Source organism: Epargyreus clarus, unplaced genomic scaffold (assembly GCF_041222505.1).
Source record: "Epargyreus clarus isolate Ecla_fem2 unplaced genomic scaffold, WU_Ecla_fem_2.2 ptg000010l, whole genome shotgun sequence".
NCBI lineage: Eukaryota > Metazoa > Arthropoda > Insecta > Lepidoptera > Hesperiidae > Epargyreus > Epargyreus clarus.
Window position 1 is genome coordinate 2307247 of NW_027332218.1, and position 144179 is coordinate 2451425.

General features: G+C 35.5%; 10 protein-coding genes, 2 long non-coding RNA genes and 3 pseudogenes across 13 annotated transcripts; 8 read left to right on the top strand and 7 right to left on the bottom strand.

Moving 5' to 3' along the window:
• Window positions 1-4752: 4752 nt before the first annotated feature.
• LOC140745294 (uncharacterized) lies at window positions 4753-71659 on the bottom strand. Of its 2 annotated transcripts, XM_073077066.1 has the most exons (3): window positions 70253-71659; window positions 7305-7481; window positions 4753-6978 (listed from the first exon to the last, which is right to left on the bottom strand). In XM_073077066.1, exons 1-3 carry the CDS (start codon window positions 70311-70313, stop codon window positions 4910-4912), a joined length of 2307 nt encoding a protein of 768 aa, XP_072933167.1. In that variant the 5' UTR covers window positions 70314-71659; the 3' UTR covers window positions 4753-4909. The 2 variants fall into 2 exon arrangements, 1 of the variants encoding a protein (XP_072933167.1); XR_012102644.1 differs by lacking the exon at window positions 70253-71659 and adding an exon at window positions 65612-66126 and having other exon boundaries at window positions 6846-7481.
• Window positions 7468-14882, top strand: LOC140745594 (uncharacterized). The gene is made up of 3 exons (XM_073077535.1): window positions 7468-9138; window positions 9751-10470; window positions 14781-14882. Exons 1-3 carry the CDS (start codon window positions 8659-8661, stop codon window positions 14880-14882), a joined length of 1302 nt encoding a protein of 433 aa, XP_072933636.1. The 5' UTR covers window positions 7468-8658.
• LOC140745595 (uncharacterized) lies at window positions 19032-21587 on the bottom strand. The gene is made up of 3 exons (XM_073077536.1): window positions 21038-21587; window positions 20712-20945; window positions 19032-20550 (listed from the first exon to the last, which is right to left on the bottom strand). The coding sequence occupies exon 3, from the start codon at window positions 20193-20195 to the stop codon at window positions 19032-19034; it is 1164 nt and encodes a 387-aa protein (XP_072933637.1). The 5' UTR covers window positions 20196-20550; window positions 20712-20945; window positions 21038-21587.
• On the bottom strand, window positions 24799-28986 carry LOC140745296 (uncharacterized). Its single transcript, XM_073077068.1, has 2 exons — window positions 28848-28986; window positions 24799-27903 (listed from the first exon to the last, which is right to left on the bottom strand). Exons 1-2 carry the CDS (start codon window positions 28984-28986, stop codon window positions 27134-27136), a joined length of 909 nt encoding a protein of 302 aa, XP_072933169.1. The 3' UTR covers window positions 24799-27133.
• LOC140745596 (uncharacterized) lies at window positions 29639-31034 on the bottom strand (annotated as a pseudogene).
• On the bottom strand, window positions 36035-39034 carry LOC140745297 (uncharacterized; annotated as a pseudogene).
• Window positions 44606-51724, bottom strand: LOC140745300 (uncharacterized). The gene is made up of 2 exons (XR_012102646.1): window positions 44966-51724; window positions 44606-44852 (listed from the first exon to the last, which is right to left on the bottom strand). It is a non-coding gene; the product is annotated as an uncharacterized LOC140745300 (long non-coding RNA).
• Window positions 53913-57036, top strand: LOC140745295 (uncharacterized). Its single transcript, XM_073077067.1, has 2 exons — window positions 53913-54094; window positions 54524-57036. The coding sequence occupies exon 2, from the start codon at window positions 54544-54546 to the stop codon at window positions 56806-56808; it is 2265 nt and encodes a 754-aa protein (XP_072933168.1). The 5' UTR covers window positions 53913-54094; window positions 54524-54543; the 3' UTR covers window positions 56809-57036.
• Window positions 54573-60359, bottom strand: LOC140745301 (uncharacterized). Its single transcript, XR_012102647.1, has 2 exons — window positions 60265-60359; window positions 54573-59913 (listed from the first exon to the last, which is right to left on the bottom strand). It is a non-coding gene; the product is annotated as an uncharacterized LOC140745301 (long non-coding RNA).
• A 792-nt stretch (window positions 71660-72451) lies between the features above and the next one.
• Window positions 72452-74917, top strand: LOC140745302 (uncharacterized). Its single transcript, XM_073077071.1, has 4 exons — window positions 72452-72680; window positions 72810-73010; window positions 73124-73324; window positions 73910-74917. The coding sequence occupies exons 1-4, from the start codon at window positions 72477-72479 to the stop codon at window positions 74225-74227; spliced, it is 924 nt and encodes a 307-aa protein (XP_072933172.1). The 5' UTR covers window positions 72452-72476; the 3' UTR covers window positions 74228-74917.
• Window positions 74918-86882: 11965 nt separating this feature from the next.
• LOC140745303 (uncharacterized) lies at window positions 86883-89748 on the top strand. Its single transcript, XM_073077072.1, has 2 exons — window positions 86883-87104; window positions 87343-89748. Exon 2 carries the CDS (start codon window positions 87343-87345, stop codon window positions 89380-89382), a length of 2040 nt encoding a protein of 679 aa, XP_072933173.1. The 5' UTR covers window positions 86883-87104; the 3' UTR covers window positions 89383-89748.
• Window positions 89749-114721: 24973 nt separating this feature from the next.
• Window positions 114722-116842, top strand: LOC140745304 (uncharacterized). Its single transcript, XM_073077074.1, has 2 exons — window positions 114722-115104; window positions 116034-116842. The coding sequence occupies exons 1-2, from the start codon at window positions 114727-114729 to the stop codon at window positions 116772-116774; spliced, it is 1119 nt and encodes a 372-aa protein (XP_072933175.1). The 5' UTR covers window positions 114722-114726; the 3' UTR covers window positions 116775-116842.
• A 669-nt stretch (window positions 116843-117511) lies between these two features.
• On the top strand, window positions 117512-118873 carry LOC140745597 (uncharacterized). The gene is made up of 4 exons (XM_073077537.1): window positions 117512-117515; window positions 117715-117956; window positions 118055-118408; window positions 118446-118873. Exons 1-4 carry the CDS (start codon window positions 117512-117514, stop codon window positions 118854-118856), a joined length of 1011 nt encoding a protein of 336 aa, XP_072933638.1. The 3' UTR covers window positions 118857-118873.
• Window positions 118874-120513: 1640 nt separating this feature from the next.
• LOC140745598 (uncharacterized) lies at window positions 120514-123128 on the top strand (annotated as a pseudogene).
• Window positions 123129-124049: 921 nt separating this feature from the next.
• Window positions 124050-126099, top strand: LOC140745305 (uncharacterized). The gene is made up of 2 exons (XM_073077075.1): window positions 124050-124503; window positions 125548-126099. Exons 1-2 carry the CDS (start codon window positions 124329-124331, stop codon window positions 125952-125954), a joined length of 582 nt encoding a protein of 193 aa, XP_072933176.1. The 5' UTR covers window positions 124050-124328; the 3' UTR covers window positions 125955-126099.
• The last annotated feature ends 18080 nt before the right edge of the window (window positions 126100-144179 follow it).

A 144179-nucleotide genomic window follows, 5' to 3' on the forward strand; every position in this document is an offset into this window, starting at 1 on the left:
CTGAGCGCAATAATATCAATGTTGTAAAAGTGCGTCGTATGTAATGAGGTTTAGAATTAGTGGTCATGGCGAAATAAAATATCATCCTTGACTACCAATTCCATACTACCAATACCAATTCCAATTATTACCACCAATTCGAAATGGTGTCAGTATGAACCAGGATGATCGTTTTTATGAAAATACTGATAAGACCCTATCTACAGCCTTATATATTTAACTTCTTGAAATAAACCCCATAAACGATAGATAATGTAAAATTAATTAAACGAACAATTACATAGGATTCATGTGTAAGTTTCAGATAAAGGAAGATAAACAAAGTGAAGTTATCCATCCATAAATGCACTTTAGATGGTCTTCGTAGCCAACTGCAGAAGTTAAAAAGCCAGTGATGATGAGCAACGAAGCCGAAGTATTTCCAGATGTAGTCCGAGAGCTTGTTATGACCAACACCGCAGCTGAGATATAGTCCGAGAGCTTGTTATGATCAGCACTGCAGCCGAAGTGCCAGATATAGTCCGAGAGCTTGTTATGATCAGCACTGCAGCCGAAGTATTTCCACACATAGTCTGAGAACTTGTTATGATCAGCATCGCGGCCGAAGTTTCTTCAGAAAAGATCGCAAGCCATTCATTACGGGAAATGTGTTAAGTCCCAACGTTTCTACGTGATAATGAAAGAAGAGGGAAATTGACAGACTATTCATTATTATAATTTAAGGTCGAATAATAATGAAAATCTTAATCAAGATTGCTTTTGTTAAAGAAAAACTGTTAAAGCAAAATGAATAACTCGTGTCTACGTTACTGCACTTCAATAATCACCTTAAACGAAAAGTATTCGTTCTTTACAGAAGTGATACTAAAAGTACAGTGCTTTATAAATCAAAGTACCTACTCTTTTTCTACTGATTAATTTTGGAAGATTTTGCAAAAGTCCTTAAGAGATTATGGTTTCCTATTCCGCACAAAATAATGTTTCTGAAGAGTTTTATGAATGTGAAAATAAGAAGATATGGATAAGAGAGTATAGAGAAGAGATAAACACAGCAGCACGTTATCAAAAATAGACTAAAGGACAATTAGACTAACGAAGTAAAATATAATAGATTAGATATATGAAATATGAAATATGTAGATTCATATGATATAAAATATGTAAGTAGTGAAAACATTTTCAGTTAGAATTTTGTCAACGTGATCCCAACAGTAAATCAGGAAAATCAAAATATAACCTAAGTTTAGAGTTGATACTGAATTCAAAGTGTACTTTATAACAAAGAATACCCCATACTTATTACTTCACTTGCTCGAAATGGTAGAACATACAGAATTATAGTATGTGTAATTAAACCTTTGCTGATCCTGTTTACTCTTTTAAGTGATGATTAACATTTAAAGACAATAGATAGTTTATATCTATTTATTATTTCAAATAACATATTGTACTAAATGTTACATGAATGATGAGGTAGTAATGTTTTATTTGAATGGAGCATATAATTACATTTTACTTTTATAAGATGAGTACAAATAATTATTATAATGATATTTACGTGTATTTAACATACGTATATATTCATGCAATTATTTTAATGAAATGTATGATATTGAATAATGAGAAGTAACAGTGTAAGGATATTTATACTGTCTACATAGCACATGAGCTTGGTCCATGAGAGAGAGTGTTCCATGCATGAGTGTTATGTGACAAATTTAGTTATTTCTTAACTGAGTAATTAAAAGTAGATATTACAAAGCCACAGGGAATAGTGGTAACGATATATAATTTCAGAGCATAATAAAATACGTATGTTTATGTATATGTTTTCATTTTATTGATGTGAAATTGAAATTAAATTTAAGTTCAGACAAAAATGTAACTGTATGATCCTCTTTATTCAATAATATTGAAATAGTGATTTAAATTTAAATAATTGGAAGACCATATTTATACGAGTATAAAATAAGTGATGTGAACAGTTAACACGTTAAATTAATTGACACAAATTACCTATATACCTTGACACAAATATCGTGCGATATTAGTTAACTTATTCCAAGACTAAATAGACGAATCAAACCCCAGGCCATATTACAAAGTCTACGGATATTGGGCTAATTAAAATAAAGTAGGGTTTTAGATATATTTAACTGTACAAAATATTCATCATCGGCTTATGTAATATTTATTTTTAGAAGCAAGTGTTTTTATGACACAACTAATACGAATTAACAACGGATTAATTGAATAAAATAAGAAGACTTAATGTGAAAGTCAGTGCTAATGATGAAATAATTAAGAGAACAGTTTTCGAGGCATTTCAAGAAGGCGTTGATGGATAAGGAGCCAGGACACAAGTTTAAAAAAAAAGTTGAAGACATAGATTTTATGTTCAAGGCGGAAATAATGATTCTAGTGGAATATTAGAAATGAACTTTATTTATTCCTTAAGATAGGGAAGAAAGATGGGGGTTTCCACGGATCTGTTTCCTTCGAAGAGTCAATCCATTGATAGAGGTACAACATACTCAACATCGATAGAGGCTTTTGTGACGTCAAGTAGACATTCTATACCTATTATAATAAAAATGAAGCAAACATACGATTAAGTAAAGGTTGATAATGAAACTGCAGAATGATGAACACAAATAGAATTGTTTAATTTTTATCGATTTTTGAAGGAGGTGGTTCTATGTTTGGCTATATAAATTTTTGGAGTTCATGCTGTACCGGCAAAATCTCAGAGGTTCATGTCAACTGTATATTTTAACGAGTCAGAGACGCCAATAAGTTAACACACAGTAGATACTTCGTGAAAGTGTGTATTCCAGACGGCGTTATAAAGCTGACTGACGTGGGGAACGGGGAGGAATCGAGCGAATGCATCTTACGGAAATTGTTAGTAAGATACGAGCGAACCGATCCTAAAAGATAATTTGCTGGAAAGCAGTATGTGTCATATAAATTAAATGTGATTGCTAATGCTAATTCTAATACAGTGAAAAATCAAAAACAATACCAACGGCTAAGATTTGGATTGAATGTAAAGATGCTGAAGGCTTGTATCTTCATTGAAAATAAAGTAAATTCAAGATAAGTCACCAACGAAGAATCAACAAAATACTTTGAAAAAATTGTTGGGGCTCGAAATTGTTTATATGAGCAAGAGAAGAAGCGGCATTTAAGAACTTTAAAAATAGATTTATAGGATTTAAGACTTCTTTGGATATGGAACCATTCTTTGGATATGAACTAAACTGGGGGATTTTATTTTTTTTCAGGACCTATCAGAGTATGGGTTAGGTGTAATAATTACATATGCCATGAAGGACCGTTCTGAACAACACTAATTATGGCTTCACGCGCTCTAGAGAATAATAATGTATGAATAATTTGACAAAGAAGCTTTAACCTTTGGATTATAAGTAATCAGTATTAAGCAAGAATATTAATAGTTAATGCCGATTTTCTCAAATAGATGGACAATTCTTGCAACATCGATGGGTACCTTAGTGAGTGTTTTGAGGACATTAAAAGAACGAACAGCCGACAACAATTCGCTGGAAAATAGATTTATTAAAAATTATCGATGGAAATAGTAAAGATGAGAAATTAATAGCTGAATACTTCTATATTACGGAAAGTCATGTAGGTCAAAGTCATTTAGATAGAGTAATTTGTAAGTGAATGTAAGCTGCGTCAAGTGATGAGAAACAATCATCCGAAAAATTTAGAAAACATGAATCGTACTGGACAGACTTTGAAATATATTGATTTTACGAAATTTTATATGAAGAACCATTTTAGTACTGGTTGATAGCTACAACAAAAATATTCTCAGAGGGAATCACCTATTTGTGGTGTTGTACCACACATATTTTTTTAAATATTTGCCTTGGTCTTTCAATAAGTTTTAGTTTCAGAGAATGAACTACTTCTAACCCCAATGTTACTTTCCGAAAGATGACAAAGGTAGGCAATGTAGGGAACAGCGTTCCTGTACTAAAATGCAGATAGGCTGGGCATCTTAAGCCGTTTACCGAGCCACAGAAAAGTTGACACACAACCATGCAGATGGACGGACAACATCGTACGATTGGCTTGAAGAGATTGGATGAGAACAGTGCGAGATCGGGACTTGTATAAGACCAATGGAAAAGCTGACATCCAGCAATGGATGGCGACGGGCTGAAGAGAAAAATAAACGAGAATTTGTTTTGGAAGAATCTATTAAACAGGAATAATAATATTCCACAATCTTACGAGTACTGAGTCAAGCGGAGATTACCATTAATATTCTTCTACAAATAAAAAAAAAAACAGCGGTTGAGATGCTGAATGTTCGAAAGTATTGCACTGCGATCTCAGATAGGTATACTTCGAGATGCACAATCAAATAACGCTGACCAGCAGTCAGAAGTTTGATGTATTGAATAACGAGGGGACTCGTTACTTTGTCGGATGGCCGAATGTTACAGGCACATCGCATTGATCCATTTATATTGCTGGTTGTTAATACTTTACGTCACTTATTAAATACTTTTCTATTTTATATTTTAGAATGTGGAGTCTTGCTTTGAGTTATGAAATGTCAGCTGATGTTTGCAATGTCTTTTATAATGGAGATATGATAAAATAATAGTGGATAAAGATGTAATAATGTAAATGTTGATGATTATGGAAGAATATATTGTATTTCTGGAATTCCTTCTGAGCGTTTTAATATTAGGAACTAACAAAATAACAAGACAGGCTTTTTTCAAACATTACTGCAACAGAATAATGATTATTTTAGCCACTGGTACCTTTTATGTAATTTCATAAAAGGTACCAGTGGCTAAAATAATCATTATTCTGTTGCAATAATATTTGAAAAAAGCCAATACAAACATAAAAATAAAACTTATTCTATTTGGGACTCCAACTTACGTTTTGGACAAAAATAAATTCCTCCTCGCACCTGATTCCTATGACCAACCTGTTTGCAGTACGAACATGTTGGTTTTTGTCGAATACTCTTTTCAATTGATGGTTTCTGAAAAGAGTACTCGACAGATGTTGTTGGGACAGAGTTGTGGTCAACATCAACATTTGGAATGGGTTTCGGGCATAAAATGTCTTTAGATTCTTCACGTACAAATTCACGAATCTTATTATAAAGATACGATTTTCTTTCGTACGTCATGCCTGCAGGGGATTTTTCTAAAGGAAAACCGTATACTTTATTCGGGTTCAAAACCTTTGATACAGTTGGTTGACTGTCAGTATATTTTTTGTAACATAACATGTGCCCTCTATTATCTTCATTTGTTTCAAAATGACTAAAATGCAGAAGTTGGTTAATAGTTACACAATCAGGTTGAAAAAAATTGGCCCAGTCGTAAGTTTTCACAAAAGTTTCTCCTTTCTCATCACCAGTTAGAACAGCTACTATAGATTTTGTTTTCGGACAAGCTTGAACAGCAGCTGCAAGAATATCCTTTAAGTTATTGCATTCCCATTTTCTAAAACTTTTTTTGAATAGACCGAAATACATGTCGGGTGCAAACTTCGTATGACCCACGGGAAGGAAAGATATACGGAAACTTCGGTGTCTGCCTGTTAAAACTCGCCATGTTGCATATTGCATGACATAGTTATTTTTATTTTGTCCAGCACAATTATCTGCATGACAAACAACATCTTTTTCGCCTATACCAAAATTTTCGAAAAAATGATGTAGCATTGAAATTATTACATTAGCTCCTTTCCCAGTAGCACAGGGTTCAGGAATTACGTACAAAACGAACTTTCTCAAAGGCTCTGCAGCAACACCAAATAAACTGACTTTAAATCCTGTCAAGAAATACAGTGGCCCAATTTGTTGTGAACTGTGCGGCAAATGCACCTGTTGGGCAAAATCAAAAGAGTAATGCATGACGCCATCATAAGAACATGGTTCATGAGGTCCAAGAATAAGAGTAGAGTCCGTTATTGAATCAGTCGCAACTTTGATTACATTGTTATAATATTTTCGTTCATTTTGCACTAAATCAAGGTGCTGCCTCGACTTTTCTACAAGCTGTAACTTTTCCTTTTCATCTAAACCACCCATTCGTCCCAACGTGGTCACGTTTTTCTGACAAGTTGCACATAGATCTGTTTTCGGTTTCTGTATAACGACATATGGACAAAAATCTTCCCAAAGATCATACCAACTACTTCTACTAATAGGAGTTTTATCGAGTAAAGCTATAGTTTCCAAATATTTGTTGTACACATACGCTTTAGACATACTACAAGGTAAAATTATTAAATCAGATTTAAATTGGTGGCCTGGTAATCGGCCCGGCAATACTAAACCGTTTTCATTAGCAAACTGTCTTATAAAAGTGATTGCGTCTGATCTAGTTTGCAAATTAATACAATTGTAAGGTCGTTTACGTGACCCGTGGACCTTTGGAGCAACACCGCTGTCCAGAAAGTTCTTTTTTACATTTTTTAACCTTTTCAAACCAGTGGCATATACATATTGGAAAAAAATCTTGCATACTGAAACACCTCGAAAGAAATACTTTACCGTGTATTCTTTTCGTTGCAAGTTTCTGTTTTTTGAATGTAATGTATTTTCACTTGTACGTAAGAGAGCATTTAAAGCTCCTTTCAAGACCAAGTGATGATGATTGACTCCTTCATTACAACGTGAATTTAATTCGATACAATCTAACCTACTACTTAATATTACATCTTTTTGAAATTTGGACACACAATTATTATTACATCCACAGCCAGTATCTAAGAATGAGGCCTGAGTTACATCGTCTAGAATTAAAGGATCATCATCTAGTAAAATATTACCAATTTGCCGCTCTTCGAGCGGCTCACAAGCACTAAATTCGATGTCACACGATAATTCTGTACCCCGTTGACTTTTGAACTCTAAATTAAAATTTTCATAGTCTTCATGTTCTACAGACGCTGAATAGCTAAACTCTGAAAACAAATAGTTGAAATATACATTCTACACAGGTCATTTTTTCATACTATGTCTATGACATAGGTACCTAACACAACTTCTTAATTGGTATTAGAGTCCTTGCTGTAGTCATAAAGAATATGTACTATTGCATGCATACAATGATCACGTCGATCTTTTTTGATTTTACACAAGGCTCGGCTAACTATTTTAGCAAAATCATAACACTCATGTATTTCATCTTCACTGATTGCTTCTGTATTAGTGCTTTTTTCATAATACTGATCCGTTTCATCCATCTCAGATGTCGACTCTGTGAAATTATTTTCTAAGTTGTAAGTACCTGAATAAGGTGCAACGGTTTCTTCTTCTGTTGGTAAATCCGGCGTTGTTGCGGTCGAGGCCAAAACAGGTAGTGTGTTTACTTCCACCTCCATAGAAAGTGGTACAGGTCCATCAGAATGCTTAGATTCATCACTAGAGCTGGAACCTTCGGTTGAATCTTCAATAATTATGTTACCTAAAAACAAATTTGAATTTAGTATAAATGGGATGAAATTATGACTAATTGAGATTCATTAGCCTATCAACTTTGTCGCGGTCAGTTTTCAGTCTATGTGGATGCAGCCGAATTATTATGATTAAAGCTGCTCTCTTTTAAAATGTAATAAATAAGTAGGAACGTAACGTAATCTAAGCTTAATCCATAAATCTCTAAATCTCTAAAATCCATAAAAAATCGAATTTAAAGACGACTGCTGTCTGTAGGGGGCTTCGCCCCTGTCGAGGTCTAAATATGAAAAGTAGGTAACAGCTGTAGATACACACAAGAACTCCGTAACATTCCGATACCCCGGTTTATAGAACTAGCTTTTCGACCTCGGCCCCGCTAAGCGTAATAACGTTAATAATATTATAGCCTATGACTGAATAATGCAGCTTTGTATTGGAGAAAGAATTTTCAAAATCGGTTCAGTACTTTTGGAGCTTATTCGATACATAACACAACACGTAACAACAAACATAGTATTAGTAGATATAATAGACAACGTAAAGACTTACCTTTATTCATTTTTATGCGCACTTTTCACTCACTCAATTTAAAACAGCTAAGATAATAAAAACTGCTATATTTACACAAAGACTGTCGGATATTGTTTCCTTTCCGGTGTCAAATGACAAATAAATTATTGCATCACAGGCAGATCTATTTATAGGACACGTAGGTAGCAAAAAACGATCAGGGAAATCCCCGCTATGTCGAAGTGAAGCAAAGTAAATCCCCTTAGTAGTTGCATAGTAGCAGGGAGTTCCCCGCTTTAAGGGACCTTTTACACGTAGTTTCAACATTTTAATCTTAAAATATAATTAAATTATTAGAAGTGATCAGTACGGGGTATTGAAACGTATTTTATTCCCAGAATATCGACATGCCACCCACTGGTACCTTTTTAGTAAACTTTTTTCATAAAGTTTCTGGTACTTAGAAACATCGTATATAGTCATTTACTATATGAAATTGTAGATAATTGAGCATTTATTTATAACCAATTAAAATCGCGAAATGCAATTTTTATACCCAACTTTACAAAACCTCTTAAGGTGGGTACTGACCAACGTTACGAGGTGTAATGTAACATTCGCATCGAGCGTGTACGCATCGAGCACGTTACGCTGTGTTCTAAAATCGGCGTAACATGCTCGTCAAAACTCTGTGCTCCATATTCGCCGCCAGTTCACTCAAGATGGCCGACAGCGAGGCCGCGTTGGTATCTTTGATTCTACTTAATTATTGTTTTATCCAAATTAAGAAGAAGAAAAAACGTTACTGGACATCAAACTTATTTAAAAACAGAGGCGTATGTGGTGGTTTGTCATTGATAGCAATTTTAAAAAACCAAATGATTACTGGACAGTATAAAAACTTTGTACGTATGTCTCCGATCGAGTTTGAAGAACTCGTGAATTTAATTGGACCAAGTGTACATAAAAAGGATACAAATTATAGAAAAGCAATCAGTGTCACCGAACGATTAGCACTAACGCTTCGTTTTTATGCAACAGGAGATTCCTATACTAGTATGCAATATCTTTTCAAGATATCAAAGCAACGAATAGGATTTATAGTAAAAGAGGTCAGCGAAGCCCTTATTGGAGCATTAAAAGAATATGTAAAGGTATGTAGTGTTTTAATTAATTCAGAAAAGCAGTCATTACATATCAAATTATTTAATCAATTAAATCACCAAATTCTGATAAAAATCGTTCACTCATAGCTGGTGACCCATAGTCACTTTGATGGGACGTATTTGATGCAGGTGTTTCAGGGCTTTGCTGTGGCATCGGTTGGCTTTGCTGTGGCATCGGTGAGGCTCTTGAAATTGTTCGTGTAGAGTATCCTTGTGAATAATAATTGTTCGTATTCATGCCAACATAGTCATATTCTCCGCGATCAGCACTAAACAATATATTAGATATATAATGTTGTACATGCATTTTTGTTGTTTTTGAATACGATCTTAGTTTATTTGCCAAAAAAATACCATAGGCTTCACATTCGTCAATTTTGTGCGAAGTTGATTCCGTTTGCTCGGTTTTCTTTTTTAAAATGTTGTAAGTAGATGCCATTATTTCCTCTGGGCTTGGGACAACTGCTTTCTTCCTTTTTTTGGCAGGCGGAGGGCAATCATTGTCGCTTTCATTGGCAGGCGGAGGGCAATCACCAAGCGGTTGTTCTGAAGCACCTTCACCTTCACGTAGCTGAAAATAAATATAAATCATTATTTCAGATGCCAGAAACACCAGAGCAATGGCTGGTTGTAGCAAATGACTATGATACTTTGTGGAATTTTCCACATTGCTTAGGCGCAATCGACGGTAAACATATTTTACTGCAGTCACCGATCAACAGTGGAAGTGAATTTTATAATTACAAGGGTTTCTTTAGCATCGTATTACTGGCAGTTGTTGACGCGAAATATAACTTTTTGTATGTAAACATTGGATGTCAAGGAAGAATATCTGATGGAGGGGTTTTCAATAACTGTGAATTAAACGAAAAACTAAAAATTAATGCATTAAACATCCCTCAACCCACTGCGTTGCCAGCAAGAACAGAAGAAATTCCATTTTACTTTGTTGCCGATGAAGCTTTTGCTCTTTCCGGAAATATGATGAAAGTATATGCAGGATATCATGAACGTGGTTCTAAAGAAAGAATATATAACTACCGACTTTGCAGAGCTCGTAGAGTGGTGGAAAATGTGTTCGGCATATTGTCTGCAGTGTTTAGAGTTTTGCGGAAACCTATGTTGTTAGAACCGAAAACCGCGACATCTGTCGTAACAGCAATAACATGCCTTCACAATTTTTTAAGAAAAGGTAATAATGCTCAGGTATATACCCCTGCAGGTAGCTTTGACGAAGAATCGAACGGCCAAGTCAGATTAGGAAACTGGAGAGAAGGTAACAATGATATGGTTAAAGATCATTTATTCTCAAAAGAATTGGTTACAATTCACTTAAATGAGAACTTAAGATTAAATACATTCATAAGTAATGAGCATGAGGGTAGACTGCAAAAATTATGTGGATTTTACTTATAAACAACACTGCGACGGCGGTATAGACGGAATCTGTTAACAAAAGGTAACGTAGCGATAGTGCCGGCTGGATGCGACTTCATGTTAAAGTTAGAAAGGTGAGCGTAGTCGTTTATTTTTGTTTGTTTTATTTTAATTTAATGTTAATTTTAATGCATTTTAATTTGTTATTTGTACAGAGGTGTTATTAAATGTTATGTTATGTTTATTTTAATGTATCATTATTATTATTTTATTTAAATTATTTCAGGTAAGTTAGGTTAGTGTTCAGGTAAGAGGTAAGTGTATTTTTTTTTTATTTATTTTTTTTTTTTTTTTATTTAGTTTATTGACGGTGGATGTTCATTGACACTTCTACATAATATTGTATATAGTTTTATTACATTTATGTGTTCTTTTATATATTATTTTATGTATTCGTTTTTATATTTTTTATGTTATTGATTGTTTTTAGCTTTTTAAAATAGTATGTGTTTGATTTAATCCTATGTTATGTTCATTTTATTGTTTTTAATAAGATATGTTGCTTGAGTAATTTTTTAAAAATGTTTATTGATTTGGCTTCTTTGATGTTCTTTGGAAGATTATTGTATAATTGTGCGGATTCGTATACTAGACTTTTTTTACCGTAGCTAGTTCTTGGTGGTCGTAACAACAAATTATTTGCGCTTCTTAGTTTAATTTTTTGATGACTAGATTTTGTTTTAAATTCAATTTGGGTGAATATATATTTTTTTAATATTTTATGAATTAAAATGCATGTGTAATATCTATATGATTGTGTTACGTTCATTATTTTGGTTTCTCTGTATATTTTTTCTGAAGGTGTTAAAAAATTGTAGTTGAATAGTACTTTAATCAATTTATTCTGAGTAATTTGAATTGAGTCAAGATGGACTTTAGCAGCTGACCCCCAAACTTCAATAAGATAATCTATGTGTGGTTTTATAAGAGCGTTATATATCATGTACCGCACTTGTTTGGGCATGTATTTCGCAACGTTGCGAAGAGCACCCGTTAAAGAAGTCATTTTTAATTTGATTTTTTCTAAGTGTGGCTTCCAATTGAGATTTTTATCCAAGATAAGGCCAAGATATTTTTCTTTTTCAACTCTTTTAATATTTTGATTGTTTATCTTTAGTGGTTTATAATTAGAAATTTTCTTATTTTTTGGTAAGAATATTATATAATTCGTTTTGGTGATATTTATTGTTAAAAGATTAGACAGAAACCATTCATTTATTAAGTTTAGATCATTTTGAGCTTTTGTTACGACGCTTTCAATTGTATTACCGAAATAGAACAAACTGGTGTCATCTGCATATAAAGTTAAGTATCCTTTTAAGCCAATTTCTTTAATGCTGTTTATGTATATTAGAAACAGCAACGGCCCAATGATTGATCCTTGAGGCACGCCGCATGGAACGACTTTTGGGCTACTTATTTGATCTCCTAGTTTAACAACTTGATATCGGTTTGAGAGGTAAGTTTTAAAAATTTCGAGAGCGGACCCATGTATACCTATATTTTTTAATTTTTGTATTAGCAATTCGTGGCTTACTGTATCGAATGCTTTTTTGAGGTCGATAAAAATACCGAGCGCTATTTGTTTTTGGTCTATGTTTATTTTAATATTTGTAACTAGGTCAACTGTGGCCGCAAGAGTATTAGATTTGGCTCTGAAACCGTATTGCTTGTCGAAAAGGAAATTTATTGAATTTAAGTATTTCTCTAGGCGCTGATAGATAATTTTTTCGAAGATTTTTGAAATGACTGGCAATACTGAGATCGGACGGTAATTTGAAGGGTCGCCTTTGTCACCAGATTTATAAATTGGAGTCACTTTCGCTACTTTTAAGTTGTCAGGAAATGTTCCTTTGTCTAAGCATGTATTAATACATTGAGTAAGTTCGTCAATTATCAAGAATTTCACGCATTTAATAGATTTTATACTGATTCCATCTATACCTGAACTTGAATTATTTTTTAAAGTATCAATTATTTTAATAACTTCTTTCGGAGTAGTTGGTGGCAGCTGATAAAGTCCGAGATTGTCGTGGACCATTTTGGGAGCATAAGGCTGGAACGTATGATATTTACTCGGAATTTCATTAGCTAATACTGAACCAATGGTGGAAAAATAGTTGTTAAATCTTTCACATATCTCTCTATTATCAGTAATAATTCCCTCAGAAGTACGAAGTTTAGTAGGTATTGCAGTCTCCTTATGTTTATTTACAGACAATTTGTTTATTAACGACCACATTTTTGATGGGTTGTTCCTGCAATTGTGAAATTCTTTGTAGTAATATTGTTTCTTGGTTTTTTGAATTCTTCCTACCAACATATTTCTTTTTCTTAAAAACTCTTCTTTTATTACTTCACTTTTTGGGTTTCTTTTGTGGAGGTTCCATAATATGTTTCTTTCGTTTAATTCATGTATTATAGTTTTATTTATCCAATCTTGTCGTGGTTGGTTTATTATCTTCATTTTTGGTATTTTACTTTCACTGATACTAGATAAAAGTTTGTCTTCTAATACATTGTACTCGTTTTCTTTATTTGTTTGATTGTTTGCTTCCAAAATACTGTAGAGTTTATTGTAATTTATTGCTGTATAACTCATTCTTTTTAGAGGTATGGGCTTATATTTTTTAATTTCAAAATATAGCTGTTTATGATCAGACATAGCTGATTCTACAATTGCCAAATGAAAATCATTCTCTTTTAAATTAGTGCATATATGGTCTAAAATTGTTTTCGTTGTATGAGTCTCACGTGTACAATGGCTTTCTTCAATTTTATTTAATATTTTGTATCCGTTTTCTGTTAAAACTCTTTTGTAGTCCATGGTATGTTTATCTTTGTTTAGTAAATTAAGATTAAAATCGCCAAACACGACAGATCTTTTACTTTTTTGAAGCTGACGAGAATAATTTTCGAGAAAACTGTTGACATTAGCTCGATTTGTTCTATATATAGCCCCAATATCAATAGAAAATTTGCTTAAATGAATCCAGAGGTAATGATTTTCATTAAGGGATTGTTCTTCAATGAGGTTATGTTTGAGGTTATTGTGTGCGAAAATTGAAACTCCTCCACCTCTTATGTTGGATCTATAGTTATAGTAGTGGGTATAGCCGGCTAATTGATATCTTCTAGCTTCGTCATCCGATTTGAACCATGTTTCAGTCAAAACAATAATGTGAACAGTACTTTGAAAAGACTGTATTGCGCATCTTAGCTCATCAAATTTTCCTGATTTGACTAAACTTCGAATATTAGCATATAGGCATTTTAGGGATCCATTGCTAGTAGTAATATCTCGATAGCAGTTCGTTATCTGGTATGTGACACTGTTAATAGTAGTAGGCAGAGTATTAGGTATATTCACTGGGTACTGGAGTTTTTTGATGGGAACTCAACAATTTTAGGTATTCCTTTGACATATCTGATACTCAAAGTTGCTTCTCCATTTGCCTTGCGGCGTTCAAGTTCTTCCTTCAAATTCTTTAAATATGATTGCTGTTTTGGAGTTTGGTCCGGGTAAACTCTTATTGAGAGATTTTTAAGTTTGGTTTTATTACGTAATATAGATATCGCCGTACATTGGGATGCAAAGCATACTTTGATAGGACGGTTTTTGCCACCAAAGGGTTTACCCAAACGAATAATTATTGCTGGTTCTGGGCAGCTAGAATCTAAAATTTTCAGCAATTTGTTCACTTCAATCTTGTCTTGCTCAGAGTTCTCGCGTAAATTTGTAGAATTTGGTTCGGGCATACCCGTAATGATGATATTTTTGCTTCTTATATTGCGATCATTTATTTCTGCAATTATGTCTTCACTCTTGCATGGAATTGATACAGATCCTACAGAGGTGGATTGCTTAAATTCTTGGATGTTTGATTCTAGCGTTTCAACCTTTTTAAGGGTTTTATTATCAAATTCAACCATAGCAGCTAGTTGTATCTTCATTTTATTTTGTTCTATAGTGACATTGTCTATGGTTGACCTAATATCCTTTACATCCTCTTTTATTGATGTCACATCCTGGGATAGTTTATTAAAATTTTCCGTTTGACTTCTGTTAAAATCCTTAAAACACGACACCAATTCAGATATCTGATTTCTAATATCAAGCAATTCTTTTTTAATATGATCATTATCATCAAGTTGCTTTCTCTTATTACGAAGGGTTACATGCTCTTTGGCAGAGGACTCTGAGTAAAGATTTCTACTGGACAGCTCTGGGTAGGAACCACTACGCTCAGCATTCGGGCCGCTTCCAGTCGGCGATCGCAGTGTACTCATGTTGATCTGTGTATACTCACGGGCAGGTAATGCTTCTATACGCAGCGATGCGGGAGCGAGTCGAAAAATAAGGAGCCCGTCCTTTTTACCCGAAGAGGTGAAGAGCGGTCACCGCGCTAGTGTTTCGTTTAGCGCAAAGGAACAATGTTGTATTAGCACAAAACTTCACAATCTATTAGCAGTCTTAAACTTAGTAATTAACGGACGACACTTAATTGGCAGTTATTAAGGTGTTTTTAAAAATAATCTGCGACACGTCCACTCTGTATGCTCATTACATCGGGAATCACAACATGATATGACTAGTATGTTACCCTTGCAAATAAGACCGCGAAGGGCTACAAGATCTGCTCACAATGTTCGTGATGAAGTTGCTGAATACTGCATTCAGCAAGGGTCTGTAAGCTGGCAAAATAATTATGCTTAAAATGGACTTACAGTATCTGTTGTAGCACGAGGTCTATTTCTATCAAGTAGAAATATCATGGCTTTGTATGCAAACCAACTACTATGGTACACTTTATCTGCACCTGAAATTAAAGTTGCAATTAACAAACGTCGACCCAAAGTAGTATATTTCGTGAATATCGTTATCTATGCTAGCAAAATAATTGTATTTATTTTTTATAATAAGTAATTGTATCTGTCACTTGTGGGCCTATGTACTTAAAAACTTAATAAATAATTACGTACCTTGTCCTGTACTAGTTGATTGTTTAATTTTTTGTTTCTCCCTCAATGATGCCAGTAAACTGGTCATTTTTTTTTTACATGTTTCTCTTTCACTGTCGAGTAACAAAGCCAATCTATTCCAAGCGTCTTCTTTCTTGAGTTTGTTATAATGCTCTGGATGAGCTACATTCCACAACACTTCCTCATCTCTGTATTTTTCTATAAAAAACAAAGTTTTTTCTTTGTCCCACTCCATTTTTTAAAATATAGATGAACGACGTTTGATGATTCGCGACGCGCGTGCGCTCGTGACTACTTGCAAGAGCGTACTGACTGAACCGCGTAACACACAAAGGGTTCGCCAAAAAACCGACAGCCGGGTGGAGCACTCGCAGCGAGCAACGAGGGGTTATTCGTCATCTCGCACGACAAATCTCGCCCGATCGGGCGACTTGGCACCTTTCGAATTTACCTAATATTTCTGTCGTCAACTCGCACGACCATAAAAATGTGAGGTAACTTAGTACAGTCAACTACAAAAATCCTTTTTAAAAACGTTTAATATTTTATGGTTGGACTTTAAAATTAAACAAAATGTTATTATATCATAATTTAGATATATTTCACAAATCAACATCTCAAAAATATAAAAACATGTTACACCAAATAATAATCAAAGTAAAACAATATATATTCTCAAAAGCACTTGGCTTGTTCATTAGCTAAGTATAAAAATATGATCAACATTAAAAAATAGAATCAACAATATCACAAAAGCATTTTGACTTGTTATTATCTAAGTATAAAAATGTAATCAAAAATATAAAATATAATCAACAATATCACAAAACCATTTGGCTTGTTATTATCTAAGTTTAAAAATGTAATCAAAAATATCAAATATAATCAACAATATCACTAAAGCATTCTAAGTATAAAAATCAATAATATCACAAGAGCATTTGGCTTGTTATAACTACTTCTTACTACATACAATAATTGTCAGTACACATCACAGATCACGATTTTTGTTCTTATTAATTGTCAAATCAAAATATTCGAAAAATTATAATATAAGAATTTCGATACATAATTCAATATTTATGTTTCCGAGTCTGAGTTCGGTAATTGTGGTAGCAATATGTTTATCAATAGCACAAGTTTCTTTCTGTTTTGTCGTAATATTTGATCCTTTTAAGTTTAAAGTTTGATAATAATTATCTTCTCGTTGTAAGATAGTCAAAAAATGAGCAATGCTTTTCGGTTTACTGTTTACTTTTTTGTTTATAGTAGCATGCCAGCTCTCAACCATATTTGTAGTACGGTGATGATTGTTACTGCACGACCATTTGTCAGCAAAAAATGAAGATTCACTTAACCATGTTTCTACAAAATAATTATTAAATTGGACAATTGTTTCATCGTTGGGGCATTGAGACATAATGTACAACCAACCGCTGTCAATAAATTCTTTAGGTAAATGTGCCAAAACAGTACATCTTTTTACATGTTTTCGAGCCAGTGCAGATTTAGTAATGCCTACTTCATCAGCCTTTCGCCACAAACTTCTACAAAAATGAAAGAAACACCCACAAATGCAAGTATCTGGGAATAAATCTTTGATCGCTGACATTGCTGCCTGCTCGAAGTCGAGTATAATATTTTTTGGATAGAATTGAGGAATTTGGCTCTTGATCAGGGAAAACAACACTTTGTAAGTTATTTTACTTTTGTTTGGCAATAATGCATAAATCACAGGTATGATGTTAGAATGTGTTTCACTGCTTCCTAAATCAACATGTAAGGTGTACAATTGCTGGAAGGGTTTCAGACAAAATTTAAACGTTCCGTCACATAAAACTGTCAAATTACAATTTGCTAATATTGTTTTACAATTATTACTAGCGAAAACCAAAATTCTATTCTTCGAGCTGTAGTAGTCAGCTAATAAAAAACTTTCGAATTTTTCGGGCACGACAACTTGCTTTAAAGTGTTAGAACATAGTTTTTTTACACCCAGTGACTTATTTCTATTTCGGTAAAACTTATTTTTAACATTTTTAAATTGAGGAATTTTTTGGATAAGGTTGGTTCCTTTGTCTTTTAGCTCAGCAACACTCTGTCGAAAAACACTTGGTATGGGTACAGTATAATCCGTCTTCACTTTTTCCATGCACTCGTTGAATTCTACTTCCAACTCATTTGACGCAAAATCCGGCTCACAGTTGTGTCTATCCTCCCGCTTGATAGAGTTATCTATATTATTTATAATAAGGTTTGCTTTGCATATACTTCGTTTGGAGCATCTCCAAACACAGGATCCGTTATTTTTCCTATGTAAATTATATTTATGGCCCGCGCGAAGAAGTACTGGCTTTCCTCTTTGTGAAATAATTGTTTTCACATCAGTTTCAGAATTAGATGGACCAGATTGTGATTCAACTCCTAAAAAAATTGTTATTATTGAAACCGGTTTTTTGAAACAAATCGTGAATAAATGTAGGCAAAGCAAAGCATTTTTTTTTATAAATTTCGCATATAACTTATTGTTATATATAACATATATTATTTAATTTATGTCTCATAGTTTATTTCAATGCCAGTCAATATATGACAAAACAAGATGGTGGCCACAAAAGCCATATTTTTAAAAATATTATCCATGCTCTGTTAGGACAGTATTAAGATAAAACTAGTAGTAATAAAATGTAAAGGTACTTCATAAAATGATAATTATTTACTTTACTTTGACTAATCAATATGAAAAATGGGCAGATGAGAAAAATTAGGCACTCATTTTTGATTTCATTAAGACATAATAACACTCTGTAAATAAATTAAATACACTTACCTCCAACATACATAAAAAACACTAAAAACACCCACATTTTAATAAAAAAAATAATTCTTATCGCAGCTTAACATGCGCGGGCGCAGTAAAGTACGCTTAAGGGAAGACTGACTGATGTCACGATGCGCCGCGATTTCGATGGAGATAAAGGTTTAGATAAAAAGAAAGAGATAGCGCTATTCTTTTGTGAGCATAAAATTGTTTAGCTCTGCAGTGTAGAAGAGCGCTGTTCTTTTGACGGCCGAAATATTTTTATTTTATTTTTATGTGTACATATATATATATATATATATATATATCTATGAAACAACAATAGTTAGTCAGTAGCTTTATTTTAAGCTTTAATATAATGTCGTTTTATTTGAAGTCATTTTTTATTTAAATTTAGTTTAAATTTTTTTACCTGGCTGTACTTTGTTCGAGCGTGCGAGTTGACGACAGAAATATTAGGTAAATTCGAAAGGTGCCAAGTCGCCCGATCGGGCGAGATTTTTTCGTGCGAGATGACGAATAACTCGCAACGAGCGGCTCGTTGCTCGCTGCGAGCGCCTTGTTTCTACGTACTGACTGCACAAATGCTCGCTGTGTAACACGTTACATTACACCTCGTAACGTTGGTCAGTACCCACCTTTATATCTCGGAAACTAAATGCCGCGCACTGGACCCTTTTCGCTTGGACTGACACATATTGTTTATAAAATCGGATAAATTATTATGTAATGGAAATCGTTCCCTAATAATATTTATGATTTGCTCCGCATCATTTCTATTTTTTAATCGTTTGCCGAATTTATTTAAAAGGCTTGCAGCTATGGAAAACATTTGCATCATATGAGGAACACTTTTATTAAAAAAATCTTGCCGGAATATTTTAAAATATCTTTTAAAGTATCCGTTAACAACTTCCACCACCCAACGGCATATGGTTACACAACGACTCCTGTTAGCTTGCTCGGTGGTGAGCTGATGTTCATCCTCTAGCAGGGATTCTGGCATATAAGTTTTGTAGCTGCAAGCCTCTAATAAACTAATTGAATCTCTAAATCCCCTGTCTAGAATAAAAATATCATTATTTTGGAAGTATTGTCTGAGAGGAGAGTTTTCATCTCTGAAAAGAGACTTCATTATATCTGCATCAGATGTGGTAGCTTTGTATGGGCCAAGGCAGTCTACAATGTAGCCATCAGGTGTCACCAGCAAAAATGGTTTTAACAAGTTTCTATACTTATGTAAGGAATAAGTGTCCTTTTGGAACATATAATTGGAGCTTTTGTTTATATAAATATAAGTCCCATCACATATCATTATCGTATTTTGATTATTTTCATTATAAATTGCATTTGGAATCATTAAATTGTGTTGCAACAATTGTTCACGGGATATATGTTGAAGTCCCAGATTTCTAGGCACAAAATCCTGTACCAATATTTCCCTAACCTTATCCATCAATCTTTCTAATGTTCGTCTTGGAACCATTAATAACTGGGATAACCGGTCATCTGAATCACCAGTTCTCATCTTCATTAGAAGAGCACCTAAACCCAAAATGCCTCTATTTGTTTCTAAAAGACGTGGTGTTTCATATAATAAAAGTTCAAATTGCTGATAATTCATTCCAAGCCAATAATGAAACAAATGGTCATCGATTCTTGCAACACTTTCCATACTTGAGAAATCCAGAAATGTATTAAAAGCATTTATAAAAGAAAATGCATGTTCCACTTGTTCAGCCGTAAATGTTCTTAAACTATTTTGAGAATTGAACAACATATCCCATTCAGTACTAACATACATTTGTATGTTCTACACAAATACGAGCATTTAAAGGCAAGTAATATTTGTGTTGACTTAGAGTCGTTGCTCTTAGAGGGTCAGAAATCCTATGCAAATCTCGGTTTTGGCAACCAGAAAAAACACAATGTGCTGCAGTATTAGCCGCTCGTCTATAATTCGGTAAACTAATCACCCCGGGTACTTCGTCAGCTTGCTGGTCAGTGTTTGGAGGGCTTCGAGGTTCGTGGGGCTGAGGCTCCAGCTCCGGCCTTGGCTCTGGCTCCGGCTCTGGCTCTGCCTGCTGCTCAATATTTTGTGTTGCAACTCTCTTGAGTCTCAGCCAACAGGGATGACAAACATGGTCTGATGAAGTTGCCTGAAAAATCCATACAGCCTTGTCTTAATATAAATGTTTTGGCTCATCAACTCAAACAAATAAAAACATTGTTACAAAAATACATTAGATTGCAGTGATGAATTCACTATAACATTGATAACAATACAAACAAAAGTACATAATAAACAGATCATAATTACCTGCCGTGGGGCAATTCTATTTTCAAGTTGAATAAGTATTGCTTGTTGCAACTGAGATGGATTCTCTCTCACAATAACATCACATTTACGATTCCGCAGAGAACTTCCACAGAGTATGCAAACATGCATGTGGCCACGGGAAGATGAGGCACCAGGTTCATTAGCCATTCCGGAGTTGACATGCTGTATTGCCAATTGATTACAGGCATCACATATGTAATCTTCTTCAGTGATCTAAAATAAGAATTAGAGTTGTATTATGATGTATGATTGTGTGTGATGGTAGTTAGTGTACTAAAATAAGTAGTAAGTATGTAAATACGTACTATTATTGAAGAATTCCACTCGCAGATCTTAGAAATTACTCTGGTATCAAGCTCAAAGACGAGATGGCGGCGAAGTGTATCAATGCGTATGTTACAATTAGCACATAGCAATCGCAGGGCTAGTTGTGGCGTCTGCATGATGTCTCTCACAAACTCACAATCACAAATATCCAAAAAGCAAAATCGGTGTCCAGAAATCAAAACCAGAATAATCGTCACAAGTGTAGATATCAGTCCGTAAAACAATGCCAAGGTCAAACAAGAGAAGAATATTATCCAAAAGTACAGTACGTATCACAATTCACAACAACAAGTGAAGCGAGTATGATGCGAATGCGAATGATTGCCGGGTGTCAATCAATAGCATGGGTCGATGACCACAGACTATGTAACTATTGTCGATGACAAATGACGTTCCGTTGTATGTTTTTGAACAAAACGCTTATACGTGCTATGAACCAACATAATTATTTTTTATGACATGAATCCAATGCATAATAAATCAACATAGTAGTTGATTTAATGCCTAAATACTAATTTAATTGAATAACAGTTTACAACTATTCAGAAAAACTTGAATAATTATATTTCTTGAATACCAAGTCATTTCATACGCGAAATGAATCGTCAATAGGTGCGTTCTGAAACTATTACTCGAAATAATTTCGAAGAAGTTACAAAAACTGAAATAAATGATTAACTTTTTTTTGTGGCTACATAGAAAGACATTTCTTGTGTTTTTTAAGACCTTAAAACATAAGGGATTTTTTCATATACATATATGGCATATAGTGACGCCATCGTTTCGTCGTCTGGTACGTTTTGACCATCCTTCTTTCGTCATCATTGATAAGGGAGCGGCGACTTTTTGGCGACCCGAAATTGCGCAATTTGATTGATCGGGAGATCGTGGCGGCCAAGCAATGGGACCTCCTCAGCCAATCAACCGCGGATAATTTTCGTTAAAGTAACCACGAACTAAACGCGCGAAGTTTGCTTAGAGGCTATCTTATTGCAACTGCATCCGCTTTCTTGTTTCCGGCGGTACATCCTCCAAAAGCAATGGCAATGTATTTTCTAAAAAATCAAAATACGCGTGTCGATCTGGCCTGTTTGGTAACACTAAAGGGCTAATTAGTTCATCGTCTATCATTCCATTCCATACATTTATACAAAACTGTGTCTGGAAAGTGGTTTGCCTAATGGCATGTGGATTTCCAGTGGCCCAAATGTGGAGATTGCAGTGATTAGTTTATACATGCACTTGGGAAAGTGACTTCATCTGTCCACAAAATCTTCCTCATAAAATTGATATTAGCTCTTTGATGTGAAAGATGGTTTAGTACTACAAATAAATCCTATCAGTTTATTGTGTCCTTGATTTGGGTTATTGCTCCAAATAAGCACAGCTCGATCGATCCAGAAAAGTTCTGTAGCCATTGTTAGACTTTTTCAGCTTACGTCAATAAAAAAGAAAACAAATTTCGTTGCAACAAGAATAATTTCTGTGAAACTGGTTTCCGTTAAGTTGTCTCGCCTAGTGTATTCGGTGCAGTAGATTTAAGGAGCGTAGGTAACAAGAACCTTCCAATCGAGAATGAATACGATTTAAAATAATAAATACGATTTTTTTAATGGAAGAAATAAACATTCGTTATGATTTAATAGATAGAGTAAATATAAATGAACAATATAAATAAACATGGTTTTAAAAATGACCCATTATCCTGAAATGTAATCTTATTGGAAAAAAATAATATCAGGAGCGTACTAAAGAACTATGTGTTTATTACCTCATCCTTTCATTTAATTGTTCAATGGTATTTTCCGTTTATATTTTAACGGTCGTAAAATATAAATATACATTTTCCTGTCTTTGTGGAGCGTACAAAAGAACTATTTGTTTATTACCTCATCCTTTCATTCAATTGTTCAATGGTATTTTCCGTTTATTTTTAACGGTCGTAAAATATTAATGTACATTTTGCTTGTGCAAACTAATTCTTTCTAAAAAACGGTGATGTGTTATACTAATATCATATGTGCGGTTTTCGTGTGAATAATGGGTAGAATATCCATTGTACATAAATACTTATGAACAAGTGATCTACAGTGAATTTCATGATATCGTACGGGCTGTATCTTCAAAGTTAAGGCTCGGGGGTAGCGGAGGGTGGTATTTTTGAAATCAGGAGACAAAACTCTATCATGCAATGGTGTTAACTCCTAGGCCGTTTTGCTCGACCCATTAGAGTGCAGTTGCACCAGTTGCAGCGTGACGCTTATATCTGCACGTCGGTCCGATGCACATTCCATGCACATGCAGCCTAGCGGACCGATCGTGACCTAAGCTGAGCCGGGTGTATATGTGAATTGGGATACCTACGGGCGGTGTCGCGTAAACTTATCTTACATCAATGATACCAACAAGTACTGCATAAGTATTTTTATTTTTACAAGTAAAACAATGATCACTAAAGTAATAGTTAAACTTATAAACTGCACAGGTTTACTAGATAAATGGAATGCCTGAAACAGTATCAGGCTTATAACGAGAAACTGCAGTACTGATACGGGTCTGGGCCAGTGAAGAGTCCAATTCGCGTCCCCATCACCCCTGGTCTCTTGACGACATGGGAGTATGCGTCTGCTTTCGTACATCGGGATCCGGTCGGATCGGTGACCTGAAAACCGATAAATTAACATTGATTTCGTTGGAGCTTACAAGACGTTCTGAAGAGTTGGCGCACACGACAAACTCTTTACTCAGAAGTTGCAACTGTAATGATATACTCACGTCTTAGCAACACGCGCATTTCGCAGAGTCTTTGGGAGTCTCGATGCAGTTGCTGCAAATGGAAAGACGTGAAATATGAAATTCTGTTATTAAAGAGGTGCTTCATCCCTAATTCATTTAAATATTGGATACTCACATAGAGAGCGGAGGTTGATGTCCAGGTGTATGGTTACAGTGATGCTCTGGACGTACTTGTTCATGTAGCATTGCGCATGAAATCCATAAGCGCATACGCAGCCAGCGTATGCGCTTATGGATTTCATGCGACATTTCGGGACATTATATACCAACGATCACAATACGAGGACAATATCAGATAAAATAAAAGTATGTCGTAAATCGCCATGAACCGTTAGGCACCGATCCAGAAATAATATTAATTAACAATGTTATTATATTTTGACGTCAATCTTTATGCCTATTTCAAGAGTGATAATTGAATTCTGTCATATAAATATAATTTTCGCATATCTGTACCTACTCGTTATCGCACTGTTTGTTTTCAAACTGGAGGAAAGTGTGTACCTATTTGCGTTAACAATAGAACACTACAAAGTGCATACATTTCAACATCCTAACTTCTTTGAGCTCTGTAAAAGGTGTCTTGGCCGCACCATCAAGCTGCCGATGCAGCAGTCAGTGACACAAGCATGCACTACTACGGGCTATAACTCCAAATTTAAGGCTCGGGGGTAGCGGGGGTTGGTGTTCTTGAAATCAGGAGACAAAGCTCTGTCATGAAACCATGCTAACGTCTAGGCCGTTACGCTCGACCCGTTAAGAGTGCAGTTGCACAAGTTGCAGCATGACGCCTATATCTGCACGTCGGTCCGATGCACATTCAATGCGCATGCAGCCTAGCGGACCGATCGTGGCCTAAGCTCAGCCATGTTCATAGGTGAGTTGGGATACCCACTGGACGCGGTGTCGCGTCAGCTTATTCTACGTCAATGATACCAAGAAATATTGGATAATAATATTTATTTAAAAAAGTGAAGAAAAAGAAGCATTACAATAAGAAATATATAAACCGCACGGTTTACAGAGTAAATACAACCGACATCTTAAACAGTCTCAGGTTGATTATGAAGATTAAAAGTCCCAGTAGGTATTGTAGTCAATGCCGCCACCAGGATTTCCAATTCGGGTCCCCATTCTGCCTGATTTCTTAACGATGTGATGGTTTAACTTCTTACCTTTCTATGCAACACCTATTGCAGAGCCTAGACTTCATCTAGAAGCGTACCAGGAGGCTAGCGAGCACCGTTTGCGGTGAAAAAATTCAACTGCACTTTGAGTCAAATGCATCCTAGTGCATTGGGTTGACATTGCAACGGCAAAACTCCTACTCACACCTGAAGCTGCATCTAGGAATTATGCACCGTACGCTGTTGTGATCCCGACTGTATTTATTTATTACGTATGACTACGTATTTATTATACTATGCCTCTTTCATTTATGTCTTCAATTACACTATCTACATTATCTATAATGCGCTGACGCAGGACACTGGCAGGGGCTCTCATCCCTCTTCTTCAGTGCAAGCGCCACGGCACAGCCACGAAGTATTACTGGAGAGGACCCCATAATTTTCCATAGTCTGTCTTCGTAGCAGTAGAGATTCTTCACCCTCTAAACTTTCGTTAACGCTTTCATGTCGCCGTTTTCCAATGTCGTCTGTTTGAAGTAATCGCTGTATAGTATGACTAGTAGTGCTATTTCGTCAGGGTTCGAAATTGTAGTTTTCAAATTACCAAACTCAGTTATATAAAACTAAGCTTAATCATGTTTAAATTTTTTACAATGTCACCCGTCGACAAGTGACCGCCCGAAAATTTTTGAATATTCTTAAAAAAATATCAAAAGGGGGGTATATCTTTAACATTTTTTATTTTTTTAACTTTTTAAGTATTTTTTTTACCGTGTCTCCTATTTGGATCTGTTTTGATCCTTAAAGCCACTTAATATCGCTCTGATTCTTCTTTCCTCGCTGAATACTGTGATGAAGGCAGTTCAGTTTTGCAGGATCCAGTAAAAAGCTGGTCCAGCAAAACTGGACTGCAGTATGAACACTGTTGTATCCTGTTTTTTGACAATTCCGCCGGTTATCGTGTTAAATGGACGTGAATACTTTCGGGTAGCATTAGCATGACAATCAACCCTCACTTAATAGTTATTATACTATAAATAAATATTTTCAAAGTATGATTAGGTCATTAACTAACTATTTATTGTTAAATGAGTATTTCTTACTACTCTCTGTTTTCGAAATATCTGTGCACATTTTGTATATAACATTATTCATTTCTTTATATGTTGAACTGTTTTCGTCTGTGTAATATTTGATTCTTAGGCTGGCCGGCATACATTCGGAAAACGAATGCTCGAAACGGAATTCCGTGAGACTAGCGCAAACATTCGTTTTTCTTCATTTGGAATGTATCTACTTCAGTACGGATAGTGATAGCGTGGCGAACGCACGACGATGGAAGACGACGATTTATTGCAATTGCATTTCTGTTATTAATAAATAAGAAAAAGAAACGTCGTCGGTATTGGATACATACACTAAATACTCGAAGAGTCTATGAGAGTCCGTATTATTTGAAGAGAGCTAAGTTACGAGCACACCCAGATAAATTCTTTGATTTGTACAGGATGTCAATAAATTCTTTTGATGAACTTCATACGTGATAAATTAATCAAGCAAAATACCTGCATGAGATTATCTTTGGATACGGAAGAAAAACTAACCATAACATTGAGCCGGTTGCAGACCGAAAACTAAGCTATGCCAAGGCTAAACTAAGCTATGCCAAGCAAGCTAGGCAAAGCTAAGCTAGAAATAAATAGCGTGCACACCAACAGCTAAGCCAAAGCTCAGTCAGTGTTGCGTAGTTCAATCAGACGGACGTCGCTCGCCATGAATATAATCGATGAAGAAAGTTCCGATGATGAATACGTTACACATAGAAAAAGAAGATTAATACTGACTTATTATTATTTAAGAAAAAGACGTTCCAGATCTTGGATATGTCAACACATTCAATCTCGGCACACAAGTGGAGAGTTTAGAACTTTATTTTATGAGTTAGATGATGAACATTTTCAGTTATATTATCGTGTTACAAGAGTTCAGTTTTATGATTTGTTATCATTGATTATCGGAGATATTACTAAACAAGATACTAACTATCGGAAGGCTATAACGCCAGAAGAAAGATTAGCTATTTGTTTGAGGTAAGCAAAACAATTTTAATTAAAACCATTTTTTATTGGTAAATGACAAAAGGTTACATTACAAATTCTCTAAGCTATCGTTTTGAGCTGGTGTCGAGAAGCTAGATGATGATGAGTACCCATATTGATAAGTCTGCCTAGACAAATAACTTTCATAATTTTCCTCTGCTTCGTTTACAATTTGAAAAAGCTTTTTTTTAACATCTCTTTGTATCCAATCGGGAAGATTTTTAGTTGACTCGCACATACTGTCAAAAAACAAATTTAACGGATGTTTGTGTTTCTCCGCCTCTTTCGCTTCCTCAGCCTTCCGTTTCTCTCTTTGCTTACATCGTTTCATAAAATCGTTATCGACATCCTGAAGTAAGTCGCGTAATGATGAGTCATCGCCAACTTTTCTTTTTTTTATCCTTGGTGCTTCGGAAGTGTTTTCATCATCATCATTCGGAATTTCTTCGAAAATCTCAGTACTTCGATTATGGGTTGATGCACCGGGCAAAATACTTTGACTTTCAGTTGATGTACTGGGCAAAGTATTTTGACTTTCGATCGATGTACCGGGCAATGTATTTTGATTATCAGTTGATGCACCGAGCAAAATACTTTGACTTTGGGTTGATGTACTGGCCAATGTATTTTTATTATTAATTAATACGTTATCGGTTCTCTTATGGTTTTTCATGTGGGGTAAAAGAAATTCGAGTAACTCGGCATATTTCCAGTTATTTGTCGGAGAAGCAGCCTGACCACTTGTACTGGCTTTCATCCTTTTGAGTGACTCTCGATGACTATCACGTAACTTTTTCCACTCATTCTTCGCAGTTTTCACTGTAACAAACACCAAGTCAAACTTAATAATAAATATTTATATGTTTCAGGTTTTTAGTTACTGGTGACTCCTTTAGAACAATTGGATATTATAATTACAGAGTGGGTAATAACACAGTTACTTTGATTGTGCAAGCGGTGTGCAATGCACTTTGGATTCTTTTGCAACCAATATATATGAAGTTACCGACAGAAAGTGAATGGGAAGTAATTGCAGAAGACTTTAATGATAAATGGCAATTTCCTAACTGCCTTGGTGCCGTGGATGGGAAGCATATCTCAATAAAATGCCCTCCACAGTCGGGTTCTAATTATTTTAATTATAAAAAATTTTATTCTGTCGTCCTTCTCGCAGTCGTTGATGCGAACAAAAGATTTATTATAATAGACGTTGGTTCAATGGGCCGATTTAGCGACGGAGGTATTTTTGCAGATAGCGCATTTGGCTACAAATTACAAAACGGGCAACTAAACTTACCTAATCATAAACCTTTAACGTCTGATGGCGAGCCAACACCGTTTGTGTTTATAGGTGATCAAGCATCCCCATTACAAAAACACTTTATGAGACCGTACCCACGGAGTACATGTTTAGATAACAGAGCAAAAAACACCTTTAACTATCGTCTCAGTAGAGCACGAAATGTAGTAGAAAATGCGTTCGGTATATTGTCAGCGCGATTTCGTGTGTTTCGTCGACCATTTGAATGTCAATTAGCACTAGTGGACGTCATTACAAAGACTACCTGTATCTTGCACAATTATTTAATGTCTTCAAGAACGACAACTAGTAACGCAAATACCGTCAATATTGAAGAACAGCAAACTTTAAGATCGGTACAATACGACAACTTACGAGAAGCATTTCGTGTCAGAGAATCCTTTTGTAATTATTTTAATATATAAATTAGATTAAACTTTAAATAAATATTAATTAAACTTACCGTCTGGTATGTCTGGATTACTTATTTCCTCCACTATTCTTTTCCATACAACATCCTTTTTAATTAAGTTGTGATAGTCCTTTGATTGTGTGTTCCATAGTATAGGAAATTGTTTAACAGTTTCAATAAATTGCTCCATAATCGCTACTAAACAACCGTGCGTACAACAAAGAACACTGGACAGCACTGGCGAAGGATGTGCAAAGGGTGTGCGGGGTAGCGGGAGGGGCTTAGCTTAGCTCGTGTAGCTGCGCATCGGCATACACAACTAACTTAGCTTCGCATATATTAGTTAGCTCACATAGCTTAGTTCGCATAGTTTGCGGTCTGCACACAAGTATGGAAAACTGCGTCAGCTATGCGAGCTAAGCTAAACTAACTTAGCTTAGCTCTTGGTCTGCAACCCGCATTGAGCTAAGTTATCTTTATTTTTACATCTGTTCTTATTTAGAATTGAAAACAAATCAACAATCTTATTTATTGCTTAAACTTTAGGTATTTTTCAATATTATTTTCTTCTTCTTGTCCTTGAGATTGTACTAATAAAGTTGCTGCTTCGGTATCCTCTGCATGATGATGATTATCAATATGGAGAGATGTGGAAGGTGATGTGTAGAGATGACGTGGTGATTGAAGCGGTGGCAGATGTGTAATAGAGTTAATAACCACTCTGGAATTGTTTGGGGCAGATTGATAATTCTTGGTTTTATTTTGAGAAGATGAACTAAAGTTAGGCAATGGAGTTTGCGTTTGATATAACATATTAGGACCTAATGTACCAGAAACTTCACCTAATAATTAGGTGAAGTTTCTGGTACAGGAATATATGAATAACAGGGGGAATAACCACGGCTTGACGCTGGTGTAGCTGAACGTTGACTGAAGTTATCATAACTCAGTGAAGAAGATGGAGATGAATTGTACTCAATATTATTTTTTTTTACCAACTGCAGCATTCCCAATTTAAAATCAATTTTTTAATTTTCATTCATATTTTTCATATGTGATCTAAAGCTTAATAAAAAATTCATGTCATCGTCTTCTACTTATTGTTGTTTCTGATTGGCTTTCTTTTGGTTTTGATGTAGGATACTGAGTATTTCGGAGGGGATATCTTTTTTGTTTCGTTTTAAACTTTTAGCAGGTGGAGTTGATATAGGTGATGGAGGTTGTAATATATTTGTATCCACTTGTTCCACGCTGTGTTCTTCTAGGGATTCTTGTGAAATATTATCGTGTAAATCATCGGATTGATAGTTTCCTTCGGTATTTCTTTTATCAAAGACTGGTGTAAGAAAATCAAGCAGATCTGCATAAACATATTTTTTAACCTTTTTAGCGGCACTGCCTGTTGGAGCACATTTATTTTTTTGGTAATCTCTTCGAAAGTAGTCTCTTATGTGTGTCCATTTTTTCTTCGCCTGACCTATAACTGAACCTGAAATATAATTAACATTATTATAAATCTCTTTTTTTTCAGATTCCTGGCAACTGGTAAAAATTTTGAAGAGTTACACTTTGAATATTTAATGGGGAGCAGGACCGTATCAGCCGTAGTTAAGGAAACCTGTACAGCAATATGGGAAGTTTTTCAGCCTTTGGAAATGAAGCCACCATCATCAAAAGAACGTTGGCTAGAAATTGCTGAAAATTATTATAAAAGAACTAATTTCCCTAATTGCGTAGGTTCAGTGGACGGGAAACATATTCGTTTGATTTCTCCTCTGCATAGTGGATCTGCATTTTATAACTATAAAAATTTCTACTCTGTTGTACTATTAGCAGTAGTAGATTCTGACTACCGTTTTATAGCTGTAGATGTTGGTGCTTATGGCAGAGACAGCGATGGTAATATTTTCAACAATTGGAATTTTGGAAAAAAGCTAACTCACAATTGCCTTAATATGCCTGAAGCAAAACCTCTGCCGAATACCAATGACACACCTCTACCTTTTGTTTCTTGGCGATGAAGCGTTTCCTCTCAATAACAATTTTATGAAACCATATCCGAGAAGTAATCTCAATACTCAACGCAGAATATTCAACTATCGCCTCAGCAGATCACGACGAGTGGTGGCATGTGCCTTCGGCATTCTCTCGAATAAATGGAGAATTTTTCACACTAGCATGACGATTCCACCAGATTTTGCAGTATTAGTAACTAAGGCAGCGTGTGTGTTACATCATTTTGTTCGCTGACGAGACGGCTATCGATTCGAAGATACTCTGACACATTACTTTGAAGATATACCTTTTCGTAATCCACAACACAGATCTACCAACCGAGGTCGAAACATAAGAGACAATTTTGCTGAGTACTTTATGACACCGGCAGGGGAAATATCGTACCAATATAACGAGAGAATTAGTAATTTACAAGAATAAATATGATTTGTAATAAAAAGTATAAGTACATAAAGAAAATATCTTACCTTTGTTTTCTTTGTCCACTTTAGTACACGTGTCCCAATCCTTTATAACCTCTTTGAATACATTCTCCCAGGCCAAATCTTTGACATCTCTATTGTGGTAATCGTTGTCATGAATATTCCACAGGCAGGGGTATTTTTCTACCGCTAATATTAACGTGCCTCACACATTATCGTGTTACAAATTTACTAATAGATACGTCCGAAGCGCGCGGTGCGGGCGCGATACTGAATAGAAATTTCCGAACGTGTACGCCGGCACAAACAAAAATGTATACAAGTGCTGCGTTCCGCATGACGTCATTAGGTTTTTTCGAGTAGGTTTCTCCGAACGCGCCGGCTTGCACACGAAACGTACGTGCGGAATTTATTCCGTTCGAAAAAAAAGCGAACGTGTGCGTCAAATAGTGTATTTTCTATTGATTCCATGCATTCAGATGTCCGAATACGGAAAACGTATATATGCGGCCAGCCTTAGGGATGCATGTTTCCAATGTTGAGACTGTGGCACGTTGGATAATTTATTTAAATCATAAATATCTATTTTTATTAAATGTGACGAATGTGCTTCATCATCTCTGTTAGTAGTAAAATTGCTTCCGCACCTCTCAACCTATTATTCCTGATGGTTCCAAGATCCCATAGTCTTCTCTCAGTACGTAGAACAATTCCGGGTAACTAAAATAGTTATCACAAAAAATGAAGGCTGGTTTGGATTTAATTCTTTTGTACAAAGCAATCACGACTTGCGCTCCAAATTCGATTGATACTTCCTTTTCTGTAAATGAATGGAATCGAAATGTGTCCTCTCCTCCATACAATACGAAATCATAAATTATTCCTGAAACTCCAGCGCGGACGTAATTTTTAAAACCCCACTTATTAGGTTTATCCTTCATATATTGACGCCGCTTCCCTGCCTTTGTCCCTTTGTATGGGATCATCATCTCATCGATGCTGAATCTCCTTTCATTTTCTTGAGCTAATGAATTGTCTCTTATTTTTTGCACTAACGGCCTAACTTTATAGTATCTGTCAGAATCTTGTACGTTGTTGTCAACAAAATGTAAAAAACGACGTATTTGTTGATAACGTTTTAGTGGCATCAAATCAGCCACAAGTTTGTATCTATATCGCAAACTCCAATAATCAGTATAAGACGGCATGCTTACAACACCCATAATGATATGAATCGCTAAAAATCCCGTAATTCGTCTTCAGTCAAACCCAGAGTACGTCCAGTTTGAGATATTGCATACGTATTTGTTTGTTCGACAATATCTGTCAAAATGTCTGGGGAAAAAAACTTGTAGAAATACTCCAGGGGAGTTAGGAAGGGGAAAACCGTTATGATGGCATGAAGTAAACTATGAATTGTTTACGAATGCCCCCTCGTTTAAGTGTTCAATTGTATATCCTCCTAGTATAAGGATGGAAGAATATGCTATGTTCGGTAGTCCTTCAAAAGCTCCAGCGAAAACTTGCAGGTGTTGTGGTAGGATGCATTTTGCATCGTACATTTTATTTGACAACTCTGTAAAATCTTTTTAGTTGTGCCCCTATTTCCTTAAGACGCATTCTACTTATTAGAAAAAAATAACTATTTGTTATGAAGGCATGAAGTAAACTATATAATTTATGAATGTCACTTGTTAATGTGTTCAATTGTATGTCCTCCGAGTGTAAGGATGGAATGATATGCTACGTTCGGCAAAGGCAACAGCGAGGACTTACAGGTATTGTGGTAGGCTGCATTTTACATCATACATTTTTTTGACAGTTCGGTAAATCTTTTAAGTATTGCCCCTATTATCATAATTTAGTGCCTATGACCTTTTCTAAATATTTGGAAAAAATAACTGCTATGATTGTCTTTCAACCTTGGGTGGCTTGGTTGTACTACTCTTTATCCCAGTCTCGTCCATATTATAAATAATTTTACTTGCATCTAAATTATACTTTTCTACCAAACTCGAATATTTTTTATAAAATACCCCCACCAGTAGCCTGTTGAAGCCTTTTGTTATTGCCAGTGATGTTGGCTCAGGTGCTCTTAAAACTATTTCTGGGTGTCGACGCTTAAATCCAGAAAACTAGTCGTCTCCCGCTTTACCATTTTAAATGGATGAGTAATATTATTTCTTGTAGCAAAGTCAAACGCCAGCTCTAAAATATCTGCACGAGAGAGTCCAAAAAATAAGCTATCTAACTTTCTTACATAGACACATAACTCCTCTTCTTCCTTTGGACTGTTAGTAGGTAAGCCAAATCATCGATCACAAATAAAACTCAAATATATGCTTAATGGAATAACCAAAACATAACTACAGTTAGATTATGAGTAATACCAAAATATTGCTGTACAAACCTTTACGAAAATCGTAAGAAAACAATGCAAGACTTATTTTTATTTCTTAAGGCCCGGTTTACACTTTGCGAATTGTGAAGTGATAAGTGTTAAGCGTTAACTTTACGCGATAAGTCTCAAGTGTTAAGTAGTCTGTTCTTCTCCGTTTACACAGTGTTTAGGAACAAGCTCAAAGTAGTGGTACTGTCCGTTGTGCATAGTGTCTCTAGAAATGGAAGATGAACAGCGCTTAATATTGAGACAAATAATTAAAGAGATTGTATCTGTTGTGGTATCTGATATATAAAATGAACACAATTTTGAAATCAATAGGCCTAAGAGATTATGGCAAAGAAAATGGATTACCAGACGTTCTCAGTATGGAGCCTGCAATAAACTTTTCGAAGAAATTGCTGAGGAAGATCCTGCTGAATTTTACAGATCAATGCGAATGACAGAAACACAATTTGAAGAATTGCTGACGCGCGTTGAGCCCGCCATAAAAAAAAACAGATACTTTTATGAGGAGTGCACTCACGCCAAAAATAAAACTTCAGATAGTGTTGTATTTTCTTGCCACTGGTTGTAGTCTGCGTACTTTGTCACATTTATTCAAAGTATCTAAACCAGCAATAAGTTAATGATACCGATAGTCTGCGATGCTGTATACAACGCCTTAAAAGATTATATAAAGGTAAGTAAAACACATTAACAAATATTTTATATCGGTTTTATTTTTAGAAATAAAATTACAAACATAAAACTGTATTGAAATGTTGTAAATTCCTTATGCAGATTCCCAAGCTTGGGTTAACACATCATTTCTATCAACAACAGAAGTAAATGCATTATCAGAATTTGGCTGATTTGTCACAACAGTTGCATTTGTATTTTCAAGATTTCCATAACTTAATGTGGCATTTTCATTGAATGTATTTTCATCGTTGCTCGAATAATAAGAATTTCTAGAAATGGTTGAAGTTGGAGGAGATGACATAAAATGTGGTTGTGTTCTGTTTTCTACCATTTCATAAATGAAATTGGATGTTTGAGACTGACGGCGGATATGTTTCAAGCGCAAACCAAAAAGATAATTTTGAATATATTGTGCTTCAATTGCCGACTCCATTGGTAAATTTTTCAATTGAACTGCAACCATTCGTCCAAATAAGTCGAATTCATGCTCTGATACAACAGAGCTGTTGACACTGTTGGCTACATTTTGGGCCTTTGTCAGTAAGTTATCATAGTCTCGTAGCATCGTCCTTTTCCGAGAATTTTTCCCTTTGAATGACTGGCCCGAGTCATTGCTTGAGGTTCCAACTCCTGAAGTATTTTCAACAGCCTTCTCGCCTTCAGTGTCTCTTGTCTCAACATTATCTTCATTGATTTTATCTTGTGACTCCAGGTTCTGTAAATACATAACATGGCATTAATAAATATATTTATTATTTGTTGTAGATTCCCAGAAGTGCAGAAGAATGGAAAAGTATTGAAGAAGGATTCAGTCAAAAATGGAACTTTCCCGGTTGCTGTGGTGCATTAGACGGTAAACACGTAGTACTGAATGCACCAAATGATTCTGGAAGTTATTATTACAATTACAAGAACCAGCACAGCATCGTTCTTATGGCATTAGTAGACCATGATTATTGTTTTATTTATTTTGACATTGGATGCAATGGACGAATCAGTGATGGAGGAGTTTTCCGGAACTGCAGCTTGAGCCACGCTCTAGAGAATAATTTTCTACCACCAAACCGTGTGATTGTTGCAGATAAAGCTTTTCCATTGAAAACGTACCTTATGAAACCATACGGAGGAAATAATTTATCTCTTAAGCAAAAAGTGTTCAATTACAGATTATCACGGGCCAGACGGATAGTTGAAAATGCCTTCGGAATATTAGTGTGTAAATTTAGAATATTTCTGAAACCCCTCCCATATGCTCCCGCTAAAACTGATAAAATAGTTAGAACGTGTGTTGCTTTGCACAATTGGCTTAGAAAAACGCAAGGTACTATTGAAAGTGTAACAGTTGATACAGAAAACATCGAAACGGGGAACATCACACCTGGTTCCTGGAGAGAGTTTCTAGCAACAAGTATAGTAAACATTGAAAGAAGTTTGCAAAATAGATCATCACAACAAGCTCACAATGTACGAGATCGCTATGCAGATTATTTTGTTGGTGAAGGCTCAGTACCCTGGCAGGCAAGAATGGTACATTAATAGCAATCGGTTTCAGTACAATTTCCTACCTAGTAGGTTAGCATATAAGATACTATAAATAAATGTATTCTTAATAATTTTGTGTTTTCTTTCACCAATCCTTTATTTACTTTAAATTATATCCTTCATAAATTAGTTCATTAGAAAAAAACAAATACCGAAAAAACCGGAATACCGGTTTTGAAAATTTGAATACCGAAAAAATACCGGTATTGAAAATTGGCCAATACCACCATGCCCTACTCGCTATCGGTGGGCCCCTGCCTATTGAAGTTACTTAAATTCTAAGCTTTCTTTGCCTACCCGTAGTGCGGTGAAAAAAAAATAGTTCGATAATTTTTGTCGAATGACCTTTACTGATTTTGAAATTTTGCTGAGTAAAATTTCACCGATAATTTCTAAGCAAGACACAGATTTCAGAGAAGCTATTCCAGCAAAATTTCGTCTTATCATAACGCTAAGATTTTTAGCATCTGGTGATAGCTACAGAAGTCTACACTTATCTGTTTAAAGTCTCCAAAGCATCTATATCAGGAATTATACGGGAAGTCTCCAGAGCTCTTAATGAAGTTCTAAAAGATGAAGTAAAGGTAGTTATATTTTTAAGGTTTTTATTGACAAAATAAACACAAATTACTGAACTAAAATAAAGATATCAAAGACAAAAATCAGACACTGACAACAAAATTTTTGCCAAACAAAAACAATGACAATTAATTATTAGGTTCATTCATGGTTCACTTGTTTCATTAGATCCAAATGTTTCAAATGAATTTCCTAATGCAATTTGTATAATGTTAGGTTTAGTCTGGATTGAGTCCGTATTTGTGGATTGTGTGTGTGCAGGTTGGATTGAGTACGTGTTTGCAGATTGAAATGATGGGGTTTGCATAAAGAGGTCGTTTGCACATTGAATAGATGTGCGTTGATCTGAGAGTTCAACAGGTTGATTTGATGCATGAATGTTTGAAATTGGTTCGGAATATGAGCTTAAAGTACTTGAAGGTCGGCTTCGCTTCGCTTGTGATCTGCATGAAGTCGATACTGACGGTGGTCTAGAATATGGGTTTGAATATAGTGGAGATGGTGTTTCACGTCTAGGTAGCCTGCACTGAATTCTATTAACAAATATGCCATCTGTTTCATACATTATTAATTTACGTTCGTCTTTGGTTACAGTTCTCGCAGTTTTGTAGCCAAAAGCTTGGCGTAGAGATCGCAGTCATCATCTTCTTTAATTGCAGTATGTGATTGACGTTGTCCTAAAACATTAGTCAATTGACCGAATGCTGTAGCCATTTGCTGCTCGGCTGTATTAGGTACTGAGCGACGACGGCTATTTTTTGCTTGAGTAGGCTGCATCTGTGAGGTTGGAGTCCTTGGCGATTGTAATGTTGCCATCACTTCGCTATCAGTTCTTTCGTTGTCGATAGCTTCATGTAGTTCCGGTGTTGTTTCATCTCCAAAAGGTTCCTTTGGTATTTGTGAATCATGTGATTCTGATGACGTTGATGGTGTCTGTAAAAAAGGTATTTTAATTAATTGAATGCTAATATATGCTATTATTATTTCAGATGCCCATAACAGCGGACGGTTGGTTAGATATCGAAAAAGGATTTAGAAGAAAATTTCCACACTGTATCGGATCAATAGACGGCAAGCATATCGTAATGGAAAACCCTTATCACAGTGGAACCGAGTTTTATAACTATAAGAAGACTTTTAGCATTGTTCTAATGGCACTAGTGGATAGCAATTATAAATTTATATTTGCCGACATAGGAAGTCAAGGAAGAATAAGTGATGGTGGTGTATTCAACAATTCATTGTTATGGAAAAAAATCTGTAGAAACGAATTAGATCTACCCACACCATGTCCTCTTCCCGGATCAAATATTGATGTGCCATATGTCTTCATAGGCGATGGTGCTTTTGCACTCAGTACACATGTAATGAAACCATACCCTGGAAATCATGATTCGGATTCACAAAGAAGGATATTTAATAAATGTCTGTCCAGATCCCGAGTTGTGGTGGAAAACACATTCGGAATCTTAAGTGCAGTATTTAGAATATTTCGACGACCAATTGATCTGGATCCAGATATTGTATCACAATTGACAATGACATGTGTACTGCTACATAACTTTCTCAGAAACAGTAAAAATTCCGCAGCAAGATATACTCCTCCAGGAACGTTTGATGAATACGATGAATATGAGCTATATTATATATATAAATCTGACAAGGCCTGGATCGTGGCGAACAAACGCAGGTGGATATAACGCTATAAAAGATTTGCCAATGATAGCACGAAGATCACCTCTGAACGCTAGAGAAATCAGGGACGAATTTTCTTCATATTTTTATAGGGCTATCCACTAATAATGTACCTACCTACATATTATGTTAAAATTATATAAATGTATAACTTTTTTGTTTTAACGCATGTAGAATATAAAAAACTAAAAAATTAATGACACAGGCGGGACTCGAACCCATGACCTCCGGCGTACCGTGCCGCCAGGAAAAAAAACTAACTATTTTTATCAAACTAATATGTACCTACTAAGTTACTAATACTAATAGTACCTTTATTTAAATATAATGATTAAAACATACGAAACTAATTTATTTACCTCTTCTGTGTTGAGTGTAGCCCTACTGGTATAAACAGGCAGCAGAAAGGACTCCATTATCTGGTATGCAAACCGAATGGGTTCATATATCTCGTCACTCCCTGAAAAATATGATTAATCACTAAAATGTTGTACCACATACGGGAATCAAACCTGGGACCTTCGGATTTGAAACCAAACCAATCTTGGCCTAAGCCTAGGTAAAATAAAAATAAATAATTAACTAATAAATTTTTATTTTTAGCTTTTCAAAAGGTGCAACTGTACGTAAAGTAAACATAAGTACCTACCTGCACCAGATCGCATAGATTCTTGTTTTTTCTTCAGATGGCGCCTAAATGTTCCCATTAGGGTCTCCTTTTTTGTTTTCAAATCCTTGATTGAAATTAGTATCCATTTAGTAATCTACCAATTTTCGTCCAAGCATCGTGAATTTTTTTCTTGTCCTTATGGAATTTATGTCCGGGGTTCCATAATACTTCTTCTTCCTGGTAATATTCCAGGAACGTCAAAATTGTCTCGTTTGACCATTCCGCCATGTTGTAATCTCCGATCGCAGCGACTTTCTTAGCAACGTTGAATGAAGATCCACTCGTCGCGAAAGCGCGGGAGAGACTGACTGCCCGCGCGCGTGTTAGCAGTCACCGGGCGCCCGCACATTCATCCTTTGAACTTTGCCAAAAAACCGACACTTGCCCGATTCGCGGCATTCACGTTCACAGGCGCGTTCACGGGCTCGGGCGTACCGTTTACACGCTCGTGAATGTGAATGTGCACGTTGAATGTAGAGTTGAACGCGCGCGTGTGAACCTACCATTACAGTTTATTTAAAACGAGCTGGGTCCATATTAACATTAAGGAAAGTCAATTGACTAACCTTTCTTGATGTCAGTCGAGTACGACGATCAGTAATAATTTGGCCCGTTTTACTAAATACCCGCTCACACGGAACTGACGTGGCCATAATGTTGCCGTATTTCTTGAATAATTGTGAGAGATACGGGTATGTGAGTTGGTGATTCCGCCACCATTTCAACGGGCAGTTAAAGGATCCATCGCTCGCAAAGATCGGTAAATTATTATCATTTATATATGTATCAATTTCTTTGATGGCCTTTGATGTCGGTGTACCTGTGGGTTGTTGTGTGCCGACTATATTTTCTAAAATGGTCCAGGGTGAGAATAGATCTTTAGGTACCCTCGAGGAAGGTCCCGCTTCATTTTTATCACTATTTTTATTGGGAGTGAGTGGCACAGTTGATGAGTGACGCTGGTCGTTACTTGCAATGAGATCAACTAACATGTGTTGCACTCTTTGTCTGGCATTTCGAGCAGCGTTTTGGTCCGAAAATACCGACATTTTGTACCTAGGGTCCAGAAAGGTACATGTAGAAAATGTGGCACTCTTTTCCACATTAGCGAATCTGCGCTCTAAGCCACTTTTTAAGTTGTTAATTACAACTACAGCCACTTCCGAGTTCTGTTCTTCCAGCAACTTTTCACAGGACATAAGCAAACATCTAGTCATGACTATAATTAAACTTCCGCTCATGTACTGCTCGCCGCTCATGCTCTTAGTCACTTCTTCAAAAGGTTTCAGAATTTTTACTAGATCGGAGTACAGCCTCCATTCTTCATTAGAAACCACGGGTAAATTTGTTCTTAGAACTCCTATTGTTGCTCTCAGGTGTTGTTCTAACTCTACAAATCTTGCCAGCTAACTCGAACTCGAATTCCATCTTGTCGGAATTTCTTGAATTAGTCGTTTTGGTATGATTGATGAATCATCTCTAGTTTGCTCTTTAAGCAATCTTTCCAGGGCAGTGGTACTAGTCTTAAAGTGACGTACAATTGCTTTAACTTTATTTAAATTTGTTGTTATTACGCTTAAACTATCTGTTACTATTAGATTTAATGTATGTGCGTAACACCCGTAATGTTTCCACTGCAAATCTGTAAGGGCTTTTTGAATGTTTGCTGCATTGTCTGTCGTAATAAAGTTAATTTTAGTGGATATGTTCCACTCGTTGACGACATCTAACAAACCTTCCTTCATGTACTCGCTGGTATGAGCTCCCTCAAAATTGGAACATTTTAGTAAAACAGACTTCATTTCAAAATCCTGATTTATAAAGTGGCCGGTTACTGCTAGATACGACTCATTCGCACGAGATGTCCATAAGTCAGCTGTTAAGCAAATCGTAACTAACGTGCTACTACTCAACTCTGTGGTAACTTTTTGTTTCGTAGCTTCATATAAAGCAGGCAGCATTTTATGTGTTACTGTTTTACGGGACGGTAAGTCATAGCCTGGTATCCATTTGCAAAATTTTTGAAATGCTCTTTCTTCCACCAATGAGAAAGGCTGGTAGCTGTCGATAAAAAGGTCCATCAAATCTTTGTCAATCCTTTCTTTTAAACTTGATGTAATCTTTTTTGCTGTCCCATATTTTTGTATGGATTGTTGTACATTTCGTTGTATAGTAGATGGTTGCGGGGGAGGAGGCAGCGTATGACCATCGATAGTTCCTGAGCCTGACGGCAACGCAGAATCCGGAGTCGGTCGTGTCAGAACTTGAGCTGACGCAACCCTTTGATAAATGTCCATATGTTTTTTCCCAAGATGAGCTTTTAAATTCCCGGTGCTGGATTTGTAGCTGTATTTTTCACCACAAATTGAACACAGTGCTTTTTTATTTTCATTGTCTTGGGTAAAGTAGTCCCATAAAACACTAGAATTGGCGCGAGTCGCCATTGTTTTTCACACAAAAAATATTTGAAACTTAAACAAAAAAAATTGTTTGTCTTATCACTAATATTTACAGTTTATTACTATTTATACTACAGTCAAATCTGGATAAGTGAGAGCTCAAGAGACCGTGATATATTTTTCTCTTAGTGGCATGTCTCACTTAAGAAGGTCTATAAAAAATACACCAAATACGACCATTGTATTAGGCCGATTCTGCTACGCCAAATTCACTCTGTATATACACTTCGTAATTTCCCACACTCAAAAGCATTCACAATTTTTAGTTTATCACTTTAAGACAACACGCCGAGTTTTAGTTTAGACATTAGACTTTAGAAGTCCTACAGAATCTTTGAAGAAAGATTGCTGCTGCTGATTGCACAACTGCTGTTTATCAACTGACTGGTCTGACTTTACCTTTAGTAACTTACTACTAGAACTAGAAAGCTTGACAAACACGTCGGTGCCTGCGCACATTTGGCTTTTTGAATAGAATGAGTTCTTCGAACTATAATAACAAAACAATAGCAGAAGCACATCTGGTCATTTGAAAACAATTAAATTTAAGATTGAGTCATTTATGGTGAAAGTTAAGAACGCCTTTAACTGTCGCTTATAGGCAAGTATCAATCTCACTAAAAGAAATTCATGATGCGTGGAAAATGACTGTCACTTAGACCTAGATGAAATCGTCTAATGTCAACAATAAGGCGCGCTAACTGATTTTTTATGTTTCTAATGCACTTCGCATTTTTAATTTAATATACGTTGCCGCCCAGCGACATGTATACATGTCCGAAACGAAATGTACCGTAACCGTCCACGGACATGTATACATGTCCGAGTTTAGCACCTTCGTATTTGGCTTATTTTAATACAATTCAATCAAAACCCGCAATGTTTATCTTCAAAAATCGCGGTATCTCACAATGCCTTGTCTTTTATCTCGCTTACACGACCAGTCGACCGCGCGCGCCATATGTATCACCCAATGACAGCGATAGCAGGTTTGCAATGCTACAAATTTAAATAGTTGCATAAAACAGTGAATTTGTTCTAATAACCTAACATCCATATTTAGTCAGCTTATACCCCGCTACTCGAAGTAACTAGTTTCATAGAACACGTGAAACGTAAAAGCTGCTACAACACAATGCCTTGTCTTTTATCTCGCTTACACGATCAGTCGACCGCGCGCGGCATGTGTATCGCCCAATGACAGCGATAGCAGGTTTGCAATGCTACAAAAATAGTTGCATAAAGCGTGAATTTGTTCTACTAACCTAACATCCATATTTAGTCAGCCTATAACCTGCCACTTGAAGTAACTAGTTTCATAGGAGACGTGAAACGTAAAAGCTGCTACTAAACCAATAACTAGTTTCAGAAACTATCTACTGGTAATAACGCCCACTACTAGTTCCGACACGTATCTCCTCGCCCCATCATCAGACCACGGACACCATGTAGGGTGTTGAATTCGCATGTAACATTTTATCTCTAAAGTATTCAAAAATATATATTGCTTTGAAAAAAAGAGCACCCTGTATCGATAGTTTCGCGCCATTTTGGAACGCACACATACAAACGTAACAAATGTGCTTGTGTGAGTGTAATTTGACTCCTTGCACGTTTTAGAAAGAAAATACACATAATCATAGAATTTAATCGAAAAAGGAAAATATAGAAATAGATTCCTGACGATATTATCTATAAGAATAAGGTTTTTGCAATCTAACAAAATAAACTATATTTATTTCAATAAAAAACCGTTACGTTGTAAACCGTTTACCGAGCGGTTTTCATATCATTGTTTTTATCACGTATTTGTTTTATCGGTTAAAAATACTATCTACTAAGATAATAAGCATCACTTACCGTTTTCCGTTAGTAAAATTCGCGAAACACCAAATAAAAGAATTACACCACACTTTTCGCTTGACACCGAGAAGTCACTGAATAGAAAGGCGCTAAATTCGGACATGTATACATGGGCCGCTAAGGAAAATTTTGGTACGGACATGTATACATGTCGCCGGGCATTCACGTATACGTGAATGCCCGGCGACATAAACATAGTTTTTTTGGCAACAGAAATACTTCCATCCAGCCGATTAGTTGCTATCGTCTTTTTACCTGAAATAATAAATTACTAAGCTTTAAAATCTTATGTTTTAAATTGTTTAATGTTGTTTTGTTTTAATGTGTTCAGTAAGTATTATATCCAATCGTACAATGCTATGCTATCGTATGCTTGAGGGTTTTTTTAAGCAATATTCTTTTGCTAGGAGTCTTTGTTTATTGGATTCCTGAAATACTAGTGTCTTTGCAATTGATATTGCTGTTTTAAGCTGTTCGTCAAATCCTTTAGTAAATTGAATGGCAATCCATTGAGGTGTTCCGCATAAAAGTTTCTGAGCTTTTCTTTCGTCAAAAGCTTTGTTTTGACAGGTGCAGCACAATGATTTGATTTTGTTGTGCAATAAGCTTATTGCTTTATTTTTTTCCCATTTTCGTTGTCTCCCTTGAATGGTATCCTGTTCATTATCAAGTTCATTTGTTAATGCGTTATTCGTGTTCCCGTATGCTCAGCGAAGACTTTCCAAGGAGAGGATTTATTTGTGCCATCGGTTATTCTGTTGATCTCTTCTGCTGCTTTGTCGTTGTAGGGGAAGTTGATGACTCTTCCGTCTCGTTCGTGGGTTGACCCACCCACCCTCGTGGGGGTGAGAACCACCATAAATGTATATTTTTTTGTACAATCCCATGCATGTCAGCTAATATATATAATTTAATACCATAACGATGTCTTTTCCCTCTTAGATATTGGCGGAAGGATACGACCTTTCCATAAAATTAAAGATTTATCAATCGCGATGTTTTTGCCGGGTAATAAATGGAACACATTGATTGGTTAAATAAATCAATCAAAGGTTTTAAATTTTATAAACGCTTTCGGGTCTTTCGTTAGTTTGGACATTTAGTGCCCAATAATTAAAATATATGTCACGCTCGTAAAACATATGATCTACGTACAGTGAATTTCATGATATCGTACGGGCTGTATCTTCAAAGTTAAGGCTCGGGGGTAGCGGAGGGTGGTATTTTTGAAATCAGGAGACAAAACTCTATCATGCAAAGGTATTAACTCCTAGGCCGTTTTGCTCGACCCATTAGAGTGCAGTTGCACCAGTTGCAGCGTGACGCTTATATCTGCACGTCGGTCCGATGCACATTCCATGCACATGCAGCCTAGCGGACCGATCGTGGCCTAAGCTGAGCCGGGTGTATATGTGAATTGGGATACCTACGGGACGCGGTGTCGCGTAAACTTATCTTACATCAATGATACCAACAAGTACTGCATAAGTATTTTTATTTTTACAAGTAAAACAATGATCACTAAAGTAATAGTTAAACTTATAAACTGCACAGGTTTACTAGATAAATGGAATGCCTGAAACAGTATCAGGCTTATAACGAGAAACTGCAGTATTGATACGGGTCTGGGCCAGTGAAGAGTCCAATTCGCGTCCCCATCACCCTCTTGACGACATGGGAGTATGCGTCTGCTTTCGTACATCGGGATCCGGTCGGATCGGTGACCTGAAGACCGATAAATTAACATTGATTTCGTTGGAACTTACAAGACGTTCTGAAGAGTTGGCGCATACGACAAACTTTTTACTCAGAAGTTGCAACTGTAATGATATACTCACGTCTTAGCAACACGCGCATTTCGCAGAGTCTCTGGGAGTCTCAGGTTGATTATGAAGATTAAAAGCCCCAGTAGGTATTGTAGTCAATGCCGCCACCAGGATTTCCAATTCGGGTCCCCCCCATTCTGCCTGATTTCTTAACGATGTGATGGTCTAACTTCGGTAGGTCTTCTGTGCAGTAGGATCTCGTGGGATCGTGGGATGACTTATAGCAGGATCCAATCTAAAAACGAATATGAAGTGCTGAGTTTATAGTAATAATAATTGTAAGATAAACGAGGAAAAAAATAAACACTATGCTTCTAGTGACTTCCACATAACAAATGTTTGCAACTAAAGTCCATGTATTTAATGATATCTCTTAACTTGATTTAATTTGATTCTGTTTATAAAGTTTTGACAAACGACGTTTCTGTGAAAGAGCCTGCTTATTTACAAGCATTATACTAATAGATAACTGATATCTTTTTCTGATAGTTTGGCAACATAACGATTTAGAACGAACACGCTGTTAAAAATATTCATGACCTGTCGCATTTGCTCTTTGAGGACTAGTAAACTAGGAGAATCTGTTTGATGAAGTAGCCATTGTCTGTTCTGCTTTAATACTGTGATTCTATCATGGTACACTTCTATACGAGGTTGTGCTCTAGTTAGTTCACGGATATGCGGCTGCAACAAGAATAAACTTTTCAACTATGAACAAATCTTCAACACTGCCTCGTGTTTAAGAATTTCAATTCGTGATTTATTAATCGCTATAATTTTGTTTCGGAACTGATGAGAATCCAATCGTTGTTGTACCTGTTGTTTCACGTGACACAGCACGATGATTTTGCGGCAAGAAGTTCTGTGAGTGTAGGCATTATTGGTAGATCCTTACTTGACCAGTATATTTCCTGACAACATTTTCCAAATCGACGATTGCTCCACCTCGCTCAAGTAACGCTCATGTAATGTCGCCCACATTTCTCTCTGCCATTTTCTTTTTCAAAGGTGTTGGATTAGTAGATAAACGTTGTGGTTTTGGTAACTCTCGGCTCGTCTAGACGGGCTTCGGTCGCTTGAAGGGTTTCTTGTGGACGTTCGGCTTCCTAGCATTAAGCTCGGGTGAATCCGTCGAAGATTGCGTAGCTGCCATAGCTAAGCACCTTTTCAATGTAACTTAAAAATGTAACTTAAAACTTTTCCTTCGCCTAACGGCGAAACATAGCACCGGGGGCAGTCGACCCCTTGAGAATTGCCCGGGTAAAGAGGGAGACCTCGAGACCCGTATACCCCACTCCTGGAGGCCCCCCTCAGGCCACAGAGTAGGACGCCCACTTTGCTTTCTTTTTCTTTTTTTTTATAAAGCATCACAATAATTATTTTATATATTATTATATAAAATAAATGATATTTTGTAGTAGTTATAGGTTTATTTATTTATCCATTTTTCCCTGACGATAAGGCCCGTATAGGAGGTAAACCGCAACATTTGTTATACTTATTTAATGTAAATTGTCCCCTTAATTTGTTTTTGATAAGAAAAGGTTAGAGGATAAATAATTACAACGAACCAATTAGGAAGTTCATCAAAACAAGTCAACACAGATTAAAGGCTATAGCACGCTATATTTGGAATTAAATTTTTAATCGATAGAGACTCCAGTACGCATTCTGTTGTGAAAATAAAAGTAAACAAATGTTCCTTTAATCTAATTATTTTAAATAAACGTATGTCACGTGATACGAATTTTATTTCTCTCATTTCTCTTATTTTCAAGTGCGTTGAACGGACTAACAATGTAACACTTCACGCACGGTGTTGTCCGTTACTTTTTTTTTATTTTGATCACAAATAATATTTTTTCAAGTCAAAAGAAAAGAAGAAGGGGAAAGATTTGAAATGACATAAAGATATTCCTTAGATTTTCCTGGATAACATTATTACTCTTTAAACTGCAACTGATTTGATACGCGATATCTAACAAAAGAGGAAAAACCTTGAGTATTGTATAGTAATCGAAATATACGAATTCGAGAAGAATTTCGTAAACAGGAAAATTATACGGACCTGTTATTCAGTTGATAATATTTTTTATTATAAAGTACGTATTGTTGTTAATAATGTCATAGATAAGAACAAGTTCGTTTGGGATTTGTACGGTGTGTCAATTGGCAGCTTGCGTACTTGCCAGATAATTAGAATTATTATTATTAGATAAGTATTATCGAAATAATAATAACGTCGTGTGTCGTTCGGTGGGGTATTTTTATTTAAATAAAGAAAAATAAATTTGCTTTCTATGACTTCTATTAGTGAATAAATATCATATTTAAATTTCTTGGCCATTTTTATTAATTTTGATTCTCCATTTGTAAAAGCTGGTGTCAAACTATCAATTTGATCTGCTGTGAGTAATGCAACAGTACCGAAGTGTAATCAACAGCCAACGAACCGGATCGTAGTTTAATCCTCTGTTTATGAATATCCTTTATTTTCCTCTTACACGACTCACATCCGATAACCAATCAACGATGCGTTTTGATTGTCTTCAAAATTTTGCTTTTCCTTTAATTTGTCACATAACAGTACTTTTCAGAATTTGATCCTTATACGCGACACTATCAGATAGTGGAATAATATACAGGGTGTATTTTTGTCTGTGTGTTTGGTTGTGCAAGCTAAACTATGAAACGACGAAATCCGGGACTGTCATTAGTATATAAAGTATTTTTCAGAATACTTTAATAACTTTATTTATCCCCTAAAATTTACGGGATCCTGCGAAAAAAATATAGATTTCGCAATTAAATATTGCTGTTATCTTCTTCAGAAAATTAGACGTATATCAGAAAACTATAAGTTACAGTATAACTTAGCTTAACCAGTCGTAACACTCACCGAACAGTTCATCTTTGTACCTTGCAGAGCACTTGAGTATCCTCAAAACTGAACCCCACCCAATCCAATATATAGGTGAGATACGCGCCGATGGATGAATGGCAAGAGGGTGGCTAAAAATGTCTTGTCGCTAGCGTCAACCTCAGGGAACCGGGCACACCCTGTTGTATAAGAGCCTTACCCTTCTACTGGACCTCTGGGAGGGTTGACCGTTTAATTGTCCATTACTCGTGGGAACAAATATGGTAAGAGAAACAACGACACAAAGGAAAAGGAGATTGGAGAAGAAAAGGAGAAAGTTAAGAGAAAAAAATGCAAGTTTAACCTTTGAACAATTAGAAGAGAACAGGAAAAAAAGAAGAGAGTATATGAAAAAATATAGAGAAAGGGAACCAAAAGAGAAGAAAGATGCGCGTTTACAGAAATTGCGCCAGTATAGGACGGAGAGTCGGGCTTTAGAAGAGAAGCAAGAAAGAGCAGCTCGTTTAAAGCGAATGCGCGAGTATAGTGCTGCGGTTCGGGCCACACCACCCGGAAAAAGAAGAGCACCTCGTTTACAGCAAGTGGAGCAGGGTAATGCTGCGTGTCGGTCCCCACCATCCGAACAAGACATAAAACCTTGTTTACAGCAGGAGGAGGAGGAGGAGGATTATGTTGAATTTGAATCGTTTGAAATAAAAATCGAGGAAGAAGAAATTCATTAAGTCTTACTGGCGATTAAAAAAAAGATTTGCCCTAAACGTTTTAGATTTCTAATTGGAGTGTAAACACAATGACGGCTCCTTATTTGCCTGATGAATTTAAGAAAAATAAATAATACATAATTGTAATACTAGAAATAATTTTCTAAAATAAATTGTTCACTGGTTATATTTGTAGTATTTTTGACACATAGCCTAACCTAACACATTATGTAAATTTATAATTAAATGTAAAAACAAATACATTAGATTTAAAGAACTTTATTTTCACAAAGACACTGTCACTTAGATGAGAAACAGTATGGAAAGATAAAAAGAATAATAACATAATAAAGAATTTAAAAAATAAGATAAAAATATACCTATAATATATAAGTTATTCACCAATTTATAAAAGTTATATGGTACCCATTCAACGCATTTGTTTAGTAAATATTTTGATTTCATATAATCAGTTTATTTAATCTTGAATGCGTTCAATGGGTTTACATCTTTATGAGGTCTAGTAACTTAGTAAATAATTACAAAAGTATAAAGGAATTAATCACAAAAAATAACAGTGCAACATTAGTAGTGATACCGCTCGATATGCTACCATCGATAGTGTTGCAATTGTGAGAATATCGATTGGACTATTGATAGTATCGATACTATGGATAGTATTTAAACTTGATAGCCGCTGAACTATCAATACTATCGATAGTATTGATAGCACAGCTATTATCAAAGTTAAGTCATATCGATACTGTTGTAGATCATCAATAGCATTACCATATTGTATACTATCGATTGTATCGGTTTTATCAATACTATCGATAGTCCAATCGATATCCTACTATATTATAACTATAGATTGTTAGGCATCACTATACATACACACACTATACATTATTTCCCTTAATTAAACCAATCACTCAGAAAATGTAACAAAGAAAATATTTCAATAATGTCATTATGATTAATTTATAAAATGTATCATAATCCTAAAATTTGAAAGTTAAGTTACAAGTGAAAATACGTTTTAATTAAGAAAAAAAAACAAAGATTTAAAACAAATAATCGCATTGTAAGATTCAATAAAGATTAGAATTAATGTAATAATTCATGTCACTATGAAAAAGAAGTATAGAACGTAAATGAATTACAAAAAAATATAGCAATAATTTCCAATTTATCAGATTTTTAGACACATTCTTATACACAAAGATGTTTTGATGCTCAAATTGTGAGTATTTCTAAAATTATTTTATTTATTTTACAAATTTGTGTACACAGAGACAATAAAAAGGTATTAAAAAGAGATATAGTACAGAAGACTACTTATTTCAATCTGAAATTTCTTCCAGCAGGTCGGAAAATTTATGTGATAGGTAAACATAGTGTGCACAAGATAGGTAAGATAAATAAATTATCATAGACATATAAATATATACAAATAAATACACATAATATATAAATTCATATATACACCTAATTATGAAAGATATAAATAGTAATAGTAATAATTCCTCAACTTAAATTAAAGTAGTGGTTGCAACCGCCTATGAACATCACCAGATGTCCATACTTATACGAGTATGATAGTATGAACATCACCAGATGTATAAGTACTACATACACAATATCTAATAGAACATTGACACTGAAATTAATCTCGATTCGGTTGCTACCCTAGATCGTTACCTCAAGTAGGTACATGATGAAATGTTACTGAAAATAATTTTCTGTAATATAATTCCTTTCTTATAATATTCATACAGAGGTAAATAATAAGGATAAAACCTAAATGTGTGCGACGTAACAAACTGATATTGCTCCTGTTCAATATTATCCTCAACATTATTTATAGAAATAATATTTAATATTAAGGATATGTTATGCAATGCTACACATCCAACTAGTATATTACAAACATGTTTATTTAGAACCCTTTGTGGTTCGACTCCGGCGGCACCACCGTCACACCTATTTCTGCCTAATAATACCAGTTAGGCGCTGCTGTGTTCCGTTTTGAAGGGTGTTGTAAGGGAGACATACTTTACCGAGGCGTTCCAGCTTAGTCCTCAGGGGTAGCAGCGCATCTGTGGCCGACCTTAGGTAGGACTATCTAATCCTATCTGGGATTGATCACAGATGTCCAAGGGTGGCAGTAGCCACTTACCATCAGGTGGAATGCATGCTCGTCTGATACTCCTATATTATAAAAAAAAATGTAATAAACCTTCTTTATACACATTGACACATACATTAAATGTCAAGATCGTTTGATTACTGTATATTATTTTTATAATTAAAACCTATAATAAATTATAAATTGTAAAGGTTTTATTATTTCAAAACACTTGACAATTGTTACAGAGCCCCTTAGATAAACAAGGGAACTTATTTATAAAGCAAAATGTTCTTTCAACTACATTCCTACTTTTAATATAGGCTTATTGTATATTATACTTTAGGAATAGCAGACGAGCATGCAGGGCTACCTGATGGTAAGTAGCTGCTGCCGCCTATGGACATCTGTCATCAACCCCAGATAAGATTAATATTCCTACCTGAAGTCGGCCACAGATGCGCTGCTACCCCTGAGGACTTACAGATGTCCATGGGCAGCAGTTGCCACTTACCATCAAGTGGACTGCATGCTTGTCTGCTACATTATAAAAAATGCACATTTAATTTAAGCATAATTAGATCAATTAACATGCCCAGGATTCGAACCTTGGACTTCCAGAGTAAAACTACCACTAGGCTATTACATAGCCTATCCCTGTAGTTCCGGGACAAGAATAGGGCTACGGTATCCCCTGCCTGTCGTAAGAGGCGACTAAAAGGGGGCTTCTGGGGTCGTGGGTGGCAAGAGTGGGAGCTCGAACCACCCAGCCAACGGCCCCGGGAAGGACGGCGGTATGTGTGGTCGCATACCGTCGTATGCACCAGACGGTGCGGTGAGCGATAAGCTCACCTGGGCGGAGCCCGACGGGGCAATGCGCTAAGAGGACTCCGGTTGCGTTCCTTTGGAGATCCCGGAGTCCTCTACGCAGCGCTGAGGACGGCCACCGGGGGGGTTTTAGTGCGGTAAGAGTCCCACATAACCCTGTGTCGCTCCCAAGGCATCGGGTACCTTTTGGAGGTTTCCCCCTCGTCAACAAAAAAAAAAAAAAAAAAAAAAAAAAAAAAAAGGCTATTACATAGCCACCAAACCGAGCAAAGATTTAATTTACGTGACCTTTTTGTTATCTATGGACATAGCATAAGTGATGACAGAGACGGTTCAATGAAAAGATTTTTTTTAAAGTAATTCTTTATTATAAATCTTAAACATTAATTACATAAATTATACACATAATTAACAGTAAACCTATCTTATATGTATTATGGCGTCTTAACACTAGAGTAATTATTACCTAAGCCTTTCATTTAATTATTCAATTGTATGCTCCTTAGTTTAAAGGCGATGGCATGGCAGGTTCGGTAATCCCTCAAAAACTCGAGCGAAGATCTCGACTCTGTCTAGCAGCCCCGCCCAGCAGATGCTCCACCCCTTCAACTGTGGCAGCGCACTGAGTGCCACATCAGGCACGGCGGATGCGTTCTTATCTGCAAAAATTAAAGTTTTATTATAAAGATGTGGCGACTATCAGAGTCCTGTTTAGAGATGGGCTTACTAGTGATCGAATCATGTTATCGATATTCTATAACCCTTTGCATGTGTTTTACATAGAATATTCATATTTAGACGAGAGAGTTGTGACATATTGTTTTTTGTTGTTTTCACCGATGTAACATTTATTTGCGTCATCATTATCACGTGTTAACCAAGTTTAAATATTTATTGACTTTTAAAAGTTGGAAACTATATTAAATAATTAAATATTATTTATTACATAGATAAGTATTTGAAGTTTATTTGTAATGATCTTTGTATCTAATACTGAAGATTCAAAATGTCCTTAAAATATGATATACCTAATTAATTAAATTTATTTTGTACTCAATAATCAAATCTTTCATAAAAATAAAGTAAAATGTAACAAAGTTTTGCTAAGTTTGAAAAATATAATAAAAATGATAGTTGCATACTCTTATCAGCATTAGCACAACAAATGAGTCATATAGAATCAAAAACGGCAATCTCATTTTAAGATATTTTTGACAGATCAAAAAAAACTGTTTACGAAGCCCAAAGACTTACTAGGGATTTTTTTTATACTTTTTTATTGATTGGTATGTTCAGGTATCTTTTTAATAATAAGGTTTTCAACCTACAATTGAAAACAATGGAGAAAATCAAATATGAAAATCCAATAAAGCCATCTTTGTCTCTGATAATTGAAAATGTCCGTTTTTGATCCCAAACTATGTGAAGATGGCCACATTTGACACCAAGTCATGGATAGATCGCCATGTTTGTATTCAACGAAAAAATGCAAAATGTTAGGGTTGTGCAAAATGAAAAAAAAAATTGTTCAAGTATTTTTCATTTATTTAACCAAATTGTAATCTAAACTTAATCTACTACATATTGCTACTAATGACAGCGATTCCGCGACACATTGATTTTAATCAGACTTAACTAAAATGCCTTGCTGCCAAATTGCGTCTCTATAATCTCAAGTCTAAAGTCTCAATTAGCTGGCTCCTTCAGCGGCAATCATAGCGGTCATGACTTACTTGATTGCAAATGGATCAGTCATAGAAAAGAAATTATAAACGATCTACGCTATTTAATCCACACGTTTCATGTCTCGACTAAAATTAGTTGAGTAAAATAAATGCTGTTACCTGATTGGTCCATTTGTAATCGAGTAGGTCACGACCACTCCGGTCAGCGACCGGGGTGAAGGGGCCAGCATAATTTAGACTTTATCCTAGAGAGAATAAGGACGCAATTTGACCACACTATATTTTAGTTTAGTGCGACTAAGGTCGATGTGTCGCGGAATCGCCGTCAATACTGCCCAACTAAGCGCAAAAGCGGTAACTCAAAGAAAGCGAGTTTTGAGATAATTGAAGTTATGTAAAAATAGTTATATATATACTTTATGTATAGTTTTTTTTATTTGTTAAATATTATTTATATATTATATAGGGTGTATTTGTTATCACATTAGTTAAATTATCAAAAATGTATAATAATGTACTTTATTCATGAGATACGGTTACACCGCTTAGTAAACTATAGAATTAAAATTGAGATACCGCTTTTTCGTTAGCTCTTCTCAAACATGTGTGTATACAAAAAGGAATGTATTTTCTATCGAATAAAATATGTATTATTTGAAAAAAAAAAACAATTAAAGTATATATAGGGTAAAGTGACCTAATTTTGGCACCCTTTAATTATTGGCACTTCTGTGATTTATCTGCTTTAATAAGAAAACAACTAATTTCACGGTGTTGCAACTTATTTAAATAAGAGTAGTAGAATCTTGAGCTTCCAAACTGGCAACATCTACCAAAAATAAATTATAATGGCGTCGAAACGATAGAAACATCTGAGCGTGTCTCGACTTGATTAGTGAAAACTAGTTTTTTGTTAAGGTAAGAGCTCTTTTAATATCTTCGAATCTTAGTAATCAAGTGTTTATAATGTAACTTATCACTGAAAGGATATTCAACATATATTATTCCCCCTATTTCACAATCTATTTCTAAGAATTGCATTGTTTATTAATATTTTATTCTGGTGCCAACATTTGGTATCCAAAAATATCCATATTCCAATTTATTGGCACTAATGACAATAGTTGGTTTTTCAGATTACTTGTTTTTGGAGGTTTATTTTGTGAATTATATGAATAGTGGACCACCTCATTTTATATAATTAATAAATACAAGTAAAAACGCATTTTTGTCCAAATCCTGGCACCGGTGCCAATTGCGAAATTACCAATTGTCGACACTAAAGCCAATAATTAGGCATAAGTATGCTCGTAATTGGTGTCATCTTACTTATGATTTTATTTTCAGTCTACCCGATTTATCTGAACATGAAACATAAAATTACACCTAAGATGTCTAGAAAAAAAAACAGACAAATACGTCGACGTAAGATATACGACTCGGAGAACTTAGATCAAGCCTTGCAAGCTGTCAAAGAAGGAATGAGTAAGAAATTGGCAGCAAAGACCTATCAAGTGCCGCGGGCTACTTTGCAATATAGGATTAAGAACCCTGAGCACCGGTCACGTCCAGGCCCTCCTACTATTCTGACGGAAAAGGAGGAAAAAGACCTTGAAAATTGGATATTACTTAGTTGTCGAAAAGGATTCCCAAAACGGAAAGATGATTTAATTAGTAGTGTAGCCAATTTTCTGAAAAATAGTAACAGGGCCAGCGTTTTTAAGAACGGCGAAAAGTGGTATAAACTATTTCTTCAACGACATCCAAACATTTCTGTACGCACACCTGAGGCAGTCACAGCAGCAAGTGCTGCCGTGTCAGAAAAAGACGTGAGGGCCTGGTTCAATCAAATTGAAGTTTACCTTAAAGAAAACGATTTATTTAATATACTTTCAGATTCATCCCGAGTATTTAACGGCGATGAGACAAATTTCCTTCTGTGTCCTAAAACAGGAATTGTATTGGCTCCTAAAGGCGAAAAAAATGTCTACGAGATAGACAATGCGCTGGCTAAAACTTCCTTGACTGTAATGTTCACATTTTCTGCTAATGGAGATCTCACACCTCCAATGGTTATATTTCCGAATAAACGATTATCAGCTGACATTACGTCCAAAGTTCCATCAGACTGGGGTATAGGGCTAAGTGACAATGGATGGATGAAGGCCGAAGTTTTTCACGATTACATTGAGAGTGTACTACACCCTCACTTGATCAAAAAAGGAACTCAATTTCCCATAATACTATTTGTCGACGGTCACAAAACCCATTTAACATATGCCATTAGTGAGCTATGCAAGAAGTTGGAAATTGTCCTGATTGCTTTATACCCCAACTGTACCAGATTACTACAGCCAGCTGATGTGTCAGCATTCAAACCATTAAAATCTGGATGGCAGAAAACTGTTTTGGAGTGGAGGCGAAATAATCCATCAGTAGCTCTCACTAAGATCAATTTTGTACCGCTTCTAAACAAGACTATCAAAGACACGATCTCGGCATTAACAGTTATTAATGGATTTAAAGCTACAGGTCTTTACCCGTGGAATGTAAATGCCGTAGACTATACAAAATGTCTAGGCAAAGCAAATATTCAGCATGCAGAAACTTTTAATGAAGCTAACAAAGAAAAAGTGATGACCAAAGATGATTTTAAGAATATTGTAGGAGCAAGCAAACTAAATCAAATCGAACAAGATGTGTGGTCCTTACCCGAAGACTATTATTTAAAAAAAATATGGAACTTTTTCACGGAAGCACAAAAAGGTACAAATTTAAACAAAAATAATACTTCCAGGCAACAAGATGTTGAAATGACATTCAATGCAATGGATATTGAAAATATGCCAGTTATTATAAGCAGAGAATTGAAAGAAGACTTTTCTGAATGCGCACCTTCACCTGCCGCGGAAGTAATTGTAACAGCAGAAGACTTTGACGATAATTTATCTGACAATTCACAAGGAGTTTTACATTTATCTCATAAAGCAGAAATGCATGATGTCAAGACTCAAAACAATAAAATTTCTGTTCTGCTTCAAGAAACGGAACGCGTCGATACAGTTCCACAAAAACAAAGTTCCGATTTTGACAAAATAGAAACTTATATAGATCCAGCGCCTCTAAGGGTTCAAAAACATACTACTGCCATGTTAAATCTTACTCCTATTAAATTAACGGATATCCTCGTATTGCCTAAATCACCTCAACGAAAAGGCGTTAGAAACATAAAGAGAGCCCCTTTTGTGCTGACATCTGATGAATGGAGATCTATAGAAAGCGAAAAACTACGAGTCAAACAAGAAAAAGAAGAAGGCATAAAGAGAAGAAAAGAAGAAAGGGAAAAAAAGAAATTAGAAGCAAAAATTAAGCAGACAAAACTAAAGGTACCAGACACTAAATCGAAAGTTAAGAAAAGCCAAAAAAGACCAAACACAGTTTTGAAGAAATACCATACCTTAATTCCACCCCAAATTGCAAATGTAGACTATACACCGGATGACAAACAAGAGGAAAAGGAAAATGACATAGACTACGCTAATTTAACACCTGAAAATAAGGATAGAAAACAAAACAAGATATTATACACTGACGCTGATATAGAGAAGTTTTTGACTGAATTTGAAGCTTAATTAGGTAGATTAGTACAATAATTTAGATATTTAGGTATAACTACCCAGTTACTACTATTGATCTCTTACGTTTAAGTTATTGTGTAGTTATAAAAGATATTATTTTATACCTAATTGTTGATTTTCCTAAAATTTTAACGGAATGGTTATTTTGATACTACTTTATATGAACCAAATGATTGCTAAGGTTGCACTGTGTTGTTTTTATTTTGTTTTCTGGATGTTTAAGTAACCACACAAATAAATGGGATTACTTATTTACTAGCCTTTTTTATTTTATCCTTGTTTTCTATATACAACTTTCCTTTTTAATAAGGAACAATCTGATAGGCCAATAAATGGACCTAGGCATGTAGATAATTGGTCAAAGTATGCCAGTAATTGGGAAAATCGTGTTTTTGAATAAATACTATAAAAACATTATTAAATATGTATCTAGCAGGTGTTTCATTAATTTAAAATTGTTAATTAACAAGATTTTTGTCTTCTTTATATTTTTTTGTTTCTGACAACACTTAATAAAGATAGTTTTCACGACTTCATTGGATAGTGATGCTTAAAGTGCCAATAATTGGGAGTGTTACCCTATAACGTTTTTTTATTATTAAAAATTGAAATTACATAAAAAAATATTTAATAACAAACGGTTTTTGGAAGGAATTTTAGTAGTCAAAAGTAGGGAGTTCTCTCCAAAAGGACATTCTATTTTGTGGTATTATATTTTGAAAAGATTTCAAAATATTTTCTTTTTTGTTTCTTGAAATTCCTTCCGGAGCAGTTTTCTTTTTTGGTGGAGGCAAGACATGACTTTTTAAAATTTTTTTTCCTATAATGCTAGCAGTAATTGCATTTTGATCGAATCCTGTTTTGTAGGTGATATCAAAACTGCCTCTTTTAACTTCAACTTCAACCATTTCGCTGACATATGGACGCGGTTTAATTCGAGACAGTGCATATTGTGTGGTATAATCATCCCAGTCATAAAAGTCTTGCATGTTCATCTCTTTAAGTTTTACATTTTTTCCTGCAGTGCTAACTGCCTGAGAAAAATCTGCGAATTCATAAATTTTGTTTTTCATGCGTTTTATGGACAGCTCTACCCTATGATGGAAACTATCAGCTGACATAAAGGTGTGGCCGGATTCAAAATATTTGATGACAATCTTGTCGGCGTTGATATCCTTAGAATTTATAATATAAATTAAGAAAGAAAAAAACGTCCAGTTTTTGTTCTGGGAGGAACAATTATCAACCCATAGTATGATATTTTTTTTATCCCGATGAAAAATAAAAAATTGATAGTATGCACTTATAATTTCGGCTTTGGAACGTCCAAACAACCCTTCATACCATAGTACAGGAAAAACACTCAAATCTTTTCGGCCTTGACCAGTTGGCACGAAACTTTCGTTGTAAACCACTATCCTATGAGTAAAAATAGCAGTTTTGAACATGTCTATCCTGGGCAGCATGATAACTTTTTGTAAATCAGCAGAATATACAACAGTATCAGTTTCATTTAGCTCACTGTCTAATTTATACTGCTCTCTGGACATGTATGCCCGTTTGTTATGACTTTTCCACTTCGTGCAACCTAGACAGTCTTCTTTAAGGTTTTCTTTGGTATGTGTATCATCGTGTAAACGGAACTCTTCACAGTCCTCACACTCTTCGTGGCCAAGCTTTACAAAAGAAATATTTAATTCTGCGACTACTTCTCGATATTTATCGTAAGATACTTTGCAAGACGGATTTTTTTCTAAAAAGTCTTTATGCATCGCACTGATTGTCAAATCACTGGGTAAGTATAAGCGATTGGGAGCGTGTTCACGCCTGTAATGAGATATACTCGGCTCAAAGCTCATTATATGTTCCTTAATAGGAGTAGATTCAATTTTATTGTGAGGAGTAGCTCCCAGTCTTTTGTCTACTGGTGGTGCAACCGTGTCGTTAGAATTGGCCAAAGCCGTATGTAAAGGTTTGTCATTAGATGATTTGTAGCCCAAAGTTGTCAAAAAGAAGGTTTTACATACTCCATACTTTGTACCGAGCACGTCCTTAAGTGAATAACTGTAGCTTACTTTTTTTCTGTACTCCTCTGATTCAAATCTTGTTACTGTTCTTTGTTTCACAGATTTAGCTGAGGTGTGATGCAGCATATAAGCCTTCCTCTCTTTGTCATTCAAACTCCAGAAGCTCTCATTTATAATTTTTCGCTGCTCTTCCGATATATTTTGGATACACTGCTTTTTGCATGAAGCAGGACAGGGTGGTTTAACGTTATGTTTCTCTCTAATCTCACTTTTTTTCACTTCATTTCTGACTTTGAGAGGTTGGTCGTGTTTTTTTCTTTTCCTAATTGTACCGGCCTTAGTATAAGTTGTAAGATTATGTGTATTTCCATCAGCTATCTCGTTTTGTGTCAGATTCTCGGTGTCCCTAAGATTATCATTTGGTGTCACTTCGTGTCCTTGAGATGAATTCTCAACAGATTTTTCGTATTGAACACTTATCACATTTGAATTATTCCTAAGAGATTCAGAAGTGCAAATAGTATTATCGGAAGCAGTTATCAATATTTTTTCTGTATCATCTTGAAAAATACAGGATCTTTGTTGATCTTCAATAGTATCTGTGATCAAAGGTTCTGGATTACCGCAATTAAAAACATTGTGTATGTTGTGTGTATTAAAACAAAAGCCTGGCGATGATATGTCACTTAAATCATTATGTTCAATAATTGGCACAGTTGTCAATGTGATCAACGAGTTAGGGGATTTGTTGTTATTCCCGATTTCTGTGTTTTGATCATCCTGATGCATAGCGAAATAATCAACGTTTGATGTACACGGACCCGATAAAAAATGTGAATCTTCAAAGTCGAAACCATTTGAGGAAGGAAGAATCGGAGCTAGTAATTGATCAGCACTGTTGAATCTTGAAAATGCGGGATCATCATCTGAATCACTAGTAGGAAAAAAGTCGGGATCGATCGTTTTAATATTACGTTGTAATTGTTTGGATTCCTTAAACTTTTCCCTCAACGCCTTATTTTTTTGTGCTAAAAGCATCATCATTTTCGTATTTCTTTGCGACATGGTTTATCTGTAACAATATTTAATAAGTATAACTGAATTATTTTATTAATCAAAAACGTTTAGTTATCTTTAACAAACATAATACAAATTATATATTTGGGAAATAAATTAAAATATTGCACTTACGTAATGTAAAGTGCAAATCAACTTATTATCATCGGAACAACAATAACCGTATGGCTGGGAAAATATGATTAAAAATAATGTACTTTATGTTCTGGTAGATCAAGGTCAATTTTGCTAAGTACGAATGCGTACGAGGGCGCGCACGCCAACCGCAAGAAAGTTTAACACAAAATTTCTAATTTTGCAATGATTATGGTTACAAAATGCTAAAATAATATTTAATAGGACTTACCTGAATGTCAATGTATGAAGTTACCCCATTAAGCACCTTAATTTACAGTTTTTTTCTTAATTTTGCACAAATATCATGACCTCTTCACAACAAAAACAAACAAGTTATGACACGAATTTGCGAACGAATTTGCCAAGGGCAGGGATAAATCACTGTAAAATGTATTAGAAATTCGATCTTATCCAGTAAAACCATAAGGGCTAATTTAATTTTGCTATTGCAACCGTATCTCACTAATTCAAAACAATTTGCGTATTATGCAAGCATTAAAATACTAAGCATTATAGCGGTAACTCATTACTGATTTTACTCATCCTACTTACCGCTTATCGGCTAAGCAAAAGTTGTGTATTTATTTAAGAATTTTAGCGATATTTAAATTTGCGGCTGGTTGCCTACGTAATATTAATATACCTCTAACACCCTTAGTGATATATGGTAAAACTGAGATAGAAAAATCTTTCTTAAGGTTTTTTCATACGTTTTGAACAAGATAGTGCTAAATGGCTTAGTCCAGTAGATGCGTATTTTTTAAAGCTATCCGATGGCATAAAAATCAATTTTACGATTTTTTTTGAGATACCGCTTTTGCGCTTAGCAGGGCAGAATATCTATCATTTGTTTAAATTCGTAATTCGTGAACTTCCTCCAAAAGTTCTTGGCAGTAATGTTCTCCTTCAGGCGGAGGAGTGTACTGCAGACTCTCCTGAGTCGTTATAAGGTTTTTGTATATTTGGAGAGATGATATATCTCGCCAGTCTTCTTGCTTTTTCATTTTTTTTTCTATTATACCAAATGCGCGATCCGGGGGCATGTAGGAGTGTCCTGTAACTGGGAACACGACTTCTAAGTTCTTGATAGTCGGACATGTCAACAACCACTAAATATTATCATATAGGATAAACAAATTGCGAGCCCAGTTTACTAGTATCAATAGTCTACTTCCAGAAGTAGATATGTCCTCTGAAATGACCATGTTTGTTTTGACAATTTTTGCCTTACACATAAGTATATCAAGTTAATCAAGCCAGGAGTTATGGTGAGCATTTAAGTCAACATAAATTATTTCAAGTAGAAACATCTGAACATCTTGAAGTTGTGTCACAAGCAACCTCATCCTAACAAGACCCTGTTTGGATAAGAGATCGGATAAAGTCTCATCATCAGTCAGGAAGAACATATTATACTTATGTTCTGGTTTCAACACAAGGTACTTGTTGGGATGAAAAAATTGGATATTATTGAAGCTGCACTGTTGGAAACAAACAGTAGGTTGCTGTGCTCACAAACTGACTATTGTCTGGTATTTAGGCTGAGCTCGGTATCAACTAGTATTACAACACCTGTTCCATTTTTGGATGACATATTGGTAAGGGAAGATTTGGATTATGATGAATAAAAAATATAAATAGTGCATTGCGATGAATAAAAAAAAATAAGGTTTTTTCAAATATTTATGTACCAGATCACTAGAATGTTATCTTGGCAGCAAGAAGGCCATCTTGCGGTTGACTGTGGTGCATAGTTTCGAAGCAAAGCATAAAAATAATATTTTAATGTTTATGTTGAGATATGAAGAAAGGTGTTATTATATACGATTAATACCTTCAGCTCTAAATCTGAGCCCAGAGTAAAATAATTATGTTACACCACTCCTAAAAAAAATTTAATCTCACACCAACCCAAACTATATTAATAAACTCATACCCAGTGGCCCACATTTACACCTATAACTTCTTAAGTTGCATGAATTATATAGACATAAGAAAACAATTCCCTTGCAATACTAATAATTATACATAGTTTAAAAACAAAAAACCACGCTAAAATCGCACAAGGAAACTCGTTAATCCTGATTCCTGACGGTCCTGATGAGGTGAATGGGATAAAATTATTGAAATCGTGTATTGTCATCGGTTCTTCATAATTGTTCAAAATCTTAAATAAATCGGACCGTTCAAAGTGGGTGAAAATCGAGTTCTAAGATTCCGTTACATACATACATACATACAACCCAAGCTAATAAAAGCGTGGTAAAAAAAGAATTTCAAACCAACCAGACTGTATGAATAAACTCATACCCAGTGGCCCACGTTTACACCTATAACTTAAGAAAGTTGCATGACTTATATAGACATAAGAATACAATTCCCTTGCAATACTAAAAAATAATAATTTCAAACCAACCAGACTGTATTAATAAACTCACACCCAGTGGCCCACATTTACACCTATAACTTCTTAAGTTGCATGAATTATATAGACATAAGAAAACAATTCCCTTGCAATACTAAAAAAAGAATTTCAAACCAACCAGACTGTATGAATAAACTCATACCCAGTGGCCCACGTTTACACCTATAACTTAAGAAAGTTGCATGACTTATATAGACATAAGAATACAATTCCCTTGCAATACTAAAAAATTATAATTTCAAACCAACCAGACTGTATTAATAAACTCACACCCAGTGACCCATGTTTACACCTATAACTTCTTCAGTTGCATGACTTATATAGACATAAGAAAACAATTCCCTTGCAATAGTACGAGTGGCTACTGTAGTGTATTAGCAGACTCTTAGGTATTGAAAGGCGTCTTGTTGGTTTGATGTCATTATTATGACTGTCTAAAATACATTTTTAATTTTCTACATACATTAAATGTTAACTATAAACTAAAAATGGACTTATTTACAAAATATATACAAGAAAATTATAAATAAAATAAGCCATCTAAAATTGCCGTGTGAGGCATGGTTCCCAAAACGCTGGCGGCGTTTCCTTGCTGCACGGCAAGACTCAATCTTTGTGCAAAATAGCCGCCAGCTTTTTGGTCACCGGAAGCAGTGACCTGTGACAAGTTTGGTCGTCATATCTGACATGATTTTTTTCATGTCAGATGACCATGGACCCATTGTCTCTAAAGCAAGCGCCGCAAACAAGTAATTGTCTAATAAATTACTATATTTACGACGCTTGAGAGTCTGGCCATGGTCGGCTGCAGCCCCCGCTTTCACTGAAGTATTAGCTAGGTGAGGGGGCTAAAGTATCAACGCATGTTGCGTTTTTTTTTTCTTTTTTCAAAAAGATAATTTGAACAACAAAACTAAAAAATACATGATTATAATATTATAAAATAAATTATCGGCACAAGAAATTTAATTTAATATATCTATAACCATATTAACCGAAGACACTAGAGAAACCATGAACAGAATAACACAAGGAATGATAGGTTTGATGTAATAAACTTTATATATTCTAAACATAGAAATTGCTGAAAAGAATGCACAAATACACCCAGTTATTAGAACAATGACTTCATTTGCTTCTTCTGTCTTTAAGTTTTTTCCTTTGTTATCTTTTGATCCAGAGTTTACTAAAGCCTATGATTGTCTTAGGTTTTCATAATTTTCTTTAAATTTCACGACATGCTCTCTCTTGATGCAATGAAAACAGTCAATTGGGTGACCTGATACACTGCATTTCCATTCTTTAGGAAGCGTTGTACATGAGTTCATGTAGCTACAGGCACTATTGGCATCGTTTTCATCATATATCATAAACATTTCATTACAGGCATGAATAACTAAAGAAACGGCTCCATTTGTTGATTGGCACATCCTATTGCTTGTGTTTATGCAACTTATTACATTTTGTTTTTCAGTGAAAGAAGGGGTAGACATTAATGCCAAAATTACTATTATTTTTATCAAGTTCATTTTAAGAAAATATTTGTAAACTGAATTTTATCACTTTTCTGTAATATTGTTTTTTGATAGCAAATTTGAAATATAAAATGAGAGTCGGTTTCTACAGTCTAAATAATAACACAACCTCAACCTAACTTATATAATACACGGCTCAGCTCTACACTGCAAACATAATTGAAAATTAAAAAAAAGTGATTTATTTCATAGGCAACAACCAGACAATCATTAATATTGAAAAGATCATGAGTACGCTGATCACAGTCATTAATTTTATCTAATTAGAAGATTAGTTGTAGAAAAATATTAAAAAATAAGACTATACCACAGTATAGTATTATGTAAATTATTATACTGTACTTGTTATGAAGATCATATCACCATTATTTTCAGTGCAATCTTGATGCTGTGGAAATAGGTAGCACATTGGTAATAGTGCTGATCCCTATACTGCATACTTATTGGCACCACTGCTCAACCCAGTATCAACTGTAGAGCACTATTATAATGGGGCACGCACTAAGACCAGAAACATAATGTACAGTGGTTTGTGTCACCACCTATTAACTACATTTTATGATCAGTGATTACATGATTTTTATAACATTTATTATGCTTTCAGATGCTTTGGTGTATGGAAAAGAGGCTTTGCAGTGCTTCATTAAAAATTCATCTATCATTGCAAACTACACAAACAGTTATTATTGCTACCTCTGTTACACAATATTTTCCTGTTAAATATTAATAATGTGGAACCTCAAATGGAGTTACCGAACAAACAAGTTAATTAAAATTCCAATTTAGCAACTCACCAACATCCATATCATCATGTTAAGGAAAACCTAAAATAGAATTATTTTAAATGGTAATTGTTATTGTAATTTATTATACTTTGACATTGTAAATATAAGTGTTATTAAATATTCAAGGTTTTATTTTAAGTAATATCCTCACTCAAAATATTGCTAAAAATGCTAAAAACCAAAGATCATCATATCTTATAGGCAGGAATCATATAAAAATCAATCATCATACTCATATTTATCTGACAATCATAAATACACACTTATACCATCACCAAACTTAACAAAACGAGACACAATAAATAAGCTATATTAGGGATCCCTCAGCTTTCTAAAGGTAGCATTATTCTCTTTCTTGATATGATTTCCAAGGACAATATAAATATATCAAAATTGATTAATGCAACAAACAATATACTCAAAGAAGTTTGGAAATAAATTGCTGAGGAATTTCTTCCACTTCCACTCAAATGGGAGAATTTGAAAGTTCGCTAGGAAACACAGTGCATAAACATGTCAGGACAATCTTAAAAATTATGGGCAATTTAACTGACTGTCATGGAAGTTATAAAAAAAAAGATATGGAAAGCCTTTATTCAGCTATAAAGGGTATGCATGAAATAATTATGAAATAATAAGAAGAATATAACATCATTCAATGTATTTGTGGTTTAAATGTTAAAGGCACCTTATAGTTTTAAAGAATGTGATTTTTTCTCCAAAGTACATATAATTCTTAAAAGAAATTAACTACATATAACCACAAATAAAAGATTATCAAACAATCAGTATATTTTCAGCCATGAGGTAATAGCAAAATTACAGATTTACCAACAAGTATTTGGACATCTTGGGCGAATTACTGACCGAGGTACTGCTTTTACCCATGGAGAGTTTACCAGTTATTGTAAAGATGAGAAGATTGAACATGTTACCATAACCAGTGCTATTCCTCGAGGAAATGGTCAGGTGGAAAGGATTCAAAGAGTAATTATTTCAACATTGACAAAACTGTGTATAGAGCAACCAGGAAATTGGTACAACCATATTAGTTGTTTACAACAAGCACAAAATAGTCTTTTTTATATAATATAGGAGTAGCAGATGAGCATGTAATCCACCTAATAGTAAGTGGTTACTGCTGCCCATGGACATCTGCAATCAATCCCAGAAAGGATTAGATATTCCTATCTGTGGTCAGCCACAGATTATAACCAGAACACAGCAACATTTAACAGTGCTGTTATGAGGCAAAAATATTTGTGGCGGTGGTGCGGCCGGAGTCGAATCACAAAGGGTTCTACCACATTCACTTATCAGAGGAGTGTCAACTTTACACTTTAACACGTATTCTGCCATGTCAGTCACCGGGGACTGACAGGTACATACCCCGTTTGAGCCATGTCAGTCATTGGTGCCTGACACTATAGAGTTACATTTGAATGAGTGCTGTGGGCCGCCTGGCACGTTTTTATATATATTTGCTATTGGAAATGACTGACGCGGCCCCCAACACAGCATGTTCGGCATGGCTTGCTATTTTTTGTATAGGAACATATTTTTTTACATAGTGGAATGAAAAATACAATTAATTTTAAGTTTATTTTATTTGAGGACCATTACTAAGAATAGAAACATTATTTCAAGAATAAAACTACAACAGATTTTTTAGTATTGTTATACTATCTAATTATAAAAATATTAAGAATATTATTTATGTTCAAAATTAAAACAATCTAGACAGAAATGAGGTTCATTTGGGCATTGGCGGCAGTATGTTGCGACTTGTTTTGTCTTTTTTCTGGCATAAACTCTGTCCACAGTATCTGCATTTATTTTATAGCATCTTGCACAGTACTTTCGCGCTTTTTTCACTGGACCTTCTTTTTTAGCCAACTCATGCTTTTGCCTTTTGTTCCGATTGAATGACACGTCCGGTTCCAAGTTTTCTTTTCCAGATTGTGTAAAGTATTTACACAATATCTTTCTATAATCTACTATTCCTATTTTCGATTTCGTCGTTTCTTTGTAGATTATGTAGGAATTGAGCAAAGCTGTATTCAACAACAATTCCACTGCCAGTTTCCTGTGCCATTTGACCGTTTTTCGAAGCGGTGTCGAATACGCGATCATTTGATCCGAAAGATCGACAGCAGATTTGGCACTATTGTAATCGATCACAATTTTCGGTTTAATGATCTCTTTGCCTCGTTTGACCGTTCTTGAAAATGTAGCAAATAAACATCTCGTATATATAAACATCATGTTTTGTTGAAAGCAAATAAACATCTCGCTTATCTTTCCATTTCATGCATATAATTCCGTCTTCATTCTCCTTTGCTCTAAATTCTCCTTTCTTCAAGCTTCCTGTCATAACATCTTTTGGCAAGTTTTTTCTATTTTTTCGAATGGTTCCTACTAAGTGCGTATCTTCTTCCAACAGTTTCTTTCCCAAATTTACACTGGTGTACCAGTTATCAGTATAAAGCGTGTGTCCTTTTTGCAGATAGCCATTCATAAGAGACATCACAACATTATTGGGCGTTGTATATTCAGTCTCGTCTTTTTTTCCGCAGTAAACTTGAAGTTTGACTGTATATCCTGGATTGGTACATAATTTAAACAGCTTAATGCCATATTTGTGCCTTTTCAATTTTATGTATTGGCGGAAAAGGATTCGGCCTCGGAATGGGACCAAGGATTCATCAATGCATAAATTTTCTTGGGGGTTGTAATGAGCAGCAAAGTTTATATTTAAAGTTTCAATTAAACTACGCAGTTTGTACAATCGGTCATTAGAAGGTTGATTTTCATTGTTGGAAAAGTGCACCATTCGTAATCGGTTGCGTGGCATAACTGTCCGGGGAAAATTTTGCATTATCATGGGATCAGTCGACCAATAATCGGCTATTTTAGGTAGTTTTACGATTCCCATAAATAAAATCAAACCAAAAAATCTTTTTATTTCATCCGTGTTCGTCTCAATCCAGTTAAGTAGCCTAGAATTTTTTTTCATTTGGTTCTTAGATTTCAACTTTGCGATCGTTTGTTTGGCATAACGGTTTGTTTCAATAGCTATAGATTCAAAAATCATATCTGGGACTAGTAAACTATAAAACTCTTCTGGCTTTGAATGAGACATTGAACTTCTCAGGTTGTACGGCTTCAAGCCAGGGCACTCTGTAAAAGGTATAATCTGTCTTCGCTTACGTGACGGCTCAGACCATAAATCAGATTTTTGTTGAGTGGTTGGTGATCTTACCTGCTGTTCTATAATCTCTTCTTCATCTCCGCTTTCAATCGCACGTCTCCTCTTCCTGTTGGTGCATATTTGCAAAACTTCTTCCTCTTCGTCACTAGATTCACCCTCACTTGGAAAATTTAAAAATAACTGACAGTTACTTTGAGTTAACTGCCTCTCTAACTCATCAATTTGTTGCAAATCCAGTAAAGATACGTCAAAATCATCCATGGCTAGCAAAATTAGCTATAAATTGCATAGTATGGTAATCCGATAATATTTATGCGTGCACGCTCCCGAAACTATTGTGCAACTAAAACACGCATCGGTAGACATGAGAGGGGTATAGAGGGGTGCGGGTGGGTGTGCGCGCACCCGCGCGACAACACGTCGTTTGACATATGACATTAGACATCCGGCAGCAGCCGTGAGCAATAGCCGTGTGCGTTTGCGCAGGAAATGAGCCGTTGCCGCCAAATTACGAGACGTAATTTTACATCGTGCCTGACAACATGCTTGACATGGCGCTGTGAAATGACTTTTAGGTGTTTTATATCATTTGGGCCGCGTCAGGCACCGGCGACTGACAGTTGTATTTTTTAACTGATTTATGAAAAAATAAACCCAAAAAAATGTTTTAATCAATAATTATGTCGTATAGAACAATTTTATATTAGTACACAAAATTTTAAATTTGGACTACTTAGCAAATCTACTATGGCAGAATACGTGTTAAGAGCTATTGATTGCCACTAAGATAAGGCTGGAAACTGAACCAGAACTCTTAGAATTAATTCAAGAAGAAACTCGAAATATGTCCATTAATCATACAGAGGACCTACGAATAAAGGTAAAAGACCAAATATTAGAAGTGCAAGATGAGAACAAATGTAACTTTTAATAGAAGAATGATGAGTAGATTCTATTAAGCCGGGATTTAGTGGCTATTAGATGCACCCAGTTTGACGACCCACGTGGCGGAGCGGTCACCATGCCGGTCTGACGTGCAGAGGGTCCCGGGTTCGATCCCCGACCAGACAGATTTCTAAATGATGAATTTAGATTTCTGTTTCTGGGTCAGGGTGTATGTGTATTTGTCTCTGTGTGTGTCCATAGCACCCACGATACAGGGAATCCTAGTGTGGGGCGGTGAGTGTAGAAAGTGTTTTAGTTTTTTAGTTTGGTGTGGGACTGAAGCTGAAGCCAGTCTTTGGGCTCCTACTGGATCACTAAAATAAAAGGTCCTGACAGACATGATGTAGTTAAAGTGGATTCCTGATGGAAAGGCTGAATGAAACATCCAACGCTGCAGACTCCATGAAACCACGGCCAATGCAATCCACAATGACGCTATAGTAGGTAGTCAGAATAGTCAGAAGATCCATCCATTGCCATGAAAATAGCAACAGTATGACGGTATAGACACAAAGAATCTTTTAGTGCCAGCTTCGAATGCTTCGCCAACTTCCATAGAGCAGAAGGCAGAAGTAATGTAATTTTATTAATAAAAGTAAATCTGTTTAATATAAAAATGTTTTTCATTTCCATAGCTAACCCTCTAGTAATAAAATTTAGGATATATTTTTTAATGTCTTACCAAAGTTGAGAATGATATTTTTGTTTTCTTTAAATATGTTACATTATAATGTTGATGTTTAAATATTTATATTTTTAATTATTTTTTTTTCAAATACCAATCTTTATTTCCAATAACTTGTACAATGTCTACCCTACATTCTTTTTCTAGGTTGGTGGACATGAAAATAATTTAATTATGTGTATGATAGAAGTCACAAAACAACATGTAGTTCACCGATGTTATGTAGTGTATATTTAGTAGCATGGACCATGCTGCATGGACTTCTGTAGTCAACCCAGACAGTATGTGAGTACTGCCTGAGTTCAGCCACAGAAACTTTATCCTAAAGCCAAACTTGGAATGCCTCGAGTCTCCCTTACTACACCCGTTAAACCAGAACAGAGTTTACTAAGGCCTTTGATAAGTAAAATAGCAATGTAATTTACTCATCTAAGCCTTAGGCATGAAAGGGTGTGGCAATGGTGGTTTAACTTTAAATACGATGTAATTAATTAACGATTTAAGATATAGATAAATGCAATATAGATAAGTATAAGAAGGATTAGTATTATGACATATAATAGTGGATAATGAAGCCCCGAACCAAGGACCAGACCATGAAGGACAACGAAAGAAAGGGTGTAGAAAATACCTGATCTGACGTAATTGCATTCGCGGTATTGAATACACGCGGTCTTCATTCCTTTATCCATTATATTGAGGTCCTTGATTGTATAAACTCGTGATGGCACACGTACAATTTGTAGTGTGGCTTGTGCTTGTAGTTTAGCGGTGTCTTCACACGTCTAAATATTAAGAAGTCAAGTTCGAAGTTTGACAGAAAACCGCCTTGTGAGCTAGTGAGTCGAGTTCAACTCGAGTTTAGGGATGCACATGATACATCGATGTTATAAAACATCGAGGTATCGTTCATAAACATCGATGTTTTAACATCGATGTTAAACAACAAAAAAACATCGATACATCGTTATGAACGATGTTCTATTGCAGCGCCATCTCTTTGTAGGCATCTATACTTTTAAGTTACTCACATGCCTTCGATTTTTCTATTTTTTATCTCACTCTTACGCTTGAAGTGAGTAAGAGAACAAACAAACCAACAGCGTTACGCGTTGTTGTTGTATGTTTGGCGTCGTGTTCATGTGCCGGTGTATGTTATATACATTCTTTATATTGGTACATTATAATATTGTTCGACGGGTAATTTTTCGAGGAATTCGAGGGTATGCATAACTCAAAAATCGCGATTTTTAGTTAGCTCTGTTTAGACATAGGCGTACAATATCTATATTACTTAAAGTAAATATTATTTGTCTGTAATCTTGATTCAATCATTATAGGTAAACACGCTTATTCTAACTATATCATGGCCGTATTTCAATCCTGTTAACATTTTAAAAAACATCGATGTATCGTTCTTAAACATCGATATTTACGACATCGATATTTCACTTTTAAAAATATCGATATTTTTTATGATGTTGCATCCCTACTCGAGTTAACTCGAGTTCGGCTTATCTTGAACGGAATGGAACCGAGTCGGAGCGAAGATTGCCGATCATTTGAGACTATATTCATTCATAACAAACAAGCGTCACATTTATGAAGATTTACATTGTGTTTTTGAATATGTCCTAAAAGTAAATCTTTGGTTTGGAATGTATTTGAATCACCAGTGAGTGGACGTCTTACGTGTAAACAGTGTTTAAATATATTGGAAATGCGACCACATTGTTAAACCACATTCAAAATAAGCATCCATGTGTTACCGTCGAACATAGCCGTCGAAGAAAGAAACATAAGTCCGACTACACCATCAACAAATGAAAGTTATACGAGTACTTTGATCGATTCATCCCAATCACTGGTATCCACATTATATTTAAGCCAAAAATACATAAATAAATGATTCGATTTCATACAATCATTTCCTTTTATTTTAGTAATAGATACTGAATAACTCTTCCAATAAAAATGAAGGAATTGAAACAGGTGAAAATATTATTTCTCTGTTCCAATTTTTTTTTACTATTAATGCGACGGTAAGGGAATAAATTGATAAAAATTAAATAAAAAAAAAACATTAACTCTTTCATCTAGTTACGTAAATCGTGTTCAACCAGAGCTACATGAATTTTGACTCGGGTTAAATAGAGTTTAATTTTTTCTGATTTAGCACATCACATCACTACTTGTGACCATGTAGGCAAGACCGCAAGTTTTACGGCTTTAGCTTTGCTTTTCAGCCAAGGATGTTTGGGAGCTCTAAATATAGAGTAAATATATTTAGAGCTCATTCAAAACATTACATAACGGGACGTAAATTAAGGATGCTACAATGATTGATTTTTATAGTAATCGACTATGTTGAATACATCGATTAGAGCTGTCTAGTTAAACATGATTGTTATTTAAGTAAGTTTTTTATATGGCAACACTAAAATGTAAAACGTCAGTGGTGCGTAAATTAACAGATGCACTGGATACACACATAAATAGACAAAATACCAAATATGAAGGTGAAATACACAGCTCAAACACACAGCCCACAGTTGGCAGCAGCCATAAACAGTCAGCCATAAGCAGCCATTTTGTACAAGTGAGTTAATAATTAATTACATTGTTTTTCTTTAACATTTAAGAGGCCATATCATCTTATGTGCATGAAAGTGCTAGCGACTGATTGGTGGGATTATGTTAGGCAATATACCTGTATAGGCTTTACATTATAGCTGATATAGACCTGTCTGCATTTTATAAATAAACAGATTAGTCACCTGTTAGTAGGCCGTCAACCATGAAGTTATAGGTAAATATGGAGGCCATGTTAATAAGTTAACATTAAAACCATAAATATGTTATTTTTTAGATTTCCTCAAAATGATACTCGAAGAAAATTGTGGCTATCCATTGTACCATTGAAAATGAAGTTCTATAAAAGCGCAAGGATTTGCAATTTGCATTTTCAAGAAACAGATTATGATTTAAAAACAAGACGATTAAAATCAACAGCAGTTCCTACTATATTATTAAATCAACAAATAATATCACCAGTCAAGGTAAAAATGTCACTTAATTTAATTACCTATATTACATATACAAAAGTATTTATAAATAATGGTAGTTCAAATATAATTATGACAAAAGGCAACATTTTGTAAAATACATAATCATATTATAATTTTCAGACATCAAGTACATTACATGAAGAGTCTATGGTGCCAACAGCTGCTTTGGCTGTACCAAGCACTAGTTCTACTATTTATAAAAGTAATTCTCCACATAAGGAAATGGGAGTTAAAAGTGCTGGCTGCAATGTTGAAGACCATATCAGTAAAATACAGTGTCGGGAAGTTCTTGGAAATATAAGCAATCTTAACAAGTTAACTGTAAGTTTCCCTTTCCTTTACTTATACATAAGTATTTAGAAATAATGGTAGTTCAAGTTTAATGATGACAAGGCAACATTTTGTAAAATACATAACCATATTATAATTTTCAGACAGCAAGTACATTACATGAAGAGTATATGGTGCAAACAGCTGCTCTGGCTGTACCAAGCACTAGTTCTACTATTTATAAAAATAATTCTCCACATAAGGAAACGGGAGTTAAACATGCTGACTGCAAATTTGAAGACCATATCAGTAAAACACAATGTCAGGGAGTTCTTGGCAATATAAGCAATCTTAACAAGTTAACTGTAAGTTCTCTTTCCTTTACTTAATATTAAATACATACCATTTATATGTATTACATAATATATTATTATGAATCGTTTTAAATACTACATATACCTAAACTCGTTAATGCCGACTGCGATGTGGTAACCGTCACTATAACAATAAGCATGAAGCTCCTTTTTTGACGGTTAATTCTGCCTACTCATGAAGTCGTTTCTTCATGTTTACTGTATCATTTGTTTTTGCTAATGGATAGGCCCCTATGTGTTTGGCGCGTCAGTCCTCCTTACTCATGAAGGGTTGCTCTTTTAAATAAATATACGAGTATTACAAAGTTGAAGAGCAAATATTTTTTATTTTATTTGAAAAGTTATAATAATTTTCTAATCCGACATTATTTGTCGGAGAAGTTTTTTTGCCAACTGAATTCTTTAGGGAGATAGAACATGCTGTGACTTTTAGGAGTGGAGCAATACCGCATTGCACCGCTACTATAGCCCTATAACCGCGCGGCACAACTATTATTTATTAAATATTTAAATGAAACAATCAACTGGATTATAAACATATAGTGCTGATTTCACAAAGTTTTCTTGTTTTCTTAGGTCAGCAGCAGTGAAGACCACGTTCCTGCGATGATTTGTAGGGGCGTACAAGCGAAAATAAAATCTAATAAAGAAAAAATACTTCAGAGAAAAACTAAAATTCTGAAGCAGAAAGTGACGCGTCAAACTCAAAAAATTCAGAATATGTCTTCCTTAATAGCAACTATTAAAAAGTATACGCGTCAGTCAGAAATTGAAAATATTATCCAAGGGCGATTTGCTGATATCTGTAAGGAGTTCAAAAAGCCACAGAGAAATCCACATGGTATTCGTTATAGTGAAGAAGTGAAAGCCTTCGCTTTAACTTTGAATTTCTAGTCTCCGAAGGCTTACGAATTTTTAAGAAAACATACATCTTTGCCTCATGTAGAAACGATACGAAGATCTTTGTCTCGATTCAACTGTAATGTTGGTTTCTTATCTGAAGTACTCGAATATTTAAAAGAACAAGTAAAATTGCCTGCAAAAATACATTTAAAAAATGTTGCTTTAATTTTTGATGGAATGGCATTAAAAGAAAACCTGGCCTATGATCAAAAATTGGACAAAGTTCTTGGTTATGTAGATTTAGGACCAATTTCTGTAAGTGATTCAGAAAAATTAGCTTCTGAAGTCCTCGTATTTCAGATAGTTTCATACGGTGTACGTTTTAAGTGTCCAATTGCATATTTTTTTATTGCAAATAACTTGCCTGGGGAGCTGCTATCCGAATTAATAAAAACAGCAATAATTCTGCTTGATGAAATTGGTGTCACCGTTAGATCTCTGACTTGTGATGGCGCATCATCCAATATAAAGGCTTATCAATATTTAGGTTGTTCACGAGATCAAAATATTTTAAGACCGTTCTTTCAACATCCCAACAGGAAGAGCAATATTTACTGTCTGCTGGACGCTGCACATATGCTAAAACTCGCTAGAAATGTGTTGGCCGATTTTGAAATTAAGTCAAATACCGGCGATATATCGTTTGAATTTATACGAAAATTACACGAAATACAAATTACAAAGAGGGACGCTTTACATATTGATTATAAAAACAAAAAAATGAATGTTAGGCTTGCTGCGCATGTACTTAGTTCATCAGTTGCTGATGCAATCGATTTTTTGAGGGTTAGTGGTCATCCCGACTTTAAAAGTAGCAAAGCAGAGTTCTTGCACATGATCGATAGAGTGTTTGATCTTATGAATTCAAGGTCTCCCATCGGAAAAGGTTCTAAGTCTCCCCTGTCGGTGAAAAACAAATGTTATTGGGAACCAATATTTAATGATACTGAATCGTATCTAAAATCCTTAACACTAAATGGTAGAGGTATTTTAAACCACCCTAGAAAAACTTTTCTACTGGGTTTTTTAATGAACATACACAGTTTCTCATTACTTGTTAATGATTTGTGTACAATGGAGCAAAATGCAATTAAATATTTGTTAAGTTTCAAGTGTTCACAAGACAATTTAGAAATATTTTTTTCATGCATTAGGGCTCGCGGTCGGGCACAAGATAACCCGTGTCCTCTCGAGTTCCGCTATATAATGAGAAAGATGTTGTTCAGACATTCTATTCAACCGAGTATCAATGCCAACTGCGTAGAAAATGGCTTTGAGACTTCACACATCTTCGATTTCAATAAACCGAAAAGTTTGTTTCTACCTCGGGATGAATCTGACTATCAAGAAGATGTTGAAAATGTGTTTCAAAATTTAGACGCATTTCATACTAGTCCATACCAGGAAAATATTTTATATTATATAACTGGTTACATTGTAAAACAAATTTTTACCCGCGTTTCTTGTGAACATTGTTATAATGCTTTAGTAACACTTAAAAATCCGCCAACAGATCATTCATATTCTTTGATTATAAATAAATTTAATTCATTTACGTCATTTGTGAACCGAAGCAAACTTTATTTTTCTTCGGTAGCAGCTTACAAAATTGTAAAATATTGTGACAAAATTTTTCAACGAGCTAAATTAATTGATGGGCCAACTTGGAGAAAATAACGTAGAAAACAAATTAATCAATGTCGTATCACAATATTTTACTCCTCTGTTGCAGGAAATGTTTAACCATCCGATCACGGACTCCATTCAATGTAATGATTTGCATGAAACTAAGATAGTTAAACAATTAGCTCATTCGTTTTTTTAATGCGTATACGTGCTCACTTAAAGAGCCACAAAGAAAATATTTTCCGAGATTTACGTGGTAAGAGACAGAAACTACACAGAACAATCATATTTAGTCATTTATAATAAATAAAAAAATATATAATATATGATTTTAATTTGGAAAGTGTTTTTGTTTTTTTTTTTTATATATTGCCGTTCCTATTATATTCCCGTATAATATATATACGTAATATTAAAAATAGCACACGAGTTAAAAAACACCTTAACACCCTCCTTACCACTCCTGCTCCTTAACACTGACTAACCCAGAAATTTGTAAAAAAAATAGCTGTTTATTATGTTACATTATTCAACAAAATTAACGAAACATCTGATTTCTTTTTCGCAATTTCTGGGTTGGTCTCTTAGTACCAGTTGTTGTAAAATGATGTGTACAATGATGTCTATTTCTCGCGCCCGCACAGATCTCAGTCATTCATTTCGTATTGCCGCGGTAACTAAACCTATGTCCTGGTCATGATCTATTTCCGCGAAAAATTCTGTCCATGTCGACCCAGCACTTTCTGCGTGATTAGACTAATGACAAACAACCAAATTTACAAACCCAGAAACATCTAAACTTTCACACTTTAACAAACAGCTTCTTTCATAATTTACTATACGCATGCATAATTATCATGATCTATATTATAATCTTTAGGGGCTCGGTCTTAGTAATAATGAGATGTAGATAATTATATAAATATTATTGTAAACCTATAAATGGACAGCAACAATTATAGCTATGTCCTGGAAAAAAATAAAGGTTACCCTACTTAGACAAGTAAGTTTTGCTTCAAGTAGGTATTCGAAGTGTGTTCTCCATATTCACCTATAACTTCATGGTACTACATCGAAAAAAAAACATTATTTTTTTATTAATTCTATATTATTTTATTAGGTTGTCTTCGTTCAAAATAAAGATAAATAAATTATGCAGGTCTTTACGGAAATAAATTTAACGCATCCATACATTTTTTTATATTTTACGGCATTTCAAATTTTATGCTGTCAACATCGTATTATGAATAAGGCGGGAATTAAAATTACCGCGAGTGAGTTGGTTGATGTGAGAAGTTTATGTGATTTTAAAATGGAAAAGTAAGTAAAATGTTATTTATTATTGAAATTTTGATTTTAAACCTTACTACAATTACGAAATAATATAATAATAGTATAATTTGTATGTTTCATCATGTTTTGTTTACAACAATGTTTACATTATCATTTTACCAATAAAATAGTTTTTATTGTATAGAAATTGAAAATGAGTACTGTATTTCAATGAAAGTAATTATTATTAGTCTAACACAAAGTGTTTTTTTATCATAAGCATTCCATATATCATTTATAATTATTGAAGATTTGTTTCAAATTTCGCGCCACCGTATCCTCCATATTGATTCGCGTACATAGAGATGTGCCATACTCGTTGTTATCGATATCGACTTCTATTCAATATACATTATAAACTTGTTTGGTACAATAATTGTAATTCTTTATTTATACTAAAAGTAAAAAATGGAATAAAATAATAATGAAATAATATAAAATATTAATTGTGGAATTCTTTTAAAAATCCACAAGATTAAATAATGTTCAATACTTGTTGTTTCTTTATTTGTTATTTTTTTAAGTAACATAATTTCGTTAATTCTCTTGTAGCATCTCGAATCCGCCAAATTCTCTTTCCGAAGAATTAGTTGCAGTCCTTTTTGGAGATGAGGACGATTCTGAAGTGGAAGAAATTGAAGAGGAGCATGTTATAGATAATATAGATTATGAAGTAAGTCAACCACATATATTCTCAATGCTATGTCTTTCTTTTCAGTCGGTCAAGACGAGCTTTGATTACACACAGTCGTAGATAAACCAAGGGACTTATTTTAGGACGGTGTTCAATGTTCGGTTCTGGTCCTAATCACCTAAAAAGTTGATGTTATTTCGGTTGCATGGGGGACTTTAACCCATTCATTGCCACCAACGCAAATGGTGCGTTGATTGAAATGACTACATCATGCTACTAACGCACCATATGCGTTGAGTCACCTATTCACGTTTTTATCACTTCACTTAAAAATTGGTAGAAATTGATTTAATTACTTGGCAACAGTCACAACTTGAAATATTTTTAAATATAGAAACACTGTTGGTTTCCGGCTCGCTCTGTCAATTTTGTTTTGGCAGCGAAAAGACGGTTGGTGTAAAAACCTCTATTTTGATTTGGGAATAACTTGAGTTTTATTGAGTGTTCGTTACGTATTTGTTCATTGGGAGCATCGATATACTACTATTGATTGGGAGATAAAGGTAAGTAATAACCTTAATTCTATCATTATTTTCATTGATTTTATTGCGCATTACTCTAACGAAATCAAATCAACGCATACGGTGCGTTCTTTGGCATAGCAGTAATATTCTTTGTTGGATAGTTTCATGCAGGAGGTAAAATACAAAAAATATATATTTGCGTACTATTTTAAATCTGTTTTAATTTAAGCATGTGGTTTACTTGTGTGACAGAAAACTAATACTTTTTCTATAAAAAAATAATGAAATCTCTAAGTAAAACCAATCCAAGCCTAAGGTTATTTAATGCGATTTTTTTACTAATATTGACTTGGATGTGACAACAAGTAAATGTGCATAAAGAATGTTCAACGGCCAGTGACATAAACTCTAACGGCCTTACAAATAAAAATATACTTATACCATGGTTATGCTATGAATAGTTATATTTAGCATAAATTATGCATAAGAAAATTTAATTTTCTAACAAATAAACTCGGCATAACATCGTCATAACTATACCCAATTTACGTATAACTGCACGAAACGGCAACGTCGCATTTCACAAAAAAAGTAGACAATTGTTTATGGATATTATGTCAATTGTATCACCAAAAATTACAGTTGACGTTTTTAATGTCATTTGAACATATTTATTATTTTCTCAAGTTCAAATATTCAAATTATTCACATCGTATATTTTCATAAATATTGAAAAGTTTATTGTAAAACATAATAATAGTTTTAAAAGTTGATTGTAAATAATGGCTAACAAGAGAGAGAGGTCAATCAATCAAATGGAGCGATGTTATATTATAGAATGTCAAAGATTTTATGTTATACGGAACTTAAACAAGGGTGAGGGATTGTATAACTCTTGTATGGACGGTTATATAGACGATATACTATGTATAAGCTATTACAAGTTTATTTGTAGGAATTTCGCTTATTCTCCATTTATGCTTAACATAACATTTTATGACACGTTTATTTGTAAGGCAGTAACTATATTAATAAAAAAATTACAAAAAAGAACCTTAGACTTGGCTTTGCTTAGAGATTTCATTACTTTTTATAGAATAAGCAGTTCCGTCAACACTTTGCTAGTTTTTACAGGATGTTGTTTTTTACAGAATGATTTTGGTGAGATACTGTTGAATAATTCTAATCAACACCAAAGTTTATTTTTTGTACTTTAAACAATGAAACGAAGAAGAGATAAGATATTAGAGCTAGCTCTTAACGATAAAAAGGATACAATGCCCGATGATAACAAAAGGTTAATTTTTTTTTAATCCTGAAAGTTATTCTTCTGTGTTAAAATAAATTTTCATAATATTCATAATAATCTTAAAATTCATAATGATAAGAAAATATAATATTTGTCTTTAAGTTTCTCCTAAATTGATAGATCTTTATTTTTTTAGTTGCATGACACCAAGACGACGTCGCTACACAATTCATGAAATACCGTCTCCACGAGCGTTAGTATAAACATTAATTTACATCCTAAGTTTTATTTTTAAATTTTTGTTGACTTCTCCTTTTTTTCAGATTTGTTACAGTGACAACAACTGATAGTAAAGAAAATAAACCATCTAAAAGATCAAAACGTGCCAAATCGCTTTTCCCTGAATCACAATATAATAATTCCGAAAAATTGGCTGAACCTCTTGTTGATTCATTAGATGAATACGATGATACGTCGAATCAACGTCATGAAGACACATCTGTATGTAAAGACAGAGTTGACTCATGTGTGATTTCAACGTCATCAGCCAGTCCATATCAACATAATTTTATGTCTCTTCAAAGTCAAGAATCTTCAAATTCAAACTCAAATGTACTAATAGAACCCCAACCTTCTACGAGTAAACTTTCATCACCAGCAAATGAAAACTTTTACTCTTTAAGACGCGGTGTTAAAACGAGAGGAGGTGTGGCGAAACAGAAAGGTATTAAAATAATTAAAAGTCAGAAACTGGAAATTAAAGATGGTAAATGTAAATTGACTGACTTGGTAGAAAAAAATGCGAGTAATGATGACTTAAATTTAGATAGATCATTGCAGGATTTAGATATTATAAACGAAATGAGAAGTATATTTAAAGAGGATAATAAGGAAGAAAAAGTGAAAGTGACCCCACCCTCTAAAAAAAAACGACTCAGTGATGAAGACCTTCTTAAGATACTGGAATTGGATGAAGACGATTTACAAACAGAAGTTGATCAGGAAATTCTATCAGATGATTGCTTATTTTCTGATGCAAGTGAAGACGCGACGCAAGAGAGCGAATATGAGACGCAAATGAGTGAAGATGAGACGCAATCGCAAGTGAGTCAGGATGCGGCGCAAGTCAGTGAAGATAATAATATAAGTTCTAACGGCCCATTACAAGTAAATATTGATGAATGGAAAAGTGAATATGATCATAATATTGCACCAATAGAGTTTAATGGACACGAAAACAACCTCAAAATATTACCAGAAAAAAATGAACCATGGGATTATTTTGAATTGATTGTGACTGATGATTTTTATAAAACGTTAGTTGGAAACATTAACGATTACGCATCTAGGTTACTATCGAATATACGAGATCCTAAGAGCAGAATAAGACTCTGGAAAGATGTAACTGTTCCAGAAATTGAAGTATTTCTTGGAATTTTATTTCACATGGGTACTATCAGACTCAACCGAATCACAGACTATTGGAAAAAGGATCCATTGTTTAATATAACAGCATTTTCGAATCACATGAGCAGAAACAGATTTTTGTTAATCATGAGATCGTTAAATTTTGGAGACGACTTGTCTGATAATAGGCTTTCGAAAATAAATAATTTAATTAACTATTTCAACCAGCGAATGGAAGAAATTTATTGCCCGTCTAAAAATTTAGCTATAGACGAATCAATGGTTTTGTTTCGTGGTCGATTGATATTCCGTCAATATCTTAAAGGCAAAAAACATCCGTACGGTATTAAACTTTATATCTTAACCGACGAACATGGAGTAGTTCTGAAGACGATTGTATATGCCGGCGCGTCGGATACTCTAGTGGGAGGTGATAATCATAGTGAAAAAGTAGTTCTGAATTTATTAAATAATTATTTAAACCAGGGTTATTCTGTTTACATGGACAACTTTTATAATTCAGTAAATCTTGCACACAAATTATTAAATCTTAAGACGTATTGTACGGGTACTTTACGGGTAAATCGAAAAAATAATCCAAAGGAAGTCACACAAAAAAAATTGAAACGTGGTGATTCGATAGCAAAATTCAATCCTAAAGGCATTTGTGTCATGAAGTGGAAAGACCGGCGGGATGTTTTAATGATTTCATCACAATTTAAATCTAATATGACCAGTGTAACGAATAGACGCGGTGAAACAGTTTCCAAGCCTGAAGTTATAGAAAAATACAATAAATACATGGGTGGCATAGATCACCAGGATCAAATGTTATCGTATTATTCTTGTGAACACAAGACTATTCGTTGGTACAAAAAATTAGGAGTTCACGTGTTCCAGCAAATGTTGTATAATTCGTACACACTGCACAACATTTTCTCGCCTAAGAAAAGTTTTTATGATTACAGACTTCAAGTTATAACGAAGTTGTTAATTAATAATGTACGAGACACTACGCGCGATTCACTACCAAAAAAACCAGTGCATGTTCTTCAACATTGTTCTCGTACTTATGAAGGCAACAAGAGAAAAGTTTTACGACGTCGGTGTAGGCAGTGCTGGGTATCAAAAAAAGTACGAAAAGATACTCCATATTTCTGTCCCGATTGTCCCGAACAATACGGGTTTTGTTTAAACGATTGTTTTAAAGATTACCATAATTATTAATAAAACAATTATCTAACCTAAGCGGAACTGTATTTTTATTTCCAGGTCCTTGTCGTTGTCATAAATATATTCGTCTACACTATAATAACCTTTACGTACAAGCTGTTTTTACAAGTCGCTTGAACATTGTGATGGGTAAATCTCGTATAGGCTTGGGTATTTTATTGTAAAATCGTACTCCAAGTCCCATAAAGGATCGTTGAAACTTACTTAGCCAGAATGTGTCTGTTTCTTGTTAAATGGTTATGCCTATCACTATTCTGTTTAAACATATTTGGATTGTTTTTTATGAACATTATATTACTGTAAATAATTGAACGGCCACTATTAATATCCCTATTTCTTTATATTTCTGCCGTAGAGACTCGCGCGGTTTTACATATTTTTTATTAGGAGTATTTAGGAATAAAGTAGTTCGCTAAAAGTAAAAAATAAAAAGAAACATTTCTTAACAAATAGCTAAGTTTTACCAATAAATTTATAGCTGGTAAGGCCTAGGCAGTCAGTTTATAGTGCGTTGAATCGAATCAGCTGTTTTATGTTTACGGTGGATCGAATTTCAGGATTAGGATTTTTTTAAAAAAATCTCTATATTTTTACATTTTTTGTGGATTTATGGATTGCAAATCTATTTAGCACAGACCTACCCCCGGATAGAGCTTTAGTAAAATATACATTTATATATCGGGTATCAGCAGGCAATTAGGACCTATTGCATAATATCAAATAACCGTCGACGCAAACGGTGCGTTGAGTGGCACTAACGAATAAATGTTTATTACCAGTGCCACCAACGTATATGGTGCGTTTATCGTTTTTCGATGGGTTTTTGTCATTTATGGGGTTTTAATAATTAAAAAACACAATATATTACGCCTTCCCTATTGTAACCAACAAAAACATTATATGGCACCCAAGTGATGTTTTTATAATTTAAGTGGCAATGAATGGGTTAATGCGATTTTTATATTTAAATTAATAAATAAAATTTAAATTAATTTTTTTCATTTGTGTTGTTATTTGTGGATTGACTCTGATATTATTTTAATCTAAGACACTGTATACAATAAAATATTGTCTTCACAGAATCTGACGTATTTTGAAACAGGTGATGAATATCCCTTAGAAGTTTCAGTAAACATGCCACCTGAGGATTCCTCAGATTCGTAAGTACTGCTTAATCTGTTACATTTATATTATCGTCTAGTATGTGTTCATAATGCAAAATAGTAAGTAGTGCCCCATTCTGTTTTTATTTATGTTCTAGTCTAATACGAATTGCAATTCACTAATTATTATTATTTCAGTCATGACTTCGAAGAATTTGAAACCGAAATAAGGGAAACCATGTACCCATTGTAAGATACTACCGACTTTCATATAAATTAATCAATTAATTAAAAAACATATATTTTTTTGGATTCCTTTACACACATTTCCTTGCAGGACTCCAACGAACTCCTCTCCCCCAAGATTTAACATAGAAGTACATGTGGGGCGACATGGTGTTAGCAGGGGCAGGAGGTATGGAGGAAGGGGGCGTGGTCGTGGTTTGCGAGGTGGCTTAAGAGGCGGGGGATGGATACGTGGTCAGCCATTAAATCATGTTTATATTTCCGATGATGAAATTCCAGACCATTTGCGCATTCAAATAAATCAAATTATAAGCAGACGTAATCGCCAAACTTCAAACAATGATAGACAGCATTTCTTAGGGGAAGACCACCTGGATTGGGATGCCGAAACCTTTTTATGGGAGCCTATCGAAGGCTGGCAAGGACGTAAAGAAGAATTTAGTCCAGAAACAATTGGGCCTACGCGTAGTTTTGAAAGCGTTTACGATGCGTTCCGTGTAATATGGGATGATAATATATTATCTCATATTGTAACGGAAACAAATCGTTACGCCCAAAACTTTCGCGGAGAATTTCAACGCAAATGGGTGCAAACCAATTGCGATGAAATTCTCCGGCTCTTTTGTTTCTGGATGATGCTGGGGATTATTAAAATGCCCAGTATCCGTTCTTGTTTTAGCAAGATCCCAATTTTACAGACCAGTGTTTTTCGGCAACTGTTTGTGGAAAATAGGTACTGGCGACTAAACAAGGCCTTCCACCTTGCCAATGGCTCGTCGGATCCAAGTAATCCCGGAAATGTTTTATATCCCATGGGTCCTGTATTAGACCATCTAAATACCCGATTTAAAGACCTATATTCATTAGACCAGGATATTTGCATTGACGAGTCACTGACTTTATGGAAAGGTCCTCTTGGTTTCAAGCAATACATAAAATTAAAATCTGCCCGTTTTGGCATTAAAACGTACCAGTTGTGCGAAAGTGCAACTGGATATTTGTGGTCATTTTTTGTATACGTTGGTCGAGCAACGAGTAACTCCTCTTATCCAGCCAGCGCTTCTACAGTATTGAAATTAATCCGGCCTCTGCTAAATTTGGGACATGTCCTGTATATGGACAATTTTTTCAATTCTCCTGAGTTAGCGCGGTACTTGAAGAAAAACCATACCGATTGCGTGGGGACACTTCGGGCTAATCGGAAGAATGTTCCGGTTGTAATACAAAAGTGCCCACTAGCGGAAGGACAATTTATAGCCCGACAGTCAGGTGACGTTATGGTTGTGGCTTTCCAAGACCGCAAACGAGTCACCTGCCTGTCCACTTATCATGACATGTCGCAAACGTCAGATGCCAGATCTGGGCGAAGTTCCCAATTTAAATTTAATTTGATCGCGGATTATAATACACGGATGGGAGGGGTTGATCGACTTGATCAGATGCTTGAACCGTAGCTCATTGAACGGAAACAGTGTCGAAAATGGTCAAAAAAGTTGTTTAAGCGACTTCTAAACATTTCGATCCAAAATGCGCGGATCTTGTTCGAAAAAGCTAACAACACTAAAATGGACTCATTAGTGTTTCGGTTAACGTTAGTGCAGGAAATCATGAGAAAACATATGCCTAGTGAATTACCCACAAGTCGCCTACATCCCACTAATGATTTTCCAGACAATCGTTTAACAGAGCGCCATTTTATTAGTTTAATACCAATTACTGACCAAATGCGACAAAACATCAAATTTAAAACCAATATGGGTCGCAAAAATTGCGTTTTATGTTACAGAAATGGGCTAATATCTAAAACACGTTATGAATGCCCGATGTGTAAAATGGCGCTCTGCTTAGACGATTGTTTCAGAATTTTCCATACAAGGAAGTAGACATTTAAAAAAAAAAGAAATATAACCTAAGATAAAATATGACTGTACTAGTGCGCTGTAAAACATATCAAAGAAGAAGAAAGTGTTCTAGTCGGATATTTTATTAGTATTATAGTTAGACAACTTACATATAGATTTTTATTTCATAGTCATTGATATTTAAAGTTCAACCGTTCATTGGTTTTCGAGATAATTTAATAATAGAATTTTTTATATTATATATGAGTAACAGACGAGCATGCAGTCTATCTGATGGTAAATAGCTACTGCCGTGGACATCTGTAAAAAACTTCATATAAGATTAGATTCCTAAATGAAGTCGATCACTCCTAAATGAGGTAGGTTTCCCGTAGTCGTCTAATTATTTCAACGGCGATAGAAAAAATATAACCATTAATTGGCATTTATATTATTATAATAACCTCTAAACAAACTTGTACATAATAATGTATGATTACTGCACTATTGGTTTATGACATGATGATGAGGTTCAGTTAGTGTTGTTACTAGTAATACTACTGGACCGATTTTCAAAGCAAATTTTAGCATCATTTTCTCTTCTCATCCTTCCATCCAACAAAATAGTCTTCTATTCACACACGTATCCATCCACACGTAGTATCCTTGCGCTACTCGACTATAGAAGGTGACCACATGATCATATTATTGTTGTTATTTTTTAAACCATTATATTCTAAATAAATGTTCTGAGTAAATATTGAAGAGCGACGACGCTCTCCTAGTCCGTCAGTGATCCCTTTTGGCACAGATGGATTTATTAATTGTATAAGAAATACTGCTAGGCAATACTTTAAAAATGAGTTTTTCCTTGAATATTTTATTGTCATAACATCCATAATCACTATTGTATAATAATATACTAGATGCACAAGGAAGGAACCTAAATGGCATAACTAAAATATATAATACAAAAAGAATATTGAAATTTACTTTTGTGACTTCGATTAGAGTATATTCAATTATCGATATTATTATGGTACGGCCACATCTCTATTCCCTAGGAATTCATTTTGTTTCGCTTTTGTTTGTAGACATGATCGCCATAATGTTTTATTTACTAAGTTTTTGCGGTTTCAATTACACTTTACATTGTGGTAATTATTAGAATGTTTTGATGCACGGGATAATGTGTTATGACTAAAAATGTGTTTTATGTGTAAGTAACGTGAGATATTTATATTGTGCGGTTTGTTTGCGAAGATAAATGGGTAAATATTGTGGCCTTGGATCTTTTGAGTATTACTTGAACAAAGGTATAAGTTACTTTGTAAGTGCAATGGAATAAATGAATTTGTATAATTCTGTGTTGTTTTTATTTTGAAAATCCTCGAATAACATCAAGATAACCTCTAACTATCCTCTTACCCAATCTCTAACCAAACAAAGTAGGGGAACGCGGGGTATTGAGAGCGGTCGGGCAATGGGAGCTATGGTGTTTGAACGGAACGCAGCCACAAACGCGCGTTCGTAGGTACTCGGCTACTTCCGTCAACAATCGGCAAACTTCGCCTGACGCGCTCGAACCGTTAGTGCCATTCGTATAGTCACGAGGGACGGTTGTGTGTTTTTCGCTCCACGCTTACAAGAAATTGCAAATTGCCTGGATCAAGGTAAGCATGAAAACATAATCTTATTTTATTGTAGTTATGCTTATTATATCGCCAGATTCGTTAACTAACAAGAGCAAATAGTTGAATTGTGATTGAGAATACAATTACATATTTATGTTATTACTTTTCAAAATGGTCGTCAGCGGCTAATGGTAGCCTAGTTAGGCTCTTATTACCCGACATCGCTCCCATTACCCCATTTAGTTCAGAGATATAAATGCTTATTTTTTTCTTTTAGATGCCACGTAAAAGAACTCGGACAACCACAAAAGCTTCTTGGACAGTGGATTCATTAGAAAATGCGGTATCTATTCTCAAAAGAGGAGGAATTTCGGTGTACAAAGTATCGCAACAAACTGGTATTCCTTATAGCACTCTTAAGAAGCGATACAATTTAGCGAAAGCCGACGACAGTAGCTACAAAAACTCGCCTAAGCTGGGAAGACGTACTGTATTTAATGTTGCCCAAGAAGAAATACTGGCTAACCACCTTCGGACTATGTCAAGCAAATTTTATGGTTTGACAAGAGAACAGTTTCGCAAAGTATGTTATAGTGTAGCTAAGCAACTAGGTATTGAGAAACGGTTTAACCAAGTCAATCAGACTGCAGGAAAAGATTGGCTGGCTGGATTTTTACACCGTCATCAAGATTTGAGTATTAGAAAGCCTGAAGCCATAAGCATCAACCGAATCCTAGGATTTAATAAGACTGAGATAACGCTTTTATTCAATAACTTGGAGAAATTAATGGAGCAACATAACTTCGAACCTCAAATGATTTACAACGTAGACGAGACTGGAATAACGACCGTCCAAGAGACTGAAAAAATTATAGCTCCCAAAGGACAAAAACGCGTCGGGTCTATAACGTCATGGGAAAGAGGTAAGACGGTCACTGTTATATGTGCTGTAAGTGCCTCTGGATCGTTCGTTCCTCCGCTTTTTATATTTCCCCGTCAACGTCACTCACCACAACTCGAGAAAGATGGACCAGTTGGAGCCATTTACACGTGTTCACACAATGGCTGGACTAACGAAAAGATATTTGTTTTATGGCTTCGTCATTTTATTAAACACACCAAGCCTTCTGCTGAAACACCCGTATTGCTAATATTGGACAATCATAACAGTCATGCTACTCTCGAAGCTTGGGAATTGGCAAAAGAGAACCATGTCATAATGCTAACCATTCCTCCACATTCATCCCACCGTCTACAGCCCCTTGACGTTGCGTTTTATTCCCCGCTTAAAACAGCTTATAACAAAGAATGCAACTTGTATATAAAATCAAGAAATTTGGTAAAAATTACTCCTTACGACATTGCTGGACTGTTTAATAAAGCTTATACTAGAGTTGCTTCTATAGAAAAAGGAGTATCGAGCTTTAAAGCAACGGGAATATATCCTCTGAATCCTGGAGTTTTTTGTGATGAAGACTTCATAGATGAGGAATCTAGATCATCTGTGCCAGTTGCTGACGCACAACAGCAGCCAACTAATGTCCCTCATATGCCATCAACATCACATCAAACTGGGCAACCATATGCTTGCCCTGCAACAAGTCCATCTATTTTAAGTGATCTACAATTTGAACCGGAAATTATTGAGAGGGAAGCTGCTGTAACCCCGGTTCCAATTCCATCCACATCATATTCAACACCAGAACTGCCAGCAATTTCGGAGACACATACCGTCACATCTATCGCAACTCCATCTAATATTGACTTTGCTCATGCTGTTTCCATTGTCAGCCCACTGCCTCAACAACTCATATCTCAAAACAAAAGACCGTTGAAGAACAAACAGCATTCTGAAATAATAACAAGCACTCCAATGAAAGCAATATTTGAAGAAAAGAAGAGGAAAAGAACTGAAAAGGAGAATAAGACAAAAGCAATTAAGAAAAATAAAGGAAACTGCGGTAAAGAAAATTGTATCAAGGGAAAATGTACCAAAGGCAAATGTATTAAGAAGAAAAATACCAAAGATAAAGAGCTTAAAAGTAAGAAGATTAAAACCAGAAACACAAGGATAAGAAAGGCAACAAAGTTTTTGTTTCAAAGTGATAATGAAGACTCATCAATTGACGAAAATGCTATATGCGATGATGAGTCAGAATATTCTGAAGAGGATAATTTATGTGCAATTTGTTTAGATACTGGAAAAAGTGGAGAGATGTGGTACCGATGCAGAAGTTGCGGCAACTGGGCCCATAAGGAGTGTTCTGGCAGTGATAGTCCAGATACTTATATTTGTGCATTTTGTTTGGATCCTTAAAATCGGGACTTTTGCTTTCAGTTAATATTTTCATATTTTATCTCCGTTTAGTTTGAATTTGTTTTGTTTTAACTTGTTACCAAGAGTTTTATATTATATTGATTATTGTAATAACTAGATCTCATGCCTAGTACGTTTTGTTATTTTTTTTCTTTAAGAGTAATTATAATGGCTCCCATTTCCCATATGAGCGTTAAATGGGCTCTCATTAGCCGCATTTATCGGGTAATGGGAGCGACTGACTTTTTTAGTAAATCGCTAATTGTAGCTTATTACATGTCTGTAGTTGATTATGACTGTGATTAAAATATCCTCTAATAATGATGGTAAGAGTTTATAATAAAAAAATACAAATATCTCAACTAACGTGATTTTTATTAAAACCTTCCCTTAATAGGCTCTCATTACCCTGTTCTCCCCTAATACATCTTTGAAGTGTAATTATCATAGGTTTTCATAGAATTTCATACTGGATCAACACATTCAATGCACCATATAATGAATTAGAATATTTTATTACATTGTAAAAAATAACATATTACAATACATAGCATTTCTCACTATATTATTACAACTCTTATATAGCATGTTATTACAACAAAAATATTATTAGAACACATTTCAAATGTATATCGTTTGTAAAAAACACCTCATAAAGAAATGATTTCTTTTAATTTTATGTAAAAATATTCGGTCATATTCACGTATTCCGTCATTTTAGTAAACAAAAATATTAAGTAGCCATTTTCTAAAACCTCTACTTTTCGCGGGTGAGTTAAACCACAGTATAAGGATTATACAGTAATTTAACTCGGCCCTGTCCTTGAATTAGATACCTACGGTTGCGCTGGGCACGGTAACGCGTTAGGGCTGCCTGCCTACAGTTTTTTAATTACATCTGCATACTTGACTTGCTTTTTAATTTTTTGATTGTAAATGTTGTATTTTTTTATTTATACAAATGAATGCTATAGTTAATTATATAGAAAGTGTTGAATGAAAATGCATGTTATGTTTTTTAATATACAGGGTGTTTTTTCAAAGGGTACCCAAATTTTTTTACCATATTCTAGACATCAATAATGTTATGTTCAAAATGTCAAAACTTTAAAATCCCCCTTAATTATTTAATTACATTAATTCTAAGTTATTCCAAATTCTGCGTACATTATGGACAACCATTGCATGGTACGCGCAGTCATTGATAATAACACTAGCACTAACGCACACAAACTCGTAATACAAGTATGCCGACGCGCGGTTCTTTTCATTGAGACTGACACGCACACAAATAAATAATCGGTTAAAGATTCCAATTTTTCCTTTATACTTTTCACGGGCTTAGGACCGTCATAATGAACAAATACACACTACCTACATTACGACTTTATTGTTTTAAAACGAATGTGCATGTTTAATTTATTATGGCGTATTTAAAAAAATGGAATCAACTATTTACAACAAATTAACTTACCTAATTGCATAATTAATCAACTTTCTTTAAGTCCCTTATAAAACACACTGGTATTTACATTGTCTACATATCACTGGTATTTCAAAAACTGTTCAAAGTGGAGTCCATTTCTCTCAATACAAAGCTGAGCACGCTTTCTTAAATTGTTTTTTAACATTATTTGTGTCTGAACACTTTTCACTTCACTAAAAGCTGTAATTATTTTATTGCGTAGGTCCTCATAACTCTGGGCTTCCTCAACGTAAACAAGTCTTTTAATTTCTCCCCATAAATAAAAGTCTAACGGATAAAGGTCCGGTGACCTAGGTGGCCACGCTATTGGCCCCCCGCGTCCTATCCATCTATCACCATATTCATTATTTAAATAATCACGCACAGCAGTTGAATAATGGGGTGGTGCACCGTCATGTTGGAAATAAAAATTATTTAATAATGCTAAGGGTACATCTTCCAATAATTCCGATATGACACTTCGTAACATTTCTAAATAATTACCGCCAGACAACCGTCCCTCGATAAAGTACGGGCCCACGATTATGTTACTAATGATACCAGCCCAAACATTAACGCTAAATCGCACTTGATGATGGCTGTCTTTAATTACGTGGGGATTGCTCAGTGCCCAATAATGTTCGTTGTGACTATTATAAAGTCCTACCCGCGTAAATAACGCCTCATCAGTCCACAAAATATTTACAGAGTCAAGGTTTGACAATAACCATTGACAAAATTGTATCCGAGGAGGACCATCGTTGTCATGGAGTGCTTGAACACGTTGATAATGAAACGGATGATATCCTAAAGAATTTAGCAACTTCCACACGTAATAACGGCTTACGCCGAATTGTCGGGCTGCGTCGATGGTACTAGCACGAGGATCTCGCTCAAAAAACTCGAGAATAGCATTCTCGACGGCCGGACTAATTACAACATGACCTCCTCGAGATGATGCATGGACCGGCACAGTGAACTGTCCAAAATCTAACAACCTTTGGTTAGCTGCTAAAATCGTCCTCGTATTAGGTACTCTTAAGTTATTTCCATGTATTTGTAAACGCGGTAAAGAGTCACTTTCGTAAAGTCTTTGCGCACCACGTAAACTTTCACCACTTAAAATGTAGCACCGTACCATCTCATAATACTCGCGGTTCGTATAACTTATTTGACTTTGTGCCGCCATTTTCACTCATAAAAAATAGCAAACGCATTGAAAATCGGTCACGGTTGACTGGCGCCACTGGCGGCCGGCGGGCGGCGGTTGCGCATCACAGGTGTCTGCGAGGGCGAGGGGGAAAGGGGTTGTACGAAACTAGGCGATCGCTAGCCGAATATTACCGATATCTCCCTGCATAGTTTTTATGTTTGTGTGCGAGCGCTCAGAGTAGTGTGTGATAATAAATAGCAGAACTTATGAATGAAAATTTTCGTTGTTGAAATCATGTCCATGAGTTCTGTATTTAGCGGATAAAATGGTTCAATATTTCTTAATATTTTTTTTATTTTTTTATTTCAAAAATCGGTTATATTACCGCTTCTGAACCATCTGTGTCAATTTGGGTACCCTTTGAAAAAACACCCTGTATATTACGTAATAAAAACTATTCTTATAATTGGGTACTTGACAGTTACAACAATAAAATATGAAATATGTTCGACATGATAGCTTATAAATTAACATAAATTATGCAAAATTTAGTTTAAATATTTAATACAATATTTAATAATAATTTTAATTAGAGATGCGCCGAATAGTGGTTTCACCGAATAACCGAATACCGAATATTATTCGGTTTAACTTTCACCGAACTGGATATTCGGCCGAATGATTCGGTTTACCAATTCATTGTTTTGCCGCGTAAACAGGTTCTAATATTTCTTTTATAGTGTCCATTATTGTCAATTTGCCAGTTACCTGTGTTCATTAAAACTTTGATTTAAGTTGTAAAAAGAAATACTGATTTGAGGTTTAAAATAAATGTTAACTATACTAACTTTAGAATCTATACAAATAATTAAAATTTAAGTGTCTGTTTGTAATGTCAAAATAACAACATTTTACTAAGACCATATAACATAAAAGGAAAATATAAAATATACGGTACATGCGGTACTTTTAACGAAAAAAAAAAATATTTCAAATTTGGTTTGTTCCGGCTAATCTTTAAAATGGCTGTACTGATTTTGATGGGACTTTCACTGGCAATTAGCTGATGTTATAGACAGTAACATAGGCTACATTAATTTTGGAAAAAGAATTAGGGATAAGCGCAAAAAAGTTAAATCCCATGAAAACTTCAGAGTATTTACACTTTTAACGCGGGTGAAACCGCGGGGCACAGCTCGTAAGTAATAAATATGTTCTTCTAAGGTTTCAAAATAAATGTTGATTTGAAGTTTAATTGCTTTATGTTATTAAATTATCATAGGATTTCTTTGACTTAAAATATAACATAAATCTTACATAAGAAGTTTTGTGTTTTAGTTATGTACCGTGTCGTGTATACACGAAAGTAGACATACCTACTCGAACCGAATATATTCGGCACCAAAACCGAATAATTCGGCCGAATACAAATACCAAAAAAGATGCCGAATACGCCGAAAACCGAATACCAAACGAATATTCGGCGCATCTCTAATTATAATCTATACTCCGATTCATAATTGGGTGTCCAAAATGTAAACAAAGGTAAAGGTAACCTATCAAGAAAATACCTTTCAAATGGTAGTTTCTTATTTTTGACGATCTTAAAATAATACAACAATAATAAAATATTGATCTAAATAAATTAAGATCAATTCTCATTTTCTAATATTTATATTACCTCATTCAGAATAGTCCCTCGGCGGCATATCGCGCGAACAAACGGGTGCTGAAAGGCCGCTAAGCCACGCCCTCAGCCTTTGTTGCGCCGCGCGACGACGAATAAATACGACGCGTGCGTTGTGCAAGCAAGCCCTTCGTTTATCAACAGTTTCGAGTTTTATTTTGCGCGGGAATAATAAAAGTTGTAAATTGGTCGAAGAAATAGTTTTATTCTATTAATTCAGAAGAGGGATAACCTCAAATAACAAGCTCTGACACCTGTCTACTGAACCAAAATTACAACAATCATACGTATTTTTTTAAAATATCAAATTGTATTAATTAAAAACTAATCTAATTTAGTAGTAGTAGTACCTAGTAGATTAAGTATCTAGTATTAACATAAAAATCATTGTAATTGTCTTACCTTTCGGAGTTTCCAGGCAGTTTAAAAAATGTTATATCTGGATGTGTTATTGACGAATTGAAGCAACCAAAAACAACACAATATAATCTATAACTTTTCTTCGCCATATTATTCTTGAAACAACAAAATATCTTACAAAACCGTCACATAACCCGCTCGTCACCGTGGCACATTCACGACACTGCGTGTACCGAGTGTTTACTTACCTCGAGGCGAGTAGGCGTGGCTTGCGTTTCGTGCGTTTGTATGAAGATAAAATACTGTATATCCTTATACTGTGGTTAAACTGTAGACAAGTTGTCAATGTCAGTGAGCGGAAGTGTTAACAATAGAATCTACGTTCAAATCTTTAAATTTACCAAAGCCCAAGGCTTATGTCTGAAAGCGAATTGCTCCAGTTATCAATGAGCCTGACAATTGTTACAGGCAGTGTTTGTTTTATGTGAACAGAGCATTAAAATATTATCAGAAGATTGTGACGAATTTGAACAAAGCTTTTGTCTTGGTATAAAAAAAACAAAGGAGTAAAAAAAAACAAATCTTTTTACCACCAAAGCCACTGGACTTTATTTTATGTTGATTTAGCTTCTTGGCATACATACTTTTTTCACTCATTATATCAAAAAATTGATTGAAATTTATTGAAAAGCAAATAAATTGGTCTATCACATTGGTTGATTATCCATGTCAAGAGGATATGTTCAATTGTGGAAATTTCCTTATCTCACCCACTGGCACAATTAGGGGAACATTAAAAATTGGTCGATTTTTTTCAATAGAGGTATTGGTGCCCCTTCAACTTGAACAGGCACTATTTCACTGATGGGGTCCATAGCACCGAGTTTTAATTTTAGTTGAGCTGCTGCCTTATCAAAATTTTTTGAATTGCTGAATCCATTTTTTTAAACCTCGGGTAACAGATGGTGGCTTCACTGAGTAGTAGATTTACTCTCAATGTCTTGAAACCGTAGTGTCATTTGTACTCCTAATGAATGAATTAATTCTTGAATAAGAATAACTGTTTCCTCTGTACATTTATTAATTTGCGTATTTATTAATATACAAAATACGATGACCTTTGAACATGTCACGTATTCTTCACAGCTAATCTCTTTTGTTACTTCATAGAAGATTTTTAATGTAGGAGTCGATTTTTCAATTATGATCCAATCATCTTCAGTCAAATCAAATCAGTCCGCATAAGAGCTAATGTCGCAATCACTGCATTTTTTATTTTATTTATTCGTCATAACATTTCATATTATGTTGAGTTCCAACACGTTGAAACATCTTGTTTTAATTTCAATGGTTCCAGCTGCATTTGCTGCTGAATTTCTTTTATTTTTTTTTGCACCACGTGGACTTCGGTGAAAATACTCTACAATTTGTTTCACTTTGCCTATTGTATCCTTTATTTTAGCAATACTGGTTTGGACAACCAAATTTAATAGAGTGTGCGAAGCATCTAATGGACCGCCAACCACCGAGCTGAACTGCACCGACAATGTTAGCAGCATTATCACTGACTATCGCACCAATTCTTTTGTCAACACCCCAATCAATAAGTTTTTCTTGAAGGAAATCTTTTAAATTTAGACTTGTGTGCCTTTCTTCAAAATTCATGCAGCCAATCATTATAGATACCAATTTGTCTATCTCCTGGTCTATAAAATGGGGTGTAATAGCCATATATCCATCATTAGCGATGGATTTCAAAAAATCCAATTTTGTTGTCAATCTGTAGGTCTTCCAGTCCTCTTTCGTTGCCGAGATAAAATTTGGTAGTCGTCGCGACTAATCGCGCAGCGCATGCACTTTTAGTTCTCACTTCCGTCACTTTTTGTCTGTTTTCCACTAAATTTCCACCCTTTTTTCCTACATTTTTTCCGGGCGCTTGTCTAAATAATATTTATCTGTAATTTGAGCTATAATTTAAAACTTTTAGAACACTTTTTGCTACCAATATGATTTTTTACTCGCGGAGCGGACTAATTTCATGACATTCGGTGCGGAGGGTATCGCGCGACTGGGTTAGGTTAAGTTAGATTAGGTTACCAAAAATATACCTCACATTCCCGCATTTTTTCAAAAACTTTAAACCCCTATAATTCATGGTTTTTATGGGATATGTTGGCCTCCGCCGACGGATTATCACTTACTACAGTCTAATAAACAACTTGGAGAAGAAAAAAAAAATTAGCATTGATTTTCGGAAAATTACCCAAACTGTATAATTACCCATGTTTTTCTGCGCCGATCTCTTTCGTAATTTCATAGAAAGGTTTTAAAATAGGTACTAACTTTTCTATAATCACCCAGTCAGCGTTTTGTAGGCTAAGATCACTTCGAATAAGAGCCAAGGTACTGATAACTGTGTCCTTGATTGCTAAAATTCCTTCTAGCATCTCGTAACAAGAATTCCATCTCGTTGGACATTCCTGTTTAAGTTTTAACTGTGATAAACTCATTTGCTTTAGAGTCGTCTCTAACATGTTTTGGGCAGTGTAGCTCCTTTTAAAATGTTCTACAATAGATTTTATTTTTGACAGAACATCAGAAATCGTTTTAATGGCTTTTTGAACACATAAATTTATAGTGTGGGTAAATCAAGCCACAGAACGCTACTCTCCCAATCTTATAGCTGCTTGGATATCAGCAGCGTTGTTGCTTACGACGCGCGTGATTTTGTGTGTAAGCTGCCAATTTTGTACTATTTGGTTTAAAAAGGTAATTAAATTTTCGCTAGTGTGCCTGTTATTGTAATTTATGCAACCCTATAAAATTGACTGCATTTCGGTGTTGCAGTCAATATAATGAGTTTGTGCTATATAGTTTTCCGTAGCACTGGATGTCCAAGCATCGGTACACAAACATACCGCAAAAGAATCTTTTATGTGTTGCAGAGCACTTTCAAAAACCTCATGTATATTTTCGGTATAAGAGTTTGTGACAGGGTTTTTCTCGTTGGCAATTTATACCCGGAGCAAGTAGACACCATTTCTTGGTGATTTTTGAATTCTGGCTCATCAACTATTCTGAATGAATGGTGACTCCATTGCAAACTACCTGTCTGTCTATTCGGTCTATTTTACGTGCAGCTGGTGGTTTCCGAATATAATTTGTGATTAAGTTAGTTGCTGCCGGTTTCGTTAGTGCTTGTAGAGCTGAGACCGGTGCAGAAGCAGCAGAAGTAGATGGTTGCGCTTATACTTCTTCAGTGTCTAAATTTTGAATTGGTACAGAAGCCTGTTGTCTTTCTATGTTTGTTGAAACGTGGTGCCTCATACTGAACCCGGGACCGTGGGAAAGGAGGTCTGCGATCAAGAGCAAATGAAGCCTGAACCATCTACGTCGGCTGAAACTTCAACACCAGTAAAGGCCAGAGGACGGACAGCAAGACCGAAACTCGTAGTGGCTAAACGTGCTCCTCAACACCAGAAGTCTCGCCAAACCAAAGCCATGGCTGTATCGTTCCCTGAAACCAAGTTCGAGAGATTATTTATTAGCTGCAATGACGCCTAAATCTGGATCTCTCACCACCTGCATAATAACATATTACGGGCGCAAAGAATCCGATATACTCGAAGCATTTCTGGCCGCAATCAATGTATTCATTAATTTTGGTGGTTGATCCTATTGTGGTTCGACTCCGGCGGCACCACCGCCACACCTATTTCTACCTAATAATAGCAGTGTTAGGCGCTGCTATGTTCCCGTTTGAAGGTTGTGGTAAGGGAGACATACTTTTCCGAGGCGTTCCAGCTTAGTCTTCAGGGGTAGCGGCGCATCTGTGGCCGACCTCAGACAGGAATATCTAATCCTGTCTGGCATTGATTACAGATGTCCATGGGCGGCAGTAGCCACTTACCATCAGGTGGACTGCATGCTCGTCTGCTACTCCTATATTATAAAAAATAAATAAATTCAAAAGCTCGGAGCGGATAAGCGACGAGGACGCATAGCCGGACTTCCTCTCGTCCTTAAGGAGGTAACAGGCATATGGTGGCAAGGAATGAAGGGCAAAGTACATACTCGGGATGAGTTTCAGACACGCCTTAGAAAATCATTTGCGTTAAAGAGACCTGCATACGTAATCTATCAAGAAATAATGTCCTATTCTCCGGAACCAGGCGTTACAACGGAGTCATCCAACTCCAACAATAGCAATAAGGATAGCTTAGAATAGCCTTATTGCCAAGTCCAGAGCTGTTGGAGTCCCAGCAGCTTGATATGCTTTTTGGTCTTCTAAGTCTGGAGATCCGTGAAACAGTATCTCGAAACTCTTTCAATTCTTACGATGGGCTACTCGAAGCCGCCGAAGGGGCCGAACATCTTCTGCGCCCCAAACATAATGTACCTGCTCAAAAACTAACTACTCATGCGGAGCCCTCTTCGAAAAAACCTACAAAGATCAGGTGCAGATATTGTCGGTTAACGAATCACACAATAGAGACCTGCGCCAAAAAGACAAGCGCGGACGCAAAGCATTCGACAAATACACTTCATCTTGCAGCCATCCCATCAGAAGCGACGGCAACGCAGAAAACGCCAACTACGGGAAGACAGTTCTCGTGCTATGGCTGCGGCACTCCCGGCGTAGTGCGCAGTAACTGTACCACGTGCCATAAAAATAGAAAAGCCATCCGCCCGAGCCAGGCCCGTTGTTTTTGTCACAATCGAAGGAAAAACTGGGGCAGCCTTAATTGACATCGGCGCAAAATCCAATATAGCCTCTTATGAATTATATTTACACCTGCGTAAGGCTGGATCTACCTACCTAAAAGAGTGCGTCGTGGTCACGCTGGCAGATGGGATCCGACGTAATCAGAAGGTACTTTCTACTATGGTCAATGTCACTATCTGCAGTTGCACCATCAGGACAACCTTTATTGTTCTGCCGAAATCCCGGGAAATCCGTACACTTCTCGGCGTTGGATTCATCCAGGATGCCCTAATGGTGTTGGACCTTCCCCAATTCACGTGACACTTCAGTGGTGACGAAAACAACCCGCAAAAGTTGTACAGCGCGGACTTCATATCTTTTACCAACGAAGTAGCCATCGCAAATGTTGATAAGGCTGATACGGCTACCCTACCGGAAGCCAGCCAAACTGCTACTGCCGCCCAAGTCGGTAGTAAACGAGCCTATGGTACACTAATTCGCCTAACGCTATCGCCAGCCAAACGAAAAGAAGTCCCGTTCGACGGTGACTTATCTTACATCCTACTACTATTATAAAGGCGAAAGTTTGTAAGTATGGATGTATGGATGTTTGTTACTCTTTCACGTAAAAACTACTGAATGAATTTGAATGAAACTTTACCACAATATAGCTTATACATCAGAATAACACATAGGCTACAATTTTTTAGGTTTTTAATGTGAGGTCGTAAAAAAAACACATTTTTTGCGCTTACATTGCAAACGCTGACTGAATCCTACAAGATAGATCAAAACAATTTACTACAGTATTGTACAACTTAAAAAGGTCTACAAAAAAGTCCGTGATGGTATATGTTTATCTCTTAGGAATAACCCATAATAACCATTTTTTATCCTTTAATTTGTACGAGAAATAATGGCTTATTTACGAAGCGATTTTAAGCAATACAGTATTAATCCTTATCCAATTAAGTATCTTAAATACATTGTGCATTTAATAAAGATCAATATGGCTTTTTACAGCATGTAAATTAAATAAATATTTTCGAAGATATCACAGATTTAAAATGCAGAGTCATAGCAATTTCGGCGATAAATACAGTTTCGGTGATAAATACCGGCAGCGACGCCAGGCGAACGGGGCGTGGGGGGAGCGGGGTAGGTGCGGTGGGGAAGAAGTGGCTCATCGCTGAATGCGCGACCCGAACGCGGGCAGACGCGTGAGGGCAGACGTCGTTGACGGTTGTGTCCGTTTTGCGAATTTTTGTTCTACTAAGGTTCTTTGGTAAAAAGTAAGCAATATTTAGGCAATTTATCAATTTCAAGCGTTGACATACTGACAAGTAATTTAAAATAAAGAAAAGAAACAAATAAATCTACAGCGAAATAAAAATTTAAAAACTACCAGCTTTTTTTTCAGAAAATTCCACCTAAAATACTTTTTAGAGTTAATTTTAAAGAATAAGTTTTTTTTTGTAATCTTGATAAAGAATTTATTGTAAAAAACTGCGCTAAGTTTTATTTGATGATTTTACGAATTACTTCATTGATAATTCAATTACTATATAGATAGGTTACTTACAGTTAATTATAACAAATTATATAAATAGGTTAATTTTAACAAATTACTTCATTGATAATTCAATTACTATATAGATAGGTTATTTACCGTTAATTATAACAAATTATATAAATAGGTTAATTATAACGAATTACTTCATTGATAATTGAATTACTATATAGATAGGTTAATTAAATAGGCAAGGATTGCATTAAAGTACAATCATAACAATAACTACCGTACTGTATTTTTTGGAAGTATAGAAACAACACGTACTTAAGAATTATGCCGCGAAAGCGTAAGTCTAATCTTTCCCAAAGCTCTAATAAAGCTCGAACTATGAAAGTAGCTAGACTTAACGAGACGTTTCCACAAGCCGAACTGCGAAGGCTTAAACAAGCAGAGCGTGAGGCAGCTCAAAGAGCTGCTGAGACACCAGAGCAGTCCCAAGATAGACGTCGACAGCATGCTGAGTATCTAGCATCTCAACGGGCTGCAGAGACACCCGAACAGTCTCAAGCTCGACGTCAACAGAACGCTGAATATCTGGCATCTCAACGGGCTTCTGAGACACCCGAACAGTCCCAGGATCGACGTCGACAGCATGCTGAGTATCTAGCATCTCAACGGGCTGCGGAGACACCCGAACAGTCTCAAGCTCGACGTCAACAGAACGCTGAATATCTGGCATCTCAACGGGCGTCTGAGACACCCGAACAGTCTCAAGCTCGGCGTCTTCAGCAAGCGAATTACATAGGGTCCCAAAGAGCTACTGAAACTGTTGAAGCTGCTGAAGCTCGCAGACGCGCTGTTGCTGAAAGGGCACAACAGCGACGATTAATATTTACAAGAAACGCGTGGGGAGTATTCGATAAAGCTGCATTTGAGTACGATGAAACTCTTGATTACGAAAGCCACAAGCTTATAAAAATAGAAGCGATGAATAAAGAATGCAGATTTTGCGGTGCTCTTAAATGGAAAGAGGAAGCTGCAGGCATGTGTTGTTCGGGAGGAAAAGTAGTTCTTCCTTCAATAGACGAGCCTGTTGAACCTCTTAAAGAACTTTTTTCAAATGAAACAGATGAGTCTCGCCGTTTTTTAAAAAACATAAGAAAATACAATACATGCTTCCATATGACATCTTTTGGAGCTGATAACATTGTGTCGATGCCAGGATTTTGCCCGACTTTTACAATCCAAGGGCAAATATACCACACAATTGGCTCTTTGCTTCCTGCTGCTAATACGCAACCAAAATTTTTGCAAGTTTATTTCATGGGTGATGAGGAAGCACAAGTTGATAGGCGTTCTGAGTACGTACCAGGTGTGGAAAGAAACACAGTTCAAAAAATACAAAAAGTTCTACATGATCACAACGTTTTAGTGCATGAATTTAAAATGGCTAAAGATAGAGTGACTAGCGATAATTACAAGGTCGTGATACACCCAGATCGTGTACCACGTGGTGAACACGAAAGACGATTCAATGCCCCGACCACAAACGAAATAGCTGCCGTAGTAGTTAGTACTGAACAAACTGCGTCTCGGGACATTGTTATTCAGGCGCACGATGGCCGGCTTACTAGAGTTCCGGACACTCATAGATTTTATGATGCTCTCGAGTACCCGATAATTTTTTGGAAAGGACAAGAGGGGTACAGTTTTGATATTCCTCAGACAAACCCAGTTACAAAACAGCCTATACCGAACAAAAAAGTGTCGTGCAAAGACTTTTATGCATATCATATGATGGTACGTCGCAACAATTTTAATTTATTGCTTCGATGTAGGCTTCTCTTTCTTCAGTTTTTGGTGGACATGTATGTCAAAGTGGAGAGTGAGCGCTTAAGGTTTATTGCTTTAAACCAAACAAAACTGCGAGCAGAAAACTATATACATTTACAAGACGCGGTCAGGAATGATGCGGATTTAGATCCAAACAATTTGGGTCAATTGGTAATACTCCCATCGTCATTTGTAAATAGCCCGAGATATCTTCATGAGTACACGCAGGATGCGTTCACATACGTGCGTAACTACGGGAGGCCTGACCTGTTTATTACAATGACATGTAATCCCGCTTGGCCAGAAATTACTAAAGAGCTCATTCCAGGACAAAATGCAACAGACAGACATGACTTAACAGCCAGGTTATTTAAAATAAAAGTACAAAAATTGGTTGCTCTACTTACAAAAGGTAAAATATTTGGAGATATGAAGTGTTTCATGTACTCGATCGAGTGGCAAAAAAGAGGTCTGCCTCACGTGCACTTACTGCTGTGGTTGACGGAAAAATTACGCCCCAACCAAATTGATGAAGTCATAAGTGCGGAGATACCAAATCCAGAAAGTGATCGAAAACTCTACGATACTGTAACCAAAAATATGATTCACGGTCCCTGTGGTGCACTAAATCCGTCATCACCATGCATGAAAGAAGGAAAATGCACCAAAAAGTATCCAAGGGCGCTTTTAAAAGATACTCAAACTAACGACAAAGGCTATCCTTTGTACAGGCGTAGAACACCAGGAGATGGCGGCCGTACGATAACTCTAAAAACCCGAGGTGGAACACAGGAAGTATTGGTTGACAATAGCTGGATTGTCCCATATTCTCCTCTTCTGTCTAAAATTTATAACTGTCACATAAATGTAGAGTTCTGCAATACGGTACAGGCGATAAAATATATTTGTAAATATATAAACAAAGGCAGCGACCAGGCTATTTTTAACATTCGACAGCAAGGGAATGTTAATATTGACCCGAGAGATGAGGTGCAAACGTATCGAGCCGGTAGATATGTTAGTAGTAACGAAGCAGCGTGGCGGATCTTGGGTCTGCCTCTGCATGAAAGACACCCAACAGTCACTCACCTTGCGGTTCATCTGCCTAATGGTCAGCGGATTTACTTCACTGAAAACAATTTTAGAGAGAGAATGGCCGCACCACCTAAGACGACACTAACTGCATTTTTCCTGCTTTGCCAAAATGACGCATTTGCAAAAACATTACTTTATGTTGACGTACCCCGCTACTATACATGGAACGTGTCGTCGAAAGAATGGAAACGTCGTTTACAAGGCACACCTGTCGACGGCTGGCCAGGTGTGAAGGCAGGAGATGCTCTTGGGCGCATTTACACAGTGCATGTTAGTAACTTCGAATGTTACTGTTTGCGAATGCTGCTGAATGTAGTACAGGGCCCCACTAGCTTTTTGGATCTAAAAACAGTTGACGGCCAAGAACTTGAAACTTTTCGACAAGCGTGTGAGAAGTTGGGGTTGTTGGAAGATGACAACCACTGGGATGCCACAATGGAAGAGGCAGTGCTGTGTCGCTCTCCTTCGCAAATAAGAGAACTATTTGCAATATTGATATGCACTTGCGGTTTATCCAATCCTCTTCAACTATGGGATAAGTATAAATCTGCATTATCGGAGGATATCTTGCATAGATTTGAAAGGATGGATCAAGTCAACAATGATCTATGTTTCAATGAAGCACTGAGACATATAGAGGACAAAATAATAACGATTTCCGGTAAGAAATTGTCTGACTTCGGTATGCCTACACCAGAGCGTCGAGGAGAGTTGTCGACCGATTTGATCAAAGAGCTAAGCTACGATATTGCTTTATTAGACGCTCAGGTCAGCGAAACTGAACCACGCCTGCTACCCGAACAAAAAAACATTTATAACAAAATATTACAACGAGTTGAGCTTGACAAAGGCGGCCTTTTCTTTCTTGACGCCCCGGGCGGTACAGGTAAAACATTTTTGCTTAATTTGCTTCTAGCAAAAATTCGTAAGGACCGTAAAGTTGCATTAGCGGTGGCTTCCTCTGGGATCGCTGCAACATTGCTGAGCGGTGGACGAACGGCACATTCGGTTTTTAAATTACCTCTTAATCTGGTGAGCGAAGAAACCCCAACGTGCAACATCAGTAAGAGCAGTGCCCGTGGCGCCCTCTTGCAACAATGTATGCTGATCGTGTGGGACGAGTGCACTATGTCACACAAACGCGCCATTGAGGCGCTTGATCGCTGTCTACAAGATATTCACAGCAATCGAAAGTTGATGGGTGGTGTGGTAGTGTTATTGGCAGGGGATTTTAGACAGACTTTACCTGTTATCGAGAGAGGCACTGCAGCAGATGAAATTAACGCATGTCTAAAAGCCTCATATCTGTGGTCTAAAGTTGAAAAGCTTTATCTTACCACTAACATGCGAGTCCAGTTATTCAGCGATGTCGAATCAGGAGCATATGCTCAAAAACTGCTAGAAATTGGTGAAGGCCACCTAAACACCGACCAAGAAGGTATGGTTCTTTTTACACAGCAATTTTGTCATGCTGTGGAGACAGAAAACGAACTTATTGAACAAGTTTTTCCGAATCTGCAACAAAATATTCTTGACGAAAATTGGTTGTGTGAAAGAACCATATTGGCACCAAAAAATGAGACTGTTGCGAAAATAAATAAAAAAATCTTGGCCGAAATAAACAGCGAAACATCAGTGTATAATTCCATTGACACAGTTATGTCATCCGATGACACTACAAGTTATCCCGTAGAGTTCCTAAACTCTTTAGAGTTGTCCGGGGTGCCATCACACAAGTTGGAATTAAAGGTGTACCCGTTTTGTTAATGCGTAACCTGGATGCGCCAAGATTATGCAACGGTACTCGGTTGCGAGTTACCGAATTAGGAAGGCATATAGTGAAGGCTACAATTTTAACTGGAGAAGCCAAGGGAGACAATGTTCTTATACCGCGCATCCCAATCATACCCAACAACTTGCCATTCAATTTTAAACGCCTGCAGTTCCCATTAAAAGTCGCATTTTCAATGACGATCAACAAATCGCAGGGTCAAACCTTGAAGGTAGCAGGCCTACATTTGGGCACGCCATGTTTTTCTCACGGTCAGCTCTATGTGGCTTGCTCACGTGTTTCCAAAGCGAAGAATCTGCATGTTTATGCTGAAGGAAAAAGATCGTTAAATGTAGTTTATAGGAGCATACTGCAGTAGCTACCTATAGGCCTATGATTAGGGCTCTGCAGTGCTTAGTTACCGTATTTCTTACTTATTACTAGAAGACGGGACGAACCTGAAGTCCACGCGAACGAAGTCGCGGGCAAAAGCTAGTGGATTATATGTTCGAAGATGCATGTTAAGCTACCGAAGCTACCGAATACCGCATGTAAAACTACCGAAGATTACTAAGCTGAGCTAACACCGCAATCCGAGGGCTTATTTCCACATACGGACATAGCGACTATTGGTATAGCAACTATACACGCCAAGAAAGAGCTATCAGACAAAAGAATCGAGAGGCTTTTGCAGGCGAATGACTTTCTTTGTCTCTAATGGCAAACCATGTACCCATGCCGAGCATTCCATTGTCACTGGTCATTATCAGCCAGTCGCGGTACTTCCATATCGACTATCCCCAGCTAAAAAGCAACTCCTTCAGAATGAAGTGACCAAGATGTTGGCTGAAGGAATAATAGTACCCTGTGTTTCTCCTTGGGCTGCGCCTGTTGTTCTTGTACCCAAGAAAGATGACCCCACACGTGTCTGTATAGACTATAGACGGCTAAACGCCATTACTACCCCAGACGTCTATCCACATCCTCGGATCGACGATCTTCTTCACAAGGCAAGAAGAACACCATTCATGACAACCCTTGATCTTCGGGCTGGTTACTGGCAAATCAAGATAAGGAACGAGGATCAGATTAAAACTGCTTTCATAACACCGTTTGGGATGTATGCATTTAATAGAATGCCATTTGGTCTCAGGAATGCTCCGGTCACTTTCCAACGTTTAATGGACCGCTTCCGTATAAGATTAAGTCATATCACATTGATAGTTTACCTGGATGACTTAGTTATTCTGTCAAGCTGCCTGGAGCGCCATATGCAAGATCTGCAGGAAATATTTGATCTGTTAAAAGAGTTGAACCTTACAGTAAACAAGGCAATGTGTCGGTTTTGTTGCCCAAAATAAAATACTTGGGATATACTATGGCCCAACATAGTAATGTTAAGGATCTCCTCTCCTTTCTACAGATGTGCTCTTGGTATATACCAAAGTTTTCCAAAGTTGCGGAACCTCTAACCCGACTCACAAAGAAAAACACGAAATGGGAGTGGACGGAGGAGCAAAGTTCTGTTTTTAAAAGACTGCACGTACTCCTAATAATGGAACCCGTCTTAGCCCAAGCCGATGAAAGTAAACCCTACATAATAGAAACAGATGCTAGCAGTTACGCTATTGGGGCGGTACTATTGCAGGGGGAGAAAGAAAAGGAACATCTGGTTGAATACGCTAGCCGATTACTAAAACCCGCAGAGCGAAACTATTCCACAACGGAAAGGGAAGCGCTTGCAGTGGTCTGGGCAATGAATAAATTTCGTGGGTACATAGAAGGAACCCCTATAACAGTGTTAACAGATCACCAAGCTGACTCATGTCATTAAAATCTCCGACGGGACGGCTCGCTCGATGGGCTTTACAATTACAAGCTTATGACTTGAAGATTAAATATATCGCTGGACGAACCAACGTGGTTGCTGACGCCTTATCCCGACCATGTTGCAACGCCGAGGGTAAGGAAGTGTGCGGGGTATGTTTCGTGACCGTCGACATGCCTACAGTCCCATCTGAGGAGATACGAATCTACACATCTTATAAGATTAAGTCCCCCAAACCAATTGCCGCCGTATTGCATTTGCGAAATTTCGCAGGACTGGATGTGGGCAAGCTCAAGAGAGATGCCTCGTTGATCAATTTTTCTCCTTTAACTGATGCGTCAACGGTGGATGATAAAGTGATTTTCCTTAACAATGCCATTCTTTCACTTTATGACCTAAACCCGCATTTGAGTCACGCTTTTCCAAAGTAGCCGATTTTTACACTGTACGAATACACTACCCTCACAATTGTGAAAAAATAACATCGCTTTGTACGTTTCATACTTTAAAATTTCATTTGAAAATTAAAAGTGAGTAAGGATTACTTTGTTTAAAGCAATAATTATGTTAATAATTTATTTTGGATATATGTATTTATAAATGTTCTTTCCATTGTGTATATCCTACGCCAGTGTTCCGCAAAGTGTGTACGGCGGCACACTGGTGTACCGTGATCTTAGTGTGCCGCGGAAAAATAAGTTCAATCTTATAAAATCTAATCTAATAATCTTTTAAAATTATTTTAGTAACTGAGTAAGGGTAAGTAAAATATCTACACAAATCACGCGAGCACACGAGCGAGGCGTTTTGTTTCGTACATCTAATTCTTTGGTTTCAATAAATGTAGATTAATATTACTAATTTTTATTTTGTGGTGTAGCTCCAAAAATTTTAGTTTTCCTAGATGTACCTTAAATACAAAAAGTTTGCGGAACACTGTCATATTTGGCAATCCGAATAACCCGAATTATCCGAAGAATCTGTATAACTGAGGTCCGGATAATGGGGTCCGGTGCCCTTTTAAATATGGAGAGCAATAAGCAGCACTTTCGTCATATTTTACTTTTTTACTATTGAAAAGAGAAAAATACTGTTCAAATCAGAAAAAAAATAACTGATGGGTATGGAGAAGACGTGTTGTCAGTACGCCAGTGGCAAAACTGGTTTACAAAATTTAGATCCGGCAATTTTGAAGTCGAAGATGCACGTTCTGATACTCCGATTAAGGCTGATAAAGGCATTAGTTAATGCAAACCGGCCAATAACAATACGTGAGATCGGCCAGAGTTTAAATTTATAGAACTAAACCGTTTATGACCACTTGAAAGGCCTGGATTTAAGCTTGAAGTTCGATATATGTCCCCCTGATTTCTCACGATGAAAAATTTGCGTCGTCGCGTTGACGTCTATGATCTGGTCCCGAAACTTCACGAAAATGATCAATTTTTGAAGCGAATAAGTTACTCTACCACACCTACCATATTCTCCAGATCTGGCGCCTTCAGATTATTATTTTTTCCGATCACTGCAATATTTTTTGGACAGTAAAACCTTTACTTGAAATAAAGAGGTCAAAAATCACCTGCAACAGTTTTTTTGCAAGAATCCACCAAACAAATTAAGAACGTGGAATCACGCTTATCCCTTTATAAGGCTCTGGCCATATATTGGACATCATACATTGGACGAAATATCTCAAAAAATACTTTGGCAACACAGTTTGTCGTTAGCAGTGATTTATTCTTGAATGTTTTGAGAATGGAACGTAGAAAAAAAAATATGGCGGCAAGTTAGTTCAAACAGATGTTTGATGTCATCTGTCAAAATTGTGTCGGTTTTCATAGTGCTACGTAAATCTACAAAAATCTTCGAAAAAAATGAGTGGACGGGTAAGATTTGAATTAGAATTTGTTAGATATAATCTAAATTTGATGTAATACAGTATATTTTTGCGGATACGAATCTTTTTGATACTTATTTGGAGTTTTGTTATGACGTCCATATATTGCCCAGAGCCCGTCTGAGTCAAACATTTTTTTTTTTGGTTACAGAGAAAAGCGATTCCTTTAGACAAAATTGAGGAAACTTTAGAGAGTCTTTTTGCGTTATCGGTTGGCGAGGAGTCTGAAGATGGTCACGAAAGTGATGAAAGGGAAAGTGAGGCCATATTCTTGCCACCAAATTCATCGGACCTTGAGGATATTTTAGCTTCTCCGTCATCTTCAAATAACGGGAATGCCGCCAATTTTGAGCCAGAGGATTCCGTAGTCCCTTCAGTAAGCGGAATTTCTATAGGAGGAAATCAATCGGAAACAGCTGATGGTCCAAACAGCAATGTGCCGATAAACAATAGTCCTGTGTCGTTATCCATTTCTGATTCTGAAGATGATTCTTCCGAAGATGAAGATTGGAAGAAAGTACTTTTCCCTCACGATGTACCAAGAAACAAGTTTGATGATATTCCTCTAAAGTCTCACCAGAATATTCCCAACAAAAGTGGACCTCATGTTTATTTTCGTTTTTTTTTCACTGACGAAGTTGTATCTCTAATTGCAGAGCAGACAAATTTATATGCTGCTCAAAATAAACAAAAAAACTGGGTAGATGTCTCAAATGTTGGTTTTGATGGGGGTGCACCCTCTACCCAATATTGACTTGTATTGGTCAACAGATCCATTTTTTTGTGTGAGAGAAATAGCAGATGTAATGACTGTAAAAAAATTTAAAATGATAATGAAAAATTTACATCTAAACGACAACACGAAAATGCCTCAAAGAGGAGAGCCTGAATATGATAAACTCTATAAGATTCGGCCCCTTATAATCTCAATGAACACTGCTTTTCAAAAGGGAGCTAGGAATTCGTCATCCCAAAGTATTGACGAATGTATGGTCAAGTTCAAAGGGCGCAGTACATTGAAGCAATATTTACCAAACAAGCCGATAAAGAGAGGCTTCAAGATATGGGCGAGATGTGACAGTAGCACGGGTTATTTATTTGAATTTGAGGTGTATACGGGAAAAAAGACAATGATACTGAATTTGGTTTAGGAGCAGCTGTGGTAAATAATCTTTGCAAAGTACTTATTGAACAAAAGATAGAAAATGCACATGTAACATTTGATAATTTCTTTGCTTCCACCCAACTAATGCAAAGCTTGTATGAGAATAATATATATTCTACAGCAACAGTCGATCGGTAGTTTAGTACGAGCGCACGGAGGATCCTTTGTTCTACATAACGGGATTTCTTTGCCCACGCGCATGTAGCGATTGCAGCGCCAGTCGGAACCTAGCCGTCGTACGCAACGTCCGCGCCGCTCGTATGCGCGCCCGGACTTCCGCGAATTTAACTTACGAGTAGTAATTGTATTTCTTGCGAACTGAACTTTCCTGTATCGCTTTATCTCGCTATATTCTTCTTCTTCTTCTTGCCTTCTATTTCTGTGTGCTGTGACTGTAACGTGTACCTGCCGTGCAATAAACTCTTAGTGTCAAGTTCTGGACTTTCCTTCACGCTTCAACCCTTCCGCACACAAATTAGTAGCTTGTACATTGCACACCTCAAATACCTACAACTGGTGACCCCGCAAAGAACACATACAGAAGATGTCGTCATCGAGTGACAGCGGATCGAAAACGGCACGTTCGCAAGTGAACACGCGGCCACGACGGCACATCAAGATGGCGGAGCCCAGGGGGGTGCAGCTTCCATACATTGAAATAAATTTTAAGTGCCCTGTAAACGATCAAATTGTTTGTCAAATTTTACGTGTTTGTCAAATTATTTGATAGTGTACAGCTGTGTTTGAGGCGTTTGTCAAACAATCTACGTGTTTGTCGCGTTTGATGAAAATCTGGATTGATGTCGAGTTTGACAAACAGGTTTGAACGTGAACGGCGGTGTTTGTCAAACAAGATCTCACTCGTTGTGTTGGCATCATGGAGGACGTTACGTCCAGTGACGATATGCTAACTGGCAATATTACGGACAAAGAATTTACGTTGCATTTCATATCTGTTTATCGTGATATGTCGGTGTTATGGAAAACAAAATCAAAAGATTATATGGACAAGAACAAGAGAAGCACAGCAATAAAGAAAATTACAAATTTACTGAAGATGTGTCGCCGGAACATTACGGAGGAAGACGTGAAGAAAAAAATTAATATTCTACGTACGAGTTTCAAGCGCGAAAACAACAAAGTAAAAAAATCTATGCTTTCTGGTTGTGGTACAGATGATCTGTATGTACCATCATTATGGTACTACAAAGATTTAGAATTTCTGCAAGATCAAATGGAGGGAGAATCAGGAATTAGCACAATAACAGAACAACAGGTAAATAGTAGTACTGTTTATGGTATTGTATTTTTTACACGTACAACATATAAAATTACTCTAAACATTTGTTTTGCCATGGAACAGCACCCGTTGTATTAAAATATTCACAAAAATCATCTCTTACTTGTTTTGCTAGAGAAGCACTATTTCCAGCTCGAGTATGTTCAATACCTAACAACATTGACTCATTTCTCCAAGTACCTGGAATAACAGCCCCCGTAACACAATCTTCTACGTCTATTTCTCCATGTCGAACGTAATTTTTTTGTTTCATAAGTAAATTGTGAAGATGGCAACACGCCATTACTACAATTTTTGCTTTTCTTGGAGATAATTTAATAGGTTTTTGGAAAATCTTAAAACGACTTGCAAGAATACCAAATACATTTTCAATTATTCGTCGAGCCCGAGATAATCTATAATTGAAGATCCTTCTGTTATCATTTAACACTTGTTAATTGTTTTTTATTAGTGTTTGGCAATTCTTCTGGCTCTGGAATCTGCAACTGATTGTTCTCAAAGCAATGCCAAAATTTTGTGTTTTTTATTACCCCTCCATCTGAAACTCTGCCATTTGTACCGACATCAACCATAATGAATTCATAATTTGCATTGGCTATACCCATAAGTACTATGCTGTATGTTCCTTTATAGTTATAATAGTAGGAACCAGAATTCTCGGGTTTTTGCAAAGTGATATGTTTTCCATCTACAGCTGCAATGCAATTATCAAACTTCCATGCATTTCCAAATCGTCTCGCCAATATCTTCCAATTTTCTTTAGAAATTCAATAGATTTTAAATTATTATAGTTAATATATATTATAAAACTAATATATATAGTTAGTTATAGTTTTTATTTCCAGGAATCATCATCATCACAATCTTTAACCTCAACACCTTCGCAACCTTCGGCATCTACAAATCCAGTGCAACCAAAAAAGAAGAAAACAGAGGACTTGCAACATGACTTATTGACATTAGCCAGGGATCATTTCAAAAAACCTGAAAATGAATATCAAGCAATGGCAAGAAACTGGGCCTTTAAACTGAAGAGGATTCTCGTGGGTATATTTATCTCTTAATTTCAACCATTCTCGACTCCATCGTCTTCTTTTTTTTGTTGTCTTAATACACAGTGGTAGCGTCAATGCCAAAAATGCGTCATCTGAATTACTCATTGTAAGCGGTCGGCATGGCGACGTCGTCACGAAAGGAGAAACCCGAATCTACTATAAAGTTAACTTTGTTTGATATTTGGTTTGATCGTTTAAGCTATTGTTTGATGAAAACGTGAAGTTTGACAAACAAATTTATCAAGCAAATTTGACCGTTAACAGGGCGCTTTAATTAACGTTGAAAGTGCTGCCATCTATTTTATTGGGTACGGTGTAATTTTCATTATTCTACATACATGCAAGATAGATGGAGCTACTGCTATTAGAAAAATAAATATGGATTAATAAACTAAAACGTATTTACATAATATTCAATCTAATATATTACTTATTATTTCTAATTTAAGTAATTAGTAAAATAAAATATTATTGATACCACAAAAATAATTTTCACTTACTCAGTTCTGAAACGGAACGTACTGAGTGAAACGAAAAACGTAAAACGATTCGTTATCACAGTTATCTTTCAAATCGTCCAAAATTTTTCTTTTCGTTCGTGGGTGTTTCGTGTTCATAGTGTTCTTGACTGTTCTCTTAATTTTTAAAGGATTGAGCTTGTTTTATTGACTTGATATCTGCTATAAACGATACCAACGCTGTGTATACTGGACCTTGTTATTGCTCTAACGTTAGGCTTACGCTGTGTACACTGGAACCTGGAACTTGCTTTTGCGATTTGGATTTCTCATATAAACTTTCAAAATGCCAAGAAAGTCTGCTTTTAAGAGTTGTCACAATTAGAAACTCCATATGCATGCTTTAGCTACTTTTTTACAGAAAATTTCATGGCAAGAATAGTGGAAGAAACAAACCTCTATGCCACACAAAAAAATCCAGCAAATTCAACTGCATGCAATTCATCAGACTTGAGGAAGTTTTTTGGAATACTGATATATATGTCAGTCCAACATTTTCCTAACACAAGAGCATACTGGTCTCCAAGATATGGATATGAACCAATACATTCGGTAATGTCTAATAACAGGTTTGAACAGTTAAAAAAGTCTTTGCATTTCAACAACAATGACCACCACAAGGCAATTAGTGATCCAGGCCATGATCGCCTATTCAAGATACGTCCAGTTATTGATGAATTAAATTCAAAATTTTCATCAGTACCTATGGAACAACGCCTATCCATAGATGAGCAAATGTGTGCAACTAAAGTTGCACATTTTCTAAAACAGTACTTGCCCAACAAGCCTCATAAGTGGGGGTTCAAACTGTATGTTTTGTGCAGTTTGCAAGGATTTGAATACAACTTTGAGGTTTATGCTGGACAGGACCTTACCAGTAAACCTGAGAATGAACCAGATTTGGGCTCAACCAGCAATATTGTCCTGCGTTTAGTTCGAGGTATACCAAGACAAGTCAGTCACATTGTCTATTTTGACAATTTTTATACTTCTGTGCCATTGGTCTACTATTTGGCAACTCAAGGAATCCTTTCAGTAGGGACAGTTCAGCAAAATAGAATACCAAATTCAAAATTACCAGATAAAAAAACAATTTATGAATAAATCTACTCCAAGAGGTGCGCATGAAGAAAGAGTGATAACGTTTCAAGGTGTAGATATGAGTATAGTGGCATGGAAAGACAACAAAGTTGTCACATTATTGTCTTCCTATGTTGGTGCTTTGCCTTTGAATAACGTGTCTAGGTATGACAAGAAAAAAAAAAGAAAAGATACAGATTCCATGCCCTAAGATCATAAGTGAATACAATGATTTGTTCAGAATGGGGTAGTCAAAATTGCCAAATGGGAACATTTGAAAATGCTACTGGATGCTGATCCAGGAGAAGACGACGTAAGATTATTGAATAAACTGACTGAAAGTCATGTTATAAAAGACAAAATTCCTAAAATGAAAGTGAAGAATGCAGCCCAAATATTCAGTCAGAGAGTGTCTGCAACAATGAGATATTTAGCCAGTAAGTATTAATAGCTTTAATTTTAGCAGTAATCATAATATTAAGAAGCTTCAAATTACATCATATTATTTTTTCAGTTTTACCAACTAGTTGGTGTGTCTAACTTTTATGTGAGTGGGTGGGACCACTTTGAAAAAAATAAAAAATGTTTAGTCAGTTATCAATATTATAATATGAACTATTGTGTTTATACAAATACTATGCCACCCCCTCTGGGTTTGCACCAATCTATAGGTACAGTTACACATGCTAGTTAGTAGCACGAAAGCATGCTACTTTTGAGCAATTGCTACTTAGTGGTACGTGTGTCGAAACATTGCTAATAATGAGCATGCTAATTACGAGTATGCTCAAAAATCGACGGCCGTGCGATTTTTGGGCATGCTACCTGCGGCGCGGGTGGAAGGGGGCGTGCTTTTAGCGCGTGTGAACAGGTTTGCTTATTGAGCATGCTAGTAGCGATCATTTGTTCACAGTAGATGCGCGTGCACAATTTCGCGCCAAAAATGTCTCGCTGGGGCGATGAAAAAACCTTGAAATTTGTAATTTTATATCGGAACAACGAGTGCCTATGGAATCCGCATATACCACAGTACAAAAATAATATTGCAAGAAATAATGCATATCAAGATTTAATAACCAACATGGACGATCCTACTTTGACAGTGAAAATTATAAAATCAAAAATCAAGAACTTGAGGTCCGTTTACCACAGCGAATTAAAAAAAAATGAGAATTCCAAGCGATCCGGTTCTGGTGCCGCTACTGTGTACAACCCATCCATGTCCTGGTTTCACGAAATGCATTCTTTCCTTGGAGACACTGGCGATTACAGGGACCCTATTTCTATGGAATTGGTGAGTTTTGGTTTACAATACTTAAATAAAAATGCACGTAACTGTTAGTAACACACAATTATTTAATATCATAGAATAAGTAGTACAGCATTTTCTATGTATTAATTTAAATCATATGGCCTTGCCACGGTACCGCCTCTGTAGTTTCAAAGAGCTGCGCATAGGTGTCTCTTATCGCTCCTGCCTGTCGAGAAGCGTGGTTAGCGTAGCGTGTAGGTGGTAAGCCTTCCAAAGCAGTCCGTAGTTGTGCCCTCCATGATCCTGGTACCACAACACGTTGTTGTGTATCTTCAAAGTCGACGCATCTTTGCGTGATGTACATATCAGATGTTTTCCGAAGCCAATTGTGTAAAGAGCAGGCAGCTAATGTAATTCTATCGACATTTTTGGGGGCCATATCTATGGCATCCATAAAAACTCGAAATCGTGTCACTAAAATACCAAACGCATTTTCAACGATTCGTCTGGCTCTCGATAAACGGTAGTTAAATATCTTTTCTTTACGCGTTGGAGTTGTTCGATAGGGCTTCATAAGGTATAACTTTAGAGGAAAAGCAGCGTCTGCCACAATAACTGATTGGTCCGGAAAATTGAGAGTATTATTTTCCAAAGCTTGTGCTAAATTAGATTTTTGATAAACACCTCCATCAGAAGCTCTACCATTAGTCCCAACATTTACGTATGAAAAACAATAGTCATCATCAACTAATGCCAGAAGTATGATGCTATGAGCGCCCTTGTAGTTATAGTAGTCAGAAGTATCATCAGGGGCGAATATATTTATATGTTTGCCATCCAACGCTCCAACACAACCTGGAAAGTTCCATTTAGTTCTAAATCCATGTTCAATGCGTTTCCAATCTTCAGAACCAGGAATCTGTAAAAAAAACAAATAAGTATTTTATAAACTTAATAGATTTTTTTTACAGAGAGACGAGCCATCGCAAGATTCACAACCAAGTGACGCTGTTTCATATTCAAACTCGTTGACGCCGCAATCGATGAATGTGTTATCACCCTCTCCTAGTCCAACTACAGAAGATCGATCACAATCGCGTTCATCTAATAACTCATCAACACGACGTAGAAAAAGAAGCTTACAAGAAGAACCCATTACATATGCTCTCGATCGTTTACAAAATATTAGTTCTGCGATAAATGCACCGCCTAATTACGACGAATTCCATTATTTTGCTCAAAATGTTGCAGCTCAATTGCGAACTCTACCATTGTACGACGCATTAGATGTACAACATGAGATCCAAACAATTCTGACTGCAGCAAGACGTCGACGCCAGTACCCAAATTTGTCTCCCTTTACACAAACAATGACTTTCATACCTCCCAGTACAAACACAAATACAGTCACTTACACACCTCCTACTACAAACACACAGACAATGACTTTCATACCTCCCAGTACAAACACAAATACAGTCACTTACACACCTCCTACTACAAACACACAGACAATGACTTTCATACCTCCCAGTACAAACACAAATACAGTCACTTACACACCTCCTACTACAAACACACAGACAATGGCTTTCATACCTCCCAGTACAAACACAAATACAGTCACTTACACACTTCCTTACGCGTTATCCCAATCAGATTCTACTGTCCCTGAAGAAGATTTGTTGAACAAAGCATGGAAAATGTGTTAAAGTTAAATTTAGTTTAGTAAGTTTTTAATCTAGATTTTAAACAATAAATACTTGATCTAAACTAATAATCACTGGTTTACTTTACTTACCCGCATATAATCCTTCAGAGCATTGTATATTGCATCACACACTTCAGGTATAAATAGAGATATAGTAGACCTTGCAACTCTGTGAAGTGCTTCTAATGTGTATAACGAATCTCCAGTTGCTAGATACCTCAATGTCACTTCCAGTTTCACTTTTGGTGGAATAGCATTTCGCATGTGTGTATCTTGTTTCTTTATAGCGCTTTCAACTTTAGATAGTAACTCGTCAAACTGATGCGGTAACATGCGCAAATGATTTTTGTAACCATCAATATCTTCTTCTCGCATTTCTACTAGCAATCGAGTACTTGCTCCAAGTTGTTCCCTTCTACTTAGCCAATCACGGACCCAAATCTTCCTATTCCTTTTACATTGGTTTTTTCTCTTTCTACCTGAGAGAAGTCTTCGGATGCATTGCAACGATAGCAAAAGAATAACTTTATTAAGCTCCGTACGGATGGTTGTTTCATCGTCCATGTTTGAACTGAGCATGCTAAAATCGCATTTGTGTTTGGAGTGTTTGCTTTGAGCATGCTTATTAAGTAGCATACTTAAAACTAGCATGCTTATTGCTAGCAAATGTAAACAGTTCATAAGCATACTCATATTAAGCATACTTATAGCACGTTTTTTAGCATGCTATTCTAGAGCATGTGTAACTGTAGCTTATTTGCAAAATTATCATAAACGATATACTTAAACCCTGAATAAAATTTGTTCAGAAAAGAAGAAAAAAATCGTGTACAGACAGATCAGATCTAACAGAGAGCAAATTTAACTTAATTTAAAATTTACATTGCTTTGCAACCACAATCACAATTACTAACTTGTGATCATTGTTTATTTCTTTTCAGATCATGATATTCTTCCTAGAGAGTGCCTCGATACAGCAGACTTTTTACTTCTGATGGACAAACTTTTTGACTCATTCAACGGTCACAGCTACCAGAACTCCGAAAAAATATACAAGAGTGCGCTAAAAAAGAACTCGCCTCATTTTAAACTGTGGAATGACTCACTGCCCATATTAAGGTCAATGCAGTTTAAAATTGAGAAAAAGTTAAGAGATGGGACTACTTCAACAAAATATGAACAAGTCCCATCTCTTAAAAATTGGATTTCGAACATTAATGTGTATAAAGAAATGTTTAAATATTTAAATGAAACACATGGAGTAAGTAGTCTGTTGACAAGAAATATAAACCAGGATCCATTAGATTTTTTTTCTGCAATATAAGGAGCAATGGTGTGCGTAACACGTCTTTAACTTGCTCGCAGAGTAAAGGTGCGTTTAAAACATTGCTCATTAATAATTTAACTTCACCACATTCAGTTGGAGCAAACTGCGAGCAAGATGACAATAAGGCATTGTTTAAACCTTTAAAAACATTGCTAAATTATAAAGAAAAAAGAGGAAGCCAACAACCGACTGACATTGTTAATGTGGATTCCGTAATAAATTGTTTCATGCAAACATCTGAAACAGAATTAATTAATAATAACACTACCAGTAAAGAGGCAAAAAAATATGTTACTGGCTATATAATAAAAAAAAACTATTCAAAAAATTTGTAAAAAATGTCATACTTGCCGAATGCATTTAGTAAGCACAGTGCCTCCGAGTAATAAAGATTACATTCTAGAAAGAGATATAACAAAAAGATCACTAAATTATCCGTCGGAGGCATTGTGCCAGTTTGTAGATGATGTTTGCATTATAATCCAAACACGACTAAATGAAGAACCACAGCAGAAATGTTTAAAAGGTACAATAAAGGAAATTGCAAATGTATTTTGTGATTTGTCACCATTCTCCTGTGTAACTCATAAAAGAGATGTACAAAATTTTGTAATGGATACAATAATCAATATTATTATAGGTAGCTGGTGCACTAATGTCAACAGATTACTGAAAGGCAAAACAAATATCTGTAAAAATAATGCAACAAAAATACAAGCATTAAATTATTATATTAAACATAATAGAAAGAAATAAACTTTTCATAAAATATATTTAATTTCGTTTCATTTATAGGTATCTAAGAATCACTTTTTTAACATTTTGCATTGGAAGATATCGTTATATAATCTAGTTTAATTTAATTATAAATATATTTTGCATTGATTTCATTTTGATTTGTAGTTTGTTATATAATTTGTGGATTAGGCAAATCTTGTGTATGTTTCTATTCAAAAGTTACTTATTATAGTATTATAATATCTGTGCTTATTATAACAAGACTTGACTATCGTGTTGTTAACATGGTCTTATTATAAAGGTAACCTTCGAACACAATACACGAATAAAAAATTCCTACCAACTCAAATACCTACCAACAATTCGAACATGATAAGCGCCATCTAGCGACGAGTACACAATGGGAATGCGGGAATGGGAATGCGAAAAAAAGAAATACAGCGCCATCTCTTAGCCTGGGTACACTGATTTTACAACATTTAAAACACGAGTGGCACATCTATCTCCGGTATATAGTGTATTATCTATGGCGGAGCCTGTGAAAAACGTGGACCATGGTGCATTCAATTTAAAGGTTTTGGCCGTTGTGGCCAGAAAGACCGTCCATATGGTTTGCTCAAGTCGAATGCCAATCCCTATTGCGAATATAACGGATAACACAACTAAATTTTACGACATATTTTTAATTATGTTATTATGTAATTATATTATTATGTAATATTTAAAATTAAAATTGATTTCATACAAGATTTTTTTATATTACACGGAATTTAACAATTACCAAGTATTTCTTCATCAGAAAGGAATACTTTAAAGTCTAGTGCAATATTATGCAACACCGAACATGCAACAATGATTTTTGCACATTTGTCTGGCTTGTAGTGCAATACTCTTTCTTTGTGTAGACACCTCCATCTGTTTTTGAGTCGTCCAAATGTATTTTCAACGATGACTCTGTCTTGCCGTGTATTGTATTAAATGATTCTTGAGAAGAATGTGGTGTTGGGTTTATGTAGGGTGTCATGAGCCACGGTCTTTGAGGGTATAGATTGCAAATATACCTTTATAACTTCATTATTGTTCAGGGTTCTTCAAAAGATCACTTGAATATCTTTTGCATACTTATGGACCGAAGATGAATTTCCAAAAACATCCAATCAGATAGTCTCTGCAGTGTTTGACCGATTAAATAAAACTAATTTCGAAGGGATCAATACTGTTTGTCTCATGGCTGATGGTTATGGCGGACAAAACAAAATAGTATATTACTATGTATGCTGTCAAAGTGGCTTCTAGAGAACATTCATGTGAAAAAAATTTAAGTCATATTTCCCGTTACTGGTAATTCTTACATGCCATCAGATAGAGTATTCGTTAATATCGAAAAAAATCTTAAAAAGAATGAAGTAATTATTCACCCACAGGAATATATAGGGATTATTGCAAAAAATGCAACAGTTACTAGAATGTGCGATATCCAAATGCTAGATTTTAAGCAAGCAGCTAAAACTGTATTCAAGCCTACGGCTAAATGGCCTTTTAAAATTACCCAATGTAAAAGGTTCATCATAAAAATTACAAAATTGTTGAAAATATCCATGTTTGCGGAGAAATATACTTTAATTGTGATATAAATAAAGCAGTAAATCTTTACAAACCTGGCATGAAAATAAATATGGTTCGTCCATTAGCCATACAAGTCGGAGCATCAATAAGTCGTGCAAATATTTTAGATGTTGATGCACTTTTGAAAAAGCATTTTGGTAATGAATGGGAAGCCAATGACGAATGTCAGTTTTATCTTAATATCATAAAATCGCCAGTAATACACGAAGAAGAAGATACTCAAGAACACTTTTGTGAACCGACAGATGACAGTGATTTAAGGATTTAAAAACATATAAGAAAAAAAATGAAGAAAAGCAAAGGCTGATTGAGCTGTAACATTAATGAAGAAAAGAAAAGGGCTGATTAAGATGTAAAATTAATGAAGAAAAGAAAAGGCTGGTTAAGATGTAAAATTGATGAAGAAAATAAAAGGGTGATTAAGACTACAGTACCTATTTGATTATATTGTAATTGAAACATTTAATTTTGTTATCATTCTCGAAGCCTCAAAGATAGAGTTCCTTACTCCACATCTAATTCTCCTACTACGGCTACGAATTTGGCCATTCTTTTTTTTATTAATCGTAAGATACCACTTGATTAAGGTCTCGTCTGATGTTGATTTTTCTTTATATAATTTGTAAAAAACAAAGAAAGGAATAAAAAAGGATTTTCTGAAGGAGCTAGATATAATCGTTCACAGTCCAGTTGGTTCAATGGTAGAATTTTTGAAGACTGGGTGAAATCTATAGTAATTCCTTTTTTTGTCGATAAACCGGGGAAAAATTTGCTAATTGGCGATAATTTATCGTCACACTTGTCGGTTGATATGATTAGACTAAGCAAAGAGCATGATATCAGTTTTATTTTTTTACCGACCAATTCTACACATTTGACTCAACCCCTCGACGTAGCGTTTTTAGACCCATGGAAATAGCCTGGCGGCAAATTCTTCTCGAATGGAAGAAAACCGATGGTAGCATTGAAACGTGGCACAAGGATTGCTTCCCTAAATTGTTGAAGAAGCTAATGTATGATATACAAGAAAACGCTAGTATTAATTTAAAACGCTTAAAAAAACCGGTATCTACCCATTGGATCCCACTAAAGTTTTATCTCGAATACCAACACAAATGGACGACACTAATAGACACAAAGAAGCAGTGGATGAATCCATACTAAATTTATAAAATGATATGCGTTATGGTACCATGAGCGTAAAAGAAGTAAAAAGGAAGCGAAAACTCGACGTGATAGCAGGAAAAAGTGTTGGCGAATCAGAAGAAGATTATGTAGACTCAGAAGTAACTTCCGGCCCAAGTACATCAAAACAACAGCAATTCAAAAACAGGTAAATAAAAGAGAAGAAAAAGAAAACCTAGCGGTACAAGAAACAACGAACGCAAAGAAAAGCATTAATGGAAAAGGAATAATCATTTTATATTTACTTATAAATACTTCATTACAGTTTAACTCGCACATAACAGCAATTAATATTTGTCAAATGCAGTAATGACATACACAAATTTTGATTCAAAGTATGAAATCGTTCCTATTCACCCCGTCTTACGGTGCATTGACTTATACATCGTTGGTATTTTATGATCTATTGACAATATTATTCTGCCAACTAACTGACCCATGTTCAGAGTTAAAATATTGTTTAAACTGATCTCTAATGACCATATCCTCGCCCATGATAATATCGTTATCGCTAACTACATTATTATCCACGGTACTTTCTAAAACGACATTTTCCTGTAGTGGATTTGACAGTTCCGTCGTTGCATTGTAATTGATGTAATTATGTAAAGAACAGCAGGCTAAAATGATGTTATGTATATATTTTGCTTGTACTTGCATTCTTCTCTGAAATATTTCAAACCTTGATTGAAGAATGCCACTCTCCACAATACGCCTTGCTCGACTTAGTCTGTAATTAAAAACTCTTTTCTCTATACTTAACTATTGATTCGCAGGGTACGGTCTCATTAGCATCAGCAATAAAAACATAGGGTAATTCTTCAGTTATTCCTCGTAAACTTGGTATGGTGGTATTTTTTTTAAATTAACCCAACCTACCTTATATGATACATATAAGGATTTTTTATATATAAAAAAATAACCCTACCTTCTATGTATCTAATATTAGACATTTTTTCGATATTTTTATTTTAAAAAAGGTCATGCGCCATCATATTAATTCTAGTTATGATGTTTAAAAGGCATATCTGACCTGTAAAAAAAATCAACCTCGAAATTGCTGGTGGCGCGATACCGAACTTTTACCAAATACACAAATACAAAAACCACATATACACACTTTTGATAATATACGGATTACGGAACATTATACATAATATCACCTGTATTGCGTGTTCCGGACACATACATTCAACAGACTATTCATTTTCATTCATTTATATGTGTATTATTTTATTTCCAGCTCAAGAATGTCTTAAAATGTGGACGAATATTCGAAACAACTATTGAAAAGCGACAAAAAAATAGAACAAGCAAAAGTGGTGATTCTGCAAAACCACAAAGGCCTATAAAACACGAAAGAGAACTTGAAAATGAAATAGCAGAAAACATAGGACTTTAAATGTCTAATAAAAGAGTTTGCCCATAGAAAGGCTACAAAAGTGAAATTTTATTAGGTTAATAAATGATTGTTTTTAATAGATGGTTATTTCATTGTACCTATTGCCTTTTTTCGTATGTAATTGAATTGCAGTTAGGGGGCGCCGAAGAAATCTCGCCCAGGGCGCTAGTAGTGCTAAAACCGGCACGGCACGGGCTAAGGGCTTACCAGACTTGATAACAGGACAAAATCTAACCCGCGCAGAAAAGAAAGAAACAGTTTTGAGAACAGGTGAGTTTCTGTACCAGTATAATCCACCTATAGGAGTATTGAAATGGAATGATACTAAGGATGTTTTTATTGGAACTACTGCGTTTGATCCTCAAGCAGTTGAAATTATTGAGAGGAAACAGAAAGATGGTAGCAAGAAGAAAATACACTGTCCACTCCCGATTAAAAAATATGCAGAGTTTTTGGGTGGTGTTGATCACTTCGATCACTGAAGAGCATCATACCCGCTAGGACGAAAGTCACAGAAGAATTGCCACAGACTTTTTTGGTTCTTGTTGGAGGCAGCTGTCATCAATTCTTATATTGTTTATATGACGTCACATTCGGTTATGAATCACAGAATTTCGGTTGCGATTGGGCAGAGGACTTACGAGTAACAACAATTTTTCGTCAAGAAAAATTCTCGCGCCCGTGTTTTAAAACAAAAAAGGTACCATTTCAGTACCGGAAGACATCCGAAAATCAGACGTAGGATCCCACATGCCTAAATTGCCCAATTTTGAAGATGCAGAATGTGTAGTACATGTGAAAAAGAGCAACGCAGCAACATTTGTAAAGTTTGTGTTATTTTATATGGCAATGTTTATATACGTCATATTTAAGTTGTCTGTATTGCAGAGAGAGTGAATGTTTAAATATTTATGTTGATAGTATTGTTTTGTAAATTTTCTTTCATTCGTTCGTTCACTCGCACTCTTAGGTTGGGTTCCCACTACGCCGGACCGGCAGATCTGCCGCTCCGGTAAATCTGCCGGAAGGGCTAGTGGCTGTACAATTTATATGAAGCTATTCACATTATCCCGGATCCTGCATTTTTGCCGGATCCGGCATTTTTACCGAGCGTTTTGTCACTGCGAATTTCTGGTAGAACAACCGGACCCGGAGTAATGTGAACGAGTTTGTGCCGGTATCTGTCCCCCGCTCGCCCCGCTCGTGCTCCCCTCACCCCGCCTGTGTTCCACTAACGTCATTCGGCTCGCATTTTCTGGTAAATGTAGACGTATAGCATGGATATTCAAACAGAAACTTTAATTACGCTTATCCAAGAGAGACCTGTTCTATGGGATAAGACCGAAGACGTCTATAAAGACAAAAAATTAAAGTTAGCAGCATGGCGTGAAGTATGTTTAATACTGAAACCAAACTTCGATGAACTGGATGAAAAAGAAAGAAAACAGTACGGTGAGTTTTTAATGTTTTATTGATAAAATGTAAATGCATTGATAAATTTTATTTTATAGCTGCTGCCTGCCACGGAACGGAACCAATATCCGAAACAAAATAATTGGTAAATGATGTCCGTATAGCGTTGGCATTAGGGCCACCTCGACTCGACACATTCCGATTCATGGGTGTCGTTTCTTGTTCTTGTTCTATATTTTGGTAACTTTCAAAATTTATACCATCTTTTTCTCTTACAAAATTATGTAAGACTGTACAAGCTTTAATTACTTGAATTGCTGTGTCTACGTTCAGATCTATAGCTCGATGGATTATTCGCCACTTATTTGCCAGAATACCAAAAGCGCACTCAACATACCTTCTTGCTCGACTTAGTCTATAGTTAAAATCTTTTTATCAGTATTCAAATGTGTACCTCCATATGGACGTAGGAGATTAGGTGTTAAAGCAAAGCCTTCATCGCCAACAAGTATAAACGGTAATTCTTCGTGCAAGTTTTCATGAAGTGGTCTAGGCTTTGGTACATTTAAAGTACCATCATTGATCTTTTGCCAAAATGTACTATCCTTTAATATAGTAGAATCGCATTCCTTGCCATATGAGCCCACACTAATAAAAATAAATCGGTACTCTGAATCGACAACTGCCATTAATACAAAAGAATAATACTCCTTGTAATTAAAGAACATAGAACCACTCTTGGCTGGTTTCAAAATTCTGATATGTTTGCCATCTACTGCTCCAAGACAGTGAGGAAAGTTGGCTTTTCTTTCGAATCCTGAAGCGATGTCCTCCCATTCTCTCTCAGTATCAGGCAGCTTAAGGAAATCTGTCTTTAGGTTTTCCCAAATGACGTGGGTCATTTCTTTTATTAGTTTACTTATTGTCGAAACGCCTACTCTGTATGAGTAATGTATTTCTTTGAATGAACATCCTGAAGCTAAATATCTGAAAAAAAAAGTATTTTTTGTTAATACATTATTACTTTATACGTCACCAAGAAACAAATTGTATTGTTTTATGATATTTTTTTATTGATTTCAGGAAAACAGGTTTCAACTAAATGGAATAATATACGAGATTCGTGGCTTAAGACAGTAAAGAAACAAAAAGATGAGTCTAAATCTGGATCTTCGGCCAAAATGACACGAAATTATTTATATCACGAGCAATTAATGTTTTTGAAAAAAGTCTCCGAACCTCGACCACCACATGAGTCAGTTTCAAAAAAAGCAAGAACTGAGACTGAAGTAGGCATAGAATCAGATTTTCGTTCACCTTTAAAAAAAGAGAAAAGAAAAATTGATAATAAAGAGGTAAATGACAGGATGGTAAAGTTTTTGGACTCCAGAATTAACCCAGAAAAGGAAAACCATCATGTCTTTCTTCAAAGGCATTATACCAATCTTGAACACTTTAAATATCGAAGAGACTTTAGAATTTCAAGCTAGCGTCATGACAATGTTGCAAAAAATTAAAAGTAGGAATTATGAGAGACCAAATTACGGACATTGGCGTGATTCATATAATCAGATGACCGGACCAGATCAGTATTCTGGATACTACACACATAATAGCGTCAATCAACAGGCAACACCTACGCAAGATCAACACCTCCCTGGATACTCTACGCAATATAATAGTAGCAATCAACAGGCAACAACATCTATACCATCAACTTCATCTCAGACATCGAATCCGATTCCAGCTTCGCCATCAGCATCTAGTAATCACTCCATACATTCCCAAGACTCAGATTACTTTGATTTTGAAGGGATTTAAGTTTGAGTACAAATAAATACTTAAATATGTTATTTGCATTTTTTAATTCATAATGATTATTAAATACATACACCCTCCCACACACACACACACATTATATTAACATACATAGCAAACATTCATTCATTCATTCAGTCTTAAGTACCTACTTAGTAGGTACCTACGTCAAAACTATTATTACGCAATCTTGTGTATAAAATAATCTTACCTTAGACATATGGCTAATCTTTGTTCTGGGCAAATACATTCTCTGAAACTTGTATCTCGTACTCTTATGTCTAGTCGTCCCAGTAAATCGTCAAAAGTGGTTGCTGTCATTCGAAAATAATTGAAGAACTTTGATTCGTCTCTTCTAAGTTCACCCATTAATGTTTCAAATGTTCCAAGTGAAAATCTTTCCCGTAAAATAGGGTGTACCCAATGTTTTCTTTTATTTTGCTTCTATTAAGATACCACCACAACACTAAAAATTCGTCGTCCATTGTGCGCGCAGGTCCAAATTCAACTGAGGTAAGTACTTGACTGTCTGAATTTCTTCCGGGATTCGGTATAATGTGAACACTTCTGTCCGGTGTCCGGTTTCCGGCAGATCTGCCGGTCCGGATTAGTGGGAACCCAGCCTTACTCTCCGGTTGCTGAAGTGTGTAGATGTAACTCAGATTAAGAAAGTAAATTAAATGCCAAGTTTATTAAAAGGACGTCAAGGTGTAAACTTTACTCGTTACACGGATATCGGAAGAGGCTATGTTACATATCATATTATGATAGCTGAAGTTGTACATGTTAAACATGTACAACTTCAGCTGAGATGTGGCGTAAACTTCAAAGTGTTTTTGACCAAAAAACAGAGACGAGAGTGCATATTATACAGCAGAGATTCTTCCAATACAAGAAGTTTTAAAAAGGATATGTCAGTTTTCTTGTCTAAAATACAAGAAATGCAAAATCAATTAAAGCAGATGGGTGAAGAGATATCAAATAAATTTATAATCACTAAAGTTTTAATGTCATTGCCACATGAATATAATTTATTTATTTATATATTGAAACAACATCAGTTTGCAAGGTATCTTTATGTGCTGCCCCTTGTTTTGAAATGTTTCACAAATAAAATAAAATTAAATAAATATTATTTTTCAAATTATTGTTTTTTTTCTTCAATTAATTAACTACTTACTACCTACTGTGTACTTATTACTAACTTCAATGTTCCTAATGTGTAATGTATGTGTGAAATATATTTCCCACTAGTTGGAAAATAATTTCCCAGGAATCACCAAAGTTTACAATGTAATCGGCCAACAGGAATTATTTTCCCACATGGTTTCTTGAAAAACTGAAAACACATAAAAACTGATATGAAATCTAATATCTGTATGTACCACAAATAACAAACTTGCTTTGAAACTTTTGCAAACATGCACAGTTTAGCCATGCCCTATTAAATGCCTAAATTTTTTGTCAATAAAAATCTTACGCTCATCACATTTTTTTCATTCCAGGACATAACATATTACCAAAGGAATGCAACGGCAGATATATAAGATGGACAACTTATTTGATTCATTTAACGGACAATCATATACCAACCAAATAAATATAGGGGTTGTTTAAAAAATATTCACCCTATTTCAATTTATGGAATCAGATGCCCCAAATTTTATAATTGATGGGTTTTTACCAGAAAGTACCATCAATAAATGATTTTAATAAAAAATATTAAAACTTATAAAGGGATGTGGCAGTACATAGTAAACCCCACTTGTGATCAATTCACAATTTTTTATAAAACTTTAATAATTAACAATTATTCAAGTCCTCATTCTGTAAATGTGAAAAACTTATAAAGAGATGTGGCAGTACATAGTAAACCCCACTTGTGATCAATTCACAATTTTTTATAAAACTTTAATAATTAACAATTTATTAAGTCCTCATTCTGTAAATGTGAAGATGATGACTATTCATTATTACAAATTTATGAATATTTATTAACTGAAACCATACCTACAGACCAGAAGGAAACAAGATCTTCTACCAATAAATGTATTGATAGAAGATCTTACGAACGCTCTCCTTTACCCCACAGACGAGTTTAAAAATTTAATATCGGCTTTTCCCAGAAAAAAATACATTTTTCTAAATCGATTTTGTAATTTTGACAAAATTTTGTCCTGCAATGAACAAAGTCAGTCAATAAAGAAATTTGTAATAATGTTATAATTTTATTTCCTTTTTTGTATTTTCACGATGTTCGTAAGCAGGCTTACGAATTTTGTAAAGCAAATAATGTACCAAATCCTTTTAATGATGCAAAGAATATTGCGGGAAAAAAATGGCTAAAAAATTTTGTCAAACGCAATCCAGAAATTTCACTGCGAAAGGCTCAGTTGTTAAATCCCGCAAGAGCACAAAAGCTCAACAAGCCTATTGTTGCAAAACATTTTGAAGCTATTAAAGATATCTACAATGAGTTAGATATTTCCAACCACCCGGAACGCCTTTATAACATAGATGAAAGGGTTGTCGCCTAATACTGCACCACCAACAGAAAGTTTTTACAGCAAAAGGGACTAAAAGAGAACACTTCGTGAGTCAAGAGCATGCCGAAAATGTCACCATAGCTATGTGTGTTAGTGCGATCGGAAACACTGTGCCAGCAATGATCTTGTTTAAAGGTTGAGACCAGAATTTTCTGACAATTTGCCACCTGGTTGTTTGGTGAAAATGGCCCAAAAGTATAATAAAGGGCAGTATAGCGACCGAGCTTTTTGTTGATTTCATACACCATCTGGGGCAGAACAAAACTCCAGGAAAATGCCTACTAATTTTTGATGGAGCCTCTTCGTATTTAGACGCAAGAATCGTTGACACTGCTGATGCCCATAATATTTTGCTATATTGCTTACCATCAAATACGACAAATGAGCTACAACCGCTTGACAAAGCTTAACAAGTCGTACGAACATTTTTGGGACGAGGAAGTTTTGTTGTATGTATATCAGCATCCAGAACGTAAACTAACTCAAGCGGGTTTTACGATTTTTTTTACAAAAGTTTGGTCTAAGTGCATGACTAAAGAAAATATAATCAGTGGGTTTAGAGCTACCGGCCTCTTCCCGTACGATCTCAGTGCAATTTCTGAAGAAGCGTACGCACTTTCAGTACTTTTCGTGTTTTCACTTTAGTGATATATTTTGCGCACCTCTAGTTCACTGAAACATTTCTTATTATATTTAAACAGAGATGATAATATGCATTTGCATATCCTTGGATTCTGTTAAATGTTTCCTACAAAATTTCTTAAATGGTTTACATGTTTTCCTTTTATAATGTTAATACATTTTATTAGTATAAAAAATATAAAATATAATTTTATAGTTTCATAATTATTATTTTAATTATACTGTTTCTGCCTTCAAAAGCTACATGCACAATTGCAATACCACAACCATTTCAAGGCATGTCAGGCAGTAGTCTCCCACCTTTAGACTCGCAAGGGAATTGTTACATTTGAAAAAGCGGACGGCATAGCATGTATCTATACTAAATGGCTATGTCCAATATCATTAATAGAAAATATGTATTATAAATTATTATTAGTTACCTTTTAATAATGTCATTAATTATAAATGTTTACTTAAATATAATATTAATGGAATGAATACTTTCAAAAGTATATACAATATTTATAAATAAATGTTATGTAATATGTTTACCAAATATCTTCCATTTGAACAAAATAAAACACGATCAAACTTATAACATAACGAGCTTTTGCCCGCGGCTTCGCTCACGTATCGAAGTAATATTTTCGTCCCCTATTTTATCCCCTTGGGGGTAGAATTGATCAAAATCCTTTCTTAGCGGATGCCTACGTCATAACATCTACTCGTACCTGCATACCAAATTTCAGCCCGAATAGTCCTGTGGTTTGGGCTATGCGTTGATAGATCACTACATTTGGAACTTACTTTTCTGTAAATAATAATATGTATATATTTTTTATTTGTTACTTATATTATTTAAATAGTGAATTTTATAATGTTGAAATTTTCAATAATGTTATTTATCATTTATTTTGTTATTCACTAATTTATTCATATTATGTCATTTTATGATACAATATTTTTTAAATGATCAATGTATTTATTTTATTAAATATTACAGTAATGATTTGCTACTATATTTATAATTTATTTATTACTATAAATATATTGTAGAAATAATTTTCAATTTTGGTTCATGTATTGTAACTCTATTGTTTTCGTTATTGTATCATGCATTGTAGTTTGTACCTTTAATTGAGGTGACACTCACCAAGATTGCAATTGTATACCTACTCTCTTTTCTATTTTTTTATAACATATTATATTTAATCGCATTTAATTGATGATACTAATAATTAGAGGTAAGGAACCAATTATGGAATACGTACTTAATATGGAATACTGGAATATTTCTAAAACTAACCGCCATGAATATTTCAAAAGTGTGTCATGTTACCCCTCCCGCTACCAACATTCGACGGCCAGTGCACGCTCGGCATTCGTCGGCTTCGAACGTGAGTGAGAGTACGTGACACTGTTAAAGCAATATCAATCGGACATTTACGTTAGTTTCATATATATGTTTTCTTATTATTATTACATATCCCATAAGTTGACAAAAATTTAACCTAGATACACGTAAGTAGTAGTAGTAGTATTTAAATGTCATTTCTATTTTACAAATATTTGATAATATAATGAGTTATTTCTATTTTCCTCACGTCATCATATTGTTCATAATATGGAATATCGATTAGGTCTTAATATGGAATAGTATTGCATAATAGTACCTCAACATAACCTCAAGTTCTTAATGTGGTAACTGATTAATATTTCCCTCTTTTACAAATATACATGGCCCCCCACCAGTAAAAAAAAGCATGGGACAAAACTAATATGACCAATGCTATTGAAGCTGTCAAAACCCAAAAAATGGGATTTAAGAAAGCTGCGCAGGTCTTTAACGTTCTTCGGACTACCCTCTTCCGGTATTGTCATTCCAACGAACCAAATATTTACTGCCGCCTTGGCCGTAAAACCGTTTTGAGACCTGACATTGAACACATGTTACTTCAGTATGTCAAGCAAATGGAGAAACGGTATTTCGGGCTTACAGGAAATGATGTGAAGAGAATGGCATATCAATTGACGGTAAGAAATAACTTAAAACATCATTTTAACAATAGAACAGCTGGACGTATATAGTTAAAAGGGTTTTTAGCAAGGCATAAAGATTTCCCCGCGCCAACCAACTGGTACATCATATGCTCGGGTTAAGGGTTTTACGAAAGAAAATGTTAAATCCCTTGATTTACTGGAAAAGGAGTTTGAGTTATTTAAATTACTACTAACTAGGATCTACAACGTAGACGAGACTGGGCTTAGCATAGTTCAATCGAAGACACCCAAGGTTTTAGCTACGAAGGGTAAAAAACAAATAGACGTCCTGACTTCCGCGGAGAGCTGTACCCCCGCTGATTATATTCCCACGCAAAAAAATGAATGTTTTGCTCATGAAAGGAGCACCCATTGGTGCTATTGCGCGTTGCCATCCGTCAGGGTGGATCCAGGCGGACATCTTTCTTGACTGGTTTAAGCATTTTATCCAACACACAAGGCCCTCAAGAGCAGTACCAATTTTATTGATTTTAGATGGCCATTACAGCCATACACGCAATATAAATTTCATTGACTCGGCAAGTGAAAATTTTGTTACTGTTCTGTTTACCTCCGCACTCAACGCATAAAATGCAACCTTTAGACACGACAGTCATGGGCCCTTTTAAATCCTACTATAACGAAGAAATACGTCAGTGGCTTTTAACTCACCAAAGACCTCTCAGCCCTTTCGATGTTGTGGAAATATTTGGCAACACTTATTTAAAAATTCAAAATGCAGAGTTGGCCATAAACGGGTTTAAGACCACAGGCATTTATCCCCTCAACAGAAACATTTTCACATGCCGATTTTATAACTGAGGAGGATGAATGTGAAGTTTTATTTTGAGATTACGCAAGATATCCTAACACAAATTGACAACATAGAAATCGATCTTCTCGACAAAACATTAAACCTAAGTATCAGTGATGATGAAGAAAATATTTCACCCCCCTGTATGAACTAAAGCCTTTGCGGATCATGTCTACGAGTGAGGGTAGTGAAGCCGAAATTGATGCCGCAATTCAGGATTTTCAAGTTACTTCGTCGTCTAAGTGGACAGATCCCAAAGGTAATCAGCGAAATATAATTCCCTTTAATAAATGTTGTGGCATGCCGCTTTCTATTCGCATTTCAATGACTGATAAGTCACCAGCTGATTTTTATGCGCTTTTGGTGGCAAATAACCTTTTACAAGAAATCGTGGATATGCACTAATGCTTTCGCAATAACCAAGATAAGTAACACTGCTTGTTACTGCGTAACGCGCTTCGCGCAGTACAGGCGACCGTCCGCGGCTGGCGGGGGACCCGCACCCCTTCCTCGCGTCCAGAACACTCGTCCGCGAACCCGCTCAATGTACACACGCCGGTCGTTCCCTTATTTGGAAATACACAGTTCAAACCATATTCGGCGAGTTTCTATTCAAAGCCAAGACGCCCAGCTTACCACTGGGGCCTGACACTCAAACACTGCTGAAGCTTCGAAAAGTGCAAGAATTCGCTTATGGTCTGAAACGAATCTTTCTGATATGAAACAATTTTTCAGCTTGATTTTGTATATGGGTTTGGTAAAGCTTCCAAAACTAGCTGATTATCGGTCCACGGATGAAATCATTGGACAAAATTTTCCTCGATCTGTAATGTCAAGAAATAGGTTTGAACTGCTCTTACAAATGATCCACTTTTCCCAAGATGACGAAAACAACAGATCGGACCGTTTTCACCGCGTTCAACACTTACTGGATATGCTGAATGTCAATTTCAAAACAAATTTATTCCCAGTCAAGACATATGCGCTGATGAAAGTATGGTTCCCTTTCGAGGACGCTTGCTATTTGGCCAGTATAATAAACAAAAACCTCATAACTACGGGATCAAACTCTTCAAACTGTGTACCCTACCTGGTTATACATTTAAATTAAATATATGCTGATAAACAAAATGACGAAGTTAATGTCACGCCTCAAAGAGTTGTAATGAACCTTTGCCAAAACTTACTTAATAAAGGACATTCGTTATACACAGATAACTGGTACACAAGTGTACCCTTAGCCAGAGAGCTGCTGGAAAATGAAACGCATCTAATTGGAAGTTTACGAAAAAATAGGAAACATTTTCCTAAGGTTATCGTTTCTACGAAGCTGAAAAAAGGCCAGTTTATAGCGAAAGCAATTTGATCTGATTTTGAATGTCGCAATGGTAAACGCTTTAGTTTTGTATAAAAGCGTCACAAATAAGTCCATACCTATAGTAGATTTTAGAAAAGAATTACTAAAGAGCATATTATTGACATAATAAAGTCAAAACCTTCGATACCCAGAGCACCTTCGGACCGAAGAACAAGAAGAAAGCACGTTCTTCAGTAGAAAGAAGGACCTTCTTTGAAGGTGCGTCGGGCTTGTGTAGAATGTTACAAGAAAAATGTGTCAATATTTGAGCGTATAATAGCCAGAAACAAGAGCAAAAAAGTACTTACTTTCTGTTATGTTTGGCCAGATAAACCATTTCTGTGTGTTGAGTGTTTTGCCAACATTCATATATAATAAATTTATAGGTATTTTTCATCACTGTTCCTTTTTATATGGCTATTTGGTATCGTTGTTAGCTACCAAAATGTCAAAGAATGTTGTATTGTGTTCAATTTTTACAATAAATTTCTTTGCATGGTAATTGTTGCTTTTTTTCTATGTTCTTAAATTTTCCAAGAACCAACTTGACATATAGAAGCTAGAGGGCCTCGCGGGTCAATTCATATGAGATTTAGGTTGACAGCACTGTCCAACAGCCTGTAAGAACGCAACGAAAACCCTCGTAAAATGCGGTCATCACTGACTGACGCGGCTTGAACTGAAAGTCTATATGTCAACCGTCACTGACCGACACGGACTGGGCGAGAAACTGCGTTTTTTTTCTCGGCATAGAATGTGTTAAGAATCTTGTGCTAAAAAAGGACTGTCTAGGCCTCGAATAGATGAATTTGTAGTCCAACACCATGATTTTATACAAGGCTCATTGATATTAGCACTGAACAATCAAAACCTGGACGATCATTATTTATGGACGAATCATTATTGCAAATCTAGCTGTTTCAAGAATATCGACGGAGATACCCTTTCAGGCCTACACTGAGTCGCTAAACCTTCAACACTCAAGGTTAGCGGAAAGAGGCATTCAAAGATCTGTTAATGAACGCGTTTGTTTAATATCGCCCGAAGATGAGGAGGCAGTGTGTAGACTGATAGCCAGTGATCCTAGACTAAGAGTCAGGCGCATTGCTGTGCAATTACAGCTGAATGGATTGTATGGAGAGTTTTAAACGAGAGGGATTACACCCCTTTCAGTTCAAAGACAATTGGAGTAGATCATGCAACCAGATCTGTATTTTGTTCGTGGCTCAACAGTAACAGTAAGATATAACCCTGGTTTACTGCAAAAGATACTGTGGATAATGAGGATAAATTCACTAGAGCTGGCATTACAAATCACTGAAATAATTATCTCTGGTGCTCCGTAAACCCAAAGGTAGTGCGCCAAAATTCGTTCCATCGTGAATTTTTGGTAAATGTATGGGCAGGCATAATGAACGATTGTTTGATAGGGGCCTTGGAATTGCCTCCTGCATTAAACGGCGCTAGATTCCTAGAGTTCCTGCAAATACAATTTGCAGACAGTCTGTTGGAGCTACTCTTATCGTACTGTCAACATATGTGGTTATAGCTTGATGGTGCACACCGCCCACTGTTCTCAAACAGTGAGAGGATATTTAAATACCCACCATTCGCCACGGATCGGACACGATGGTGAAATAGCTTGGCCACCTCGCTCACCCGTTTTGACACTGTTAGATTTTTTTTTACATGAAGCAAAAGGTGTACGCTACAGTTCTCAATTCCAGAGAACAGCTCGCCTGGATAATAACGGCAGTTGGCGAAGAAATAAAAGCCGATTTTGAAATGGTTTGCGCTCATCAAAATGAACTTTTTAGTTTTGTACTTAATTAAATCAACTTTTTAGAGTGGGGCCCTCTTTTAACTTTCTGCCCCGGACCTCATTCAACATTTCCGCCCTGGGCCTCCAACAACCGTAGTCCGACTGTTTATATCCTACTAATGTTCTTATTTTTATTAGTTAGTTAAAAGGAAATATCGTAAAAAGATTGATCTTATGGGTAAAAGAATTTTGACACTAAGAAATAAGTGCAAAAGTCAAGCATCAAGAATTCGCAGGGCAGAGCTTTCTCTGCTATCCAAATCAAAAATTTTTTGGAAATACTTTGAAAAATTACCTGAACCGTCGAGAATATTTACCAAGCTTCAAATAAGGAATTTAAAAATAAAGCCAAGGGGAAGAAAGTACAATTTAAAAGAAAAAATACTCTCACTCACTTTATTTCAACAAAGCCCTAAGGCATATAACTTACTGCAAAAGCTGTTTGCATTACCTTAAAAGAAGACGCTTCAAAAATTGTTAAACACTTTTTTCGTGAAACCCGGTATTACTGCCCATATACTGGATAATTTAAAAAAAATTGGTGGAAATGCTGCCCACTGAGTAAAGGCTAAGTAATCCAATTCTTGATGAGGTCTCCCTAGCACCGGGCCTTTATTACAATAAAACTTTAAAAGAAATAGTTTGATTTGAAGACTTCGGATACATGAAAAAAATAAATATAGCTGATCACGCTTTGGTATTGATGGTCAAAAGTATTACATTATTTACGTTTTGCAGAAGCACAACGAAAAAAGAAGATTTAAAAATAATTTTGAAAGAAACCATCAAAGCCATTACAGGTACTGGTTTAAAATTTATGCACAATTTGTGATCAATCAACGACTAATTTGAAATTACGATACAAAGAAAATGGGCTCGTTAATATAGCCAAGTGGGAACATTTAAAATTATTTATGGAGAAGGATGTGGAGGAAAATGAATTAAAACTAGTTAGTAAATTAACTGATACACACATAAATAAAGACAAGATACCAAAGATGAAGGTGAAATACGCAGCTCAAGTATTTAGCCAACAGTTTTTTTGTACAAGTGAGTTAATGATTAATTACATGTTTTTTTCCCAATTAAGAGGCCATATCATCTTATGTGCATAAAAGTGCTAGCGACTGATTGGTGGGATTATATTAGACTATCCATCCTGTTTACATTTTAACAGCCTGTGGACCATCACATACTTTTATTTGTAAAATGCTAACAAATAAACAGATTAGTCACCTGTTAGTAGGCGGTCAACATTACTTTTGTACATCATATAAATGTTGCCTGCTAGTAGGATGGAAGAAAGTTGAAAAAAAAAGAAATTTTGAATTTTCATCTTGACACCCAGGGTCCAATATAAGTGTTATTAATTGTGTAATTGTTTTAAAATTCTGAGTTACCTATGTTTAAATGCCTAAATTCTTTGTCAATAAAAATCTTATGCCCATCAATTTTTTTTCATTTCAAGACATAACATATTACCAAAGGAATGCAACGACATGGCAAATATATAAGATGGACAACTTATTTGCATTTTACATGGTAAAACGAATTTTAGAAGTTAGACAAGAACTGACGCTGGTATTAAATGAGCATCCAAACTGCACCAGAAAATCTAACACCAATAGAATATTCAAACCTTGAGGAAATTGAAAAGATATTTGAACCTTTGGAGGCCTGCACTGTTGGTATATCTGGTGAAGAGAATGTCACGATATCGCTGATAATTCCATTATTAAAGGCCTGGATTTAAATTGGTTGAATTGGAAAATCAATGCAATTCGGATTTTGCAAAAAAAAATAATTGGGTGTATGAGAGCATGTGTACAAGCAAAGCTTAAATCTTATGAAACACGTAGTCCATGTATGATTGCTACTTTATTGAATCCCCATTTTATGAGACTTGGATTTACTTTGAAATTGGAGCAATTATATAACGAAAACGAGTGTCTATGGGATATCAAATCCCAGAATTATCGCAACAAAGAAATGCGTTCAACATCATTGCGAAATATTGCTCAACAAATACAAATTGAAGGACTCACCCCTACTGAAGTCAAAATAAAATTAAAGCCATAAGGGCCACATATTATTTAGAGATTGATAAGATACAAAAGACCTCAAGATCTTTCGCTAGTGGAAACGTATTTGTCCCAAAAGTGAAGTGGTTTCAAGAACTGGACGCCTTGATAAAAAATGTAACTGAAAAAAGAAAAACAACAGTAAGTAATTATTGTACTAATTTGTTTATTTATAATAATATATGAACATAACTTCAATACCTACTGTACTAAGAGTGTGACAAATAGATGGTAAAGCAGATATTCGCGATGGATTTTTACACACTGTATTGGATTGTCATAAATTAATTAATTCTATCAAACTGCCATGACAGACTTCCGGCAGTCATAAAGTAGTTCCTAAATGGGTCTCTTTTTTCTTTTGCAGTCATGGAATGGTTACCTCTTTGTTGGTCTGAAATGCTTGGTAGTGGATTTATTTCCGATCTCCGTGTACCTCTATTATATGTCCATCACTATCCTCTCTGTCTATACAAGTTGGTGTTATGTAGAATCTTGATTTCTTTCGCAACCAATTATGAAGCGCACAGGCTGCACAGACAATTACATCAACTGTATCAACATTGACTGGAATTGCTTTTTTCGAATATTCGGAATCTAGAAACTAGAATTCCAAAAGCATTTTCACTTATTCGCCTTGCACGGGACAATCTGTAGTTAAAGACTATTTGCAGTACTGAGTTGCACACCCGCATATGGTTTTACTAAATAACTCTTTTAGTGGAAATGCTGCAGCACCAACTATAACTCCATTTGTTGGAAGCAATCCATCTTCCGACAAAGTGAGGAATTTTTGAAGACACCTCGATCAGAGGCGTTGCCTTTTGCTCCAACGTCTACATATGAAAAACAATAGTCATGGTCTGCAACAGCTAACAAAACTATACTATTGCTTTTTTTAATTAAAAAAATCACCTCCCGAATTCGACGGAGCTTTAATTGTAATATGCTTTCCATCAATTGCTCCATAGCATGAGGGGAAATTCCACTTGGTCTAAAATCCGTCTTTAATAATTTTCCATTCCTCATTCTGGAATGTGTAAAATAAACAAAAAATGGCATTAACCTAGATATTATCTTCGGGTAAACTAAGTATACTTTCTAATTTACAGGATAACTCAGGAATTAGCAACGATGACGCTGGTTTTGTTGCTGAGAGTGCGGGTGAGGGTGCTGAAAATGTGTCAGAATTTACTGAATATAATGACAATTCTACTAATTCGACAACTCCACCCGCTCATACGCCTGCTTCAAATTCTGTGACAAAAGTTCAGTGTAATAGAGGACTGCAAGAGGAATGCATGCAAATTTGCAGGCCAACCAAATATGATCATCTATCTTATAATAGAAAGTGGTATCATTCACTGAATGTTCAAATGGTAAGTTGAAATATACATTTAAATTTAATGTAAATATTTCATTCTTGTTGAGATAGAATCTCAACAAGAACAGAATATGAGAGAGTTTCACTTTTTTACAGGTATGTGATAGTAATTAAAAAATAATAAATGTGAATCCTAAGTTCGGTGCAGCCACCCATGATTCATTTATCTCGGCTTCCAGCAAGGTGCCAGAGCCTTTGCGTGGACTTCATCAAAATGGAGAACATGTATGGTTGTTAGGTAAGATGATTAAGCTACATTTCTTTTACTTTATTGTAAAACATATAAAAATTGCTCATTCAAAGTATGCTCTTAAAATTGTTAGTATGGAAGCATTATTATAACAATATCATATTAATAATTTCTAAAGCTATGGGAAAATTAAATTTCTATATTTTTAAACTTGCAGTATAATATTTTTTAGAAAATCTTAAATATTTATTATAATTTATTTTTTTCAGGAGACTCTGGGTGTCCGCTGAGGCCATGGTTAGTAACTCCAATTTTAGATGCAGCTCCTGGCTCTCGAGATGAGATTTACACCCAGGGTCATCTAAAAACCGGAAATTGTATAGAGTGGTGCTTTGGATAACTCAAGTCACGCTGGAGATGTTTACTCAAACACCGAACTTTGCATTACCATCCTGTTAAGGCTCGATAATAGTACTTGCTTGTTCTGTTTTGCATAATATGGCAATAGATGAAAGTTTATCACCTCCTCCACATTCTCCAGAAGAAGAAGAATTAACCTTCACAGATACACAAGAAAATATTTCTACTGAAGGTAGTCAAAATGTGCTAATGCATGTGATGAAAGTGGGTTTCAGTTGTGCCCAAAAACTGGGAAAATACTGGCTGTCAAAGGAACTAAAAATGTATAAACCATAGACACCGATAATTGACTCTTTGCAGAGTCATTCTTTCTCTTTGCAGTCAGTCTTAGCAGAGATTAAGTTTCTATTGACCTCCACATATGTTCCAACCATAAAATTGCGTCCTCTAACAAGTGCAATATTCGGGCCTTAAATTGTAACATTTCAATGGATTACTAGTATTAATTGTCAAATAACATTCTTACTTATAGCTTATAGGTGCAGATCAATAAATCAGATATTATCAGGTAAAATAAAATATACTGAAAATCATGACCCTCTTAAGCGCAAGAGTATTTTAATAAGCATAGAAGATATTTATGAAAAACTGTGGAAATAAAAAAAGGTATTGAAATACTGTGTGCTTAAATTGTTAGTATTATTACAGTAATTACAATTATTTGTAAGCATGCAATGCAAGTCTAGTAAAAAATCAAAAGGACGACGGTTTTTATTCGAAAGAACATTCTTTCCTTATCATTATATAAGAAAAGTCCAAAAAGTTATTCACTTTTGTATAAATCTTTTATGTTGCCTTCAAGTAAGACATTGAAAAAAATGTCACGTGACATAAAATTATGTCCAGGCATAAATGCCATTATTTTTCAATAAAATTAAAAAGGATGTTAGATGTAAAGACGTGTCGGAACAGGCATACGGTTTATTATTTGATGAGATGTCGTTGAATCCTCAAATATTTTATAATAAACTGTAGGATTGCTTAGAGGGGTTCACAACAAACGAAAATAAGAACATAGCAGACCATGATCTTGATTTTTTGGTGAAACGTTTAAAGATAATTTAAAACAACCGGTTGGTTACTTTACGAATAGATTGGGTAAATTAAATTTAAAAACAACTATCAAGACAGTTGTGAAGCATGTTTTTGATTGTGGACTTATTATAATAAACACTGTATGTGACCAAAGTTCAATAAGAATTAATTAATGATTCAAAACCAGCTTACATACCTATTACTGTTAATTGTTAACACTGTGATACAAATATGGAAAATGATTCATTCCAACATATTGCCGATATACATTACGTATATGGTTTTTGCAATGTAAGTGCAAATCTAGCTGTTCTAGAATATCGACGTAGATACCATAACAGGCCTACACCGAGTCGCCAAACTTTTATCGATGTGCACTCTCAGCGCGTGCGTTTATAAACGAAAATTGAAAACCAAAGTAAGTTATCTAATAGTTTTGTTTTATTTAAGTGTTATCAATAAAGATGGCTGTGTGGTATCGTATACAGTTATATTTTTACAGAAGTAACACATATTTAACCTTTTAAATGGGTAGTTATAGTTGCTATGCGTGTAAACATAACCTGTTATTTATTACAATTTTAAACATGGTACCTGTAGGCGGGGTTATTTCGGCTATCCGGTTTTACCCTAATTGATCTTTATGTAGGTGTTATAGTATGTTTTATTAATTCTCTTTTTATTTTTTTTACTGATTACAGGGTGCGAGCGTCAACATGCCACGAACATATGTGAGAAAATCAAATAGACTGCAATGGTCGGAGTCAGACATGCTTTTAGCTATAAATTCGGTGATGGAAGGCAGAATGGGATATTTAGCATCACAGACGTATGATGTACCCAAAAGTTCTTAAGAAGATCGTGTAAAAAGATCAAAGCGGTAAAAGTCCAAAGATGAAGTGTTTCGAAAGTGCCCTGTTACTCAAAAAATCGTGTTCACTGAAGCACTGGAAGGTATGCTAGTTGAACATATCAAAACTATGGAATCGCGACTATTTAGATTGACCGAAACAAATCTACGACGTTTGGCATTCCAATTAGCTGAAAGAAATAATTTAAAACATACTTTCAATAAACATACTGGTCTTGCTGGATTAGATTGGGTTAGTGGATTTCTAAAGCATCATACCGAGTTAACATTCAGATTCAGATTGTATGGAGGTTGGCGATACAAATAATCACTTAATGTTTTTTTTTTAAACCAAGTAGTGTAGAAAATATGTCAATACATTATCTAATAATAACGAGCAAAGCCACTGACCCTGTTGACTTTATTGAGAATTCTGTGATGTATAAAGAAACTGCATTAACCACAACAGAACATGACACGAGCTGAGACGATATAGATATAGACGATATAGACGAATCACAGCTTCCAAGGCATATGACGCTGCACATTGTAATGTACTGGATGGTTCCTTAACCAAAACCACTAATATGGTTTGGGGCAAGTAAATTGAGAGACACTAAAGGATTAAATAGAGGAACACTCTTAGAAACTCAAGTAGTAAAGGAAATAGAAAAAATATTACAAATTAAAACAAATAAATTAGACTTAAAACTAAGTTCTGATTATACTACCATGGGTGCTTCTCCAGATGGGGAAAGTAATGTGTACAGCATTGAAATTAAATGCTCATTGTCAGAAAAAGCTATTAACCGTTATATAACGTCAAAAAATGCCTGACTCAAAAATATACGTTACAAATGCATTTTTTCAACCGAATTGGCCTCCAGTGACTTGTTCTGTTCAATAAAATCAAAAAACATTGAAAGGAACGCGTTTCCACAACCGAGATACCCAACATTAAGTTTAAAAAATGTTTAAACTCAATTTATTTAGCAGTTTAAGTTAGCGAAGAATTCATTATTAATCTTAGAATAGGCTGGATTGTAATTAATATAAAGTACCTTACTACATTTAGTACTTTATAGATACACAGAAATAAACTTTAGACTTACAACCCTCCAATTACAAAATGGAATCCTCTTTCTCAAGATAGCTGGATATGATACGAGAAGACTAGCAAGATCCACTAGAAAATCAATTTAGAAACATTTGTGGCAATAGTGCGTCCAAAATATATAATTTAGCACATGTTGAGAATAAAGCGATTTGCGAAGTAAATTACTATATAAATGTTAATATTTGTCAATTTCTATTATTTTCAAAAACATTTAAATGTATCAGAGATTTGTAAAGTTATGGAAAGCTATGAAAGTATCGAGCGGAACCAACCATATTATTAAAAGAAAAAGGAGAATTAATAAATTTAAAACATTATATTACAACCCAAGTGAAATCAGGTATTGACTTTGAATGTAAATAACAATTGAAATGTATCACAGAAATATCAAGGTTATGGAAATCTGTGTAGAGTGGAACCAAGCATATTATTAAAAGAAAAAGAAGAATTAATATATTTAAAACATTTAAATAATTGTAAATAACAATTGCAATGTATCACAGATTTACAAAGGTTATGGAAATCTGTGTGGAGCGGAACCAAGCATATTATCAAAGTCGCTTGACTTAGGCACTTTAAAGATAGATTTCGATGACAAAAAACATATTAAGCCGGCTAAGGAAAATAGATTGAAGAAATTAATCGAATTACAACATTTTAATTCTCCTTCTTGGCGACATGTTCGCTACAGTAAAGCGTTCCATGATATGATGGCGTTTAGTAACCCAACGGAATCGAATCCGAATAATATGTTTCATAAAACTACGGACACTTTCGGTAAATCATCTCCGTCATACAAATTGTCTGAACAGGTTCTACAAATTGCTTGCGGCAAAAGGGCCGAATGTATAGAAATTAGACGTCAGCGCTTAATTTCTGAAATTTCACATAAGAATGTCCCGGCTGCGCTTGCAAACATATCACCGAGTGAAGAATTTTTATTTGACAAAACTACGTTGTCAGCTCTTATTAAATCCCTCGGAGGGCCTCTTCACTGGTTATCTCATCCTCAATTTCAAGATAAAAAAAAATTAAAAAAGAAAAAGTAGGATTAATAAATTCAAAACATTATATTACGACCCAAGTGAAAGCAGATATTGACTTTAATTGTAAATAACAACTGAAATGTATGCCAGATTTATAAAGGTTATGGAAATCTGTGTGTAACGGAACCAAGCCTATTATTAAAAGAAAAAGGAGAATTAATATACTTAAAACATTTAAATAATTGTACATACCAATTGAAATGTATGACAGATTTATAAAGAGAAATCTGTGTGAAGCAGAATCAAGCATATTATTAAAAGAAAAAGAAGAATCAATAGATTTAAAACATCATATTACGACTCAAGTGAACTCAGATAATGAATTTAATTTCTTGAATAATTGTAAATAATCACCAGAATCAATTGATGAAATGAATGTGAAATATGCATCATCACAATTTTCAATATCAAAAACAATTTTGATCAAAGCAGCTAAAAAGCTGGATTGGATTAGGCACACGCCATTATGAGACGCAATACTTCAGTTTCTATATGCAAAGCGCAAGCGACAAGTTTAAATAGAATTTCTGCATTTAATACAGTAGAAATACCACATTTCTATACTAAGCTT

What these genes read in the sequence shown, in the direction of transcription:
- LOC140745594 (XM_073077535.1), top strand. Translation starts at nt 8,659, where the DNA reads ATGCTCGTCAAAACTCTGTGCTCCATATTCGCCGCCAGTTCACTCAAG. An exon ending in CATTAAAAGAATATGTAAAG is followed by an intron (nt 9,139 to 9,750) that starts GTATGTAGTGTT and finishes TCATTATTTCAG; the next exon opens with ATGCCAGAAACACCAGAGCA. An exon ending in ATTTATTCTCAAAAGAATTG is followed by an intron (nt 10,471 to 14,780) that starts GTTACAATTCAC and finishes GCTCTTTGGCAG; the next exon opens with AGGACTCTGAGTAAAGATTT.
- LOC140745595 (XM_073077536.1), bottom strand. Translation starts at nt 20,195, where the DNA reads ATGTATGTTAGTACTGAATGGGATATGTTGTTCAATTCTCAAAATAGT.
- LOC140745296 (XM_073077068.1), bottom strand. Translation starts at nt 28,986, where the DNA reads ATGGAGCAATTTATTGAAACTGTTAAACAATTTCCTATACTATGGAAC. An exon ending in TAATCCAGACATACCAGACG is followed by an intron (nt 27,904 to 28,847) that starts GTAAGTTTAATT and finishes TGTTTGTTACAG; the next exon opens with TGAAAACTGCGAAGAATGAG.
- LOC140745295 (XM_073077067.1), top strand. Translation starts at nt 54,544, where the DNA reads ATGAAACATAAAATTACACCTAAGATGTCTAGAAAAAAAAACAGACAA.
- LOC140745294 (XM_073077066.1), bottom strand. Translation starts at nt 70,313, where the DNA reads ATGGATAAAGGAATGAAGACCGCGTGTATTCAATACCGCGAATGCAAT. An exon ending in ATGCAATTACGTCAGATCAG is followed by an intron (nt 7,482 to 70,252) that starts GTATTTTCTACA and finishes ATTTGTTTTTAG; the next exon opens with GTAACATAATTATTGAAGAT. An exon ending in AACCGTTGCACCTTATTCAG is followed by an intron (nt 6,979 to 7,304) that starts GTACTTACAACT and finishes ATTTGTTTTCAG; the next exon opens with AGTTTAGCTATTCAGCGTCT.
- LOC140745302 (XM_073077071.1), top strand. Translation starts at nt 72,477, where the DNA reads ATGTTATTTTTTAGATTTCCTCAAAATGATACTCGAAGAAAATTGTGG. An exon ending in AAATAATATCACCAGTCAAG is followed by an intron (nt 72,681 to 72,809) that starts GTAAAAATGTCA and finishes TATAATTTTCAG; the next exon opens with ACATCAAGTACATTACATGA. An exon ending in GCAATCTTAACAAGTTAACT is followed by an intron (nt 73,011 to 73,123) that starts GTAAGTTTCCCT and finishes TATAATTTTCAG; the next exon opens with ACAGCAAGTACATTACATGA.
- LOC140745303 (XM_073077072.1), top strand. Translation starts at nt 87,343, where the DNA reads ATGCCACGTAAAAGAACTCGGACAACCACAAAAGCTTCTTGGACAGTG.
- LOC140745304 (XM_073077074.1), top strand. Translation starts at nt 114,727, where the DNA reads ATGCGCGTGCACAATTTCGCGCCAAAAATGTCTCGCTGGGGCGATGAA. An exon ending in ACCCTATTTCTATGGAATTG is followed by an intron (nt 115,105 to 116,033) that starts GTGAGTTTTGGT and finishes TTTTTTTTACAG; the next exon opens with AGAGACGAGCCATCGCAAGA.
- LOC140745597 (XM_073077537.1), top strand. An exon ending in CTTCAACAAAATATGAACAA is followed by an intron (nt 117,957 to 118,054) that starts GTCCCATCTCTT and finishes TCTGTTGACAAG; the next exon opens with AAATATAAACCAGGATCCAT. An exon ending in ATGTTACTGGCTATATAATA is followed by an intron (nt 118,409 to 118,445) that starts AAAAAAAACTAT and finishes AAAAAATGTCAT; the next exon opens with ACTTGCCGAATGCATTTAGT.
- LOC140745305 (XM_073077075.1), top strand. Translation starts at nt 124,329, where the DNA reads ATGGATATTCAAACAGAAACTTTAATTACGCTTATCCAAGAGAGACCT. An exon ending in AAAAGAAAGAAAACAGTACG is followed by an intron (nt 124,504 to 125,547) that starts GTGAGTTTTTAA and finishes TATTGATTTCAG; the next exon opens with GAAAACAGGTTTCAACTAAA.